This window comes from Mytilus galloprovincialis, chromosome 6 (genome assembly GCF_965363235.1).
Source record: "Mytilus galloprovincialis chromosome 6, xbMytGall1.hap1.1, whole genome shotgun sequence".
Lineage (NCBI taxonomy): Eukaryota > Metazoa > Mollusca > Bivalvia > Mytilida > Mytilidae > Mytilus > Mytilus galloprovincialis.
This window is the reverse complement of record NC_134843.1, coordinates 82,125,658-82,269,836: the sequence shown is the minus strand read 5'-3', so window position 1 is coordinate 82,269,836 and position 144,179 is coordinate 82,125,658. Positions and strand designations below refer to the sequence as shown.

General features: G+C 32.6%; 3 protein-coding genes and 1 long non-coding RNA gene across 9 annotated transcripts; 2 read left to right on the top strand and 2 right to left on the bottom strand.

The window, feature by feature from the left end:
- Positions 1-37,999: 37,999 nt before the first annotated feature.
- Positions 38,000-40,539, top strand: LOC143078356 (uncharacterized). Its single transcript, XR_012979187.1, has 3 exons — positions 38,000-38,316; positions 38,570-38,698; positions 39,464-40,539. It is a non-coding gene; the product is annotated as an uncharacterized LOC143078356 (long non-coding RNA).
- A 16,395-nt stretch (positions 40,540-56,934) lies between these two features.
- Positions 56,935-128,803, bottom strand: LOC143080505 (uncharacterized). 5 transcript variants are annotated; one of them, XM_076256367.1, is made up of 20 exons: positions 128,664-128,803; positions 113,738-113,871; positions 109,104-109,190; positions 107,851-107,903; positions 106,867-106,939; positions 105,363-105,506; positions 103,728-103,868; positions 103,246-103,386; positions 102,555-102,695; positions 100,826-100,966; positions 100,135-100,275; positions 98,559-98,699; positions 97,868-98,008; positions 97,387-97,527; positions 96,696-96,836; positions 91,194-91,274; positions 69,809-70,087; positions 60,516-60,821; positions 58,383-58,511; positions 56,935-57,725 (listed from the first exon to the last, which is right to left on the bottom strand). In XM_076256367.1, the coding sequence occupies exons 2-20, from the start codon at positions 113,820-113,822 to the stop codon at positions 57,628-57,630; spliced, it is 2,604 nt and encodes an 867-aa protein (XP_076112482.1). In that variant the 5' UTR covers positions 113,823-113,871; positions 128,664-128,803; the 3' UTR covers positions 56,935-57,627. The 5 variants fall into 5 exon arrangements, with proteins under 5 accessions (XP_076112482.1, XP_076112487.1, XP_076112484.1 ...); XM_076256372.1 differs by lacking the exon at positions 97,868-98,008; XM_076256369.1 differs by lacking the exon at positions 100,135-100,275.
- Positions 79,888-90,933, bottom strand: LOC143080504 (uncharacterized). Of its 2 annotated transcripts, XM_076256366.1 has the most exons (12): positions 90,446-90,933; positions 84,820-88,270; positions 84,325-84,501; positions 83,914-84,090; positions 83,505-83,681; positions 83,099-83,275; positions 82,690-82,866; positions 82,283-82,459; positions 81,810-82,054; positions 81,263-81,320; positions 80,598-80,760; positions 79,888-79,970 (listed from the first exon to the last, which is right to left on the bottom strand). In XM_076256366.1, exons 1-12 carry the CDS (start codon positions 90,457-90,459, stop codon positions 79,963-79,965), a joined length of 5,001 nt encoding a protein of 1,666 aa, XP_076112481.1. In that variant the 5' UTR covers positions 90,460-90,933; the 3' UTR covers positions 79,888-79,962. The 2 variants fall into 2 exon arrangements, 1 of the variants encoding a protein (XP_076112481.1); XR_012979732.1 differs by lacking the exon at positions 81,263-81,320 and having other exon boundaries at positions 90,446-90,915.
- A 6,857-nt stretch (positions 128,804-135,660) lies between the features above and the next one.
- LOC143080502 (uncharacterized) lies at positions 135,661-142,932 on the top strand. The gene is made up of 4 exons (XM_076256365.1): positions 135,661-135,767; positions 135,892-136,227; positions 139,003-139,140; positions 140,026-142,932. The coding sequence occupies exons 1-4, from the start codon at positions 135,722-135,724 to the stop codon at positions 140,601-140,603; spliced, it is 1,098 nt and encodes a 365-aa protein (XP_076112480.1). The 5' UTR covers positions 135,661-135,721; the 3' UTR covers positions 140,604-142,932.
- Positions 142,933-144,179: the final 1,247 nt, after the last annotated feature.

The following is a 144,179-nucleotide window of genomic DNA, read 5'->3' as shown; positions in this document are numbered from 1 at the left end:
ACAACACCTAGCCAATACTAAATGTGGCAATAAATTTCAACAATAAATCACATAATTTATTTTTTTTAGCATGGAAGGAGGCCAGGCAGAATTTATACTTTCCTACTGGTTAATATTTCATATACCTGAAATCTGTTAAAGATATTTTACATGCACATATGCACTATTCAACAAAAATAATAGTATTGTTCACATAAGCAAGGGTCTGGATGGGGTGTTCTCCATTTCTTTATCATTTAATCTTTAAGGTCATTTGTCTATTTTTAAACTTTTTATCAATCATTTCTCTTTTCTCAATATATAAATTAGCACATCGTTAGTTCAAATAGTTATGACGTCTGGCTAGGATATTTTAATTTTTTCTAGCACATCATTTGCTGTATTCCTTATTTTATAGTAAATTTTTCTCTATTCTGTATACCTTCAGTCATAGTTTTCTGATTCTTTATACTTTTAGCCATAGCCATGATAGCTCTCCATTTTGTAAACCCTGTACTAACAGAATCTGGGTCCGTTTGCATCCATTCACGTTCGCACCCTACACGTTCGCCCAATTTTTATTGCTTTTGTGTTTAATAACTTTGTAATCAAGTTTTGGCAAGTGTATTCATATAAGTATATTTGTTGCCCTTGTCTGAAATTAAAGTGAGACAACGTTGTTTTTTTGTGTTGGTTTGTGTATTGCTAACTTTTATTTTATTGTTTCAAAATAAAGTGAGACTCTGACCATGCTGACAACGTATTTTTTGTGTTGAACATGTTGAATAAATTTTAATCATGTTTTGGTTAGTGTATTGCTATAACCTTTACCTTTACCTATCCTGTATTTGCCACCTCTGTCAGATGAACCACTGGCACTGTTGTCCTTGGTCAGTGTGAATTAAACACTTTAAAATCCTATGGATTGTCACTATATACATACACGGTCAACCTTTATGTTTCATTGTTTCAGATCAAAATGGCCAAGCTGTCAAAATCTTTTGTGTTTTTCATTTAAAATCTTCAATGTTTTACTCATACCAAGCTAAATACATGCAGTATTTACATCAAATCAATTACAAACAACAATCTTGAATTTCTCATAACAAGAGTGCACACGCTGAAATGTCTCGCCTTTTATACTAATCATTGGTATTATGTTGATAGTCCTTCAGAAGTATAAAGCTAAGCTTTATTACAACTGTCACATAAACTTAACATTAACCAAGATAACTAAACAAAGACCAATGAACCTTGAAAATGAGGTCAAGGTCAGATGAACCATGCCAGGCAGACATGTACAGCTAACAATGCTTCTATACAACATATATAGTTGACCCATTATTAATAGTTTAAGAAAAATAGACCAAAACACAAAAACTTAACACTGTGCTATGAACCGTGAAAATGAGGTCACGGTCAAATAAAACCTGCGCGACTGACATAAAGATCATAAAATATTTCCATACACCAAATATAGTTGACCTATGGCATATAGTATTAGATAAAATGACCATAACTCAAAACTTAACTTTGACCACTGAACCATGAAAATGAGGTCAAGGTCACATGACATCTGCCCGCTAGACATGTATACCTTACAATCATTCCATACAACAAATATAGTAGACCTAATGCATATAGTATGAGAAAAACAGACCAAAACACAAAAATTTAACTATAACCACTGAACCATGAAAATGAGGTCAAGGTCAGATGACACCTGCCAGTTGGACATGTACACCTTACAGTCCTTCCATACACCGAATATACTAGCCCTATTGCTTATAGTATCTGAGATATGGACTTGACCACCAAAACTTAACCTTGTTCACTGATCCATGAAATGAGGTCTAGGTCAAGTGAAAACTGTCTGACAGACATGAGGACCTTGCAAGGTACGCACATATCGAATATAGTTATCCTATTACTTATAATAAGAGAGAATTCAACATTACAAAAAATTTGAACTTTTTTTTCAAGTGGTCACTGAACCATGAAAATGAGGTCAAGGACATTGGACATGTAACTGACATGAAGCATCTATATACAAAGTATGAAGCATCCAGGTCTTCCAACTTCTTAAATATAAAGCTTTTAAGAAGTGAGCTAACGCCGACGCCGCCGCCGGATCACTATCCCTATGTCGAGCTTTCTGAAAAAGTTGCAGGCTCGACATACACCTTATCGCTAATCCGGCTGACCCGGACGCTTGAACTTTTGACGCATACATCAATCACTTTTCCATTGTGGCGTCAGATAGTTTGCTTTATGACGTCAAAATTTTACGGGAACTTGTGTGATATCCAGTAATGGTGGACAAATAGCGATAAGGTGTATTGACTTGGACACCAGGTATCTTCACAACTATAGGTGAGTTAAAGAGTTTATCTGAGTCAGTGAGTGGACAGTATCAAAGTAATTCAGGTGTTTGTTTATTTTTGCACCTTCTGCAGAAAGGAAAAAAAATGGCCATCAAAAACCAATTAGTGGATGCCAGGCATTAAAACTTTCCAAACAGCACAGGTAAGTCTGTACACAGAGTAGTTTTTGAGGTGAAAATACGGTCATATTTGTCCATTTGTTAGGATGAACCTTAATGGAAACTGCGAACAACCTGTAACGAGTGTAAGTTTGCACCCAATAAATCATTAATGTTTCATAAGTTATTAGGTACGGAAGGTGATTTTTTTTAAATCAACTGATCTTAGACAACTTAACCTCATTTTAAAGGCATTGTGAAGACATTTTCAAAACAGTTTCACTTTTATCAATACACATAAAAACAACGAAGAAATAGCAAATTTTCAAAATGGTAATTTGTTACTATTCATGTATTCTGGAAAAACTGTTTCCTCTCTTTAAAAAATAATAAAATATATTTTTTTCATCATTTGGGTTATAGTTTCGTTTATATTGCTTCTTTTACATCTTGTTAGTCAATTTCAATCCTCCATATCAAGTTTTTTGGTCAAAATGGAAGCATAAAACATGAAAATGTCAACCACTCTCATGAAATTCTATTGTCCAAAGTCACATAACATGACGATACCTTTATATATTCCTTTTTTCAGAGCATCAGTTGGAATATTGAAAATGTAAAGTAATTATATAAAACTTTATAAACATTTGAATCTAAAGAAACAAAAAATAAATATGAATACTACTCTTTATATACAAATGTATATGTTTGTGTGTGTGTATAAAAAAAAAGATGTGGTATGATTGCCAATGAGACAACTCTCCACAAGAGACCAAATGACACAGAAATTAACAACTATAGGTCACCATACGGCCTTCAACAATGAGCAAAGCCCATACCACATAGTCAGCTATAAAAGGCCCAGAAATGACAAATGTAAAACAACTCAAACGAGAAAACTAACGGCTTAATTTATGTACAAAATTGAACGAAAAACAAATAATTAACACATCAACAAACGACAACCACTGAATTACAGGCTCCTGACTTTGGACAGGGACATACATACAGAATGTGCAGGGGCGGATGCAGGAATTTTCGAAAGGGGGGGTGCTAACCCAGGGCACCCAGGGCAAAGGGGGGGTGCAAAACATATGTCCCGATACAAATGCATTGATCGGCAAAAATAAAGGGGGGGGGTGCGCACCCCCGGAACCCCCCCCCCTGGATCAACATGTTAGTGGGTGCCCAATCCCCTGACCTGTGACGGTCAGTACAACATAAGAATGAACTATAAAAATCAGTTGTACCATGAGAGACGAGAAAAGTTTTGAAATATGTCATCTGTCTTTGCATAGTCATGATAGTTTTATAATGTTCCCTTTTCATTAACATTCTATTTAATAAAATATTCTTATTCTTATATAGTATGTATAGTAAATGCTTATAAATAAAAATAATCAACAACCTTCTAACAATTATTCTACCAGACTAAAATACCTGTTGCACTGAAAAACAATGAAAATAATATAACATTATTTTTATTTGAGAAATTTCAAACAAAATAATTATGTCAGATCACTGTAAATACTTGTATGTATAAAAGTAAAGTAAATTCATATCTGTATATCAGTTACAATATTTATACAGTGAAATCTGTAAACCAATCTCATTCAGGACTGAACTTCAAAATGCATTGAATGTGAATAGCATTCGAAGTGAACGGCCGCTACTGCATGGATTCCTATTCTTTTAGTTGAACATGTTGAAAATACATATATTGATTGTTGTTAAACCACATTATTCAGTATCCTTACTATCTCGTGTGCAATGGCAAGTGGATGAACAATCTTTAAATCGCAATAAACTGGCTGTATAATACAAAAAAAAAAAAACTATCACCGCTGATTTCCAATCAAAACTAAACCAAAAATTGTCCATGCAAGGGAAATAACTCTGTATACACAAAAAGGAGGGTAATTTATAAAAATTAATTTTGATATGAACACAGCTATCTAGATTTATTTATTGGACCTTATTATTTAATCAATATATTAAACTTAATAAAAAAGTACATTTTATGGCTGTATAATGTTCCCTTGTATTTTTTTGAAACGAATGTATCTTTCAAACCCTTGTTTGTACCTCAAATATTTCATCATATTCCCGAAAATTATATACAGAATCATGAATATTCATATAATATCTATCAAAAGCAATCAGAACCTTCTGAGGTTTAACAAGTTAACAAAAGGTCGTAATCGGAGGTCACCCAAAGATTTTATTTTTACACATCTGGGAACAATTATTTAGGGTAATTTGGAGTTATCTCCCATTGGTTTGCCATACCTAAAGTTATGATCACTTTATTATATGGTAATCGTATTTTTTAATAAGCTCATCATACTAAAGATTTAAAATATATGATCCTCACTTACCAATACTTTTTAGTTTAGTTTTCCGTGAGCTTTGCTTGTAAGTGTGTGTGGTTTTTGTAGGAGACGATGGGGTTCAATCGGAACTACTCGGCCTTTCTGGTTGCACGAAGAAATTATTGTACTGCATAGCGAGAATGGCCGAGTAGTTACGATTGGATGGGGCTGCCTCGTTTGTTATTATCAGAATTATGTATGTTCATTAAGAAATATGAAAAGTTTTAATGGGATTTATTTCCCTCTACTACTTGTAATGTTGTAATTTGAACTTTATATTTTCTCCATAGTGAGTTCTAGAGCACCGTCCCTTGATGAATATTGTCCAGTAGCAATGTTAACCCTTGCTATTGTGCATTAGTCATGAGGAGAATCACTATTGGAGTAATCTCATGTATCTGTAGCTAGTTCTGAAGGATCCCCCCTTGATGACCTTTGCATTGTTGTGATGAAGTCCCTCACTACTGTGCACTGGTCATGAGGAGAACTACTGCAGATTGAGATACTATATTCCCGGTTCTATTTTTACTATTTTTTAGTTTCCGTATTTTAAAATAAACTTAATATCATATCCTTTTAATATTAAATCGGCCTCATTGCACTCAATGTCTCAAGATTACTATAATTATATCCTACATTGCTCATATTATCAATTTATTATTTGTGTATTACTTATTGTGTATTTCACTAATGTTTATATAATCATTGTATTATGATGTTTTTGTATCTTGCCTGACAAGGGCCCATGATTGGAAAAATAAAATAATGTCTAATAATGTCTAAATGTTCTAGGTTGGGCTATGCCTAGCCTGGGGTCCTGGCTACTGATTAGCTCCGCTACATCGACGCAGTATGATTGGGCCAGGTTTCCAGGCTAGGCTATGCCCGGTTCGCCCTATCACGTGACCGGGTTAAATATGGCTGAAAATAAAACGAGTGGAACCGGCTGATCGATCAATATAAAATTCATTCATCACTTCATCGATTCAATCATTCCAATCCATCGTCACGTATCAGTCATTACAGCTGAACGGACGTGCTGGTCCAGCTCTCATTTACCCGCTATCTTCGATGAGGGTTTCAGGGTTCTCACTAGGAATTTTTCATGGTGAGTGGGACTCATCACTTTTAGAAATGGTGAGTCTCAAAAGTTTTTGATGAGTCCAGGATGCATGTATTTTTTGTGTCATAATATAATGAAATATGACGAAATACAACTGAAACGATGCGATAGGTAGGGTTTTAGTTTTTTTTAATATGAATGGACTATTTAATAATAAACTCTGTTAAATAATTTGTTTGGTCATTTTTAGTTACCAAAATTTATTAAAATTACCAAAAAAAAAATAACTTTATACAAATTAACCCCTTCCACTCTACACCTTTTTCCCAATTAAATAAGTGTAGATTGAATTATATATACACCTTGTTTAACTACATTCATGGCACTACCATATCAGCTGTTTATTAAAATGTCTATAAATATCCAGACAGAATTGTCTAGTTACTTAGGTGTTTCTCCAAGTATTTTTCCCGCCTAAAATGATCATGTGACATGTTTGTCAACAAAAGAAAACATTTGGTCAAGGAACTCATTTAATTTCTGGATTATTCTGCTTTTAATAATTTAGTTTGGATTTATATTCATTCCATTTAAGGTACAGTCAACCATCTGTATTTAAAAAATAGTTTGCAAACAATTTTTACTTTTCAATTTGACAAATGTTTCATGATCGCCGTTCATTGGCTTGTTCAACCATGTAGACCAATGTAAATCATGTAAATTATAAATCTATCAGCTGTCAAAAATATTGATCTACGCATCACATCGATGTTTTGACATCGACTTCCGATTTAGTTTCTTGTCAAATAACGGCTCAAAACAATGTCATATCATAAATCTTCTAGGCAAAACAATGTTTCTGGGACTCAGGGGATACAATCAGGACGCGTCCCAGGGACTCACGGGTTTAAAAAATGACGCGTCCATCTCGATTCCCATGCGTCCAGGACGCGTATACGCCAAACTCCGGACAGTGATCGTTTCCGTTCCGGAACTTTTTTCCCTTACTCCATCAATTAGTGTAGAGTAGTATTCGGGCCCGTATGCGGATCGGAACTGGAACTGCCGGGGAGTTTGCGTATACGCGTCTTAAAGACAAATCCCTCTATTGTTTATGCGCATATACAAGCGCAACAGTACTATGCCGTCAGTGGTTTATGACGTCGCGGTTTCCGCGAACTGGAAACGTTTATTAGAGTTATTCCTCTTTGTGCCGATGGAGAGAGTGACAATCGTTTTGATAGGTTAATTTGCCGAGAAAAAAATGAAAATTGTTTTTAAATAATAGACATGTTCCAGAATTGGATAAAATATGAGAATGAAAAGAGAGTCAACTATACAGCAATCTAACAACAAAAAATACACAAAAATGACCGTAAAGAAACGAAATAGAATCTGGATACTCGACAACAAGATGAGCCAATCAAATTATAATATAATACTTTTTTCCTTAATTTTCTACATGTATAGACTTTTGTAGGTTCTTAATTACATCGATATTTTACAAATCATTAAGAAAGTACGAAAATCATCAATCTTTCTGATCATGTCCTCAAAATTCACTGTATCTTTAGCAATAGGTATGGATATGGTAAATTGCACTGACGTATTTTGAATGTGTACTGCACTTACATTTTTACATGAATATGATAATTAGATTTCAAATAAACACCAACAAAACAGTAACCTAATGACGCATACATGTGAAACAAAGTACATCTAGAGAAGTTAACATATAATATTCTAACATTGTAGGTTTTTTTATATGACCATTCCGAGTTTGTCCCGATTGTTTGATATTTATGTATAAGGTGCGCATTTTTTGTTTAAAAAAACATAATCGTGTCTGTGTTAAAAAGATGTCGGAATGAAGAATTACAGAGGAATGCATATGGGAAAAAAATAATTAAAAGGAGATTTGTGAAAAGAGGTCGGACTAGGTTTTATTCATACTCACGGTATGACAGATGTATGAGTATACTTAGACTGAGTTTCTAGCAACATAACGGAATATTTCGATATTCATAGATACCTAAGGATGAGTGATCAAAAACAGAAATGGTGTTAATTAGACCCCGTTAACACTTGCACGGAATTGAAATAAGATCGATCTCTGAAGAGCATCTCGGGTTTTCGATCTTTTTACAAGAACTTGTGCGTTTACATTTAGTATACATTGAATATCTAAAATAATCAGCCTAACCATTTCGTTGACAAAAAATCGTAAAAAATTGAATAAGGAAATATTTGGTTCATTAGATAATTATATGCTTCTGCATTTATTAATATTATATTTGATTAACATGTCATAAGTAATTGTAAAAAAAATTGTCAGAAAAAAATTACTTATAACGCTCATTTCGTTTGAAGATGAGTAATCTACAGAAGAAAAAAAATACTGAATGAATACAATTGAAAAGATATTGTTTTAAAAAGGTGCACCGAATATCACACGTATAGTAAGAGAATATGGAACGAATAAGTAACAGGGCATCAGTCGATCACTGAAACGAGTATTTACGCCTTAGAATAGGGTTATTTTATCTCTTAGAACCAATATATAGCATCAGAGACAAGAACAAAAAAGGTGCGACCTATAACAAGCATATTGTAAGCGAATAAGTAGCAGGTCATCGGTCTAACGCTAAAACTGGAACATACGCGCTAATAGGTATATTTCACTTTTAAGAACCTATAGCTAACACCAGAGACAAGAAAACAATTGAAAAGATTTGTTTCGTAATAGGTGCAATGTGTTTCAACGTATAAGGAACGAATAAGTAACGGTATCAGTCGAGCGCTGTAACGGGTCCTGTCTCAACTCAGGAGTATGTAATTTAAAGTGGTTGTTGTTTGCAAAAGAGTCACACATTTGTTTTTCATTAATTATTTTTTTTTTTATTATTTTCTAGTTTGAATTGTGTTACATTTGTCCTTTCGGGACCTTTTATAGTTGTGTATGCGGTATGTGATTTGCTCATTGTTGTAGGCAGTACGGTGACCCATAGTTAATAATTTCCAGTGTCAATTGGTCATTTGTGGAGCATTGTGTTATTTGCAATCATACCACATTTTCTTTTTTTATTAATATATTTTCAGAAGAATGACGCAAAAAACGTCGAATATATTAATTTGGTTTTTATTATCTCCATGGCACGTTTTGTCAAATCATTTGAGAATAAACACTGAAAACATTTTTAAACTGACCATGCGCAGATTTATTTTCATATCTACATAAAACACTTGGAATTTTATATCGATTGATTGATTGAAAAGTCGATCGCGATGTATCTAAAGGTTTTCACTTGAAGAAAAATCGGTTCATAAAAAAATCGTTCTTTTAAAACTACGTCTGGGGATGGCATGTTTACGTCCGATTGAAGATCGATCTTTCTCATTTTTGCAATACTAAAGATCGGCGATCTCAGAAATGATCGATCTTCATTGTTATTGGAAACGGAGTCTTAGATTTCTAATGATTTTAAGTAATTATCATCAAAATAAAAAGGAACAACATTCTTAAACGAAATTAAAATTCATGATACCGGAAGCAAAATTCTGTCTTGTCTTTCAGATGTACTTTGATTGAACAATGATATTATATAAAATGTCTTCACTATTTTAAAAAGAATTTCTGTTCAACACGTAAGCACTATGAATAACCTGAAATGAAATGTATAGAAGCATTCGTGTGTACTTTTGTACAACGCATTGTTTTCCAACCACCGCATTTATATTACGTGTCTGTGATACTGACTGAAAACTAAGTACTATCATGTGTAGATTACTGTGAATTTATCGTAGTTTAAAACAAAAAAACAACAAAACAGCAAATAACGAGAACTGGGTTGTCTCTAATTTGTGAGAATATAGCCTAAAACGGCCGAACGTCTTTCGACGTTGTTTTTAGAATTGGCGCAATGTGTTCCCGCCAATTCAAATTGTTAACCCCTTTTTTGAAATATCTCTTTTTCCATTACGGTGACCCCATCTTTTTATTTCCTTATTTTGTTTAGATATAAACAACGCATATTCTATTGAAGACTCATGGAGAAATTATTGGTCAATTTTTTTTAAACTTATTTTTTTTATAGGTATTTCACAATAAAAAAAAGGCGGGAAAACTATAAAAGCGACTTATCATTATTATTTTCCATTCAGTAAAGGGTGATATTATTAAAATATTTGTATTAACAACTAGGTTAACAAAACTGACAAGTTTTTATTGGATACGGACTTTAAAAAAAAATATTACACTGCTATTGACTAGAAGTCCCAATTTCCAAATTCCGTGAAAAAGATGACGTTTTAAATCGAAAACGAGGTCGGTGACCCCATTTTTTTATTTGCTTATTTTAAAGCTTTTACCTAGCCTAAAGTAAAAATGAAATATAACGGAGATATTATTGGTAGATCTGAATACTTTAGATGACAGTAACCAATCCAACGCCGTACAGTAAATGCAATGGTTGGGCCACTCCGCGTTAACATGCACTCCAAAACCATTGTATCATGGGGAGTGTTATGCCGATTAACGTCCGAGGGATGTATCCTAGGTGTTGGGTGATTGACCTTCATTTCACTGCCTCACGGCTTTGGTCCTGATAACGTTTCCTGTCATCTTTAGAACTACGTCCACGACTCATCTACCAGTACGTACTCCATTATCGAGGTTAGGCAGCAACCATTTGATTTTCTGGGGGGGGGGCTATGGTTTTTTTTGGAAAAAAATAATTTGTTTTTGATTCTGAGAAAATAAAAATGTTTGTTTCACCCTCAGCTACCACTATATGTAATGCTAAAATTGAAAGAAAAAAATTGTTTTCAACTTGTCGCGAAAAAAATAGATTGTTTTTCGCCACAGGCGAAAAAAAAAGTTTGTACAGAAAAAAAAACCATAGCCCCCCCCCCCCCCAGAAAATCAAATGGTTGCTGCCTTAGCGGGCTGCCAAGCTGACCAAACTGGCCCTGAAAGCAGCCGTTGTGAAGAAATAACATCAAATTAGTCAACATATCAAACCAAAACAACTCACAAAACCAAGATGGCGACCTCCATAATGGCGACCACCACTCGTTCCTGATCGATGGCAAAATTATTCAAACTCTCACCAAACGCCTTCGGGCACCGAACCGACCGTGCGAGTGCTGTATAGCCAAGGTCGTTAAAAACTTCCATTTGTTGATCAATATAAAGATGGCGACAGAAGTTCAAATTTATACTACTAGTATTTTGCTCTCTAAGCTAGGGAATATAAAAAAATGAACCTGTTAACAATACAAATATATATTTTTAAAATGCAATCTTTTTTTCTTAGGCCTTATTCATCATAAAAACGTTTCTCCGACATAAATTTTATAAACTTGAAAATAAAACATAGCATGGCAATTTATTATCGTCAAAGTTGACCAATGCAGTACCATATAATATATATAGTCTGATTGAAAAAAATGAATCTTCACCTTTCAAATTCTGACAATTTATCTAAAATTACGCTTCCCGCCATACTTTCATGACCGGCTGATTGCTTGCCGGTGAGTGAAGACCGCCGAGGGCGGCGTATGGCCTATTTGCGCCGGCGGTTGATTTTACAGCAAATGAAGCGACTGTGCCTATACCGGAAGCGTCGACCGGGCTAACCCGGGTTAAGCCGCTGTGGCAAATGAAGTACTACCGATAACTTGGTGGGCATGTCTCTTCTTGTACCTTTTTGTCTGTTTATAACACAGAGCTATCAAAGCAAAACAAGTACTAGGATTCAGTTACTAAGTTATTCAGTTACACATGGACCATTTCAAAATATCCGGGGGCTATTTCAAAATGTTCAAAGTATAAAATTTGCCAGCGGAAAATGTTCTCCTTCATGAAAGAGGGTTTGGATGGGGTTAAATGATTAAAGAATAATGCCCTTAAAAAATTAAGATTAGAGAATAACGGGCAAAAAAAATGAAGATTGAGAAGACAGGGGTTAATTTTTTGAAGATTACTAGAGAAATAAGGGATGAAAATTGAATGTTTACAGAATAACAGACCCCCCCTTAAAATTCTAAATATTGTTTTAATAAATTTGATAGTTTAGGATTTTGATCAAACTTCTAAAATATTAAACCTTACGTGCAATGTTGATTATTTCACTTTTTGAAATTTTTGATTAAAATATCAAAATTCATATTTTCAATCCAAAAATAGAAAAGGAGCAAAAGAGGGGTACCTGTAAAAAGCGAAACGAAATAAAAGCGGAACGAAACGAAACAATATAAATTGATACTTAAAAGTTAATGTATGAAATACAACCACAGACAGACAGTTGTAAGCGGTGAAAAAATGGATGACAAAATAAATATTTCAAAAGAAGAGAATTCATTTCAAAACAAGACGTACGGATCTGATATTGGCCATTTTATTTTCTGTTTTTTTCTAGCACCCATATTTAAGAAGAAACAGGAGTAACAGTTAAAACTGAACAACTCGCAGTAGGTCAAATAGTATATATATATATATATATATGTTTAGGTTGAGCATGTATATATATTTTCTACTGAACTCTAAGCAATAGAATAGAGTCATAAGTCAATGATGATTGCCATGTAGGTGAAGAAGCATTAGTACATTTCAGTTCCATAGAGGATATTTGGTCCTTACCCCTCGGTCATATGCATGATCTATTGACTTTGAATATAATTATGATAGTTTAAGATACCAGTAATCTATGTGTTAAGGTTTGTTTAAAGGGGGACAACTTATGAAAAGTCAATGGTATTTGGTAAGCAGTTGTATAAGTGTTGGCACATCTTATTTCCATAGGGATTGTTCAGTCCTGTACAATCAGTCATGGATCGTTGTCTTTGAATATATTTTACATGTTAATGCATTTCTATTTTAATTGTATTATTTGCATTATCAAAAAAACAAATAGGCAAAACATGTCTCTGTATTAAAATCTGATTATAGATAAGACATGTACAATTATTATAAAGATGAGAATATTTGTGGAATGATAGCCAATGCATCATAATGAGACAACTATATATATATCCACCAAAATTCAAATGAAGAAAGTAAGCAATTATAGTTAGGCAACCATACAGGCTTCAAAAAATGTTGTATCATGTTAGGCCATTATAACAACATCAATAAAATTGAGAATGGAAATGGAAATCAGCATTTATTGTAATATAACTTACAAGAAAATTACACCACTTCAGATAGTTTCAGCTATGATTTAATGATTGTGCATACAATGTAGGTGCACCAACTGATGCAACTAATACTGCTAATATGGCATATTCATACTATAGAATATAGTTAAATTAAACCATACACCACTGCTGGACCCCATTATTGAAATTATTAATCTGATAAGAATATTCCTCCATGCAGCTTGTAACTATTAGCAAAACCTACATGTATACTGCATAGTAAGCTTTAAAAGACCAGGTTATTACAAATGTAAAACAATTAAACTACAGCAGCCTGATTTATGTACAAAACAATTATGAAAAATGGATATGATATACAGCAACAATTACCAAATTACTGGGTCCTCAATATGGACAGGCACAATTTTAACTCTTCCCTTACATGTGACAGTGTACAGTATGTGCATAATCGCAGATATTAAATATTAAAAAAAATAATTGAACATAACGTTTGAAAGTGACAGGATTGGATAGTGAAAACTTTAGGGTACAAACATTATTCAATACTTGAGAAATAGACGAGATAATATTTTCACCAAAGTGAAGTTGAAACATATCAAAATCCATCTATAACGGCTACTTTGTCCGAGGGAGTTGAACCCTAAGTTTCTTCCGTAATTTGTACGTAAACAACCTATTTTAAATTACTCGATTTAGTTTGTTGCCAGTGACGCATATTTCATGAATGTTCCGGAACAAATTAGCAATAAATACAACAGGGAGAGATTGTGCATAATGAAGACATAACCTTTCAATCAGTTTAATTGAGGTTTGGAGCTGACGTATGGCAGTAACTGCTAGCTTTATATATAGTAGTCCTTTGTTAATTTATTATCATTATCATTTTGATTAGTTTCGTTTGTTTCCTATTCTGACCATGCTGACATAGGACTTGCATTTCCTTTTCAAGTGCGTTTTACTGTTCGTATTACCTGAGACTACTATAGTATAGTAGTCTCAGGTATTACTGTGTGCTTTTCATTCTTTATTGACTAGCGGTATAGAGGAGGGTTGTGATCTCACGAAACATGTTTAACCCCGTCGCATTTGCGCGCCTGTCCCAGTTCAGGAGCCTCTGTTCTTTTAAGTCTTGTATGATTTTAATTTTAGTTCATTGTTATATTTCGAAGTTTAGTATGACGTCTATAATCACTAAACCAGTACACTTTTTTTGTATAGAGGCCAGCTGAAGCGAGCCTAGCACAACGTTCATTGCGACGCTATACATTAAGTATTCCTTCCGTGTTATTTCTTGGAACTGAAACAAATCATAAAAGGCAATATATTATCGTCATGCAATCGATAAAAAAGAAAACAAAACGTTTACAGTTGCATGCGACCGAAGAGTTTTTTCTGGATCTACCTTCATCAGGAACGTCAAAAAGGCGAATAATACTATTTGGTTTACTGCGAGTTGGTCAGTTTTCACTGTTACTTCGATAATTCTAAATGTTGGGCACTGGGAACACCAAATAACTCTGAATTTTTTATCTCAAACGCTAACCGGCGCGGGACGGTCGCGCTTTTTCATAGGACATTTGCGCTTTTTATTTTGGACACTTGCGCTTCAAATCATAGGACATTTGCGTTTTTCAAAAAAAGACATTTGTGCTTTTAAAAAAGGACATTTGCGCTTTTGTAATAATGGCATTGGCGGATCCAGGGGGGGGGGAGTTCCGGAGGTTTGAACCCCCCATTTTTTTGGCCGATCAATGCATTTGAATGGGGACATATAGTTGGAACCCCCCCCCCCCCTTTTTAAATTGGCTGGATCCGCCCCTGAAATGATTTTTATGACTATCCTTCTCTTTTATCCGGTCTAAGAACCGTCAGGTTTGACCTTGAAGAGTTAAAGACATGTTCTTTATGATTAAAAGTTTAAAATCGTTTCATAGCACATTTCATAGCACATTGATATATGTTTTAAAGTTTATATACAGCTAAAAGTAAACATTTTAAAGACATAAAACACGTAGTCATCACAGGTCAGTTTAGCTTTATAACTGAAACCCAAGGAGTGAATAAAGTTTATTATCTGTTCTGACTAGTATTCTGCCCACATTTCAAATAAATAATCAAGTTTTTCATTATCAATTATTGACTGGGGACGCGTGTTCATCAAGGTAACGAATCTCAATGCAATTCACTGACTGTTGTTCAATGATACTCTAACCTTGTAGAGATTTAAATCAATTTATTTAATTCCAGTTTAAATACATTGTAGGTTTAACAATTGTTTTTTTTTTTGATAGATGCACAACCTTAAAATTTCAGGATGCTGTTATCCCATGTGATGTCTAATATGTTTTATATATAAAAAAAAGGCTTCTTCTTTCCATTATTTATTTTGTAATTAAAAATTATTTGATATATTTCGTGCTATTTATTCATAACTAAAAATGATTGTTATCAGAGCCGTGTGTACATCAGTGTTTACAGGTACCCGTCTTTTCGCCCCTTTTCTATTTTTGATATTTTAATCAAAAATTTAAAAATCAAACCTTCAAAAAGTGAAATAATCAAAATTGCACGCTAGGTTTAGTATTTTAAAAGTTTGATCAAATACCTAAACTATCAAATTTATAAACGATATTTAGAATTTTAATATTTTAATAATTTGGTTAAAATTTCAAAATTTCAAAACTTTTACACAATTTGAAATTTCGATATTTTAAAACTTTGATCAAAATTCCAAAAATCTAAAGTTTCAAAACTTTTTTAAACTTTGAATTAATAAGTGTTACACGGACCTTTATTACTTACGTAAACGGACCATGCAGAAATTACAATGTTGGAAGTTTCAATAGATAAACTTCAAATTGCAAACTTGCAAAAAATAAAATTTATTAAATTCCATTCATCTAAACAAAAACAAAAAAAAAATCTAATGTCACAACTCGGGCCCGAATGGGGAGATCAAAAGACTTGAATGGACATCAATCTTATAACGGTGGGATTCATTTATTTCAAACTTGAGAATTATGTATTCAATGGATTTCTCAAGTTCTGTAAATTCAGAAATTATTGTGTGCATTTATTATTGCGATTTTAATTTTTACGATTTTGAGAAAAATCCTGTTTAATTCATATAAAATATTTCACAATGCGAGTTTAAATTATTGCGCATTTATTCACTCCTTGGGTTTCAGTTATCAAGCTAAACTGACCTGTGATGACTACGTGTTTTATGTCTTTAAAATGTTTACTGTTAGCTGTATATAAACTTTAAAATATATATCAATGTGCTATGAAATGTGCTATGAAACGATTTTAAACTTTTAAGACAGCGAAAGGATGAAGATATTACTATTCGGAGTAATAAATTCATGATCTAGTAAGTAAAGGACGTTGGAAGGCATTGTCAGTCACACAGAGACGAATTCCATGTTACACGCCTTGTTATAGACAGGTTTAGGACAATAACGTAAGGATATAAGTGGATAGAAGTATGAAAAATGATAATATCTAATAAAATTTGAAGATTTAGCTAACAAAGTCCTTATATTTGTATAAAGGACATAAAGTAACATTCGTTTATAATAGTGGAAAACTGTTTTAACGTTGAATAAGATTATAAGCTACAATTAAAAATTGCTTTCTGGTCCCTCTCTGTGATTACCATTAGATTACGCTGGTTCGTTTCCCAATCTTTTTTTTATCTCCCAATCAATCTATCACCAAGGGAAGATAAATAATTCGGTTTTCGTTCATAGTTTTTTAAAAAAAATGAAGAACGGTTCTTTATATTGGTATGTAATCATTTTAAACGTTTCAAATTTATGAAATTATATTCGTACTTCAATGTTTTTGATACACCAATAACAAAAACTGAAATATATTGAATTGATACATTTTGTAATTATTCAAAATTATATTAGAAACCTAAACTTAATTATAAAATAATGAACCTGTTAAGGGGAGAGAATACTCGCATAACTTTTTCGAATTGGCACATAATACAACGGAATGTCACTCTTGCATACAAATGGCACATCAATATAATTAATTATCTGCGCAATCGTCCCCCACCTTCAATGATGATTCTAAATTATAAATATAACCAAAAGTTGTTAATCTATAGATAGTTAAGACTAATGAACACTTACCCACTGCAAAAATATTTCTTTGCAATTTTTTAAAACTTCCTCAGAAAAATGCTCGAGCCACTTGATTTTCATAGCTCAAAATTAACGTTTTTACACAATATTTGAATAAAGTAGTTGAAGATTATTCGCTTCTCAAACTGTAAGACGCAATAAAAATCGTATGCTTGCACCATCCTATCGAAATACGGATTTAATTAAGTCCTGAACATTTCGACATTTCTTCGTATATTTTGATCGGTTTTAACCAAATCACAAGTACGTGTTAAGATCCGACTAAATACCTATTTTCCGATATGGTCAGGTAAAGTTGCTAATTAAATATTTCAAACAACCATGCAAACAAAGAGTAGCATTGCGTCAATTGGAGAAAGATCATCAACCAAAGAAAACGAACATAATACAGCCAAAGACAACTACTACTATTAAAGAAGATACACATGATTATGAAGAGCTGAAGGGAATGGTACAGCAATTGACTCATTAGTTGACAGCACTGAGACAGCAACAACAGCCACAGCAGCAACCACAACAACAGTCACATTATTATAGAGGTAACAACTTTAGAGGTAATAGAGGTAATATTAGAGGTAAAGGCGGACACTGGTATAACGGATAGCTAGGACAACAGCAGCAGAATGATCAAAAAGGAGATACTAATCAACAAAAATACCCAATTCTGTGTAGACCCTGTGGTCAAGAAGTGCAAATACAGAAAGGACGCGTTGTGAAATTGGACCATACAAGACAGGATTATTACTCCAGGAAGCCTATGCCTACGAGGGGCCGGCATTATACCTGAACAGAAGAACATCAGGTCACAAGGTAAGTAACAACATAGTGAAGACACTACATGGATTATTTGGAACACCTACTGAGACAATAATATTTTTGAATGGAAAGAAATTACCAGCTTTATTATATACAGGGTCAATTTAACTGTATATATCATTGCGGAATCATTTTATATAGATCAATTATTAGCTACAGTATCATTGAAAAAAAATAGCATCTTGGAAATTGTATGCGCTGGAATATATCAGCTGCCATGTACAAGATATATAGAGGTTAATATCAAATTACCTGGAAATACCAACACCACTAACCAACGTGTAAAGCTAATTGTACCTGATAGCAGATATAGACAACACGTACCAGCTTTAATTGGAACTAACATATTAGACAACATGATGTTTTATCTGAAAGAGGAACATGGGACAAGATACTTGCAGATATATCAATAATGCTGCTTTAAAAACGCCAATGTATATGATCTTCAGATGTCTAGCAATGAGGGAAAAAGAGTTAAGCAAGAATAACAACAGAGTAGCTGTAATTTGAACATGTAAAAAAAATAACCATACTTCCGAATACCACCACTGAAGTTTCTGGCTACTATGACAAAGAGATTCCGTACAAAACTACATATATATTTCATTCAATCAACTATTTTGGCAGATGATTACAGAGAAATTGATGTAGAACCAACTTTTAGGACTTATCAGTACATAGAAAATGGAACACTAACAGTCAGACTATCTAACATCACAACGTTAACCAGAACAATAACCATACCACCAAAGGCCATTATTTGTGGGGTTCAACAAGTTACTAAGTTACTAAGTTCAGCACAACCAACCGATACAGCTGAAAAGAATTTGAAGAAGTGAATATGCGGGTGCGGGAGTTTCTCGCTGCATTGAAGACCCATTGGCGGCTGTTGTCTGGTCTATGGTCGGGTGTTGTCTCTTGGACACATTCCCCATTTTCATTCTTACTTTTATGACACAGAGTGATCTCACAGATGAACAACTTGATGAAAGGAAACAACCCATATTAAAATACACAGACATTTTCAGTAGAGGAGACAACGATTTAGGACACACCAACATCGAATAGATCTTCTTGATGGAATCCATTTAAACACCGGTACAGAAGAATTTCACCATCAATGTAAGATGCATTGAAATATCATCAAAAACAACTATTGGACATGGGAGTTTATCAGATCATCACGTTAACCATTCCCATTAGCCATTGTCATTGTAAGGAAAATGAATGGACAGCTAAGAACTTGTGTGGATTACAAACAGTTAAATAAGCAGAGTAAACATGACAGTTACGCGCTTCCAAGAATAGAAGAGTTTTTATATTGCTGTGCTGGTAGTAAACTCTTCTAAGTCGTCGATATGAAGTTACCATCAGGTGGAAATTTTAGAAGACCACAAGCAGTGTACTGCGTTCTACGTAGGCCCTCTTGGCTTTTATGAGTTCAACAGGATGCCTTTTGGACTTACGAACTCTCCAGCAACATACCAGAGACTGATGGAGGATTGCCTTGCAGATTACAACCTGAAGATATGCTGCATCTTTATCGATGATATAATAATTTATGGTAGGAATCTACACCTGGAATTAGAGAGGATAAGAGAGGATAAGAGAGGCCAATCTAAAGTAAGAGAGGCCAATCTAAGGCTTTCCTCCAGCAAGTGCGAATTTTTCAAACGCAAGGTAAAGTATGTTGGACACGTGGTGTCAGAATATGAAGTGGAGATAGACCAACAGAAGACGGAGAAGGTAGTGAACTGGCCAACACCAACTAGTCCAGAGGAAGTCATGAGATTTTGGGGATTTGTCGGCTATTACAGACGCTTCATACAGAGTTTAAGCAGATTCGGAAAACCTTTGACCGATTTGATTTCAGCACCAAGCAAGGAGAAGCCGAAATCCAAGTCATCTAGAGAATGGAGGTGGAATGAGCAACATCAATAGGTATTCCAGACACTGAAAGACTGCCTTGTAAGTGCACAAATCCTTAGTTATGCAAATGGTTCATTACCATATGAGCTTCATACTGATGCCTCCGGAGATTCTTTAGGACCAGTTCTGTACCAAGTAAAGCAAGGAATACAAAAAGTCATCAGTTATGCAAGCCGAGGACTCAACAAGGCTGAATGCACCTATTCAATACACGAATGAGAATTTTTGGCATTGAAATGGGCAGTATGTGGAAAGTTTAGAGACTACCTCTAGGGACAAGACTTCACAGTGTACACAGATAACAACCCAGTCACCTATATATTGACAACTGCGAAGTTAGACGTCACAGGATACCGTTGGCATCAGGTACAGACCTGGCAAAACCGACGCACATGCAGACACACTCAGTCTGTTACCCATCATCATTGAATCAATCCAATCCATCTGTAATGTAGCCATGTCCATGGGATCTCCATGGCCTGTTTGGGCGCCATCGTTAAATTGTCTTCCGCCATCGTTCAAAACTTCATCGTATTTTGTAGCCCGACGCCATTTTTTTTATCAATTATAATCAAATGCATGTAATTGCATAACCCTTAGGCTTTTTATGTTATAATCCAATACAGTTCTAACGCCTGAGGGATATCCGGATTAAGATCGCTAATCACTTGTACCTGAGGTTGTACAGGTAGATCAACAAACCAGACAGGCGAATACTATCTGAGGATAGACGATCCATTTGTCGAATTAATCAATTAAGTTTCAGCAAATGATTATGATAATTTAGATTAAATAAATAAATTAATAATCCAGTTACAAAGAAAACAAATTAACAAGTCGAACACGTGCTTTATTTTGACTTACGCTATCAGCATCCCCATTTTTTAAGAAGTACAAAATAAGACGCAAAACAGTAAATATTATTTCATCGCAAATAACTCGAGTACTGCTGTAACGATAATTTAGAATTACGTTAAAAGTTTTAAAGTAAAAACTTAAATATTTCCGCGTTTCCGGTTTCTATTCAGACTCTAAAAAAAAAAATTAAGATGTATGTTGCACAGCATCAATTTGCCAGATAAAGTCATTAAAAACCTTTTCATTTGTCAACATTTGCTTTACAAATCTCTTTAACCTTTTACATAACCCGTACGAATCGTTTTGTTGTTGCTGCAAATCAGCCATACCGGTAATGGGTTCTGAATTTGACAGTGTCCATGAAAAGTAAGCTCCACATCATATGATTTTTAACCCCCATAACAATTACCAAAAATACAAGAAATCTACATGGGGACCTTCATGACAGCTTTTGGTCATTCTCGACTAAGGGGGACCATAAAGACTTGGCATTTGAATGGTTAAAAACGGCAATAAATGAAAATATTGATACTTCTAATTCTATAATGAAAATTCAAATAAATATAATTTAAATAAGTAATGAATTAGCATGTTCACCATTCCTTGTATGGAGGGATAAAATACTTCCGATCGCGCTACACTGTACAGCGTAGACACGGTTTGTAATGATGAAAGTTCCTCCATCATTCAATTTTCATCCATGGAGATCCCTGCATGTCAGAATCTTACATCGGTAGTGACTGTCTTACGTTGACATCAGATGCCGTACTGAAAGATCTTGATTTAAGAGGCAGTGAAATTGGTAACATTGTTGACTGGAGGAAAGATCAAGAATAGGATCCTGATCTATAACGTACTGTGGAGTATGTTAGAGGAAACACCAAGCTTACCAGGAAAGACATTGGATCGAATCCACACTTAAAGTAGTTTAATCATATGCATCTGTACGACGGAGTTCTTCGTCGTGTAACTATTGTAAGATTTTAAAATGCATGTACCAAGTCAGGAATATGACAGTTGTTTTCCATTCGTTTGATGTGTCGTATTATTTGATTTTGCCATTTGATTAGGGACTTTTCGTTTTGAATCTTCCGCGGAGTTCAGTATTTTTTTTTATTTTGCCTTTTTAGCTCACCTAGCCCATCACTTGGCGTCCGTCGTCCGTCGTCGTCGTCCGTCGTCGTTCGTCGTCGTTAACTTTTACAAAAATCTTCTCCTCTGAAACTACTGGGCCAAATTAAACCAAACTTGGCCACAATCATCATTGGGGTATCTAGTTTAAAAAATGTGTGGCGTGACCCGGTCAACCAACCAATATGGCCGCCATGGCTAATAATAGAACATAGGGGTTCTGTTTTTGTTTGCTGTTTTTGGTTATTATCTTGAATATTATTATAGATAGAGATAAACTGTAAACAGCAATAATGTTCAGCAAAGTAAGATTTACAAATAAGTCAGCATGACCAAAATAGTCAGTTGATCCCTGAAGGAGTTATTGCCCTTTATAGTCAATTTTTAACCATTTTTTCGTAAATCTTAGTAATCTTTTACAAAAATCTTCTTCTCTGAAACTACAGGGCCAAATTAAACTAAACTTGACCACAGTCATCATTGGGGTAACTTGTTTAAAAAATGTGTGACGTGACCTGGCCAATCAACCAAAATGGCTGCCACGGCTAATAATAGAACATAGGGGTAAAATGCAGTTTTTGGCTTATAACTCAAAAACCGAAGCATTAAGAGAAAATCTGACAGGGTTTAATTGTTTATCAGGTCAAGATCTATCTGCCCTGATGTTTTCACATGGATCGGATAACCCGTTGTTAGGTTACTGTCCTGAATTGGTAATTTTAAGGAAATTTTGCCGTTTTTGTTATTATCTTGAATATTATTATAGATAGAGATAAACTGTATACAGCAATAACGTTCAGCTAAATAAGATCTACAAATAAGTTTACATGACCAAAATAGTCAATTGACCCCTTAAGGAGTTATTGTCCTTTATAGTTAATTTTTAACATTTTTCATAAATTTTTGTTAATTTTTAGAAAATATTTTCCACTGTAATTACTGGGCCAAGTTCATTATAGATAGAGATAATTGTAGCAACAAGAATGTTCAGTAAAGTAAGATCTACAAACACATCACTATCACCAAAACACAATTATGTCATGAATTTATCCGTGTCCATTGTTTAATATGCACAAGACCAAGGTGAGCGACACAGGCTCTTTAGAGCCTCTAGTTTTGTAAATGAGGAGGAAAGATGTCAACTGGTACTACCACTAGAACATGTACCAACTGTTTTGGAAGCCATACATGATGACATGGGACATCCTGGGAGAGAACAACATCACTGGTCAGGAATGCACCAAGATATACAGACATGGATAGAGGAATCTGGAAGATATGTCCGTAGGGCGTCACAGACCAACTAACGTGCACCATTTGTAAGGATATCAACGACATCGCCATTGGAGTTACTGTGTATTGACTTTTTAACCTTTGAACCATCTACGGAAGGCTATAAACATCTATATTAGTCATCACGGATTATTTAACCAGATTTGCAATGGCAGTTCCAGTCATGAACCAGCTAGCCAAGACAGTGTCGGATGCGTTTTATAATAATTTCATCTTACACTTTGGAATACCAGATAGAATACATTCGGATCAGGGGGCAAATTTTGAAAGTACCATCAATTGAAAACTATGTGCCATCACAGAAATGTCCAAGTCAAGAGCTACATATTATCATTCTATAGGAAATGGACAATGTGAGTTGTTCATTGGACGATGTGTGATATGCTTGGATCAACTAAGAAGATTGACTGGAGGAGTCATGTCAGTCCATTGGTTTTCGCGTACAACTCCTCAAGACATGAGAGTACAGTCGCCTTACCTGCTGATGTTTTGGCGTAACCTTAGGTTACAGATAGATGCATTTCTAGAATTGCGAGAAAATCAACAAGAGATAACTACAAAAAATATCAAGGATCTGAAGGACTGAATTACACATGCACATGAGTTGACAATTACATATGCAATTAAGGCCAGAAATCAGCAAAAGAGTCATTACGACAACAGAGTTAGAGGAGGGATAGTAAAAGTAGGCGATAGAGTTTTGGTGAAGATTGTCAGTTTTGAAGGGAAACACAAGTTGGCGGATAGATGGGACCAAAACCCCATACGGTGTGCTAAGCCAACAGAATTGAAAATGGAGAGGGACGTACATGGACGCTCCACCGTAACACTCTGCTATCAATTGGTTTTCTTAGCGACACACCAGAACCTGCACTTGACAAGAGAACACAAGAACTGGAAACAACCCAACCTGACTCATAAGAAGATTCAGATGAAGAGTCAGATTAATGGGATTATAGAGTCATCACACAAAAATTGGTATGTTCAGTGATCCATTCATCACTGAACAGAGTGTATCTAGTTATGCTGATGAAAATATTTTGGATACGAGCAAGACAGAAGGGGACGCCCTGTCATCTGTGGGTACTACTGGTATCACAGGTGATGTCGAACTCGTACAGGAAGGAAGCGCTGCAACTGATGAGACTTTCCAGGAGGAACCGCCTGATGAAGAAACAGCTCAGGACACTGATACAGAATCTGAGGATGATCAACTAGTTCAGCAACGTCGTTCCACCAGAGAACGAAGAGTTCCTCTTCAATTCAGATCTGAAGAAATCGACATGACAAAATCTGCAAAGAGAACACCATTATCAGATTGGGACAAGAAGCGTGCAATGTATCAATTAACTGTCAGGCAAAGGATTTTTGGAAGGAATGAAGTCTTAGAAGGTGGGAAGATTTTGAGCCAATCATGAGAGGATGAAATCAGAACAGCGATGAACAAGTTAGTTACACATGGAATGTTACATGACTTTGATGATATGCCACATGAATTAAAGCAAGAAATAAAAGTTTCAATCAACAAGGTTAATAAAAACCATGATGCGCTTCATTTAATGACCGCTCAATGATAAAGTTGATACTGTTATTATAGATATTCCACAAAATGTTAGAATTATATATGATATGTCTTAAGTTAGATGATGTTTCAACACAAGCAAATTTGCTGGCTGCCAATCTAGTGTTTTTACTATTTTAATTCAACATATAATTTTTTTATGTTTTTAAATTGTAAATATGAATGGAAGTATTTTTTTAACATTGTCATATAAGCAGGAGGTTTGGCTAGATATAGAACCATGTTAAACTTTCTAAGAATGTCCTGTACCAACTCAGGAATATAGCTGTTGTTATAAAAAGTCTCTTTCTATGTACTAGTATGATTACGTTTGTTTTTATTGCAGTTTAATGTTTCTGCTGTACCGTTTTCCCTCTGTTCAGATTTACTTTCTCTCAACCGGTTTATGACTTTTGAAAAAGGATATACTACTGTTGCCTTTACAATGTACTGTTTGATGGTTTTTTTGTTTAAAATGCATTGATGGAGAAGTAAGTTACTTATATACTTCTTTTAAGATTGAATAGCCTATATGGGTAATAAATAGTTACAATTGACAAAGTGTTTCCTGACATATGGTGTAATGTATCAAAATCAAGAAAATATTTGATTAAACAATGGCATGCGTCATAAGTTTGATAAAATTTAATTGAGATTTTTTCCTTGTACTTTAAACTTTTTTTTATAACAAAAAAAATATGTTGTGTTGGGCATATATTTTGATACACAATCACAGTTTATGGCCGAACCCAGTAAAACCATCATTGTTTCATTTGATTGACACATTCAATAATGCCTAACGTTATCTTGATTATATTTTTTTCGTTAAATAATCCAGAGTTCTCTAAACATACCATGTGTACTACCGAAATTAACTCAACAGAACTTACTTTAAATGAATCTAACATAAACAGAAGGATTTGTCGTTTACTAGATTTAGACCTTTCAAGTTCTAAAGAAACAATTCCATGATACTAAAATATTGGACAATTCTTCATTCATTATTGTTATTTTTAGTTTTACATCGGTTGTGACCATCACAGGAGATGCCGATGTTATGTTGCTGCAAACATTTCTGCGGTCGCGCTTTAATTTTTGATTGATAACCGAACGTGTTTCCTATAAATACACGGATATAATCGAGTGCAAAATAACTTTCCTTAATTATTGCTTGTTAAGGTCTTTCCTCTTGACAAGGAAAGACCTTATTTTTTTCAAATGTTTTTTTTTTCTTATTCCAGCACTCTCCTATCACTTCTACTGGAGTTATCAATACCAAATTTGAACCATCGATAGATCTCATCATGAAGTTTTACCAGGTTATCTCCCTTTTAATGATTTTTCAACATGTCTTCCCTTCGTTGTTTTTAAAGATATCATGACTTTATTTAGAGAAAACGTAGATCTCATCATGATTTATTACCATATGAGGTTGCATAGGATTTCATTATCCTCTATGAGAGTTAATCCCCATTGAGGCAATTTCTTTTATTTGCATGGTTTTTTTTTTAAAGTATTAGAGATAGAATCAAATTGAAAACGGCAAAATGTACAGGAACAGATGGCAATGCTAATGAACATTTACAATCATTTTGTTACTAAGCCTTATAAGGAGTTATTACCCGTGAAAAAATGTATACACAATTTTTGAAAAATTGTATTTCAAGAACCGGAAGTCGTAGAGACTTTGGACTTACCCAATAATCATAGGTGTGTGACCTTCAAATAACACCCAAGGTCAAAGGTCACCGAGTGCAAAAAAAAATACACTGCAATTTCAAGTTTGCATATTAAGAAAACGATAAGAGTTTGTTGCATGATACATACTATGTATAACATGTTCCTCTCTACGAGCTCTACATTTTATACATTACTAGAACACATCCGCGAAATCGCGGGTACTCAGAGCTTGGTTGAAAGTATGTACATGTAAACTGCTGTGGGTGAAATTTTGTAAAAGATTTTATTTCTGGAGAATTTAGAGAAAAGGGATCAAACTGAGACATAGGCACTTAAAGACGTGACAATAGTTGCTAGCCCTCTCCCTTTTTTCCAAAGTCCGTTATTTTTTCTGCTTTCTGTTAAATTCCATGATTTTTGCGTTTCCGTATCTATGAAATACATATATAATATGAATACAGTGTATTTGCTATAATTAACTATCAAAGTTCCAACTTTCTTTAGTCCTATAATATATGCCTTCGCATTATATATTCACTATTTAACGTTTTAATGCTGATATTTTCATTTTTTATTTTTTGTCTAATGCGAAGTCATATCGTATTTGATCATTTTCCTTTAGCACTTTCCGCCCTGGTTTGACGGCGGAAAGTCTAAAATAGCATACACGCTACACTACAAAAATGAACATGTACCAATAAAAGACAAAAAAGTGGTTCCTTAATAAATATATGCATGTTCATTCCGAACTGATCGTTTGTTGTCTCCGCCATATTTTAAATTTAGCTGTCAGAATGTATAAATCTAACCGTGACATCAGAATCGTACAAAACGAACTTTTTTGTTTTACATCTGATGGATTTAAAATTTTATATTGAAAAGTTACGTATGCATGATATTTTCTGTCCTCATTCACTTGATTGTATACAAAAACATTGCCGGCGTGCAAAAAAGTAGTCATCATGTTTTACGGCAAATCTACATGTTTTAGTTTTTATCTTTCAGTAAATATATCTGTCCACACATTATCAACTATAGTCTTCTTTCGATAAAGTCGACGAGCGAGGCAATTCCCATTCACTATGTTAAACGGCAATTCTGTGTGTTTTACATCTGTCCACTTTGAATAAAAAAGGGTCGAAAGATATCAGAGGGACAGTCAAACTCATGAATCGAAAATAAACTGAATAAAGTCGGCGAGCTTAACGGCAATTCTGTGTGTTTTATTTCTGTAACTATGGAGGTGTTCAACGACTTTGACTATCCATGAGGGTCATACACGGCCGTTTTTCTCCTTCTTTGTTATATTCAAGGTTATTCATTGTCTACATGATGTACCTCATGTACGATTTTCACAAACAGTTTTTATATTTTTATATATATACAACTCGTCTAAACATCAACCCAACAATGTTAGATCTGTAAATTTGCTTTCGCAAATTTTTGGTTCTTCCCTCGCCGGGATTCGAACCCATGCTACTGTGATATCGTGACACCAAATCGCCTGCACTGCAGCCGTCCCGCTAGACCACACGACCACCTGGGCTCTCAATAAAACAGCTTTCGCTGGCCGTGTGTTACCTTTCCTCGTCAGTTTTAATCTATCGGCGTACTACAGTACATGATATAAGGCATGAAGATGTTATTGTTACAGATCAGCTAAATTATCTATAGTAAAGGATCCTACAAATTAATGTACTATACAGTCACAGAAAATAATTATATTTATAAGTACGTCTGAGTCAGTGACAACTCTACAACAGATGTATCCATCGGATCGCCAACAATGATGGTGATACATGGCTGTATATATATATATATATATATATATATATATATATACAGCCATGTATCACCATCTATATATATATATATATAGGCGTAAAAATGTATCACCATATATATATATATATATAGGCGTAAAAAATAATTTTCACATGTGCAGATATATATATTCATTAAATAAAATAGTAAAATAAGTAACAAGTTAGTTCCTGAGTCCCCATGGAAGGATGAAATCGATAGAATAGAGCTGTTAACTTGTTACTTATTTTACTATTTTATTTTTAAAATGAATATAATATTATATATGATTGAACGTAGTTTTCAATTTAGACTTGTTTATATTTCTTCGTTTGGGCTTGTATCATATTTTCCCTCCGGTTTATATGATCCGTTCATCCTATTTGACTCTTTAAATTCAAGAGTCTATCCAAAATTGAGGTAAATTATATGGCCTTCCAAATACCGTTTCGATCCCTAACATCACTGAAGAGACATTTATTGTCGAAATCCAGATCTGGTGTACAAAAAAGAAATTGACACCTCATGTTGTGGTATAACATCTTTTCCGCAAGTTTATGGTTTTCTGTTAGTATTAAATTAATATCAAGATCCATTTTGTTACGCCCGGTGATCAATTTATTTGGCAATCCTCAACGGCAGTCAGCAGGGTTTAAGAACATCAGTTGTTCGACCTGTTAGTCAATTTAAAGTCAAATACGTTTTGTTCAAATATACTCTTTCACTTTTTTGTTTTTTTGGAAAATGTTGTTTGTGCTGTATTTAGACCCTTCTACAAAGAAATTTGTTTTTCATGCACATGTATAAAAATGCGGTTTTTATCCAACGCAATCATATGATTGAACGTAGTTTTCAATTTATACTTATTTATATATATTATCCGCCTGCGAGAAGTTGGTAAAATCAAAGGTCCCTGTCCGATTCATTAAAAGCGGCGAGTAACACCCTCGAACAGAATACTTCGCTCTGCAAGCAGTGATTTATTATTACTTTTTGCCCCTTCTTAACTGTATCCCTATTATATTTTCATCGCGATTGACAACATCTTGTAAGTATTTGCCCCCATTTCTTGCCGAAGTGGGGCGTCCGTTCGGCTGTGCGCTATGTATCACGGTCACAGTCACGTCCGGTCAGAGTGGGGACGTTAAATCCGATGCCTCGTGTAAATAGAGTACCACACTCTTTGCACGTTAAGAAGGCTTGCAACAACTCTTTGAGGGGTTCGTAGGTGTATGGCCTGTTGAAAGGCGGGAACATTTCGGTCCCTATCCAATATACCCTCATTTTCCAACTTGGCAGTCCAAATTTCCCCGACCATCATCACGAATGGCCTCTATGATGACAAGACCTACCTATATATATTGTATTTATTGTTAACTTGTTGTCGTCCTGAACATGCATGCCTATAATGGTTTACTTTTATAAATTGTTATTTGGATAGAGAGTTGTCTCATTGGCACTCACATCACATCTTCCTATATCTATGAACTATTTGCCACTGGACGTTAAGCAACCAAAAATCAATCAATGTATTAAAGTATTTGCCCTTTCTGTCCGTCATCAGAATAGCCTTTCTGCGAGGATTATTCCTGTTAGCCAAAATAGATTCGGTTTCAAAACGGTCAAGTTGTTTTCTTAAATTTGAATACGCTATTTTGTCAATTTACAAAGGTAAAAAGGAAGCAACGTGGTATTTTCCAGCCAAATAAAATATAAGACATATGCAACTTATCAATAAGTTTACCATATATTAAAAAAATCATATCTGTATAAGGCCGGTTTATTTCCGTTCATTTCATGTCAAAGCTATTAATCATGATAACGGTACAATATACTTTTTAGACGAATTGGGAACAGACACACCCCCCCCTCCAAAAAAAATAAAAACCTATACAAAACAACTTAAAGATACGATAAATTGATTGATTGATTGTTGGTTGCTTAACGTCCAGTGGCAAATATTTCATGCATATTCAGGACGAGAACAAGTTCACAATAAATACAATAGGTAGGTTGTTGTAATAGAGGCCATCTAGGATGATGGTCGGGGAAATTTGGACTGCCACTGGAAAATGAGGGTATATTGGATAGGGACAGACATTTGGCCTAGCAACAGGCAACCTACGGACCCCTCAAAGAGTTGTTGCGAGGGTTCTTAACGTGCAAAGAGCGTGGCACTCTCTTTACACAAGGCATCGGATTTAACGTCCCCCTTCTGACCGGACGTGACTGCGAACATGATGCATCCCGCACAGCCAAACGGACGCCCACTTCAGCAAGCGTTTTACTGCTGGTCGGGAGAAGACTAAGTGACCATATTTCCAGACCGCAGTCACCCTTGGGGTAAAAGTACGATAAATAATAGTTTATTAAATTACTTATTAAATGAATTACAAATCGGTTTCCAGGAATGAATCTTCGGATTTTTTGTTTAATTTGCATACATTCCATACAAAAAGTTATCTAATCTGAATATAATAATAAGACACGCCTCTTTTACTCCACGAAATAATCCTTTCCAAAACCCAAGGAAGTATAGGAATACATCAGATCTGTTAGTTTTCCAGTTTGATTTTTTTTTTACATTTGTCATTTTGGGGTCTTTTAAAACGGACTAGGCGGTTTGTGTTTTACTCATTGTTGAAGGCAAGACGATAAATGCTTACATTATATTCATTTGTACTTTGATGACTATATATCTCGTTGGCAAACATAGTACATTTTCCTATTTGATGTTAAATATTAGCGAAATAAAAGACGACCATTTAGCGTCCTATTGGCAGGAGGCGGGTCCTTGTGCTAGGGATGGTAGACAGGGACATAGTTTGATTTTGTATGACAAATTTACACTTACCATCAAGACAACAGACAAAGACATTGCTCATATTGTAAAAAAATAAAAACGGGATATGCATTCGAAAGCAAACTATAGATGTATTTTCTGATGAAGACAGCAATCAAGAAATTGAGAAATAATCTTGTGAAGGTCAAGTTGTGATTTAGATTGGTATCAATGTAGCATGTTGTGCCTCTAAATGTCAGTTGCACACAAGATGTAATTTTAGTGTTAAGAATTTTTTCCTAAAACTAGAAATGTAAATAAGACAAAAATAGACTGAAATATGGTAGCTAGGGTAGACGGTAAATGAGGATAGCCGCGTATAGCAGTCTATTTCTGATCCATTTACTAAATGCAATGTATAGTGTTACAGTTTTATCCTATTCCATTTTGAAATTTCATCAATGCAATGTAGACAATCATTGACAGAAGTTATCCGGCAATTATTCAAATTTTCTGTAAAGGACATATACTGTATACATAAATTGTTATTATATTGTACCTCATAAATTGTTATCTAGCTATCATTTTTTTATTTAAAAAAAGATTATTAATATAGATACAGATTTTTTTTAATCCATCATCACTTATTACTTCACTCTGAGATAGTAGCCTCAGCTTCATTTTAGTACGGTGTGACACTGGTGCCGTCCAATAATGGAGGAATATAATTTGGGAAAAAAATTATCGTTTTGTTCTCAGTTTCAATTTTTATATTGACCAGAGTTTTTGAATTTTCCCGGTGTCAACATCAACGACTTGCATATTTTTTTTCCTTTGGATTAATTAAGGAGAAACAATCAATATATATAATTACCATTTTTCAGGAAAGTTATCATTTCTTAATGCATTTAAAATAGTTACGTGGCTGGTCAAATCAGGATTAATTTTGTTTTCATGCTACGCGTTTTTGGCCTATCGCGATATGACCTCGGGTGGCACATTGATAGTAAAAAAATTATATCAGAACAGCAAATGAAAATAGTAAATAATGCCCCCGAGGTCATATGTTATTGGACTACAACTTTCTTCTCCATGGCGGTCACTGCTATATTATATATAAAGAGAGTGTCTATATTGTATATAGAAAAACGCGAAAATAATTGTCCTCGAGTAATCATGAAAAATATGTTTAAAGAGGAGAGTAAAGGGGATATCTGCACGGAAGAATGCGAAATAAAATTGCCATTTCATGATGAACATGATGAACGAACAATTAAAAATTCCTTGCACTTTGATCTTTTTATCTATTTCACGAAACACGGTGAATTCCGAAACTTTTTCACGGCTGCAGGTGAAATAAAAAGTAGCAAAACACGTTGCACGAAAATAACCCTTTACACCCTCTTTTAAAGTTTTAAATCGAAAGACTTGGGTATGACTGAAAAGTCGGTCGATGACAGAAACAATATCCGGACGCCTCTTTCGTCGTTCTTATCCAAAAATAACCAAACCGAATAATTATAAGAATGGACGCCAAATGCGACTATGCATGGTACCTATAGGACACAAAGGCATGATAATTAATTTTTGGGGAAGGAAGAGAAGAAGCGACCTACAAAATGAAGTCTTCTCGTTTAATAGTATAGAATCTCAAAAATGTCCGACCGTCTGTTCAAAAGTTACATCCACATAATTCTTTGTACTATAGTAACATGTGTATATCTTTTAAAAGGTAACCGATATCAACTTACTATAAACTGCAAAGATGATCAGTAATTCAAGACCTTCAATTTGAGATCAATGTGAGGTCATGATGAAATTTCAAAGTGTACTATGACCTGGCCATGTGACATTTGAAAAGTCAATTGGTCCTGAGTTGAATATTACAAATACATTTCTTCAATTAATACTCATGAATTTTTTGTTAAGAACATATATATAAATAAATAATATGAAATTTTTTTGACGAAATATATATATATATAAATATATATATTTATTTATATATAAGTAAAAAGAAACCATTAATATCTATGCACATGTACGTACCAAAAAAGTGTGTCTTCGGATAAATATGTCATTTATATCATGTGTATTGAATAACAGTAAGGTGTATGTTATCATATCACTGACTCTCCGGTCACTTATTCATCATCCAAAATAACTTTTGGTTATCCGATGGTCAGTCATTCAGTATTTTAATTAAGACGGCGATGTTTAATTAAGGTCTTTCCTTTTTCTATAAGGAAAAACCTTACTGTATTTCTTCTGATTATTAAGGTCTTTCATTTCTTATTATGGTCTTTCCTTTCTCAACCATTTATTTTTTAACTAAGAAGGCTATCAATAAAGAAAAAAAAAGAAAGACCTTTCAATTGTTCATGAACAATTGACTTTTTAATTGAATACATCTTTTTTGTTCTAAATATAAAATAGAAGGAATCATTTTTTTGAAAACCCAATATGTATATCATGTATATATATGTTTCGCTCTCACCACATATGGAATTTACTGACCCCATATATATCGTATTAGGTCACTAACACACCATGTAACTAATAATATATAGAGAGAGACCTTTCGGAAATAGTCTATTAACTTTTCGAGCATATAAAGTTTATATGTGACAAATACAGCTAGTTACACAATGGTAGAATAAGGAAACAAAATGTAAATCAAATATTAAGTACCATGGAGCGTTATCGGATTTTGTTATTGTTTCATTTTATTGTCAAAGGTATGTATTTTTTACAGTACAATGGCATACAACTGTTACAGTACTTATTGGAATCCAGAAATTTTGTTATTGTTTCATTTTATTGTCAAAGGTATGTATTTTTTACAGTACAATGGCATACAACTGTTACAGTACTTATTGGAATCCAGAACCCTTAAGGATGTTCACCTTCTGTCAAATTTCTAGAATTCAGCTTTTTTCTTAACCTGGTTTTTGAGTTTATACGACTGTAAAAAAAATAATTGGTGAAGAAAAAATAATACGGTGGTGCAGTTCTATTTATGCGACGGCCCTTTAAGGATATCCAATTATGATGATTTTCCGATTTTTCATAAATTTTTACATATTTTTGGGCTATTATCGTGAAAAAAATCACAGTTCCACAATCAAACTTTTTTCGTACTTTCAATAAAGATGAAGTGGACCAATTTGAATAAATTTAACATAAACTATAGATAGGTGTTAATATAAGAATGTTTTATCATATTTTGATGCTTTTTTGTGTCAAATTCAATGTGTGTTACATTTTAATGTTGTGTCGTGGTTCTCCTCTTATATTTAATGCGTTTCCCTCAGTTTTAGTTTGTAACCCGGATTTTTTTTTTCGATTTATGAGTTTCGAACAGCGGTATACTACTGGTGCCTTTATTTGCCATGCTGCCATTTTTTGTAAATTTGTGATTTTTTGCAATTTTAAGAACAAAATGCATATTATTTCTACTTTTTTCTTATAAATGATTGAAAAAATACATATCTAAGAAATTTGAAAAGACAAAAATAATTTGGAATGTACGTGATTCTTATAAAATAATTATTAGTACCCCTCATTCATTTTCTCAAAAAATTTGGATAAAAAGACAGACTTGAATGGTCGTAAAATTTGAAAACTTGATTACTCAAAAACTAGTCATTGTAAATATAGTAATGTTTGATAATATTATTTTTAAAATTCATTGTTATTTTTTCTACTAATAATTCCAAAACGAGATTTCAACAAGACTGAAACGTCAGAAGAATACATCATTAAGGTGCAAATTAGAAAAGAAGAAAAGAGCATTTCATTACCAATTTTAATAGGACCCTGGATATGTATGATATATATAGAATAATACATGGCAAAATCCGCTGACTCGTTTTTTTTTATAGACTTCCTTATTTGCTTAATATCCACATTGTAATGTCCCCTACAACCTTATTACATGCTTAATATAAAGTTACGAAATTGCCAAAAAATATTCTTTAAGATCATGTTATATTTAAAAGCCTTCACTAACGATAATATCAACTGTTCCCTCCTGTAGAATACAACACAACCTTGTTGTTAAGGTTTAATCATTGTGCTACAATCTGAGCTCATTTGCAAACATAAATGTGGACAACAAGTATCATCTTTTCATAGATTATTAACAGACAAACAGGAGAATCCTATATACACAGTCACTGGACAAAAATGAGTTTCCAATAAAAAAACTTATTGTATTTATTTTATAAAAATCGCTCATAATGTCACTTTTTTGTTGTTAAAAAATATCGATTTTAGTTGAAATGATAGGAAATTTTTTGAGTGGGAACTCACTTTTTTCCTTTTCTATGCCAGGAAATACGGCAACCGGACGTCATAAGTCAAACGTTGACGTTATTTGATTTAGAAGAATTAAAATATCAATATAAACATGAATAATTTTCATATTTGATTATATTCAAATACTGCATCTTTAAATGACCATCCCAAGCTTAACTGCCGAAACACGAAATTAATTATTTGTGTCGGGTCCTATCTGCAATATGGGATGCGTGGTTACATGGGTGTTTTATTATAACAAAATGAAAGGCTTGACATTTATACCAACGCCGTCAAGCAAAAATGCAAAAATGTCTATACTAAAAGACTACAATGAATTTGCTAGAAAATTACGATGTCGGTATATGTTCAGTCAAGAAAAAACTGACCTTCATCCATTTTGTAACAATACAGGATATAAACCTGCCTCTACGTGCCATACGTTGGAAAATTATATAGATTTAACCAATCTTGAGTTGTCTTTTCTACCAATAGAAAGAAATGTAACAAACAATCTTACTAAGGGCGAAAGAATAGCGCTACGCAATTTGAAAAATGATGAAACAATAGTAATAAAAAAGGCAGATAAAAATTCAAATTGTGTTATTTTAGACAGGCTAGACTACATAACAGAAGTCACAAGACAACTAAATACTCAACATTACTGCCAATTAGATTCATTTAACATGGCAGAACTGAAAATCCATGTCATTGAGTATATTAAATCATTATACGACCAAGGCATAATCGACAAAATATCATTTAAATTTTTAACAAATGGTCAAAAATTAAGAGATGCACGATTAGGGAGAATTTATATTCTCCCTAAAATTCACCGTCTTGAAACAGAGACGTTTAAACAAATACAACATGATGGATTTAATGAATTAAATATAATTCCACCTGGCAGACCAATTATATCACAGTGTGGTTCTGTAACTGAACTTATAGGTCATTACGTTGACTATTTTCTTATACCAATAGTTCAAAATCAGTCTACATATATAAAAGATACTACATCGTTCATTAATATCATTGAGAAATTAAAACCTATGGCAAACAGCCTTTTGGTTTCATATGATATAACATGTATAACACAGATGTTTACTAATCTACCTCAAGAAGCGTTATTGAGTGCGGTTGAACGAGCCTATGACAGTTTTGACAAATCAAACTTCAAAAGTCAATGCTCCGCCAGTCAATGTGTTAATACATTTGTTGAGAATTATTTTGCAAAACAATGTATTTTGAATTTGATGGGAAAATTTACAAACAAGTAATAGGTACGGCAATTGGTGCAGTTCCTTCACCGGAAATCTGTGACATACTTATGTTTGAAATAATGAATCAAATTATTTCTGCATTTCAATATAAAGACAAAATATTCTATCATGGCAGATATAGAGACGATGGATTCATAATATATGATGGAACATCAGATGAAATTATAGATTTTTTTCGTCTAGCAAATGATTATAACCCCTTATTAAAGTTCACCTATGAAATCAAAAACGATAAAATGTCGTTCTTGGATGTTGATGTAATTAAAGGTCAACGATTTACAACATATGGCATCCTTGACCTCGAAATACATTTTAAAGAAACAAATACTTATCTGTTTCTGCACAGAAATAGCGGTCACTCACAGCATGTATTCAGAGGATTTATTAAAGGTGAAGCAATACGGCAAATTAGAAATACAAGTGACCATAACAAATTAATAAACAATCTAACTAATTTCAAAGTGAAATTATTAGATAGGGGTTATGATAACGTGGAAATAGATGATAGTATTACTGATCGATGCTTTATCAATTGACCGTACTGATTTATTACAACAAAACAAATCTAAAGAGTTGCTATTATTCAGTATAAACTTTAGAGCTATAAATGTTCTTCTGAAGTGATTCTTAGACATGTCAGTTTATAGGAAATATTTATGGCATGATTCTGTCTATCATTGCATTCATCGATTTGATCAGCAGTTGACGTTACGGCCGTAACACGTTTACGACGTTGCGTGATTAAATGCTAGATCTATTGACGTTGTGTTGTCACTATTTATTGATCGAGTCATTGATAGTCATTAACAAACCCCGTGTAATTGTATCGTCGTTGGAAGAACGAGTTTCTGACGTCAAAATTGTTTGGGAACGTACGTTCACGTTTTCTTGTCTGCAAAATTCATATGAACTGAATCAAATTGTCTTTACTCAGTCTAGGAAATATAAAGATGCAACATGTTTTAATTGATTTAAGTGTATGTATGTATTGAAAGAATTGTTTAACGAAGAAGACAAAAAGCTTAAAACAAAATGCCATTTATTGGTTTCAAATTTCTTTTTAAAAAAATCCGGCGACTTCACTAGTCCGGTATACATGTTCAGTAGCCTCAGGTAAGTCAAATATTTAATTTCTTCAAAAGAGGAAGTATGGTAAGCATGCATTATTATTTAATTTGTAGATTAATTATGGTTTTCTTAAAAGTCAATAAAATGTGTGTTGCGATTTTAAACTCCGTCAGTATAATTTTTACTTCTTTCTTTGACTCAAAGTTCATGAACAACCAAACTTATATCAATTTCTGATATACGGCCGATAATTATGTATAAGTACTATGTTTATTTTGTAGCTGCAAGTTCCATATACGAACCAAGCATAAACGTCACCGTAGTGCGAGATGGAACGATTCTTCTTAAATGCAGAAACATATCGGGCAGCATTAATTCACAGTGGATCCGGGTCAACCAAAATCCCCAAGATGGTAATGCCTTCACCACCACATACGCAATTGGTAGAGATATAAATCCAAAAATGGCAGACAGATTGAGTATCGTTGGAGAATACACTTTGGTTATATCAAAAGTTACATTTTTAGATGCGGGTTTATATTGCTGCAGAATGTCACGTGCCAATGCAACCCTGCATTTCTGCATTGATGTAGAAGTAGAAGGTAAGCCTGATATATATAATTGTCTGAGCTTTTGATTTTGCCATTTGATTAGACACTTTCCTTTTTTAATTTACTCTTAGATTAGAATTGTTTTAATTTTTAACTGTTTTTTAAAAATAACACTTTTTATTATTATTATATATCCCTTCGTTCTTTTTTTCATCTTTTTCATTTTGTTTAATGGTTGACATTTTTCTGCCAAAAAATATATAGTATATAATGAATCCTGAACATCATTATTGAAATATTGTAGATTACAAAATAGGGCACACAATAGGACGTGTCATTACTTCAATAAAGGAACAGAGGAAGGCAGGAAATCATCAAATAACCTTACTTGATGAAACATCAACAAAAGGAACAGAATTCAAAATGTTGACTAGTATGTTTTTAATCTTCGAATATGTTTTATAGATTTCTTGTGAGCTATAATTACTCAAAATATTATTTTTTTGCTCGCTCGAAAAATTAGCCCAGGAACACATATATATATATATATATATATATATATATATATATATATATATATATATATATATATATATATATCGACTTACTGTTCTCAGATTAGCAGGAACATATATACTTGAAGAGATGCTATTCCAATATAAGCCAGTGTGAGATATTTCTATCTTTGAATTTCTGTCGTCTGAAAACTTAATTTGAAAAAAAATATTCTTCTGAAATCACAATACTTACTCAAACAAAATTTATCACATTCATCCTTTGTGTTTTATTTTTTAAATTTGTTCAGGTGTTTTTCATATCGACCAATCAACATGAATGAAGATACTAGACAAAATACAAAAGGGTAAATTCAAGACATAGTCAGCTATATCAAAAGCATACTCAATGGACAGAAGTAAAACTATTATTATTAAAATATATAGTTGATATACCTGCTTTCTATATAAACCATAATTGTCAAACGACTCCTATCATTGTTTTGCTATGAACCAAAAAAAAAAATGTGCAAATGCTGTATCTTTAGATTTTTCTATCATATTTACTATACTTTTGAAATTGGAGTAAACAGCAAATCAGAGGTTAAAGCGTAAAAGTCATGCACCAATGTATTGTAAATGGTTGCTACAAAATACAATCGTCTTTACTTATCTTTATAGTCAATTGTTTCTTTAATATTTAGGTTTTACCTCGATGACGATATATCTAATAGCAGCGGTTACAGGTTGCATTATTATCTCTCTTGGAATCTTTATCTATGTTCAGCTTCAAAAGCGGAGACTACGTTTTTCTGCAACACACGATCACCCAGCAACATCGCCGAGAACAGAACCAGTGCAAACTCAATCAATTGACCAAAACTTTCAAAATACGTCAAACATTACTGCTGGCAATAATTGGGCTCCAAATGCTCTACATGTTCAGTTAACACTAGCATCAACAAATCGGTCAGAATCTACAGATACAGAGGAAATTCAAGGTGAATCCCTGTTTGACAATGTGGAACCATCAAGTAATTCCATATATAGTGAACCGAATATTGCTGTGTCCGACAGTATTACTCAACTCACTGGCGATTTGGAAAATTATCCACATCATTATGACAATTGCATTCTAGAGAGACACTTCAACACTTTACCTTTTAAAATCGTTGAGAATATTCCACACATATATGATGAGTGTGGACCAGCTGAACAAAGTTCAAATGTATACGAACCTTTAGTGAAAGAGAAGAAGAATATGGAACATGTTTATCTATAGACAATTTAACACACGAAGTTGTCAAATTAACATCTTTAGAGATCAACCAATAGTTGTATCAAGTGAAAAAACTATAAAACATTATCATGTGAATTTTAGAAATTATCAATATTGTATCTTACACATGCATATATCTGATTTCTTGTCAAGGTTTATCAGTTTTTCGTCGTTTGTACCATAGTTAGCTTTGGGTATCGTTTAAGAGACATAAATTTTCATTGGGTATCTGGTGCAGTACTTCGTACAGTACAATTGGTACCGTTAATGTTATAACATTTATAATTATATGTGAGAGAAACACTAACAATCTCCTATATATCTAAGACAGAACAACATGTACTTACATATACTCCCATGAGCGATGCAACATCTGGAGCAGGATCTCCAAATTATCTCGGACCTCCTGATATCACCTTCGAGTTTTGAATGAGTTCCGAGTTGTGCATTATTTAGTTTTATCTGTTATGTTTTGTATATAGTTACTGTTCATTGTCATTTGGTCATTTGGTCATCTTGTTTTTTTTTTTGCAATTGAGTTGTCAGATTATTTTCGACTTTCAAGTTTGTCCTTTTGGTATCTTTCGACTCTCCTTTACCAAACTTTCAATGCTGCGTGTTTTTTCGTAGCAGAAAGAGACACGTTATATATACATAATTATATAATATAAAATAATTATCTCAAGCCCAGATTTATTAACTACTCAAATTTCCACTAAATGACATCATGCAATCATGTAAAATAGCTAGAAGCTATCAAGAGCCTGTGTCACTCACCTGTATCTGATGTGGTTCGAAAAATCATGTGAATAAGTATTAAATCATAATAAATAGTATTAGATACCATAATACTGATTGAGGTCATGTTTGATTTAATTTGCCCCAGTAGTTAAATAAAAAGCAGGTCATCCTACAAGTAACTAGGCTTACAATAGTTACTGAAGACCCCTTATCATTATTCAAATTAGTTGTCAAGTTGTGACCATTTGAATTTGTTTTTTTTTCAATTTTCCAGAAGACTTCTATAGTAAATTCCTATGTTCTATTTTTAGCCATGTCTGCCATGTTAATTGATTAGCAGATTCATCGAATATATTACCCTGTTGGTAATTGTGGCTAAATTTAATTCTATTTGACCAAGTAGATTAAGTGGAGAAGAGTTTTGTAGAAGATTGCAAAAATTTAAGAACGAAATGACTATAAAGGGCAATAACTCCTAAAGGGGTCAATTGACAATTATGCTCATATTGACTAATTTGTCGATCTTACTTTGCTAAACATTACTGCTGTTAACAATTAATCTTTATCTATAATAATATTCAAGATAATAATTGCAAACTGCAAAATTTCCTTAAGTTACCAATTAAGGAACAGCAACCCAACAACGGGTTGTCTGATTTGTCTAAAAATTCCAGGGCAGATCGATCTTTATCTGATAAAGATATGCTCTAAATGCTTTAGTTTTAAAGAAATAAGTCAAAATCTTCATTTTACCCCTATGTTACATTTTTAGTCATTTCGGTTGCCAGGCAGGGTTATCGGACACATTTTTTGAATAACATACCCTAATGATGATTGTGGCAAAGTTTTGTTAAAGGCTCAGGTGTTTCAGAGGAAAAGATTTTTGTAAAAGTTAACGACGAAGGACGACAACGACGGGCGCCAATAAATGTGAAAGGCTCACTTGGCTCTTCGGGCCAGGTGACCTAAAAATGGGAAGAAACTCACATGATGAGTTTATTTACAACCATTGGGCCGATGCCACTGCTGGTGTTGATTTATTTCCTCGAAGGTATCACAAGCCCAGTAGTCAGCACTTTTTGTGCTGACATGAATTATCACTGATATGGTTATATTCATAAATTAACTGTACAAAATTTATAATTTTTTGAAATACTAAGGCTTTTCTACCTCAGGCATAGATTACCTTAGCTGTATTTGGCAAAACTTTTAGAAATTTTGGTTCGCAATGCTCTTCAACTTCATACTTTATTTAGCCTTTTTAACTTTTTTGGATTCCAGCGTCACTGATGAGTCTTATGAAGACGAAACGCGCGTCTGGCGTATATACAAAATTTAGTCCTGGTATATTTATGATGAGTTTATTCACATTAGTTTGATTTCAACTTTAACTTCAGGTATTTAGGGCTCTTGATCTTTGTGGTTGTTTTCTTTTATACATGTAATTCATTATACTTTTGTTTGCATATTACAAGTTATTATGTATTAACCCAACTAACATATTATAGAAAAAAAGATGTGAAATAAATGCCAATTAGACAATTCCATTCAAGTCACAACGTGTAAAAAAGTAAACTATCATAGGTCAATGTAGGGCCTTTAGATAGTATCAAAACTTGGTGAGCAGTGAGGGCAAATTTATTACTCATTGGGCCAAAGAATAATAACATTTGTGTACGGTTATGTTTACTGTTTTTACATGATTAAGTATAAATCGAGTCAACAGTAGTATACCACTGTTCAAAGGTCTAAAATCGATTACTAGAAAACAAATCAGGGTTAGAAACTAAAACGAAAGAAATCACATCGTGGCAACTATAGGAGGAAAATAGAAAACAACAGAATAAATAAATTGCAACTAAAACAAACGCAAACATACTTAAAAATAGTCTATTTGATAACAACTGCTATATTCCTTACATGGAACCGGAAATTTTAAGAAAAATTGGTGGGTTGCACCTGGTTTGATAGGAAGCCAATCCTCCCACTTAGTGCTCCGAAAGGTGATTTCTCATGGTCCTAAGTTTAGAGAACCCCAACACATCAATTGGAACCATAACTTCAAAATAATTATGGATTCCATTGAAGACTACGCCAGAGCATGGGCTAAGCGAGAAGAAGTTGAACTGGACACTTTGTCAGAATGGGTTAAAACTATCAGGTATCTGATAAAACGTCGCATTCACAAGTTGAAAAACTGTGTGAACGATCGACCAAAGTCCGTTTTCAGAGACAAAGAGGCCATGAAATGTCTATCAACTCTTCATAAGTATGTTGTTGTTCCTGCGGACAAAGCTTCAAATAATATTGTCTTTGTATGTAACGTATTACTACGAATGTCTTGTAAAAGAATTGGGTATAAAGGAGCACTCAGGTAATCCCACATACAAAGACATATCATTTGACAAGGATGAGATTTTAGCAAATCATAAGTCCTTCATGGCTTCAATAAACATTACATTGAACACCAAATCGGAGGACTTACCTTGTTTGTATTGGATACCAAAGCTTCATAAAAATCCGTACAAACAACGGTATATTGCTGGCTCATCTTCATGTTCCACTAAAGAATTGTCCATTAGATGGACTAAAATTCTGTCCGCAGTGAAAGAGGGTCTTCAGAATTACTGTGAAACTGTTTACTCGCGTAGTGGTATTAACCATATGTGGATTCTTAAAAATTCTGAAGAACTTCTAGACAATTTTAAATCTCGGTCTTTTCTGAAATTAGTTCCATCAAAACTTTTGATTTTTCAACCCTGTATACCACCATTCCCCATGTGAAATTGAAAAATCGCCTAAAAGAAATAATCCACAATGCCTTTCAACATAAAAATGGTAGCATACGCTATAAATTTATTACTTTTGGATTTCATAAGGCATATTTCGTTAATAGTGACAAACAAAAAGGTAAAACATGCTACACAGAAGATCAAGTGATCAGTATGCTGGAGTTTCTTATCGACAACATATTTGTTGAGTTTGGAGGTAGACTTTTCCAACAAATTGTCGGCATTCCTATGGGGACAAACTGTGCGCCTCTTCTTGTCGACCTCTTCTTATTTTCATATGAATGGGAGTTCCTCCAGACACTAGTAAAAAACAAGAGGATTAAAGAAGCCGGATTATTTAATTTCACTTTCAGATATATTGATGATGTTCTTTCAATAAACAATCCGAACTTTTCTGATTGGGTTCCATTAATATATCCCCCAGAACTAGAGATTAAAGAAACAACAGACACGGCTGCCTCTGCCTCATTTTTAGACTTATATCTCGAATTTTGACTTACACAGTCATCTCAGTACCAGAATCTATGACAAACGAGACGATTTTAATTTTGAAATTATAAATTTCCCCCACCTTAGTAGCAATATACCAACTTCACCTGCATATGGGATATATATTTCCCAACTTATTCGATATTCAAGAGCTTGCAGCTCCTACTCCGACTTTGTAAAACGTCATTAGTGTCTGAGTAGAAAGTTGATGAACCAGGGTTATGTCAAAGAACGTCTCGTCCTTTTTCTAAAAAAGTTCATCGGAAGATACCAAGACCTTGTTGATAAATATTCCGTATCAACTTCTCAAATAATACACGATGGTCTTGATGTATAGATTCTGCGAACTGATTTTGTTTATCATCTTAACAACGTGTTTTATAGTTCTTTCATTTGTCTTTGTTCTATTATCAATATTACTGTTACTGTTGAATGATTTTATGTAATATTCGTTTGACGTGGCTAGGTACTTATATATCTCTTCAATGTGTTTGTATTGGCTTTCGTTTTTTGGTGGTTTGTTTTGTATATGCGACTTTTTGTATTTCTTTTGTTCTTATAACGTGACTCTGTACTTTAAAAGATCCCGTCAGTATGATATTGTTCTATTATATGTCATTATGATATATTTCTATTATGAATTACTATATACGTTGAACCACAAACGTCAAAATCATTCAATCGTGTAGTGGAATTAACTATTTATGGATTCTTTTAAATTCTATATATAACTTTTGGACTAGTTTAAATCTCGGTCTATTTCTGAAATTTACTCTTACATACTTTTGATTTTTTAACCCTGTATGCTAATTACATTGCCTATGTAAAATTTTTAAATCGTTTGTATGCACATTGAACGACAAATTTATGTGACGTATAAAATTTTCTGACGTCAGACACTCAAATCAATGAATGTGTTCGTAGATAGTAGAAGTTTTTGTGTTCTGTTAAATTGTTCCTTTTAAAATTGTTATACGATAATGACTGATGTACCCATATTTTGACTATTTTATTTATTGTGTCTGTTTATTTAACGCATCAATGTAAATATAACGGAATTTGATGAGACTGTCATTAAAGTGAGAGGGTTAGCGCTATAGAACCAGGTTTAATCCACCATTTTCTACATTTGAAAATGCCTGTACCAAGTCAGGAATATGACAGTTCTTGTCCATTCGTTTTTGATACGTTTTGTTATTTGATATTGCCATGTGATTATGGACTTTCCGAATTGATTTTCCTCTAAGTTCAGTATTTTTGTGATTTCACTTTTTATATGACAATTGAAACAATGCCGCTGAAATGACAACATTCTGTAACAGAAATATAGCACAAATAAACGCAAGAATACTGAGGACAGCGAGATACAATAACAAATGATATGATATTTCATGACAACATTAACCACAGAATAACAACGATGTATATAATTTATCAAACATTTAGAAATACACAAATTACCTAGATTTCACTTCTCAAAACCTGCATGACGTTCCATGAACGATTAAAGGTAGACGTCCCCGTAGTACTGGGTGAAATAATTTTTCATCAATGCAAAGACATGTGAGGCAGTAATGCTGTACAGTGGATCCGTGTCAACGAAAATCCCCAAGATGGTAATGTATTCACCACCACTTACCTAATGGTAGGAATAAAAGACAAAAACAGGCTAACCACTGCAATGTGATTATCGGCGGAGAGTTCACTATGGAAATATCAAGTTTTACACTGGAAATTTGGATTTAATTTGCTGCCTAGTCAAACGTGCCAACACAAATCTTTATTCCACCAATAGTTTAAAAGTAGACGTAAACCAGATGCTCCGCAGGGCGCAGCTTTATACGACCGCAGAGGTCGAACCCTGAACAGTTGGGGCAAGTATGGACACAACATTTAAGCTTGATACAGCTCTGAATTTGGATTGTGATTAAATAGTTGACACAACATAGGTTTCTGACACAGAATGAATGTGGTCTAAGAACTTAAACTTAAAAACTTAAAAATTATAAATTGGACATTTACCTTTTATGGTCCAATATCCAAAATCTAAATACATGGTTAGATTCAGCATATCATAGAACCCCAAGAATTCAATTTTTGATGAAATCAAATCATGTTCAATTTTAGACCTTTAGACCTCAATGTGAACCAATTTGATAACTGGGCCCAAATATTCAAAATCTAAAAACATGGTTAGATTCAGCATATTGAAGAACCCCATATATTCAATTTTTGTTGAAATCAAACAAAGTTTAATTTTTGACCATTTGGACCTTAATGTGAAAACGGGACAATACTGTGCAATTGAATATTTCTTGCTATTGCGCAAAACTGTGCAATTGAAAATTTCTTGCTATTGCGCAATATTGTGCAATAAGATATTTCTTCCTATTGCGCAATACTGTGCTATTGAAGATTTCTTGCTATTGCGCAATACTGTGCAATTGAAAATTACTTGCTATTGCACAATACTGTGCAATTGAAGATTTCTTGCTATTGCGGAATACTGTGCAATTGAAAATTTCTTGCTATTGCACAATACTTAATATAATAATTTTGGACCCCGATTTGGACCAACTTGAAAACTGGGCCCATAATCAAAAATCTAAGTACATGTTTAGATTCAGCATATCAAAGAACCCCAAGAATTTTTGTTAAAATCAAGCTAAGTTTAATTTTGGACCCTTTAAATCTTAATGTAGACCAATTTGAAAATAGGACCAGAAATTAAGAATCTGAATACACGGTTAGATTTGGCATACCAAAGAACCCCAATAATTAATTTTTTGATGAAACCAAACAAAGTTTAATTTTGGCCCCTTTTGGCCCCTAATTCGTTGGGACCAAAACTCCCAAAATCAATCTTAACCTTCCTTTTGTGGTCATAAACCTTGTGTTAAAATCTCATAGATTTCTATTAACTTATATTAAAGTTATTGGGCAAAAACCAAGAAAAATGCTTATTTGGGACCTGTTTTTGGCCCCTTATTCCTAAACTGTTGGGATTAAAACTCACAAAATCAATCTAAACCTTCCTTTTGTGGTCATAAACTTTGTTAAAATCTCATAGATTTCTATTAACTTATACTAAAGTTATTGTGCAAGAACAAAGAAAAATGCTTATTTGGGACCTGTTTTTGGCCCCTAATTCCTCAACTGTTGGGACTAAAACTCCCCAAATCAATACCAACCTTCCTTTTTTGGTCATAGATCTTATGTTAAAATTTCATAGATTTCTGTTTACTTATACTAAAGTTATTGTGTGAAAACCAAGAAAAATACTTATTTGGGCCCTTTTTGGCCCCTAATTCCTAAACTGTTGGAACCAAAACACCCAAAATCAATCCTAACCTTCCTTGTATGGTCATAAACCTTGTGTTTAAATTTCATAGATTTCTATTTACTTTTACTAAAGTTAGAGTGCGAAAACCAAATGTCTTCGGACGACGACGAAGACGACGACGACGACGACAACGTGATTCCAATATACGACCAAATTTTTTAAAATTTTTGCGGTCGTATAAAAACACACATCTTTGTCAAAAAGTCAAAATATTTTTGTTTATTCTCAATTTTGTATACTAGTAACTCTTCCCTTAATTCCAATACAAGTTTTATCTGATTTATAACACGTACTGTCATTCGCATAAATATTTGTTTATTTTGTTGTTTTCTTTCTGGATTTATGAAATAGTTTTTTGCTAAGATATGTATTCTTTGTTGAATTTTTTTCTATTGTGTTTGTTTTTTTTTTGTGATAGAGTATAATATATTGATTGAACCCTGAACAGCTTGAATGAAATAGTGAAGATTACAAAAAAGGGAACAAAACGAAACATGCGTGTCAATACTTTTAGAATTACAACAATGAACAGACGAATAAACGCAACAGTAGTATACCGCTGTTCGAAATTCATAAATCGTTTGAGAAAAAAACAAATCCGAGTTACAAACTAAAACTGAGGGAAATTCATCAAATATAAGAGAACTACGACACACCAGAAACACCACACTAAAATGTAACAAACACAAAGATGAAGGCAGATGATCATCAAACAACCTTATATTGGGTATGATTGATATTGTTGTGTAAATATTCAGTATATTCTGGTGCCTTGTGCAGGGCTTTTTCAATTTCGTTTTTCCAAAAGAATTTGGATTGAACTTCCTTAAATTTCCCTCTCATGTTATAGTCGAGATTCACGTTGATAGTAAACATGCATATTTAGAGTATAAATATGGTATATTAGTATATATATGGTACAAATAAGTACAAATAAGGGATATATATAGAAAAATCTGAGATTTATGATTAAAAAAAAAAATAAAAAAAAAGGGGAGGGACTATTTGGGGCTCATACAGGATCCTGTCCTCAAGCACCTGTGAATTTAAGTGCATACATTAATAATGTTATATTGTGCCATTTCCTAAGCATAATGTTCATCTATATCATTTTAGGAATCTTATACGTTTAAATATTAGGTTTTTCAATACTTAAGTCTTGAGCCTACTAAATGACATTTTTTTGTAAGGAGATGTGGTATGGTATGGTATGGTATTGTTTCATTGGTCTTCAAACGAATGTCCTTTTCTCATCTATAGAAAACACAAAAATTGCGCTTGATACAGGTCTGAATTTGGATTGTTAACATTTGATACATAAGGTTTCTGCCACAGAATAACTGTAGTCAAATAACTTAGAACTGGTTATATGATTTGAATTTTTTGCGTTTGTGCAGTACACTATGCTGTTGCAAATTGCCTACCCCCCCCCCCCCCAAAAAAAAAAAATAAAAAAAATGACTGCCTTTTGTTTTGCATTACACTATGCTGTTTTGCATTGTAAAGTTCAAAACTTCCGATATAATTTCAAAGAGATCCATATACATTTCCACAAGTTATTGTCTGGAAACTAGAAAATACTTAGTTTGGCCCCTAATTCCTAAACTGTTAGGCCCATAACCCCCAAAATCAATCCCATCCTTCCTTTTGTAGTTATTAGCCTTTCGTTGAAATTTCATATATATTTCTATTTACTTATACTCAAGTTATTGTCCAGAAACCAAATGTGTTCGGACGATGCTGACAATAACTACATGATACCAATATACGACCGCAAAAAATTCAGAACAGTGTTTACAGATGAATATGTATGAACTTTTGACATACAAGCTTCGCAAGTCAGGAACCTGTAATTCAGTGGTTGTTGTTTGTTAATGTGTTACATATTTGTTTTTGTTCATTTTTTGTACAGGCATCTGGTTTTCTGGTTTGAATCGTTTACATTGTCATTTCGGGGCCTTTAATAGCCTACTATGCAGTATGGGCTTTGCTCATTGTTGAAGGACATACAGTGACCTTTAGTTGTTAATTTCTGTGTCATTTTTAAATCTTGTGGAGAGTTGTCTCATTGGCAACTACTAGTATACCATATCTTTTTTATTTTTTATTTCTACCCATATTATATTACCACTTGGTTATTGCACACCAGGAAGCCTTGCTGGACACATGGTCCAAATAATTCTACTGCTGTAATCACTAGCCAGTCAACACTGAGGTTTTGAGTTCGAACTCTATTCAGGTGGGTACACTCGACTGCAATCTCAAGTCACTAGGATTGTCTGTTTTACTAGCGAAGGTCAGTGGTTTCTACTCTGGCTTACTCTGACCATAAACACTAGCCCAAAAAATGGCCCTTAAAAGAGGCGTTAAAACACCAACAATCCATCAATTGCACCCCATTGATATATTTGACATACCATAAAGTGACCTATACATCAACAGCAGCAGGCCTGTGTGCACCTTTATACATGAAGATAACCACCCCCTGTTGTGCTTAGACTTCTAGTATTGGTCATAAGATGGCTTGAACTTAATCTATTCCCCAAAACAAAGAAGACAACTGTAATTTAGAGAAATCTTTTTTTTCCAGGCAAATTTACCATTGCATGTCTTGTATCTTATACCATTTGTTTCTCAACCTAACATAAAGTATTTAATCATTATACCAGTGAAATATGTTAATAGGTCACTCTCAGCACCAGGGAACACTGATATTATAGTTTAGGTGAACTTTGAATTCAGTTCAAAATAAATAAGTGTTACCACAGCAGAACAATACAAAGTTGACCTGATATGACTAGGTTTTACTTCCTCAACAATTGTACAATGCAATGTAATGTAAATTAATATGTTTTTCTGTATTCCTTTATTCAACTTAGGTGATACCAGAATAAAATGATATATACTTAATAGAGATGATCTTTAAATTCATGTCTGTATTTATTATAAATTCATTTACATGATGAACTCATTTATTGCACAAAAGCTGAATCTAAAATGTGAAATACCTGTTGTTAAATAACATTTGAAAATTTCAACAAACTGTTCACAAAGTGTCTGAAGTATAAATTACACATGACATTTTGATATAAATCAACTATTTTCAATTTTAAATACATATTAGAAAATTAAACTAAATAAATTGTGATAAATATATACCATTCTACATTATAAGTCCTTTTGATAAAAGATAGAAAAAAGGAATAAAAGGCCACTTAGAATTGAAAACATATTTTGTGTGTGTTTCCTGAAATCCAGTTACTTTTAATTTTAAATTGCATGATACAAAACCATTATGTATAAAAATGGACATAAAACTTATACTAGAAGTTACCCCAATTAGTGTTTCCTTTTCTAAAATAAAATTGAACACACTGGTTCTAAAAGTTCAAATCATAAGGAGTAATTGTAAAAAAGATATAAATTTTAGTATTAAATTCAAATTCATTTATCAACTACTTGGAAGACAACACTTTAAAAAGCAAATAAATAAACCAAGTGAAATATGAAATAATTTTAAGAGCAATGATAGTATATACTTTTACAAAATTGAAAGAAATTGAAGCAATGCAACTGGTCTATAAATCATGAGAGTGTACATAATATATACATATGAAACCTGTTCAAAAATGAACAAAACAGTATAACAATTTCATTAGAATTTGTGAAAGCATAGATTCATTGTGAGATACACGAAAAATTGGTTTTGATGGTTGTCCAACAATTCTGGCACGACTTTAACTTTAATATGAAAACTGTCAAATATTGAAGGAACCTTACTTAACATTAGATTGACTACTACCATAAACTGTTCTGCTTCTATTGTGTGTAGTACTCTGTATATACATGAATTATAATAGGGAAAATCAAATTGTGTGAATGGTTATTGAACTTTAGGTTTAATTTCATGAAAATATTGATTTTAAAACAGCCCAGACTATAACAAAAAAAAAACCAAATCAGAAAGGATTCTTTCTGTTTAGCCTGTAATTGCTGGTGTCAATGTAAAAGTGTAATGCTGACTTCCAAAAACTAAGTTCACTTAATAGCCAAAATAATAATATTCAAACTTTTTTCTTCAAACACAATTTTGTAATTCTGAAGAAGATCCTGCTAAAATAAAAGTCACAATTATTGTTCTGCTATCAGTTTAAATGATGAGGGCAAGAATAAAAAAAACATTTACCAGTAAAAAACAGAAAAATGAAGAAAAAAAATATTTTCAAACTTTTGCTCTTGATACTGACTTAGTTAATAAATGTCCATATATAAAATTCCATTAAGGTTTGACAAAGTTATCAATGTCTAAAACCAATTTAACCAAAGACTGAAACTACATGGTAAGGACACCAACATGTCTCAGCAGGCTTGACATAAATGAAAGAATCATGAAAATGCAAACAAAATATAATATAAAACACTATAAATCTGAAACAAAGTGCAGATAAATGAATTACTGTAACGTATGCATTGAATACTGCAAACTGATGATTTGCTATAGCTACTCATAAAACATATAAACCAGGTGCTCTGCAGGGCGCAGCTTTATCCGACCGCAGAGGTCGAACCCTGAACAGTTGGGGCAAGTATGGACACAACATTCAAGCTTGATTCAGCTCTGAATTTGAATTATGATCAAATTTTAGACATACTATGGGTTTCTTAAACGAAACAAATGTCAAGATCTTACAAACCTATTGCACTATATTGTGCAATTAAAGATTTATCCTTAAAAAAAAATTGAAAACTACTACCACCCGCCTTTTTTTGCAATTAGTCAAAAACCTGACATTTCTTTGTACATAATTTACAAGTAGTGTTAGGGAGGTAAATCTGAACATAACCAACATTGTATGTTAAATGTTCTTGAATTACCTCCCTTACACTGCTTTTAAATTGTCTTAATGGGTTGTCCATTGACCAGAAGAACCTAGTTTTTCCCCTTTTTTGCCCCTAATTCCAAAATATTTTGAGCCATAACCCCCCAAAGTCAACACTTACTATCCCTTCATTGTTTGGAAACTTGTGATATCATTTCAGAGATATTAAAGGGGCACTAGCTAGGAGATATATAAAAAATCTAAAGTATGATTTTTTTTGTTCAATCATTAATGTACGTGAAAAAGTGAAATAATAATTCACTTTAAGCAGCTAAAATGGTTCAATTTGGTCAAATTAAACTAATTAAAATTGATAATGAATTATTCACTTGCAAGTGAATAAGTCGACCTCATAAAACCTGTATTCATGTGAACTCCAATTTAACCCCGTAGAAAGAGATAGAATTACGCATGCATTGTCCGTGTACGGTTATTTATTTAGGCAAAGAATGTCAACATTAAAAGTGAAACAAAGTTAAATAATTTGATTGCCTGATTCGATCCACAAAAAAATCATTATTATTTAGGAAAAAACGACATTAAACATAAATTTTTAATCTATGACACAAAATTTAGTAGACCTATAAAAATCCAACTGCACGAGTTGCTTAATCTATTTATCTCTATGTTTATGTTTAGATCGCTTATATGGTCATAGAAAGTCAACTCGAAATTTAATTAGATGGCGTCATTGCTAAAATTCACATGAACCTTATTGAGACCATGGCCTGTAAATTGTTTATTTTATACTTTTTATACTATTATTATAAATAAAATATGAGAATTTGAGTCAAATTGGTAAACATGAGTTTGACAGTTAGTGCCCCTTTAAGGGCATATCCAACAGTTTCAGGGGAGGTAATAACAAACGTAAACGTCGTCTATCGTTTCCCGTAATTTAACGTTGTTTCAACGACGTCATAACGGAATCACCATTGGAATTGATATGGCCGTCTGGAAAGGGAGGGTTCTTTCATCAAAGGAAAGAGCACATCGGGAATCGGCAAAAAACTCATACAGAATATTAACAGAAATTAGAACTCAAATCTTTAAAGATATTTTTGTCCTCTTGGTCTATCATAAAAGAAATGCAATTATTTTGATCATTATAGACCATACTCACTTAAGTTTCCGTTTTATTGAAATTATCGTCAGTACATGCAGTAAGGAACAACGATAACAAATGCGTAATGATTTATTATTGCATTAGAATGCAAATTGTAATTAATTCTTTACAAAACTTTTCCGAGATTTTGTCATTCAGAATAGAAAACTCAAAGTTTGGTTGTACTTGAGAAAGATGAAATACGGCGTAAACTAACATTCATCAAGCTTTGCGTTGAAGTGCTATTAATGTACAGTACTTAGCTTTTTAAATGAATACGACCTTTAACTCGTAAACAATGTAAAACAAAAGATGACACTGTAATAATTTAAAAAAAAATGAAATAGGAAAACATTGTAATATATACACTGACATACAAGTAGAAAATATCTGACGATTTTGGTGTTTAAGGTGTATGAGGAAACAAATATAATTTAGCAAAAAAAAAAGCGGTGTAGGTCTTCATGTAGGTCTTGACTAATTAGACACGCCCTCACAAAATCAGCGGATCCATAATAGGAAAGGAAAAAAAAACAGCCATCGAAATACCATAATTCAAAATTGAGGAGGGGGGGGCTAATAGCTTAACTCAAGATTTTGATCTTATTCAACTTTATTCTAGTACGGCATACGTTTTGCAGCTAGCAAACTCTTTATCATAATAATGTATCAATGATTTACTTCTGATTCACTTTCGCCTGGTCGTGAATATGCGTGATATATTTGCCACTGGAGCACGGGAGCAATCAATTTATCAGTTTCATATAGTGATGCATAATCATTAGTTTTCAATTGATAATTGTCTCAAACAGTTTTTAAGTTTTGGTATTTTGTTTTTATTTATATTTTATTTTTAAACGAAAATTTTAGACTTTCTTTCCGCTTTTTTTTTTTTTCAATTCATTTGTTTGAATAATCAATAACAAAATAGAAGTCAACATCAGTAGTTACATTGTATGCAGCCAAACTAGGTGGAGGCAGTAGAACAGAAAACAATCTCCATTGTGTATATGCAATAACTCATATATTGAAGCGTAAAACAACGACAGTCATGCTCGCTTTTCGGCCCTTTTGTTTATTCTCAATTTATTGTTTTACTGATCTCTTTTGTTAAATAAAGTTTTTTTTCATCTACAACTGCAATATGTGTTAAAATCAGCAATGTGACTTATTTGAAGATTCATGTAACCTTTGTTGTTGTTTAGAGATTTTATTTGAAGTTTGTATATCCTTTCAACCATTTATTTAGATGTTTGTTTAACGTATAGATAGCGCGAAACTCTCACTGCACTATGCATCTGATATACGACATTTTTATTTCGACTAAACGAGGCTGCAAATTTATACATCCGAGCAGCTAAACAGCCGCACCCAATTTTAGCAAAGATATACTGTCGGACGGGAGAAGTCCAGAGATGTGAATATTTCCATACCCAAATCAATTTTTGAAGAAAAAGATTTAAAGGTATACATTAATACGACAGCAACACAACGACCTATATAATTCGAAACACTAAGAGTCAACATACAGATTTATGTTATAGCTAGAAGCCTATAAAGAATAAAAAGCCCGAAACTGCAAAATGAATAAATCATACGGAGTCAGTGAGTTTTTAGACAAGTGTTTGGTTGCAAAATTTAACGTGCTCTTTGTTAATTTCGATATAAGCAAAACGCTTCATTGTAAAGTAACGGTTAAATAAATAATGATTATGGATGACGGACGTCAAGTGGCATCACCTCACCTCACCTATCCTCTTCATGCCGGTCGGCATTTAAGGCCCTGATACATTCTTTCCATTTTACACGGTCTTTAGCTGCTGTTCTTGCTGTAGCCCAGCTGTTCCATCCAAGTGATGTTCTTTCAGTCTCTACAGTCCGTCTCCAGGTGGTTTTGGGACGTTCAACTTTCCTCTTTCCCTCAGGTTTCCATGTGAGTGCAACTGAGCATATTCTGTTGGTATCCATCCTTAGTACATGACCAATCCATCTCCATCTTCGTTCTATTATATCATCACTTAGCTTCTTTGTTCCAGCTTTTATGTGAAGGTTTTCGTTGGATATTGTATCAGGCCATCTTATTTTCAGTATCTGTCTTAGACATCTGTTTTGGAAGGTGTTTAATTTCTTCTTGTCTCGTTCGGTGGTTTTCCAGGTTTCACATCCATATAGTAGGACTGATGTGACTAATCTGTTAAATAATCTGACCTTCGTCAAGTGGCATACTAAATGAATATTCAGAACATTTGTCTGCCACACCGCCGCACTGCCTTTGAAAAATTAGCGGGGAAATATAACGTTATTTTCAGAAAACGTCTTAATTTTTGGCCCAATTTGTGAGGCTTACGGGAGGGATTGAGTAAACAATATTATATTTCTCAATTTTCCTAAAAAACGAGTATGGTGACAAATATTTTTCAAAACATTATGACGTGCCATTTTTTTCAAAGAATAACATATCTTTCTTTGGCCAAATCGACACCGTTAGAAATATTTAAAAAAATCAAAAATATGCATTTCAAATGTTCATTTCTTGCCGTTGTTTGGGTTCACCATGACGTTTTTGACTTTGAGTAAGAACTAATGCTTTAAATGGTAAAGTTAGATTTTTCTTACCATCTTAAATTATTTAGCTTCAATTTGAGCCCAATTATATAAGTTTATGTTGATTAAAAAATCATAATTAATTTTTTTGAATAAAAAACGTTTTTTACTCCAAAATTGCAAAAATGTTCAATTTTCAGCAGCATTTTTTGCAAAAACGAAATCGACAACATATATTTTTTTTTGGCAAAATTTGATTCTCTGTCAATTGAAGAATAAAATATCTTTAAGGGAAAAAATTCTCACCGTCAGAAATAAACTGTTGGATATGCCCTTAATACACTTAAACACAAGTAATTGTTTGAAAACTACAAAAATGCTTATTTTGGCCCCTCTTTTTCCTAAACTATTGGGAACATAACCCCTAAATTCAATACTAACTATCCCTTCATAGTATGAAAACTTGTGGTAAAATTTCAGAGAGATCCATACACTAAAACACAAGTTATTTGTTTGAAAACCACAAAAATGCTGATCCCTTTTTGGCCCCTTATTCCAAAACTGTTGTGACCATAACCCCCAAAATCAATCCCAACCTTCCTTTAGTGGTATTGAACTTTCTGGTAAAAATTTATAAAGATCCATTCACTAAAACTAAAGTTATTGTCCGGAAACTAAATATGTCTTCAGAAGACGACTACGAAGACGACAATGCTGACGATAACGACATCATAGCATTATACGACGCAAACAAATTTTTGCGGTCGTATAAAAATTGATAATGCAATATAAAATTTTACCTTTTTTTGTAAAGCCATGAATTTAAAAATGTTGGTTACTAGATTAGCAAATGTCCCAATATTTCTGACTTTCAAGAAAGAAAAAAAAATGCATTTCTTTTATTTCCACTTACTCTATCAAATTCATTATTCCTGAATATAGATAAAATTGTATGAGGAAATTTACCTCAAATTATTTATATTATACCAAAATAATATTGGATAAATATCTTGAAAATCAAAAGTGTTTAAAAAACAACTTTCTGTAAATAGACAATTGATCAGATCTTAAAATATTGCATACACAATGTTAAACAGAAAGAAAACCATATTAGCCCTTTGAAATTAGTATGTTTTTCGATTTTTACCATAACACCTGAAGACTTTATGTTTAACCACTCCTAAGATGTACTTTCTCCTTAGTATGAATTGGAAAGAAGTGGAGTTAAAACAAACACCACACTTAATTGTGAATTTTCTTGTTTCATAGGTTGTACAAAATCTGTTCATGCATTATATTTTACACATGCTTTCCTTCTTGAAGATCAATGTTTGTGATGTTTCTTAAAAATTAATAGAAATCAAAGCCAAACTACATATTGTGTTCCTCCTTCATCTTGGAATTATGTTCATTTTCAAATGCACATATGCCTACCACCAGACCACCCCCACCCCTTCCTTTTTGAATTATAAAATAATATGACAATGAAGATTACATGAACTGTATATTTAAAACAGCAGTGAAAAAATATTTATGGAATAATGACAATAAAGAATAAAGTACACAGAAATTCTATAAAATATATTATTGACAAATGATATGACACAAATCTTTCATATAAAAAAATCTGGCCTAATGGCATACTGAATAAAATTTTTCAATTGAGAACCTGTTTTTCTAACTTTTATATCAATATCATACAACTTCTACCATTTTCTTTCCGTTGGTCTTATATTTGGCTAATAATCCATTGGTTTGCCCATTTGATGCAGCCTTCTTTTTAACAATGTACACTGAAAATAATAACATAAAGTCTATTTCAAACCCCTTTATATTTGTTGATTATTTTGTGCTAAGAGCACCTTTCAGCAATATTGTTTGTCTTGTGGCATCCAGTTTTTATATGTGGAAAACAGTTGAGTGTCCAGAGATAAGCCCCAATCTTATGCAGGAAAACTAGTAATCCTAGACAACTAAGCTTGGTGACAAGCATTTCATTACCAGAAATATTGATAATCATTTTTCAAAATTTCCTATGTACATCAAAAATAAATTTAAACTGTACTTCATGTAGATCCTGTCTTTATAGCTATGATGTATACATACAATTTCACTAATTGTATTTATTCTAATGCTGACTTCTCCCTAGCTTTTGTGAGAGATTGATGATAACTCTAATACTTGTGCTTAAATAGCTATAGGTTATCAGAACTTTTCTTTAAAAATAATAGTTTTCACCTAAATTTTATAAGCAAAGAGGAGATACAATTATGCCTCATCAATATAAATTATCAAGAGCATGATGAGGTGGGTTTATAACACATCTCTTAATCTAATTCAATGTATATTCCAAAGAAATCAAAGATCTTATAAATTAAACTCTGCTTGGTATAAGACAAATTATAATATAAAGAATAAGAAGAATGTTCTTTTTAGGTGATTAAACTTACGGAGGTGTTTCCTAAGTCTTATCAGCAAGACCAGTACTCCAATAATAGTTGCCACACTTAGACATGCACAAATTCCTTCCAAAATCGATTGCATCATTGGTTTATTGTCTGGCTTCTTCAATTGCGGCTCTGAAAATATAAAATAAAGCTTATAAATAAAGTAACAGAAAGAAAGCAGTCTTAATCTCCAATCATTGGTTTTACCTAAATTTCAGATTTGATAAGATGAAATATAAACCATAACAGATTTTAAGATATGATTTGAATTACATAGTAAAGATATTATTATTTCTGTATGTACCACTTAAAAAACTTATCCAAAATGTTTTTCCTATTTAAGGATGTACATCTCTGAGGAGCCAAAATTCTAGAATTAAAATTTTTTTCTTAACCTGATTTTTGGGTCAATATGACCTTAAGAAAGTTATTGATAAAGAAAAAATCATATGATGGTGTACTTTTTTTTTTGCTACAGACAATATGAATTTCTCTTTTTTTATTAATTCTTATCCATTTATTGGTTATTATCATGACAATGATTACAATTTCCCAATTTTTTTTTTAATACTTTTGCTAAAGATGAAGTGGGTCAATCTGAATAAATATGACCATAAAAAACTATATGCTGTTGTTAATATTAAAAGTTTCATAAAATATTGTGTTTTTCTTGACAAATTGACCAACTTCTTTGTTATCAGTGATCGAAAAAGTACATTTTTAAGAATTTTGAAAAGAAAAAAACTGATATGGGATGTACACATCTTTGGTAAAATCATTTCTTTGTACCCTCTCCTATTTTCTTAACATTTTGGCTGATGGCACTTATTATATCAGTTCTAAAATTTGAAATATTATTACTAAACCAGATGCTCTGCAGGGCACAGCTTTATACGACCACAGAGGTCGAACCCTGAACAGTTGGGGCAAGTATGGACACAACATTCAAGCTTGATACAGTTTTGAATTTGGATTGTGATTAAATAGTTGACAAAAGAGCAAAGGTTTCTGACACAGAATGAATGTGGTCTAATGAACTTAAACTTTTTTTGCTTTTGAGCAACACACTGTACTGTTGAATGTAAATCCCCTCCCAAAAAAATATTTGAAGAAAAATTCTTTTTAATTTCTGAAATCTGAAATGAGAATTTTTTTTACCCCATCCCCCCAACCCCTCCCCATTTTTTTCACCTCCCCCATCTCTTATTCCAAAAATAATCTCAATTCAAATTTCTAATTAAGTTGGCAACAATAACTACTCATTTAAATACACCATAAAGTATTTAAATATAAAATAACTTACAGTCATGGTTGAAATTAATATTAAATAAACTCATCATAGATACCAGGACGAAATTATATATATACGCCAGACCCACTTTTCGTCTACAAAAGACTCATCAGTGACGCTTGAATCCAAAAAAGTTTTAAGAAAAAACCCAAATAAAGTACGAAGTTGAGATCCAAAATTCCTAATTAACAGTAACTTCTAAAAATAAATTTACAGCTACAAATCTCAAGACAATGATCACCTTCCTTTAACATAATTTTCATATGGAACCTTGTGGGACAATGTAAGTGAGATCCATACAGTTAAACTTAAGTTATTGTCCTGAAACTTAAAAAATGCTTGTTTTTGGCCAATTTTGGCCCTTAATTCCCAGACTGTTTGCCCCATAACCCTTCAAATAAATCCCAACCTTCTACTTAATAGTATGAACATTGTGGTACAATTTCAGAGTAATTGAAATACTTAAACACAACTTATTGTCCTGAAACTAGATAAATGTATGTTTTGGGCCCCTTTGGTCCCCTAATTCCTAAACCGATGGGACAATAACCCCCAAAATCAATTCCAAACCTTCAAATAGTTCCAGAAAAGTTGTGGATAAAATACTAAGACAACATGCCAATGTAATGCCTTACTGGACATAGACTGGACAACTTCCCTATCACTATATATATATATATATATATATATATATATATATATATACTGCCAACTTCAGCAAGCAGGTTGTGCAATGATTCTATGGTAATAAGACAATATAACAAGACATTTAAAAGATATCTGCACAAATCTCAATACATTCAGCATGAATCCTGTGAATATAAGCATAATAAATTAATAATTACCTTGTTTTACAGTCTTTGTGCTTGTAGTAAGGTTTTTACAGACAAACCCGCTGTAATCCATATCTACTGTAAACAATCTAAGATTATACAGCGTCTCTGCTATCAAATCTGCAATGATGATTTTTTTGTTTTTCTGGTTGGACTGTTCTGACATATTCGCTACTAGCAACCATTCAGATGACTCGTTCATTTTGTATTGTAAATAAGTGACCAGTTGATGCCCTCTGCTTAAACCAAAATACCACATGACTGTGACATTTGTTTCCAATGAATCAACAACAGACAAATTGTATGGACAGACAGGTTCTGAAAAAGAAATTTAAATACACTTTTTGCCCCTTAATGAGCAGAGAATCAAATATCACAAGTCTGTAATGACATTAAAGTCCATAAAAATAATAACCCAATGGATTATTTTCATTATGTTTCAGACAAAAATCAAAAAATCATTTGTTTGTAATAGATGTGCCTTGATGTGCCTAGGTTAATTCCCCTTAATTTGGACAGATTAATTATTTAGTATTTAAATGTTTATTTTAAGTTAAATTTGATTTAAATATAGTAGGATAAAAGTAAAGAATGTTGATTTAACTGTTTTAGTATTTAACTTTTGATGTTTTTATAATGTTTTAAGAATACTCATTTATTTAACTTTTCTTCAGTACCTTTTATGTTAAAGTTCTCCTGATTAATGACAAGTTTAGGATATCATTTCATATTCAGTCGGAGTCAGCCTTGCACAGGCCTCCAAATACTCGCCGGACTCATCAGCCCACCCGAGTTCAGAGTTAGCCACCACTTTTGGTGCAGTTCGCCAGAGTTAGTCACCCCTTTTTGGAAAATGACGCCGTCATTGTTCCATTACTGGCGACCTGAACTTCATTACATTTCTCTGCCTACCACGCTTTGTTTCGTATTTACTATTTTCTATACAAACTGGAATTTGCTTGTGTTATCATTATGCTTGAGAGGTCATTGTGTAGTAATCAGCCAGGAATCAGTTTACAAACTAACTGGTTTCTGCTTGTATTCCACTACACTCGAACAAAGTGTTGTAGTTCGACGGGAACCAGTTTAGAATTTGTAAACTACAAAACGTAATCGGTTATTGTTCATTCCGATTTGGTGTTTCATACCGACTTTTATGGTTTGAATAAGCTTAAGACCCTTCAAACATTAATGTGATAGGTATATTAAAGACTGTTTTACAAAAGGATGGAACTGTTTTGCTTTCAAAGTTGTACTATAGTGATATCTGTTATGTACGGATTTCCACTCTCACCGGTTAATTTCTTCTTTTACACGTGCTTTTGAAACTTCCTGTTTAAACATCGCAAGTTTTAAAATTGTTTTTTGAGTGAATTTAACTTATTTTAACAATCATGAAGCGTTCCAGAATCATTTCAAGCAGTTTCTTCTTCTCTTTGATGATGGAAAATGGATTTTTCTCAAGAAAATACCGCAAACAATCGCAGAGGAATTGAAACGTACAAGTCAAGTCGGCACCTGGTAAAATTGGCATCTAGTCAAATCGGCCCCTATTTGACGTCAATTCGGCATCCAATAATATTTGTTATAATATTTTCTATTCAATTAATTAATTAATAACTGTTACCAAGTACATAGTGAATATGTAGTTGTGTATTTAGGTAAACAACGAAACCAAAGTGAAATTATGTTTTTGTGTATAAACATGATAAAGGTAAACAAAGAAGCCCTTACCCAAGCTGTTGTTTTAACAATTAGACAATTATTAAAATAAAATGGAAAACTATGAGTCCCTTTCAATAAATCAAACTTTCATACCAAATAATAAGCAAATTTAAGGTGTTTTTTTTCAGTAAAGTTTAAAATGTTAAAAAGCATTAAACAAACAATCCTGTAAAATGCTCAACTGGTTTAAATAATGCATAAAAATATCCAATATCTCATGTATTAGTCCAAATAATTATGACGTCTGGCAAGGCTATTTTATTTTTTTTCTTCGTAGGAAGGCGTCCCAGAAAAAAATTAACATAGCCTTGCGGTCATAGAAAGGTGTCCCAGAATAAAATTAAACCAGATGCTCCGCAGGGCGTAGCTTTATACGACCGCAGAGGTTGAACCCTGAAGGGTTGGGGCAAGTATGGACACAACATTCAAGCTGGATTCAGCGCTAAATTTGGATTGTGATTAAATAGTTGACACAGCATAGGTTTCTGACACAGAATGAATGTGTTCTAATGAACTTAAAATTTTTGTTTTCTCTTAGAGCAATTCACTATGCTGTTGAATATTAATCCTCTCAAAAAAATGTTTGAAAAAATTTTCTTTTTTATTTATGAAATTTCAAATGAGAAAAATTGAACCCAATTTTTTTAATCACATCCCCCTTTCCCTTATTCCAAAACTAATCTCAATTAAAATTTCTAATGGAGTTTGCAACAATAACTACTCATTTAAATACATCATAAAATATTAAGATGTAAAAAAACTGCTTGTTATTACTGAATGGTAAAGATTATTTTAATTTATCAGTTGGTAGTAAAAAGTGAATATACATTGTATATTGTATATAACAAAGATTTAAGTTGATTCTGGACAAAGAAAGATAACTCCAAATAAAAAAAAATCTTGCTATTGCACAATATTTTGCAATTAGATATTTCTTGCTTACTATTCTGGACAAAGAAAGATAACTCTAATTAAAAAAAATTGGCTATTTCACAATATTGTGCAATTAGATATTTCTTGCCATTGCGCAATACTGTGCAATTGAAAAGACTTGCTATTGCACAATACTTAATATAATAATTTTAGATCCTGATTTGGACCAACTTGAAAACTGGGCCCATAATCAAAAATCTAAGTACATTTTTGGATTCAGCATATCAAAGAACCCCAAGATTTCAATTTTTGTTAAAATCAGACTAAGTTTAATTTTGGACCCTTTGGACTTTAGTGTAGACCAATTTGAAAACAGGACCAAAAATGAAGAATCTACATACACAGTTAGATTTGGTATATCAAAGAACCCCATTTATTCAATTTTTGATGAAATCAAACAAAGTTTAATTTTGGACCCCGATTTGGACCAACTTCAAAACTGGGCCAATAATCAAGAATCTAAGTACATTTTTAGATTCAGCATATCAAAGAACCTAACTGATTCATTTTTTGTCAAAATCAAACTAAGTTTAATTTTGGACCCTTTGGACCTTAATGTAGACCAATTTGAAAAGGGGACCAAAAGATAAGAATCTACATACACAGTCATAACAGTTAGATTCGGCATATCAAAGAACCCCAATTATTCAATTTTGATGAAATCAAACAAAGTTTAATTTTGGACCCTTTGGGCCCCTTATTCTGTTGGGACCAAAACTCCCAAAATCAATACCAACCTTCCTTTTATGGTCATAAACCTTGTGTTTAAATTTCATAGATTTCTATTTACTTATACTAACGTTATGGTGCGAAAACCAAGAAAAATGCTTATTTGGGTCCCTTTTTGGCCCCTAATTCCTAAACTGTTGGGACCTAAACTCCCAAAATCAATACCAACCTTCCTTTTGTAGTCATTAACATTGTGTTTAAATTTCATTGATTTCTATTTACTTAAACTAAAGTTATTGCGCGAAAACCAAGAATAATGCTTATTTGGGCCCTTTTTTGGCCCCTAATTCCTAAACTGTTGAAACCAAAACTCCCAAAATCAATCCCAACCGTTCTTTTGTGGTCATAAACCTTGTGTCAAAATTTCATAGATTTCTATTAACTTAAACTAAAGTTATAGTGCGAAAACCAAGAAAATGCTTATTTGGGCCCTTTTTGGCCCCTAATTCCTAAAATGTTGGGACCAAAACTCCCAAAATCAATACCAACCTTCCTTTTGTGGTCATTAACCTTGTGTTAAAATTTCATAGATTTCCATTCACTTTTACTACAGTTAGAGTGCGAAAACTAAAAGTATTCGGACGATGACGCAGACGACAACGCAGACGACGACGCCAACGTGATAGCAATATACGACGACAAATTTTTCAAATTTTGCGGTCGTATAAAAAGCCTTGCCAAACGTAATAATTATTTTGACTACTCATATATATATCATTAAAAATACACCAAAAAGTCATTAAGTTGAGAAAAATAAATATGTACAAAATGTACATGAACACCCAAAAATGTGAAAGTTAATATTTAACTCTTTTTGCTTAAATACTGAAAAAAATTCTGGCAACCCCTTACTTATTTTTACTCTTTTTGCTTAAAATACTGTTAAAATTTATATTTAACATGGGTGACGAATTGACTATATCAGGTGTCGATTTAACCAGGTGCTGATTTGTCCAGGTGCCAATTTAACAAGGTGCCGGTTTGACTAGAATTCTTTGACAAATGTTTGAAATTACCTGAGTTTTATTAGACCTTTGATAACAGTAACAAAAAGATTATTTACTTAATATTTTGTGGGAGAAGGGGGTTCAGACTATGTGGTATCAGGTCTGTTCGCGCCCAATACACTTTCGCACCCTACACGTTCGCACCCAAGGTCCGTTTGCACTCTACTCATTCGCGCCCAATTTTAATTCAAATTCAAGTTAAATAATTGGAAAATCATGATTGTTGTTTTAAATTGCTTTGGTGTAAATACTGATTCTAATGAAACAACTTTTGTAACGTTCATTTTCATTGGATAACGTCACTTTCTTACATGGCATCAATTGACAATTGATGCTATGGGACGTACGCGCAAGCGCAGACGGCATATGACAGATTTTAAATGCATGTTTTAACGTGTACTGACATAAGAAGTCTCTAAACACATTAACTCCAAATGGAGCTTTCGTTAGTAGAAGCCATATTAACTATGTGTATCAGTGGGAGAAATGTGAAAGCATAAAAATATAGTATATATACCAATACACATAATTAACAGCGCCTGGTGATGTTTCATAGCCTGACCGGTTTCGGTCCAAAAAGGACCTTCATCAGAGGCAGAAGGCAGAATGGTGGATTAATGTTTGCACCCTATTTATATAGATATGGTAACCAGCGGTTGAGTTAACCGGCGGTTGAGATTTAAGCGGCGGTTCAGAGTTAACCGGCGGATCAAAGTTATCCAGTGGATAAATATGTATCTGGTTGATGTCTAAACAGGTTAAATTATCCTTTCAGTGAAAAATCCTCGTGGGGTTTCCATGGTTACAGTTATCTATATTTAGCTAATGTACACGTTACAGTAAACGTTTTGACATGTTACGGTAAACATTTATTTTGACATTATACGGTAATGTGACCTAATGATATAACCATACTTGGGCTTTAGCATTGGGTAAAGGGTGTTTTAATAATTTAAGAAGTACATGGTAATCATTTAGTCTTGATCTTTGGCTTGTGATACACCTAAATATCAAGTCTTTGAATAGTATTTCATGGTAGTTATGTGATCTTGATATTTGGCTTATGATACACCTAAATAGCAAGTCTTGAAATTGTACTTCCTAGTAGTCATGCAGTCTTAATCTCAGGCTTATGATACACCTGAATATCAAGTCTTGAAATAGTATTTCATGGTTGTCATGCAGTCTTGATCTTTGGCTTATGATACACCTAAATATCAAGTCTAATAATAGTATTTCATGGTAGTCATGCAGTCTTGACGATTTAGCTTGTGATACACCAAAACATCAAGTCAAAACTATTACCCCCCCCTAATACCAAACAAAATTTGGTTTGAGGGGGGGTTTAGAATGCTTCATTTAAGCCTTTAGTACTCCTTTTAAGATCAAAGGTCGACGAATATTAATCCTCAGTGTTAAAAAGTTTTCAACACCTTAAGTTTGTAATGTAGGTATTACATATATACATCAATGTCAGGTAATCGCTAGGGTTGTTGAATCTCAACAGGCGGTTAACTCAACCGCGAGTTAACCGCCGGTTACCATATCTATATAAATAGGGTGCAAACATTAATCCACCATTCTGCCTTCTGCCTCTGATGAAGGTCCTTTTTGGACCGAAACCGGTCAGGCTATGAAACATCACCAGGCGCTGTTAATTATGTGTATTGGTATATATACTATATTTTTATGCTTTCACATTTCTCTCACTGATACACATAGTTAATATGGCTTCTACTAACGAAAGCTCCATTTGGAGTTAATGTGTTTAGAGACTTCTTATGTCAGTACACCTTTCCTATATTGGCTATTGATTTTTCACTGACATAGGATCTCTAAGCGTAAGCCTAGCGATTACCTGACATTGATGTATATATGTAATACCTACATTACAAACTTAAGGTGTTGAAAACTTTTTAACACTGAGGATTAATATTCGTCGACCTTTGATCTTAAAAGGAGTACTAAAGGCTTAAATGAAGCATTCTAAACCCCCCCTCAAACCAAATTTTGTTTGGTATTAGGGGGGGGGGGTAATAGTTTTGACTTGATGTTTTGGTGTATCACAAGCTAAATCGTCAAGACTGCATGACTACCATGAAATACTATTATTAGACTTGATATTTAGGTGTATCATAAGCCAAAGATCAAGACTGCATGACAACCATGAAATACTATTTCAAGACTTGATATTCAGGTGTATCATAAGCCTGAGATTAAGACTGCATGACTACTAGGAAATACAATTTCAAGACTTGCTATTTAGGTGTATCATAAGCCAAATATCAAGATCACATAACTACCATGAAATACTATTCAAAGACTTGATATTTAGGTGTATCACAAGCCAAAGATCAAGACTAAATGATTACCATGTACTTCTTAAATTATTAAAACACCCTTTACCCAATGCTAAAGCCCAAGTATGGTTATATCATTAGGTCACATTACCGTATAATTTCAAAATAAATGTTTACCGTAACATGTCAAAACGTTTACTGTAACGTGTACATTAGCTAAATATAGATAACTGTAACCATGGAAACCCCACGAGGATTTTTCACTGAAAGGATAATTTAACCTGTTTAGACATATACCAGATACATATTTATCCACTGGATAACTTTGATCCGCCCGTTAACTCTGAACCGCCGGTTAAATCTCAACCGCCGGTTAACTCAACCGCTGGTTGAATCTCAACCGCCGGTTAAATCTCAACCGGCGGTTGAATCTCAACAGGCGGTTAACTCAACCGCCGGTTTCCATATCTATATAAATAGGGTGCAAACATTAATCCACCATTCTGCCTTCTGCCTCTGATGAAGGTCCTTTTTGGACCGAAACCGGTCAGGCTATGAAACATCACCAGGCGCTGTTAATTATGTGTATTGGTATATATACTATATTTTTATGCTTTCACATTTCTTTCACTGATACACATAGTTAATATGGCTTCTACTAACGAAAGCTCCATTTGGAGTTAATGTGTTTAGAGACTTCTTATGTCAGTACACCTTTCCTATATTGCCTTAAAATACAATACAGTTATCTCCTAAATGTATTTATAGCTTGGTATGAGTAAAACATTGAAGATTTTAAAGGAAAAACACAAAAGATAATTGTTTTTAACAGCTTGGTCCCTTTGATCTGAAACAAAGAAACAATAAAATATAGGAACCAAAATATAGCAATCCACTATTATAACCAAAACATGATAAAATCTATTCAACACAGAAAAAAACATAGTCAGAATCTCACTTCATTTTGAAAGAAGTCAATGAAACAAAGTTATAGCAATACATTAACCAAAACATGATTAAGAGTTATTCAACACAAAATAAAACGTTGACAAAATACCACTTTATTTAGAAAGGATTATTATAATTTTTAACAATACGCTATCTAAAACATGATTAAGATTTATTCAACACAAAAAAAAATGCTGTCTCACTTTATTTTGAGACAATGACAACAATTATACTTATAAGAAAACACTTGCTTACAGAGTTATTAAACACAAAACCAATTAAGATTGGGTGCGAACATGTAGGGTGTGAAAGTGAAAGGGGCGAACATGAGTGGGCGCGAACGGACCCTGATTCAGACTATGTACCAGTGAGAAATATACAAGCCTTTCTACGGTATTTATTTCAGGTAGTCTTGACCTATTCATTTGTCTTAAAAAACAGCCAGTTGTCACCTTCACTTCACTTCACACACACACACATATACGAATATCAATTATATGCTTACGAGACATGTTGCATTGTTAAACTAATTACGGTATGTGAAAATCAAGACTTGCATAAAAACTATCCTAATATTAGAGACAGTGGCGTCATTTTTCTTTAGAGCTTTCAGCTCTTTGATTGGTGCAATTTTACTACTTTATAACACAACGTGAAGCAAATTTACTTTATTTTACTTAAAAGACTAACTCTGGGAACACTTCATTTTCATTTTTACATTTGAAATTACTTTATTTTTGAACTTCAGTTAAGAAAGTTTTCTGACTCCTGTTTATATCCGACTTTGTTTAAATTCATGCAATTACTGTACATTTGTGAATAAAGTATAGTTTTCATTTGATTTATTGTCTGTTGTTCAGCCATAATCTGATATCAGGTATCCCAATGGTCGAATAGGGGCGAAGAACTGGCCACTACACGTCCCGGGAGGTGTCGTCACCGACCCCCTCCCTTACATGTTCAACAAATTTTTTATATGTTCAAGGGTAACAATTTGAAAAATTGCATATTAAACAAAAATTGTACATCTTTCAAACATGAAATGATAGATCCTCCCAATCCAATATTAACAGTGCTAAATATAAATCAGTTCATCATTGTTTATGCCATTTAAATTGTTTAATTGAACATACAGATTTTACTTAACTTTTTTTTTATATGTATATAATATATATATATATGCCATGTACAAATGTATCTTCTGACATTGGACTCAGACTTCTCGTGAACTGAATTTTAATGTGCGTATTGTTAAGCGTTTACTTTTCTACATTGGCTAGTGGAATACTTGGAGGGATCTCATAAACATGTTTAACCCCACCGCAATTTTGCGACTGTCTCAAGTCAGGAGCCTCTGGCTTTTGTTTGTCTTGTATGATTTTTAATTTTAGTTTCTTGTGTATAATTAGGAGTTTAGTATGACGTCCATTATCACTGAACCAGTATACATATTTTTTTAAGGGGCCAGCTGAAGGACGCCTCCAGGTGCCTGAGTTTCTGGCTACATTGAAGACCCATTGGTGGACTACAGCTGTTGTCTGTTCTATGGTCGGGTTGTTGTCGCTTTGACACATTCCTCATTTCCTTTTTAAATTTTACAAATTATCCAATCAATGATCAATCAATTGAAAAATGTTATAAACAATATTATCAAGATACTTACCTACATATTCTTTAAGCTTTTTGGTAATACTACTGTCAAACCCCTTAATAAATGACAAATAACTATTCCAGTCTTCATAAGTTAGATCATTAATGAGGATGCTTGTGTCATTTTCCCATTTGACTTTTCCCATAAATTTTGGATTGACTTTATTCTGGAATACCAGAGTATCAGATTTTCGATCTCTTGTCATCATCCATTTAGTTGTTTTGTTTGTATCATTTGTTTTTACAATTACTCTGATACTGTTTTCATTAACCAAATACACATCCACCTTGTCTGAAAAAGAAGAAATCATGCACTGCGTTTTCAAAAGCTAATATTTTATGAATGCATTGTACACACAAGGTTGATCTTTGGTTTGAAATATTTCTGATGTACTTGTTCAGTTGCAAGTGAATATATACTTGTACAATATTTACATCATTATGCATCTTGTATTCATACATGCCAAGTGACATGATATTCGTGTGTAATACACCCTTTTTCAACGGTTTACATGTGAGGATTTTGTCACATGGCGTGTACATGCTTTTCAACACTTTACAAGCAATTACACGCTTTTTCATTCTTTTCATTTTTTGGTTGTTAGTGAAATCGCTATTCTCTGTTTTTTTCCTTATTCAGCGATAAATACAGAAAATTAGAAGTAATTGTTTGGCTGCCAAATTGTTTATTTTTCTATATGGACAAACAGTAAAAGGTAAGTAGTTTGTGATTAGTTTTAACGATTTTGTGACTTTCTTTCAAATTCACTTTATAGGGGAAATGTGCACAGAAAGAGGTCGCTTTCAGGGCCTGTACCGTCGTCTAAAGCGCCAATTATTTAGCCAAAACAATGTGTACGTACCAAGATTCAAGATTTAATAAATTTATTTTGGAGTTCCCGTTTAATTGATCGAATGACAAGTAATGCATTGTGCATTCTATGTTGCAATGATAAAAACAATATATTTGAGAGGAGAAATACAATGTAGCTATTTAATAAGCATTTAACATGTTTATTTAATGGAAATCAAATTTATATAACATTTTTCTTTTTCAATTTAAGTTTCAAATCTAGCCAAAAGATTTCTACAGGCCATGGGGATGAAAATATCACAGAACTGTTAGATCAGCTCTCATAGTACCACTTATCTTCTGATGAATTACCCAGTTTTGAACAGGCAATAGCAATGGGAGCAATGGCAGAGACAATAGATTACATTTTACATTTCCAGCATTATAACATTCTTTCAAATCTTGATAAAAGCTAATTCAGTCAAATATTAATTCCTACTCAGTACTGTGGGAGAGCAATTTCAATTATATAGAAATTGACACTGAATTCTGATCAGAACTTGACTATGTTACATTTATATTGTGTGCTGTTATCAAATAAATGTAACTAAACTTGAAACTGGCAGTTGTTTTGAATATGTGTCTAGTGGTGGTGCTTTAAAAGCAACATCACAGACCATTGTTTAATACAATAAAAGTTAACAGTGGAATATATATTGTTATTTCATATTAACAAATTTGTATGTGAAATTATGAACATTACCACATTCATATTAAAAAGTCTGCATCACGTCACACGTTTTCACACGCTTTTTGACATGTCATGTCATGTTATGACATGACATATGTCATGACATGATTTCCAATTGTCAGAGGTTGGCAAGTATGCTTGTATTTTTATCATCAAAATCAATTTTAATTTTAATCATCATAAATCCTTCACATGGCAATAGAGAATCCCAAACTGTGAAGACCATTTGTATTGTTGATTATGCTGCAATATTTAATCTTTATGTAAGATTTTGATAAAATATAACATAAATCTGTCATTTAGAATAGCAGTGGAAGATACAAATTTGAATAGAAGTTTAGACTAGGTGGATAGAGTGACTGAATGTTGGACAGATCTAGAAGAACCTACAAACTCTCCCTTAATAGGGCTCTTCACAGATAGTTTGGCCATATTGAATAGGGGGCAGATTTTTTTTGAAAGAGGTGGAAATAGTATGAAAGTGTGGGAAATCCTATGCATGTTTCCAAGCATGTTTTTAATGATGCTTTCTGTATTTTTCACACCATTTTTACCTCCATTATGAAAATCTGCCCCCTATCCAATATGTCCAAACTAACCGCGAAGAGTCCTATTTTAACAATAGACCTCCTGCTTCAAAAAAGTAAGGATACCTTAAGCAATGGACTAGGAAAGCTGCGTATCTGTTCAAATTTAAAAGAAATAAGAATTCATAGTTTGTTAAAAAATATATTTAGATGATATTATTAAGAGAATAAATGAACTTATTTATTCATACATATAGAGTTAAGAAGGATATTCTAATCAAAGATTATTTGGAGGGAGGTTTGAAAATGCTTGATTTGAATATGTTCATTACAGCACTTAAATCAACATTGATTAGGAGGATTTTGCAGAGAGATAGTAAATGGCAAAATATTTTCATGTCAAATATAGATAAAAGAAAGTTGTTTAGTTGTGGTGTTGATTATATTAGACAACTGTATATGACAGTTAACAACCATTTTTGGAAAGATGTACTAAGATCCTGGGAAATGATTATTCAAAAAGAAAGAAATTTTACTTATGATTCATTTTTATCAAATCCACTATGGCTGAATAATAATATTAAGATTGGTAATAAATCAGTAATTTATCAAGAATGGTTCAAAAGTGGTATTAGATTTGTAAATGATATAGTTGACGAAAATGGATCGTATATTTCATTTGACCAATTTAAGCAAAAATATAACATTAACACAGATTTTCTTAAATTTTACAGTGTTATTTCGGCAGTGAAAGAGGCATCAAAATCTTTCCCTAAAGGATCTTACAAATTAGTTTGTCCTTTTATACCATCATGTCTACAAATATTTTTAAAACATTGTAAAGGATCTAAAGATATGTATTCTGTTCTGACAAGAAATAATGTTATTCCTACTGGACAGCTTAAGTGGGTTAAAATTTTAGGTGAACAGAATCTGAACTGGAAAAAGATTTTCAGACTGCCTTTTGATGTTACTAAAAAAATAGTAAATTACAGTGGTTGCAATATAGGATTAAGCATTGCATTATTGCCACAAACCAGTATTTAGTTAAAATAAAATTGACTGATGATCCTTTAGGCCACACCAATTTAATTTCTAGTTCTACGGATTTTTGGACTCCAAAATTTGGGGCGAGCGAGCGATTTGAAAATTTTAATAAAAAAATATTCAATTTGCAAATTTTTGAGGCGAAGCTTGAAAAGTAAAGGCGAGCGATTATAATTTTTTTTTGTAAACATAAAATAATAGGTTTTGACAATATTAAAACTTGATTTATCACTTGTACTTTGACATTTCTTTAATTTCTGAAGTATTTTTTCTCTGTTCACCAAGAAACAATTAAATCTGGTCTATGTATGTGTGACTGACAATGAGACAATTTTCCATCCAAATCATAATCAGTTTTGGGGGCAACCCCTTAATGTTATAAATATCTCTTTTACATGTTTTATGAGGGATCAATATACGTTATAATATATTTGTTTGTACAAAAGGGCTCATATTTTCTCATAGAACTATATATCTATTTGGTATTAAATGGTCAAAACATGTCCAATAATTTTGTAATATTCCTGGACTTTAACCATGTTAACACATTTACTTTAACAGTTTCATATTATTCAAAATAAGTTGACCCCTCTTTTAGAAAAATTTGTTTAAAATATGATGCAACTCTCCTTTTTTTAGTACAAAATTCTAAGTGTTCAAAGGTTTTGTATAGAAGAACTATACAACTCCTTGGTATTTCTATTTTCTTTTCTACATCAGTAAAATGACCCCTTCTCTGAGGGAGGGTTGTTCTCAACCTGATAATAACAAACACAGGTCAAAGTACGGTCTTTTACACAGGGCTTTGATACAGACCAAACAGCAAGCTATAAAGGACCCCAAAATTATTAGCGTACACAATTCGAACAGGAAAACCAACGATCTAATTTATATATCCAAACGGGAAAATACCAATGAACAACATCAACAAACAATAACTGCTAAACGACATGCTCCTGAATCAATCAGGACAGGTGCATACACAGGCAGCGGCTATGGATAGTTTTGTTTCGCCAGCATACAATATAATTGCAGTTGAAAGAAAATCCTTCAGAAGTTCTTTGTACTTTATTCTAACAACGAACATTTTTTGATAGGGAATATAAGTAAGGGGTAAAGAAACCAATTTTTTGTTCTTCACGGAAATACCCGCTGTTATAACTTTTATCGGAGCACTCCAGGTTTCATGCTGAAACAAATATTCTCACAGATATTTACACAGTGTGGTGGGGTGCTTTTATGTTTAAAATCGTTATATATATACAGGTTAGACTGTGATTTATCAAATGTTGATATCTTTTTATAATATTTACAACAACAAAAACCAGGTGCTCCACAGGGCGCAGCTTTATACGACCGCAGAGGTCGAACCCTGAACAGTTGGGGCAAGTATGGACAAAACATTCAAGCGTGATACAGCTCTGAATTTGGATTGTGATCAAATTTTTGACATTACATGGTTTTTTTTTACACAAAACAAATGTCAAGATTTTACAAATCAATTAAAGATTTCTTCTTCAAACTTTTTAAATCTAAAATCAAATAGTTGATCATGACACAGCATAGGTTTTTGACACAGAACGAATGTGGTCTAATGAACTTAAAAGTTTTTTTTTGCCTTTGAGCAATTCACTAGGCTTTTGAATATTAATCCTCTCAAAAATATGTTTGAAGAATTTTCTTTTTATTTATGAAATCTGAAATGAGAAAAATTTAACCCCCCCCCCCCCCTTTTTTTTCACATCCCCGTTTCCCTTTTTCCAAAACTGATATCAATTCAAATTTCTAATGGAGTTTGCAACAATAACTACTCTTTTAAATACATCATAAAATATTACAAGAGTGCACACGCTGAAATGTCTCGCCTTCTATACTAATCATTGATATTATGTTGATAGTCTTAAGTATAAAGCTAAGCTTTATTACAACTGTCACATAAACTTTACATTAACCAAGATAACTAAACAAAGACCAATGAACCTTGAAAAAGAGGTCCAGGTCAGATGAACCATGCCAGGCAGACAGGTACAGCTAACAATGCTTCGATACAACATATATAGTTGACACATTACTTATAGTTTAAGAAAAATAGACCAAAACACAAAAACTTAACACTGTGCAATGAACCGTGAAAACCGTTAAATAAAACCTGCTCGACTGACATAAAGATCATAAAATATTTCCATACACCAAATATAGTTGACCTATGGCATATAGCATTAGATAAAAAGACCAAAACTCAAAAACTTAACTTTGACCACTGAACCATGAAAATGAGGTCAAGGTCACATGACATCTGCCTGCTAGACATGTACACTTAACAATCATTCCATACAACAAATATAGTAGACCTATTGCATATGGTATGAGAAAAACAGACCAAAACACAAAAATTTAACTATAACCACTGAACCATGAAAATGAGGTCAAGGTCAGATGACACCTGCCAGTTGGACATGTACACCTTACAGTCCTTCCATACACCGAATATACTAGCCCTATTGCTTATAGTATCTGAGATATGGACTTGACCACCAAAACTTAACCTTGTTCACCGATCCATGAAATGAGGTCGAGGTCAAGTGAAAACTGTCTGACGGGCATGAGGACCTTGCAAGGTACGCACACATCAAATATAGTTATCCTATTACTTATAATAAGAGAGAATTCAACATTACAAAAAATTTGAACTTTTTTTTCAAGTGGTCACTGAACCATGAAAATGAGGTCAAGGACATTGGACATGTGACTGACGGAAACTTCGTAACATGAAGCATCTATATACAAAGTATGAAGCATCCAGGTCTTCCACCTTCTAAAATATAAAGCTTTTAAGAAGTGAGCTAACGCCGCCGCCGTAGCCGCCGCCGGATCACTATCCCTATGTCGAGCTTTCTGCAACAAAAGTTGCAGGCTCGACAAAAATGTAAAATAAAGTGCTTGTTATCACTGAATGGTAAAGATTGGTTGGTAGTAAAAGTGAATATACATTGTTTATTGTATAAAACAATAAAAAAAACTTCATCAGCAACATTTTATATTGGCAAATTTCCAATGAAGTTATTTACATAAAGTTATTGGCAAATAAAAATAGAAAATGACATCATAGTCATGTCTGGCAAATGTCCAACATACATTATCTAAAAACATTTTAGATAAGATAAGGAAAAAAAGCTTCATCAGCAACATTTTATATTGGCAAATTTCCAATGAAGTCATTTACATAAAGTTATTGGCAAATAAAAATAGAAAATGACATCATAGTCATGTCTGGCAAATTTCCAACATATATTATCAACTACTATTCTATACAAAGAAAGATAACTCCAATTGAAAATTAATTGCTATTGCACAATATTGTGCAATTAGATATTTCTTGCTATTGTGCAATACTGTGCAATTGAAAATTTCTTACTATTGCACAATATTTCATATGGAATCCTGATTTGGACCAACTTGAAAACTGGGCCCATAATCAAAAATCAAAGTACATATTTAGATAAAGCATATCAAATAAGCCCAAGAATTTAATTTTTGTTAAAATCAAACTTAGTTTAATTTTGGACCCTTTGAACCTTAATGTAGACCAATTTGAAAACTGGACCAAAAATTAAGAATCTACATACACAGTTAGATTTTGCATATAAAAGAACCCATTAATTCAATTTTTGATGAAATCAAACAAAGTTTAATTTTAGACCCCCATTTGGACCAACTTGAAAACTAGGCCAATAATTAAAAATCTAAGTACATTTTTAAATTCAGCATATCAAAGAACCCCAAGGATTCAATTTTTGTTAAAATCAAACTAAGTTTAATTTTGGACCCTTTGGACCTTAATGTAGACCAATTTGAAAACGGGACCAAAAGTTAAGAATCTACATACATAGTTAGATTCGGCATATCAAAGAACCCCAATTATTCAATTTTTGATGAAATCACACAAAGTTCAATTTTGGACCCTTTGGGCCCCTTATTCCTAAACTGTTAGGACCAAAACTCCCAAAATCAATACCAACCTTCCTTTTGTGGTCATAAACATTGTGTTTAAATTTCATTGATTTCTATTTACTTAAACTAAAGTTATTGTGCGAAAACCTAGAATAATGCTTATTTGGGCCCTTTTTTGGCCCCTAATTCCTAAACTGTTGGAACCAAAACTCCCAAAATCAATCCCAACCTTTCTTTTGTGGTCATAAACCTTGTGTCAAAATTTCATAGATTTCTATTAACTTAAACTAAAGTTATAGTGCGAAAACCAAGAAAATGCTTATTTGGGCCTTTTGGCCCCTAATTCCTAAAATGTTGGGACCAAAACTCCCAAAATCAATACCAACCTTCCTTTTGTGGTCATAAACCTTGTGTTAAAATTTCATAGATTTCCATTCACTTTTACTAAAGTTAGAGTGCGAAAACTAAAAGTATTCGGACGCCGGACGACGACGACGACGACGAAGACGACGCCGACGCCAACGTGATAGCAATATACGACGAAAAATTTTTCAAATTTTGCGGTCGTATAAAAACGGTGTGGGAAATGGACATGATTACAATTCCGGATGAGGGAAGCGGGAATATAAAAAAAATAAAAAAAATCTGTTTTGAAAAAAATATGTGCGGGCGGGTCCGTCGAACAAGGGATCAAATTGGTGTGGCCTTATGTACATTTTGCAAATCAGATGAGTCTATAGAACACCTGTTTTGGAATTGCAATACTGTACAAGATTTTCTACAGGATTTTGATGACTGGTTCCTTTCCGGTGGAATAAGTCTCCCCATGAATAAATTAAACTTTCTTTTTGGAGACTTATCCAAGATATTTCCCAACAACCCATATAACATGATTTTTCTTTATATTAAACAATATGTGTATCATTCTAGATGCTTTAAAAAGAATCTCTCATTGCAAGCAATTATAATAAAACTGAAAGATATGTATAAATTAGAGAATATGATAGCTGTAAAAAATAAAAAGATAACTGAATTTGACAATGTATGGAATGTTTTTGAAAAACTGTTAATGAATACCAGCTAATGTCTTTTTGTTGTTGTTACAATTAATTATGACTACTTAATTATAATCTTTTTTTAAAGAAAATATTATTGTCATGTTATGTACTTGATTGGTGTTGATGGCTGTTACGAAAGAAATATGTCTCGTAAATTTCCATTTTTTTTTCAACAAAATTATTTGATATTTAAAATATAGATAGGGATGTAACTGGATAATCTTTTTGTGTTTTGTTTTTGTTTTTTGTTTTCCTTCTTTATTTCTTTATTTTTAATTTTTTAATTTTTTAATTTTTTTTTTTTTTTTTTTTATTTCTTTATCTTTTCAATAGAAAATGTAAAATATTTTCAATTAAGATTTATTTATAAAAATGACATTGTATTTATCTTATATGTATTATATTGTATGTATGTAATGTATATGTTGTAATTGTTGGAAATAAAAAAATCAAAAGTTAAAAAAAAAAAAAAAAAAAATATATATGAGTCATTCCACAGTAGTGGTATCAAAATGTGGGACAGTGTTTTTTTTTTTAAAAGTGATAGTATCATGCAATAACTGGATATTACAGATAGTTTAAACATTTAACTACATGATATTGATAATAAAAAGATAAAATAAGGCAGATAAAATGCCAAAATGTGCTTCTAAAAAATGACTGTGGGAAAGTGACGTAGGTTACATTGGTGTCCAGTAAAATGATTTAAATACACATATTTTGTAACAGTGACTATTAAGTTTATGCATTTTCAGTTCTTTCCATTGAACCTAATGCACATTTTCTCTGTTAAGTGTCTCAAGACTATTTTTGGGGGATGTTTGACTCTCTACAGTTTTGACCAAGCCTCACGAAACATCCTTATTCATGTTTAACCTATTATAAATTAACACAGAGACAACACAATATAAACTGCCTTTTGAAAACTATTTAAAGACATAGTTTTAGTGAAAAATATATGAAAAGTTATTTTTTTATGAGTATGGAATAGAAAAATAAGAAAATTTGTAAAAAATGTAACGATCATTACAATGGACACCAAAAATTGTGTCAAAACTAATATCCTAATAAAAAAAAATAACCGTCAAGTTTTCTTATATTTTGATAATGAATTTTATAGAAACTCCATCAGAATAGTTATACAAAGAATAAATATAACATCTACTAATCAAGAGGATGTTGAAATTCAATACAAGTCTAAATATTCCATGTAACAATCGTCACAAAATGTAATTGAACAGCCCCGTACAATTATAGAACCTGTATGTTCAAATAGTCATCTGAGTTTTGTAGAAAGCATCCATTGACCTATAAATGTGTAGAACTCATTAAAAAATCTTTCTTTTCAGTCTAAATCTAGGTTATTTAGACAAATTTTGGGCGAACCAAATGTCTGTTATACATTGAAACACCATAAGAATAAATTTAGTAATTAATACATTGAAACACCATAGGGGGTCTTGTAATTAATACATTGAAACACCAAAGGAGGTCTGTTTTTTTCTGTGTTGAGTTTTTTAATGTTGTCTCTATCTAGAATATCTCTTTTGCTATATTGATTGATTGGTTTTTGGTGTTTTAACCACTGCATTTAGGCTTTTTTGTTGCTGCCAGTATTTATTGGAGGGAGACGGAGTGCCCCGAGAAAACCACAGACCTTGGATAGGATATCTGACAATTTGCCTGTACCAAGTCAGGAAGATGACAGTTCTTGTCCAATCGTTTTTGATCTTATGAAATGTCAGTTCAAAATTTTTTAAGGTGGGCAGTGATTTGCATTGGTCAATAGCATGGAACCGCTGGGAGGGAGTTTCTGTAAAATGAAATCTTGAATACAGTTTTAAAATTGATTTTTAAAGGGCTACCCAGAACACATGTACATTAAAAGTACTAATTAAAACCATGAAGAGATGCCAACACAGGGAATCAGGAATAAATTATCAGTAGTTAAAACTCAAGCATAAAAATGTTAACCAAATATTTTATTTGACATAAAACTTGGAACACTCTCTGGCGGACCCTCTCTGGCACAGATTCAGTTCAAAGATCTGAAAAAGAGGAAAATGGTACAGCATTAACTTTTGATATTAACTGAACTTTTCATCATAGTATTCATATATATATATATTACATTTTGCTATGATACATGTGTGGCAAAATATCTATTTTAACCAAATTAATGTGTATGAATAAAATAACATTGCTCTGTGTGTGTGAACATATGAACTTTTAAGGTACATGTATTCCTTCATTGTACAGTACAAACAATGTACATATTTCTTGGTTGTTCTCGGAAAGATTTATAATTTATCTTCATGTACATGTCCACATACTTTGGTGAACAAATGGCTACAAAAATTTACATTCAATTGAGGTATTTGTTTCAATTGTCTCAGCCAGGACACAAATTTACACATTCAATATATATATGTCAATGTATGTGTTATAGATCATCTTGAATTTAGTTTAGGGTATAATTCAGAATCATCACTGAACATTTTTTGGAATAATAATTTATGACTTATTCTTTTTGTATGTGTGGACTTGGCCTACCACTCACAAACATGTGACGTGAACTACTTTGTCAAAGGGTGATCTGAGTTTAAACACTAATTTTTTTATATCTATATCTTTGGATAATGTAACCTATGTTTAATAAATAATCTCATATCTACCTTTGAATTTGTACATAAATCGTCTAGTTCCAATCAAACAGACATCTGGCGGGTCTATTGGTTTAACCACCTCTGATGATATTATGGAATGGCGTATTGATGCACTTATCCACAAGTCCTCCTTCTTGTGGGTGTAGAAATACACATAGGGCCACACATCAACCTAAAACAACACAGTATTGATTTTTTGTTGTTCAAAAAGGTATCAAAAATAACAACCACTTCTATATCAATACCATACAGTTCAATTTCATCAGACATGTCAGATCAGCAAAAAGTTAAAGAAAATGCTTATTACAACTGTAGGCTGATGTTGTTGCAAACACCAATCACAAATAATTATGATATGTGTAAACTAACTATTTATCCCTCTAAAATTGTGTATTAAATTTAAAGTTACATTTTAGAAATTTATGTAATTATATAGAAATTATAAAACCTACTACATGTATAATATCTAATTATTTGAACTGAAGATCAATCAAGAATACAAGAACCCTTTATTAGAATTCAGGGAATTCAAAAGTTCTACAAAAATGACAAAAGTATCATACAAAATAGTGGTTAATTATACATTTAGAAGTTTCTGAAAAACAATCCTAAAAAATATAACAGTATAACATAATAAAACTTTAACTTAAACTGAACAAAACTGCAATACTTACAACAGCAGGGTATGTTTTTGTCCCTTGGGCAATAAGCAAATACTGCCCACTCATATAACTAATACAATGTAAATATAAAGTTGAATAAATTTGGAAAGCTGAATTAAGAACAAATAATTACTGATACTAAGTCAACTTCAATAATTTATGAACAGTTGCATACATGGTTATCAGACATATGTAGAAGCATTACTTGGACAGGAATTAGTCATCACTCAAGACATTTTATCATAGCCATCATGAGCTGATCTGCCATTATGACAACAGTGTGTCAGAAATTGTATCTAGTATTCATCCTCAGTCACAATAAGCCTTCCATCATTAAAGGACTGGACAAAGAAATAACACAACAGGTGCCTTATATTGTGCCAGAAATGCTTACCCTTCCAGAGCACCTGATTTCACTGCCAGTTTTAAGTGGAGTTCCTGTTGTTACTTACTTACTTTAACTGTTTGTAAATGTCTGTTGTTTACTCCTTGATTTTGAATGTTATTGTCTTATGTACATTAAAACAACAAATCTATTCATCACTAATATTTTCCTTACCTCTGTTGTTCATTGCATCTTTTAGTGTGCTGCTCAGAGACTAAGAGCTGGTCATATAAGGGCTTCTCTTGGGACAGTACAATACTATTGTCCCTCTGTTCACTTTTATCCTGCAAGTTGGCCGTCAAAGCCACTTCAGGTTGAACTAAAGCAAAAGGATGGACATCCATTGGTTTAACTGTCATCGAGGACTGGTTATCTGTCAGTTCATCCAATAAGGAGTGTTGATCAGCTGTGGTCTCATCCTGAAAAACAGCATGAAATTGTAATGCATGTAATGGCATAAAATTCTTGCACACCTTTATTCATCAAGACAAAAAAGATCCACGTACCAAATGAAATCAATACATTAATGGGTCTAAAACAGCTTATTTAATTTTTTTTTTAAATGAGTGGCTTCATCATTGTCCATTATAACTGTATGATCATGCCCAAAGTCTGGGTCTGCAATTTACATAATAAATTATAGATACCTTAGACACAACACTACTTTTGTTGCTCTGTTCACTGTTATCCTGCAAGTTGGACATCAGAGCCTCGTCAGGTTGAACTGAAGCAAAAGGTTGGACATCTATGGGTTTAACTGTCATCGAGGACTGGTTATCTGTCAGTTCATTCAATAAGGAGTGTTGATCAGCTGTGGTCTCATCCTGAAAAACAGCATGAAATTGTAATGCATGTAATGGCATAAAATTCTTGCACACCTTTATTCATCAAGACAAAAAAGATCCACGTACCAAATGAAATCAATACATTAATGGGTCTAAAACAGCTTATTTATTTTTTTTTTTTTAAATGAGTGGCTTCATCATTGTCCATTATAACTGTATGATCATGCCCAAAGTCTGGGTCTGCAATTTACATAATAAATTATAGATACCTTAGACACAACACTACTTTTGTTGCTCTGTTCACTGTTATCCTGCAAGTTGGACATCAGAGCCTCGTCAGGTTGAACTGAAGCAAAAGGTTGGACATCCATAGGTTTAACTGTCATCGAGGACTGGTTATCTGTCAGTGTATCCAATAAGGAGTGTTGATCAGCTGTGGTCTCATCCTGAAAAAAAACAGCATGAAATTGTAATGCATGTAATGGCATAAAATTCTTGCACACCTTTATTCATCAAGACAAAAAAGATCCACTTACCAAATGAAATCAATACATTAATGGGTCTAAAACAGCTTATTTAATTTTTTTTTTTAAATGAGTGGCTTCATCATTGTCCATTATAACTGTATGATCATGCCCAAAGTCTGGGTCTGCAATTTACATAATAAATTATAGATACCTTAGACACAACACTACTTTTGTTGCTCTGTTCACTGTTATCCTGCAAGTTGGACATCAGAGCCTCGTCAGGTTGAACTGAAGCAAAAGGTTGGACATCTATGGGTTTAACTGTCATCGAGGACTGGTTATCTGTCAGTTCATTCAATAAGGAGTGTTGATCAGCTGTGGTCTCATCCTGAAAAACAGCATGAAATTGTAATGCATGTAATGGCATAAAATTCTTGCACACCTTTATTCATCAAGACAAAAAAGATCCACGTACCAAATGAAATCAATACATTAATGGGTCTAAAACAGCTTATTTAATTTTTTTTTTTAAATGAGTGGCTTCATCATTGTCCATTATAACTGTATGATCATGCCCAAAGTCTGGGTCTGCAATTTACATAATAAATTATAGATACCTTAGACACAACACTACTTTTGTTGCTCTGTTCACTGTTATCCTGCAAGTTGGACATCAGAGCCTCGTCAGGTTGAACTGAAGCAAAAGGTTGGACATCCATAGGTTTAACTGTCATCGAGGACTGGTTATCTGTCAGTGTATCCAATAAGGAGTGTTGATCAGCTGTGGTCTCATCCTGAAAAAAAACAGCATGAAATTGTAATGCATGTAATGGCATAAAATTCTTGCACACCTTTATTCATCAAGACAAAAAAGATCCACTTACCAAATGAAATCAATACATTAATGGGTCTAAAACAGCTTATTTAATTTTTTTTTTTAAATGAGTGGCTTCATCATTGTCCATTATAACTGTATGATCATGCCCAAAGTCTGGGTCTGCAATTTACATAATAAATTATAGATACCTTAGACACAACACTACTTTTGTTGCTCTGTTCACTGTTATCCTGCAAGTTGGACATCAGAGCCTCGTCAGGTTGAACTGAAGCAAAAGATTGGACATCTATGGGTTTAACTGTCATCGAGGACTGGTTATCTGTCAGTTCATTCAATAAGGAGTGTTGATCAGCTGTGGTCTCATCCTGAAAAACAGCATGAAATTGTAATGCATGTAATGGCATAAAATTCTTGCACACCTTTATTCATCAAGACAAAAAAGATCCACGTACCAAATGAAATCAATACATGAATGGGTCTAAAACAGCTTATTTAATTTTTTTTTTAAATGAGTGGCTTCATGATCATCATTGTCCATTATAACTGTATGATCATGCCCAAAGTCTGGGTCTGCAATTTACATAATAAATTATAGATACCTTAGACACAACACTACTTTTGTTGCTCTGTTCACTGTTATCCTGCAAGTTGGACATCAGAGCCTCGTCAGGTTGAACTGAAGCAAAAGGTTGGACATCCATGGGTTTAACTGTCATCGAGGACTGGTTATCTGTCAGTGTATCCAATAAGGAGTGTTGATCAGCTGTGGTCTCATACTGAAAAACAGCATGAAATTGTAATGCATTTAATAGCATATAATTGCATATTTATAATTCTTACACACTAATAATCAAGTGAAAACAAATCCATGTATCAAGTGAAAGCGATACATTAACTGTTTAAAAACCTCATCATAGATACAAGGATTAATTTTGTATCTAGCCAGACACGCGTTTCGTCTACAAAAGATTCATCAGATAGGCTGGAATCCAATAAAGTTTAAAAGGCCAAATAACTTATTGAAAAAAATGTTGCTCCATCATTGTTCATTACTGTATGATCATGAACACATCTAACATTATAGAAATATTTACCATATTATATTGGTTATTGCTGACTTCTGAATCACTGTCATCAAGTAAATCCATGACCCATGGAGCCAGCTGCTCAGATAACCCACTGATGTTTTCCAGGTCTATATCTCCAAGAGTGTCAGTACTGTATTCAAGGACATCATCATTTATGGACATCTTCAAAATTGGACAGAAATGGTTTGGAATCCAATGAGCATATGTCATTTCATCATTTCTGTTTGATGACCAGAGGATATATGCAGGTGTGTTGCTTTCCATTTCCCTTGGCAAGATTGATCGATTGAGATCTTTTCTCACATTTGGATTTCCACGATTTGGATAAACTGATTGCAGAGGCCTTCCCAAAACTGATGCAAGTGCAAAAAGCTGCCAAATTCCCATGAATTCATTTGCACTGCATACTTTCCTAATCTCTTCAAATAGTGTTCTTTCTATCAAAGATGAAGTAATTATATCTCCAGGTGTATACAGCTCTGAATACATAACGTAAGACTTTGGGAGAACAAGCGCTTCTTTATCAGATAGTTGTTCACCTCTCCTTAAATATGTATGGTCCACATATAGCGGCAAATAGCATGCCAGTTCTAGTGCAATTCTTGCACGTAGTTCTGTATGATTATTTTCCGTTCCATACATTATCACACTAGCAGACCTAGGCAAACAATTTCCATCACCAAGTACACTTGCAGGGAAATATCCTTCCTTCTTGACATCATCCGGCAACAGTTCCATGCCGAACTTGTCAATGTGTAACCCACTTCCAGAAATAGAAATGTCTTCATCTTTGTTGCACCTAAGATTTGGTATTACACTTGCGAGTTCAGTTCCTTTAATCATGATGTCATCTATTGAAGTACAACTCTTCAAAGTTTGTAATATAACATCAAAAACAGAGTGCACTTCTTCAACTGTCGTGTCTTGTCTGTTAAATTCTTTTTGGTTTGGTGAATCCTGTGATCTTTCTTGTGAGTCTGCTGTTTTGTGGCTATTTGAACGAGTTGCTCTTTGTTTTCTTGGCGTTTCCTTTAACAAACCTTTGACATTTTTCTTGTCAACTTTCTTACTTTTTTTAGAGGTGTCTTTCTTGTTCAACTGTCTTCTTTGTGTCTCTTTTATCCAACCTTCTACCATGTCTGCATTATGACAGGAACCAGATCCTTGTATGCATGTTGAGCAAAAGCAGCTAAGTGTGCGCTTTTCTAAGGAGGCAGAATCATCGGCAGCCCTCACAGAATGAAGTTGTCTGGTTTCAGGAACAGCCTTTACATTGGTCCTCTCTGGGCGTTTTCTGTTGACATCACCTTCCTTTACTATAAAGAAATTTCTTCTAAAATGACAACATTCATTCTGTGAGTCTAGTGTTGGACGTCTTAAATTTGCCTCTGCAAAATCAAAGAATTCACTTGCATTTTTCACCATGGCTTTTCTGTTTTTTACAGCATTTGTTACAATTCTTTTAATCACCCCAAATTCACCATCACATGGTCCTTTCCCGTGCCTGCTTCCAAAAAAGTGTTTTTCAACGGGAAAACCAAAGTCTGATTTGCTGTGAAGAGCATCTGCAAATGGGGTTTTAGACTTGAACTGTGAAGCTGCTCCATCACTGAAGTGAATCTGCCTCTTAGATTCCATCTCATAGACTCTTTGTATATACTCGTTTGCCAATGAAATACAATGTTGAACATAATGAACATCATGTTTTTTGTCTTCTGACACATAGATCATGCTTTGCGTTACGACTAATTCACAGAATTTGCATCTGATGTACGCAACAATGCTGAAAAGTGTGACCGTGTCGTGAGACCAATGAGCACTTTGTGCTTCATCCTGGTATAAACATGTGTAATTTTCGGCAAAATCACTACAGAAAACAGTCCAATCAGATGGCAAATTCTGTGTCACATGTCTGAATTGGTCATGTTGCCACCAGGCAGTATTTAAGTGAGCACTGAATGGCTGTAATTCTGTTTTGAGCTCTTCCAGGAAATTAGAGACACTCTCTTTCTTTAAACTTAGAACCTTCTTTGATTTTTTTTCATTTGCATACATATATGTCTGCGTTTCCCATTTATACCATTGTATATTATGCCTTTTGTACAAGTCTAACTGGGATATAAACTTATCCACCCCACATAATTTGCATAACCTTTTGACGCATTCAATTTTGTAGTATCTAGAACCCTCTGGTTTTGGGCATACAGTTCTTGATAATAATTCATATCTGGTTTTTATTCCTTGCATATTTAAAGCCTTTACCTTATATTGAATGTTGGTACAATATTCGCACAGACAATTGTTAAAAATTGATTTACTCATAGTCTGTACAGTCTTGGGTCTTAATGCAGTGAACTTGGAAAAACTTAAAGTACATTCTTGGTTTTCTTTTAGGAATTCATTGTAGTTGTCCCTTAAACTGCTCTGCAAGATTCTTTTTGGTTCTTCAGATTTCAATGATGCCTGTTTTTTATCCGGCAGACATACAGTGTCAAAATCTTTGTAGAATTTTTCTATCTTGTCAATTGTATCTTCTGTCAAAGCATCACTTCTTTTTGGTGTTTCAGAATCTTCTTCCCATACATCTTTAAGTTTTGAACATTTTACTGCAAATTTCCAAGAAATGCCAGCCTTTCTCTTTTCAGCATCTTTAAGTATGAAGCTAGTTAAAAGTCTTCTTTTCTTTAAAACCTCCTTAGTGCGATGTTTTCTGGTTTTATGCAAATCATCTTTCATCTTGCAGATTATTTCTTGGCTTAGCCTAAGATGTCTTTTTTTTGTTGGTGTCAGTAAAAGGCCATGTTTGGTCAATGCTTCTCTTTTTCTAGGAGTTGCCTTAGCAGTCAACCCTCCAACTACAGATGCAAACTTTTCAGGTGATGAAGGTAGATGCAACGAGGCTCTGTATATAGCCTTTCTTTCTGCTTCCTTTGTTGAATACCCTTGACGAGTTTCTGTTGATTCAGCTGGCATTAGGTTTTCAGTTGTGCTCTTGGATTTATCCAATTTGTATTGCGACCGCCTTTTTTCATTAATTCTTCTTCTCTTTTGGCTTGAGTACTTCGCTCTTTGTTCTTCTTTTTTTCTCTGCCAGTATTCTCTTTGTGAACTTACTTGTGCACGTGTTTTTGGTTTAGTTTTTTTTTTTAATTTAACAATTTCCTCTGGTTTTCTTTCTTCTCTCCATTTACGTACTCGTAATCTCGTTTTTTCCCTCTGATGGATTTTTTGTTCAGAAGACCAATTTTCCCTACATTTTCTATTTCGTTCTTTTTCTCTTTCTAAGTATGTTATATATTTTTCAGGGTCTTGTTTTATTTTGTCTCTGTAATTCTTTGACCTTTGTGCAGCAGTTTTCTTTTGTGATCCAGATTCTGATATATGTATGGTATTTGTTTGGACATCATTGCTGACCTGTGGCCGCATTTGCGACCTCAACTTTAAGCGTAAAAACGACCTGAAAGAAATAATACAGTGGCATTATGCTTTCTGGTCTGTCCCGGATGTTTTTGGTAAAAGTTGTTTATTATGATGTTGAAGTCGTATCAACTTAAAACTTGGTATGTGCATGTTCCTTATGGTATGAACTTTCTAAATTAATTGTATGTTAAATAAAGGTTTTGATCTCATTCTTATGTTGTTATGGTTTACTGAATTTAGAAATGTGATAATGTAATAAACTGTTGACACAGGGATATGTCTCGCCTATATGCATTTTTGATAGTAGGCCAAAATAAAATATCTGTTTAAGGTTACATGCTTTAAAAAAATAGGGTAGGTAGATCGGTATTTCCATTTTATTTTATTTTTTCATTTTATTTTTTGTGATATGATTTTGAGTGCGATTTTGTCTTGTTTATAACAATAAGTTGCTAAGCATATCCCCCCATGTAACATAAGTCAGAAAAAGGGCTGAACAAGGATAATATTAATTGTGTAAAAATATGCAAGTGTTCGGTAAACAGGAAGTTGTCGAGTAATGAATCTGAAAACGCATCACACGGTATAGCTGACTTATATTAACCCTTAAACCAAATTTCAGAAATCCTTGTATTGTAGTTCCTAAGAAAAATGTGACGAAAAATTTTCAACTTGGCTATCATGTGTAAAATCAAACAAGTGTTCAGTAAACAGGAAGTTGTTGAGTGATGAATCTGAAAACGCATCACACGGTATAGCTGACTTATATATCAAACCTGAAACCAAATTTCAGAAATCCTGGTAGTATAGTTCCTGAGAAGACTGACAGACTGATGGACTGACGGAAGGACAGACAGAGGTAAAACAGTATACCCCCCTTTTTTTCAAAGCGGGGGTATAAAAATTTCAAAGTATCGGGAAACAAGAATTTTAAAAAATCTAAAAAGTGCTCACACGTTTCAACTCATAACTGTTAAGCTGGTGACCTAGTACGTCATTCTGTACATTTATATTGGAAAGGTGTTTGAGGACTAATTTTTAATTTTAGTTCATATAGTATGAAAGTAGTATATATTGTGAAAGTATATATTAAAGCGGATTTAAAGTGGTTTCTTCGGTATCAGGTAATCACACCACATTTTATTTTATCCGATATTATTGTGCAAAGTTTATTTCAATAAATTTTTCCTGAAATATAATAATTTCTTTAATGCAACAAGATCTTTGTTTAAATATAAAATCTTCGTGTCCATGTGTAACAATCTTTAGGTGGACTCGTGTCTCAATGTTACAATCATCACAGAAATGACAGTATATAATCATTACAATAGTGGCAGTTCTTTGGGAGTATGCAAAAATAAACTTTTGACATTTGAAATGGAGATGGCATTATAATATTTATTAAGTCTAACATAAACATGTTTATTTCTGCAATTCAAGATTTTAGTGTCCCTTTGTAACCATCACATAAAATTTTGGAGTCTCAATGTAACAATTGTGTTTTATTCTGGCGTCTCCATGTTACAATCATCACAAAAATAGTGACTATATTGTCACTTCAATATTTGCAGTGCATTTTACAAGTATGTAAATGAAAAACATTGACATTAAAGTCCATTAAAATGAAGTTGGCATTACTGCACATAAATATTTTCTAAATAAACATGTTTTTCTGCAATTTAACATGATTGTTACAGAGACGCATAATTTTGGTGTCTCTATGTTACAATCACTTTGAATTCTTGTGTCTAATTTGTAACAATCGCTACATATTTTGGTGTCTCAATGTTACAATCATCACAGAAATAGGGAATGTATTGTCATTACAATAGTTGCAGTGCATTTGCAAGTATGCAAATGAAAACTGGTGACACTAAAGTCCGTGGTATATTTAACAATTATTATTTGCTTTAAAAATTATGTGTTTTCCACAATTTTGCTTGATTGTTACTGAGACACAAGATCTAAGTGTCCGTATGTAACAATCGTTTCTTAAAACGGTGTCTTTTTGCATGATAATATAAAAACATTTTTTTATTGTAACCGAGGGAAATATAAAGTTCGTGGATATCGATAGACTTTCTACATTTCTTCTTCATTGAACTGGTAAATATTTGCATTTTTATACAATACTTCAACTATTAATAAAGAACTGTGAATGATCGTTACTTGTGTCGATCGTTAAATTTCAGGACACAGAAACGTTACCTACCCATTCTCCGCCATATTCCATTTGTGTTCCCCGCTTGTACACGTCACTGATTCATGTGCACATGCTACGTCACTAACACAAACATTGATGATTTGCTGATGCGCAGTAAGAAAATATAGGTGAATGAATGATCGTTACAAACTGGACGCGAATGTCAGCCGGTGCATTTCAATTACGATCACGTGTCAACGGAACGTCTTTATGTTATTGTTTTCACATTTTACAAAGAGAAGACATAATTGGTGCATTTAGATATAATCGCTCATGCATGGCACCTACAATTAAAAATCCTGAGACCATTAGTTTTGGGTTTAACAGTGGACACGACAGTAGCGATCGTTTACATTAATTTGAAAACAATATTTTTACCTTTTTTGTTTATTTTTCGCCGACAAAATCGCGTATTATAACGGCTTAAACCATCTACTTCACCATAGATTACTCAATAAAACATAAATAAACAAATATAAAGTATTTGTGTATAATTGAAAATACCGTACCAGAGATGTCCCAGAAAATGGCCGATTATTTTACCCTACTTCATCATAAACTGGTTTCAAAATTTATTTAAAAAAACATTAACAACCGAAATTATATCTTCTTTTATTTCTTTGATATGTTATTTAAAGCATGACATTACGAATTGACCTTAAATATAGATCAAAGACTTTGTTTTTACTTGTTTTAAATGAGAAGTCTATTTTTAGCCACTACCGTGGAATGACTCATATATATATTTAAAAGGTACCTCTTTCCAAAGACATTTCTGTACACTTGCAGACATTTCCAACTAGCATAAAAGCCAATACTACACAAAAAATCCATTGACCTGAAAATATAAATGTTCATTTTTTTTTATGTATTATTATCTTTATTCCTCCCATTCAACAAACATTGAATTTAATCAAAGAGCAGATTGCTCAGAGGGATACGTTTGCCATTGTTTTCATTGATACATGTATTAGTATTTTCAAAAATAATTCAACTGCACATTTAAAATACTCGTAAAATGTAATTTACATAATCTGAATAGTTATTCAACTTAAATAGCCAATCCTCGATACAATTGAATGGACAATGTACTTATTCTGTTTTATTTTTGTACTATCAAATCCCAGTTTTCTTTCCACAGCAGTCACTGTCTGTAAGAGTGAGAGAAGGTTTTAATTTCTTTTGGGTCAGTCGGCATGACTCCTTTCCGTACACATTCCTCTGTTTAAATTGCAATCAGTTTTAATATAATACAACGGTTTTAATATAATACAACATCTATCGACAGAACAAGTTAATTTTTCTCAACATATCGTTGTTTGACGGAAGTTACTTAGGACGAAAGGGAGACAACTCGAAGCGATAATATGGAAGACTCCATTTTGGCTGAAGGTTGCAATTCTGTAAATATTGACAATGCAATTTCCCATAGGAACTCCTTTTACGGTTAAAACTGTACAACTTTTACTATGAAGTTTTGAAAAAAATCTTATCTTAGAATTGAAAAATCATATGAACCATAATTTTTTTCAAAGGTCAAAATATAGGGCTGTGCGGCATATTGTCAATGTTTATATGCCCTGAACTTCTCAGAGTTTAAACTAACACTAATTTTCTTAACTACCCCTACCTCGAATGAAAGGTTACTACAGATTTCAATGTAAACAATATGCACATGTAAATTTACTGGTAACATTCCCAAGTTATGTCTCTGTAAGATGGAACAAAGACAGCATAACTGGGAACCAGTATGTAAACAAAATTATTTTTCTATGAATATTCAAGATCTCTGCAAAAGAGGTGTGTTTTGAGAAACAGCTGTATTCACAAAGTGCAACCTGAAGGGATGTTCTAGTTACACCTTTACGTTGTGGACTATTTTTATTCAAATTTAAATGATGCATATGATTTAAAATTATACAACAATATTAACCCTCAATAGAAGACAGACATAGAAAGGATCTAGTGAGTTTCAAATTAATCAATGGAGTGGGGAATCAATCTGATACCCTTTCAAGTCAAGAAAACTATATGCATGCGTATAATTACCTTAACAAACCCTAGACTTTTGCTTTGTAGAAGGATGCATATTAAATGTTAATTAAACGACTTCCATTTCTTTATGGAAGTACAATATCAAATATAAGTTTCATAACAGTGACATATAAGAAAAATCCACTTCAGTTCTTATATGAAAGAAATAGATTTATCCATCGGAATTCATAGAACTCTCACATGTTATCAAAACTTGGGAATTCCCTCTGATGCGGTTTTAAATTTATAAAAACACTAAATATAAATACTGCTTAATTCTGATATTCCGTGTTGTTAAAAACACGCATACAAGTCAAGGAAAATATCGAAACACGAAGATTATGAGAAGAACATTATAGGACAGTTGATTAAATTCAATCCTTTTGTTTTTTATACCATTTAAAGCAAGATAATCTCAAGAATCTGAGATGTTCCTTGATGTTTAGAATAAAACAGTTGACGTCAGGGCAAGGATCAGGGTTCATTGGGATAAGTCTACAGATTGCTTGAAAGCAATCGTATCCCAAAAAATAACTTATTTAAAATACAAAAAGAAAACAATTTTCAATGTGTAACTGAACAAAACATTAAATTCCAGAATGTGCAAAACACACCAGTTAATCGTCACCAGTTGAATATTTTTGATATATGAATTCTTTGATTAGTTAATCTTTTTATTACATTGGCAAATGTTTTTTTTTTTAATGAAATTAAAGTAGACCAGATGCTCCGCAGGGTGCAGCTTTCTACGACCGCAGAGGTTGAACCCTGAACGGGCTCTAAATTTGGATTGTGATTAAATAGTTGACACAGCATAGGTTTCTGACACAGAATGAATGTGGTCTAATGAACTTAAATTTTTTTTTTGCCTTTGAGCAATTCACTATGCTGTTGGATATTAATCCTCTCAAAAAAATGTTTGGAGAAATTTTCTTTTTATTTATGAAATCTGAAATGGGAAAAATTGCACCCCCCCCCCCCCCCCCAATTTTTTTTTCACACCCCCCCTTTCCCTTATTCCAAAACTGATCTCAATTAAAATTTCTAATGGAGTTTGCAACAATAACTACTCATTAAAATGTAAAAAAAGTGCTTGTTATCACTGAATGGTAAAGATTGTTTTAATTTATCAGTTGGTAGTAAAAGTGAATATACATTGTATATTGTGTAAAACAATGATTTAAGTTGATTCAACTACTATTCTGGACAAAGAAAGACAACTCCAATTGAAAATTTCTTGCTATTGCGCAATATCGTGCAATTAGATATTTCTTGCTATTGCGCAATACTGTGCAATTGAAAATACTTGCTATTGCACAATACTGTGCAATTGAAGATTTCTTGCTATTGTACAATACTGTGCAATTGAAAATTTCTTGCTATTGCACAATAGTGTGCAATTGAAGATTTCTTGCTATTGTTGAATACTGTGCAATCGAAAATTTCTTGCTATTGCACAATACTTAATATAATAATTTTGGATCCTGATTTGGACCAACTTGAAAACTGGGCCCATAATCAAAAAATTAAGTACATGTTTAGATTCAGCATATCAAAGAAGCCCAAAAATTCAATTTTTGTTAAAATCAAACTAAGTTTAATTTTGGACCCTTTGGACTTTAATGTAGACCATTTGAAAACGGGACCAAAAAATTAAGAATCTACATACACAGTTAGATTTGGCATATCAAAGAACCATAATTATTTAATTTTTGATGAAATCAAACAAAGTTTAATTTTGGCCCCGATCTGGACCAAATGAAAGATGGGCCAATAATCAAAAATCTAAGTACATAATCAAAGAACCCCAAGGATTCAATTTTTGTTAAAATCAAACTAAGTTTGATTTTGGACCCTTTGAACCTTAATGTAGACCAATTTGAAAACCGGACCAAAAATTAAGAATCTACATACACAGTTAGATTCGACATATCAAAGAACTCCAATTATTCAATTTTTGATGAAATCAAACAAAGTTGAATTTGGACCCTTCAGGCCCCTTATTTCTAAACTGTTGGGACCAAAACTCCCAACATCAATCCCAACCTTCCTTTTATGGTCATAAACCTTGTGTTTAAATTTCATAAATTTCTATTTACTTATACTAAAGTTATGGTGCGAAAAACAAGAAAAATGCTTATTTGGGCCCTTTTTTGGCCCCTAATTCCTAAACTGTTGAGACCAAAACTCCCAAAATCAATCCCAACCGTTCTTTTGTGGTCATAAACCTTGTGTCAAAATTTCATAGATTTCTATTAACTTAAACTAAAGTTATAGTGCGAAAACCAAGAAAATGCTTATTTGGGCCCTTTTTGGCCCCTAATTCCTAAAATGTTGGGACCAAAACTCCCAAAATCAATACCAACCTTCCCTTTGTGGTCATAAACCTTGTGTTAAAATTTCATAGATTTCCATTCACTTTTACTAAAGTTAGAGTGCGAAAACTAAAAGTATTCGGACGACGACGACGCCAACGTGATAGCAATATACGACGAAAATTTTTTCAAAATTTGCGGTCGTATAAAAATCAATCCTAACCTTCCTTTTACGGTCATAAACCTTGTGTTTAAATTTCATACATTTCTATTCACTTTAACTAAAGTAATAGTGCGAAAACCAAAAGTATTCGGACTACGATGATGACAATGACGACGACGCTGACGTGATACCAATATACGACCAAAAAATTTTCAATTTTTGCGGTCGTATAAAAATGTAAGGAATCATATTTTCTACTCATGTTTTATTACAAATGTGAAATTATGGGTTTTTATTTCACCGGGAGATTAATGTAATTCATTGCAACCATTGTAATAAGAAACAGTTATTTTTATTACACAAAACAGGACGTTCAGACATATTACACTGTATTTATAGCATGCATCTTCAGATTTCAATGAGATTCAAAATATGATCTATCATCATATGTTCAACTGGTTTTTTATTATACCCACAATGCATTTCCCATGAAGATATCATATCCTAATTAATACCATTACTGATGACTTCTTTGATATTCAAGCAAAACAATGCAAACTGAATATTAAGTACTTGTTTGAATTATTGTTCTGACAACCATAGTGATTTTTACTAATTTTTAGACTCAAAATTTCTTTAAATATGTAATTGGATAATGATAAATGAATTTTCTGGTTCTCAGATTCCACAAGTCCAATAGATTGTTGTCTTACAGATCAGCAGTTAGTAAAAATGTAGTTCTGTACTGATATAATTTATAAAATACATAATACATAAATTTTGAAATTAAATAACTTAAGGCAGGCAAAGTTGATCCCAGTTTTCTGTGTAATAAAATTGTTTCATCCCCTTGAATGTCACTACAAAAATACAGATAACAGACGACTGAAAAAAATTCTGTTATCCCTTGTTTGAATTGTTTGTCGGACGACAGGTTTTAAATGCACAATTTTTCAGTAATTCCTATCATTGTTGTCTATAATGTAACATTGTTGAGGGTAAATATTTCAATGCTAAATATTTACTAGAAACATAAAATCTGGTAGCTGTTCAAGTAATAAAATTTCCAACCCTGAACAGTTGTGTCAGGTATGGACACATCATTTAAGCTTGTTAAAGCTCTGACCTTGGATTGTGAATAAATATTTGTCACTACATGTTTTTAAATTCAGCATCTCAAAAGCTCAAGAATTCAATTTTTAATGAAGTCAATCAGTTTAACATTGGCCCCTTTGGACCTTAATGTGGGCCAATTTGAAAACTGTGCCCAGAATAACAAATCTAGACTCAGGTTTAGAGATAGCATATTAAACAAAGTTTAAACTTTCTACACAATTAAATTCAGCATATTAAACAACCCAAAGAATTGAAATCTTGGAATTAAACCTCATGGAATTAAGTCAAGACATAAGAAATTTATAGGCATTAGAAAAGTATAACATTTGTCACCAATTCATACAAGGTCAGGGCCATAAACCCTTTTAATCTATCCCAACTTTTTCATTTATGGTATGTAACCTTGTAGTACAATTTTATAGAGATCCATAGACTTAATACTCAAGTTTTTGTCTGGAAACCAGAAAGTCCTTCTATATTTTACGACTTAAGCATAAATAATTTTCAAAACATGAACACAACATTGTGGATCTGACATAATGTTAAATTGCTGTCTAAGAAACGTATACCCAAATGTCTCAATTCATTTATTTCAATTATAAACAACTTTTTCAACAAAAGTATATTTTACCATCTCCTCCAGTTCTAGTTGAAGTTCCCTTTTCTTGTGGTGCATTTTTTGTTCCATATTTCTCTAAACCTTTTATATCATCTTCTGTTCTCATCTCCTCATCTTGACCAATATCTGCCAAGTCATTTAAGATTTCTGTTTCTACAAATACAAATAAATCATGTGTTTTAAGGCATCATTTCTTCAAATATTTTTTTAGATTTTACAGTATAAATATTTTATCAAAGGGGAAAAGTCCATTATGCACCATTTAAACCAATGACCACCTCAAAACAGGCAATATACTGAAATTTTCCGTTCAGCCAGTTTCTACTGATTTTTACAGTTTGTTTTTATATTGTGCTGTAACACAAATGTCACAGGTTAGGGAATTGTTGAACATGGTTAATCATACCACATTCATTATGTGTCTGTCCAATGTCAGGACCATGTCGTTCAGCAGGTTTGGTGGTTGTCACTTTTGTTTCATTTTTGTCATACATATTTTCATTTGTATTGTCATAAATTAGACCAACAGTTTTCTAGATAGAATTGTTACATTTTCATATCAGTGCGAAATTATTTTTCAAATATGCACACAGTGTTGTGGATCTGTCATATTGTTAAATTGCTGTCTAAGAAACATATATCCAAATGTCTCCATTCATTTATTTCAATTATAAACAACTATGTCAACTTAAGTATATTTTACCATCTCCTCCAGTTCTAGTTGAAGTTCTCTTTTCTTGTGGTGCATTTTTTGTTCCATATTTCTCTAAACCTTTTATATCATCTTCTGTTTTCATCTCCTCATCTTGACCAATATCTGCCATGTCATTTAGGATTTCTGTTTCTACAAATACAAAAAAAAAAAAATATGTATTTAAAGGCATCATTCCTGCAAATAGTTATCGAAGGTACCAGGCTTATAATTTTATATAAGATTTTCATATAACATCCTGTTTTTTAAATGCTAAATATTATTTGCTGTTTCAGTGAATGTGAATTTGTTTTAGATCTCAAGTGTTGACACAAGATCAGATGGAATGATTACTGAAAATTATTTTCAAAACATGAACACAACATTGTGGATCTGACATAATGTTAAATTGCTGTCTAAGAAACGTATACCCAAATGTCTCAATTCATTTATTTCAATTATAAACAACTATGTCAACCTAAGTATATTTTACCATCTTCTCCAGTACTGGTTAAAGTTCCCGTTTCTTGTGGTGCATTTTTTGTTAGATTTTTCTCCAATTCCTTTATATCATCTTCTGTTCTCATCTCCTCATCTTGACCAATATCTGCCATGTCATTTAAGATTTCTGTTTCTACAAATACAAATAAATCATGTGTTTTAAGGCATCATTTCTTCAAATATTTTTTTAGATTTTACAGTATAAATATTTTATCAAAGGGGAAAAGTTCATTATGCACCATTTAAACCAATGACCACCTCAAAACAGGCAATATACTGAAATTTTCCGTTCAGCCAGTTTCTACTGATTTTTACAGTTTGTTTTTATATTGTGCTGTAACACAAATGTCACAGGTTAGGGAATTGTTGAACATGGTTAATCATACCACATTCATTATGTGTCTGTCCAATGTCAGGACCATGTCGTTCAGCAGATTTGGTGGTTGTCACTTTTGGTTCATTTTTGTCATACATATTTTCATTTGTATTGTCATAAATTAGACCAACAGTTTTCTAGTTAGAATTGTTACATTTTCATATCAGTGCGAAATTATTTTTCAAATATGCACACAGTGTTGTGGATCTGTCATATTGTTAAATTGCTGTCTAAGAAACATATATCCAAATGTCTCCATTCATTTATTTCAATTATAAACAACTATGTCAACTTAAGTATATTTTACCATCTCCTCCAGTTCTAGTTGAAGTTCCCTTTTCTTGTGGTGCATTTTTTGTTCCATATTTCTCTAAACCTTTTATATCATCTTCTGTTTTCATCTCCTCATCTTGACCAATATCTGCCATGTCATTTAGGATTTCTGTTTCTACAAATACAAAAAAACAAGAGTGCACACGCTGAAATGTCTCGCCTTCTATACTAATCATTGATATTATGTTGATAGTCCTAAGTATAAAGTTAAGCTTTATAACAACTGTCACATAAACTTAACATTAACCAAGATAACTAAACAAAGACCAATGAATCTTGAAAATGAGGTCAAGGTCAGATAAACCATGCCAGGCAGACATGTACAGCTAACAATGCTTCTATACAACATATATAGTTGACCTATTACTTATAGTTTAAGAAAAATAGACCAAAACTCAAAAACTTAACACTGTTCAATGAACCGTGAAAATGAGGTCACGGTCAAATAAAACCTGCGCGACTGACATAAAGATCATAAAATATTTCCATACACCAAATATAGTTGACCTATAGCATAGAGTATTAGATAAAAAGACCAAAACTCAAAAACTTAACATTGACCACTGAACCATGAAAATGAGGTCAAGGTCACATGACATCTGCCCGCTTGACATGTACACCTTACAATCATTCCATACAACAAATATAGTAGACCTATTGCATATAGTATGAGAAAAACAGACCAAAACACAAAAATTTAACTATAACCACTGAACCATGAAAATGAGGTCAAGGTCAGATGACACCTTCCAGTTGGACATGTACACCTTACAGTCCTTCCATACACCGAATATACTAGCCCTATTGCTTATAGTATCTGAGATATGGACTTGACCACCAAAACTTAACCTTGTTCACTGATCCATGAAATGAGGTCGAGGTCAAGTGAAAACTGTCTGACAGACATGAGGACCTTGCAAGGTATGCACATATGAAATATAGTTATCCTATTACTTATAATAAGAGAGAATTCAACATTACAAACAATTTGAACTTTTTTTTCAAGTGGTCACTGAACCATGAAAATGAGGTCAAGGACATTGGACATGTGACTGACAGAAACTTCGTAACATGAGGCATCTATATACAAAGTATGAAGCATCCAGGTCTTCCACCTTCTAAAATATAAAGCTTTTAAGAAGTTAGCTAACACCGCCGCCGCCGCCGGATCACTATCCCTATATCGAGCTTTCTGCAACAAAAGTTGCAGGCTCGACAAAAACCAACATGTATTTAAAGGCATCATTCCTGCAAATAGTTATCGAAGGTACCAGGCTTATAATTTTATATAAGATCTTTCGTATAACATCCTGTTTTTTAAATGCTAAATATTATTTGCTGTTTCAGTGAATGTGAATTTGTTTTAGATCTCAAGTACTAGTGTTGACACAAGATCAGATGGAATGATTACTGAAAATTATTTTCAAAACATGAACACAACATTGTGGATCTGACATAATGTTAAATTGCTGTCTAAGAAACGTATACCCAAATGTCTCAATTCATTTATTTCAATTATAAACAACTATGTCAACCTAAGTATATTTTACCATCTTCTCCAGTACTGGTTAAAGTTCCCGTTTCTTGTGGTGCATTTTTTGTTAGATTTTTCTCCAATTCCTTTATATCATCTTCTGTTCTCATCTCCTCATCTTGACCAATATCTGCCATGTCATTTAAGATTTCTGTTTCTACAAATACAAATAAATCATGTGTTTTAAGGCATCATTTCTTCAAATATTTTTTTAGATTTTACAGTATAAATATTTTATCAAAGGGGAAAAGTCCATTATGCACCATTTAAACCAATGACCACCTCAAAACAGGCAATATACTGAAATTTTCCGTTCAGCCAGTTTCTACTGATTTTTACAGTTTGTTTTTATATTGTGCTGTAACACAAATGTCACAGGTTAGGGAATTGTTGAACATGGTTAATCATACCACATTCATTATGTGTCTGTCCAATGTCAGGACCATGTTGTTCAGCAGGTTTGGTGGTTGTCACTTTTGTTTCATTTTTGTCATACATATTTTCATTTGTATTGTCATAAATTAGACCAACAGTTTTCTAGTTAGAATTGTTACATTTTCATATCAGTGCGAAATTATTTTTCAAATATGCACACAGTGTTGTGGATCTGTCATATTGTTAAATTGCTGTCTAAGAAACATATATCCAAATGTCTCCATTCATTTATTTCAATTATAAACAACTATGTCAACTTAAGTATATTTTACCATCTCCTCCAGTTCTAGTTGAAGTTCCCTTTTCTTGTGGTGCATTTTTTGTTCCATATTTCTCTAAACCTTTTATATCATCTTCTGTTTTCATCTCCTCATCTTGACCAATATCTGCCATGTCATTTAGGATTTCTGTTTCTACAAATACAAAAACAAGAGTGCACACGCTGAAATGTCTCGCCTTCTTTACTAATCATTGATATTATGTTGATAGCCCTAAGTATAAAGCTTTATTACAACTGTCTCATAAACTTAACATTAACCAAGATAACTAAACAAAGACCAATGAACCATGAAAATGAGGTCAAGGTTAGATGAACCATGCCAGGCAGACATGTACAGCTAACAATGCTTCTATACAATATATATAGTTGACCTATTACTTATAGTTTAAGAAAAATAGACCAAACCACAAAAAATTAACACTGTGCAATGAACCGTGAAAATGAGGTCATGGTCAAAAGAAACCTGCGCTACTGACATAAAGATCATAAAATATTTCCATACACCAAATATAGATGACCTATGGCATATAGTATTAGATAAATAGACCAAAACTCAAAAACTTAACTTTGACCACTGAACCATGAAAATGAGGTCAAGGTCACATGACATCTGCCCGCTAGACATGTACACCTTACAATCATTCCATACAACAAATATAGTAGACCTATTGCATATAGTATGAAAAAAACAGACCAAAACACAAAAATTTAACTATAACCACTGAACCATGAAAATGAGGTCAAGGTCACATGACATCTGCCCGCTAGACATGTACACCTTACAATCATTCCATACAACAAATACAGTAGACCTATTGCATATAGTATGAAAAAAACAGACCAAAACACAAAAATTTAACTATAACCACTGAACCATGAAAATGAGGTCAAGGTCAGATGACACCTGCCAGTTGGACATGTACACCTTATAGTCCTTCCATACACCGAATATACAAGCCCTATTGCTTTTAGTATCTGAGATACGGACTTGACCACCAAAACTTAACCTTGTTCACTGATCCATGAAATGAGGTCGAGGTCAAGTGAAATCTGTCTGACAGACATGAGGACCTTGCAAGGTACGCACATATCAAATATAGTTATCCTATTACTTATAATAAGAGAGAATTCAACATTACAAAAAATCTGAACTTTTTTTTCAAGTGGTCACTGAACCATGAAAATGAGGTCAAGGACATTGGACATGTGACTGACGGAAACTTCGTAACATGAGGCATCTATATATAAAGTATGAAGCATCCAGGTCTTCCACCTTCTAAAATATAAAGCTTTTAAGAAGTTAGCTAACACCGCCGCCGCCGCCGCCGCCGCCGCCGCCGCCGGATCACTATCCCTATGTCGAGCTTTCTGCAACAAAAGTTGCAGGCTCGACAAAAACCAAACATGTATTTAAAGGCATCATTCCTGCAAATAGTTATCGAAGGTACCAGGCTTATAATTTTATATAAGATCTTTCATATAACATCCTGTTTTTTAAATGCTAAATATTATTTGCTGTTTCAGTGAATGTGAATTTGTTTTAGATCTCAAGTGTTGACACAAGATCAGATGGAATGATTACTGAAAATTATTTTCAAAACATGAACACAACATTGTGGATCTGACATAATGTTAAATTGCTGTCTAAGAAACGTATACCCAAATGTCTCAATTCATTTATTTCAATTATAAACAACTATGTCAACCTAAGTATATTTTACCATCTTCTCCAGTACTGGTTAAAGTTCCCGTTTCTTGTGGTGCATTTTTTGTTAGATTTTTCTCCAATTCCTTTATATCATCTTCTGTTCTCATCTCCTCATCTTGACCAATATCTGCCATGTCATTTAAGATTTCTGTTTCTACAAATACAAATAAATCATGTGTTTTAAGGCATCATTTCTTCAAATATTTTTTTAGATTTTACAGTATAAATATTTTATCAAAGGGGAAAAGTCCATTATGCACCATTTAAACCAATGACCACCTCAAAACAGGCAATATACTGAAATTTTCCGTTCAGCCAGTTTCTACTGATTTTTACAGTTTGTTTTTATATTGTGCTGTAACACAAATGTCACAGGTTAGGGAATTGTTGAACATGGTTAATCATACCACATTCATTATGTGTCTGTCCAATGTCAGGACCATGTTGTTCAGCAGGTTTGGTGGTTGTCACTTTTGTTTCATTTTTGTCATACATATTTTCATTTGTATTGTCATAAATTAGACCAACAGTTTTCTAGTTAGAATTGTTACATTTTCATATCAGTGCGAAATTATTTTTCAAATATGCACACAGTGTTGTGGATCTGTCATATTGTTAAATTGCTGTCTAAGAAACATATATCCAAATGTCTCCATTCATTTATTTCAATTATAAACAACTATGTCAACTTAAGTATATTTTACCATCTCCTCCAGTTCTAGTTGAAGTTCCCTTTTCTTGTGGTGCATTTTTTGTTCCATATTTCTCTAAACCTTTTATATCATCTTCTGTTTTCATCTCCTCATCTTGACCAATATCTGCCATGTCATTTAGGATTTCTGTTTCTACAAATACAAAAAAAACCAAACATATATTTAAAGGCATCATTCCTGCAAATAGTTATCGAAGGTACCAGGCTTATAATTTTATATAAGATCTTTCATATAACATCCTGTTTTTTAAATGCTAAATATTATTTGCTGTTTCAGTGAATGTGAATTTGTTTTAGATCTCAAGTGTTGACACAAGATCAGATGGAATGATTACTGAAAATTATTTTCAAAACATGAACACAACATTGTGGATCTGACATAATGTTAAATTGCTGTCTAAGAAACATATACCCAAATGTCTCAATTCATTTATTTCAATTATAAACAACTATGTCAACCTAAGTATATTTTACCATCTTCTCCAGTACTGGTTAAAGTTCCCTTTTCTTGTGGTGCATTTTTTGTTAGATTTTTCTCCAATTCCTTTATATCATCTTCTGTTCTCATCTCCTCATCTTGACCAATATCTGCCATGTCATTTAAGATTTCTGTTTCTACAAATACAAATAAATCATGTGTTTTAAGGCATCATTTCTTCAAATATTTTTTTAGATTTTACAGTATAAATATTTTATCAAAGGGGAAAAGTCCATTATGCACCATTTAAACCAATGACCACCTCAAAACAGGCAATATACTGAAATTTTCCGTTCAGCCAGTTTCTACTGATTTTTACAGTTTGTTTTTATATTGTGCTGTAACACAAATGTCACAGGTTAGGGAATTGTTGAACATGGTTAATCATACCACATTCATTATGTGTCTGTCCAATGTCAGGACCATGTTGTTCAGCAGGTTTGGTGGTTGTCACTTTTGTTTCATTTTTGTCATACATATTTTCATTTGTATTGTCATAAATTAGACCAACAGTTTTCTAGTTAGAATTGTTACAGTTTCAGGTCAGAACCTTTTATATCTAAACAATTATTTTTCAAATATTATGCACACAGTATTGTGGATCTGTTATGTTGTTTTATTACAGTCTGAGAAACATATACCCAAATATCCCAATTCATAAAAATGCAAGAACATCATTTTACTTTAATTATAAACAAACATTTCAGCATAAGTATTTTTTTTAACAACATTATTAAATATTTATTGTAAGCTCCTCTTGGTGTTCCCTGTTACATTCCTATTGAAATGAAGATTTTTTTTTGGTATAAATTTTTTATTTGTCATCCTGTCCTATAAATGGTCAATATTTAAAAAGTCCTTTCAGATAAGGTGAAAATTCTATAGATCCCAAGTGATGGCACTGGTTCAAATGGCTCTTATCAGTGCAATGTGATACTAAGTCAAATACATGAACATTTAACAATTATATTTAATATATGATCACAGTATTGTGGGTTTGTCATGTTGTTAGATTGCTGTCTCAGTGACATATATTGACAATTTTGTGTAAGACAGAAATTTTCTTTTTTATTGGCCCTGAATTCCTATACAGTTTAAACAGTCATATTAAAATCCTAAGAATCTGTTGGGAAACCATAAATATAGATATTTCTGACTATCTTTTTTTACTGTACAGGACAGTTGTTATGATTTGAAGGAATTCAACAGATAAAAACAAACCTTTATATAGGACTCAGTCATTGTCCATTTACGTTTAAAATTACTGTTAGATTTATTCTTCAAAAGAACAGATCTAAGACCAGTATATTAAATACTTTTGAAGGTTAATCTGGGAAATTACAAATCACAAATTTCTGTTAAACCTCAAGTTTTCATATCAAAATCCAAAACTACAAACAACAAAGTTATTGCTTTAATCAAAATCATAAAGGCAGTAAATCTTTAAGAGTAAAATTGCAAGAAAATTTATAGCATTTTGTGTTATCTAATATCTTATCGTAGCCTTTTTCTCACGAATTTGACCATTAAATTTTGCTCCCACATAAAGCTTTTAATGTGCTGCCTTAAGCCTACTTGTTCTGGCTTAATTTAAAATTTCCAATAAAGTACACAATGTGTATCTATATTACCATTTAAGGTGTCTTCGGGTAACTCTGCTGCATTAAACACATTTTCATCTGAACATCTGTCATCTGGAGAACTCTTTAAATAATTCTTATCACTTGTAATTGAAAATGTTGAATGTAAAGACTTGACAGCTGATCTGTAATGTTCTGAAAAATTAAAAGAAAAAATATGAATATAAAACATTCACTTAAAGAAATATATTCTATCTTGAGTTAGACCCTAAATACATTTGACCAAAAATGTAGAAATGTGTTAAAAGATAAGAAATACAAAATTAAATGTTACAGATAAGGGTAAGTGTTTAATCTGTATGGTTGCATGAAAGCAGGACGAAAGTCCAGAAGACAAAATCCTCCATTAATAAATACAGGAAGATGCTTGCCAATTCATATAGCTTTGAATTTCCCATGCAATATATCAACTAAGCATGTAAGAAAGCATATTAGACATAGATTGATAACTATTACTGACTGTCTCTGAATTTGTTTATTTCTCATGTGAGAAAGTTATGTAGAACTATTTCTGTCATAGTTTTTTTTATAAAGCTTTCATTTTTACATCCCAGTTAGGTCAAAATAAGGGATTTTGGCGAAATTCAACAAAATCAGCCAGATTTCAGCCAACTTCACAATCAGGAAACATAAAGCACAGGCCTGGACAAATTAAATATTCAAGTTAGACATGTAAAATGTCATTAAAAACATTATTTTCAAAGATCTTTTTTGTCAACTGTTGTTTATTGTATTTAAGCTAAATAAGGGGGCCATTTTAGGGTCTTAAGAACCTATACTCTTTTAGGAAGTGCAAAACACAACATTATATGTTATATCACAAATATTTCCGACTTTGTAAGGTTTCTGGGGAGTTGTGGCTCAATGAAATCAGTCTTTTCCTTCAATAGTATAAACAGTAAATAGTTTTAGTCCTAAAATATGGTTTTCTTTTTTTTCTTTTTTTTATTTTATTTCTATTTTCTAATGATTTCATAATACCTTTTTTTTAAATGAAAAATTAAATTATTTGTTTTGTGCTACTTTTAGGACAAACAAAAAGTTATTTCACAGCTTAATAGATACAACTTTATATAACAACAATATTAATTGGTTGACTTTTATTGAAAGTAATAAGGAAAAATAAATTCCTTTCATTATTTTGAAAAGCAGTTACTGATAAAGTTAATGTTTTAAATAAAAGTATCCAAGCTCACCCATGAGCAAAAATGTTATGTCTGGTTTGGGTAAATCCCTGAGTTGGCTTCATAATATAATGATGTGGTTGACCCCTTGAGTTGTGTATTGGCTTACTTTTGCTTTTATGTTTTATTTTGATTGTTGTATTGGTCCTATTGGACCATACATCTGATGTTGAAAAAAATAATTGAATGAAACGTAAAGAAGATGTATTTTTTTCCGTTTCTAAGATCTAAAATGTTATTGTGTTTGAGGATAAATATTTTAAGATCTTGTTTTATATCAAGAATGTAGTTTGTCATATAAATGAACCAACCATGCTCTGCCACTACTGAACTTCTTCTACTCTTAGACACCACATGTTCATATTCCTGTGTACCCACACAAGACTGAAAATTAAAGAAAAATATGTATTTTCAATACTAAATGCTTAATTAGCTTAAATCTACAACCAGCATTAGCGCCCAGTTAACATCTAATCCTAAAGAAAATTATGCATACATATTCAAATGATTAACTATGTTAAACATCTAAGCTTGTTGAACTGATGCACTGATGAACTGCTAAAGTTCTTCTAACAATACTTATCTGTAAGATGAAAATTTATTAAATTTCTTAAAGCTATATATTATAGTGCTTGAAAAGGATAAAGTTTGTTTTCATTTAAAGAAGAAAGTGAACTCATAATAGGCTATTTGCCAATTCCCGTAATTGACCCTATTATTAGAGACCTTTATTTTTGTTGTCTCGAGCTCCCTTTATGAGGGACATTAGTTTTTATTTACAATATAGAGCTAGCAGAAAGAGCAATTTACCTGTGCGTAATGTGAGTAATCTATAAGGTTTTTAAATCTTTTAATTACATTAATTTGTTGTTTAGCTAAATACTTTTGACATCAGAAATTATTTTTCATTAAAAATTAGTTTGACCGCCGATACATCACTTTCAATTCATCATGCTTTGCATTGGCAAAAGTCAATTTTGTCCGGTATGGAACCAGTCTACGATTGACAAAGGGAAGTAATTTGTTTAAAAAGTGTGTAATAATAGAATCAAATCAGTAATTGGCAAATGGACTATCAAACATTTAATTGCAATAAGTGACAATGAAGTTTTTTTTTAGTTGAACTTGAATCCTTTGTAGAAGACTGCTTCATGCATGAAATATTTTTTAATTTTTTTTAATTAAATAGTTTTCTTGTCAAGTATGGTTTTAAAAATCAATCTGTAATTTGGATATTTGAGTATACATAATCAATCAACTTTAACTGAAACTACACAATAAAAGTTATTACTTACATGTGTGATCCCTGCTGATGTGCTCTGTACAGGTCTACGTGGAAATCCTGGCTCTGAAAAAATAAATTCTGGTGAGTTTTAAAATATGTATATATAACTGGTATTCATTGAATATTTCAAATACTTTAAAGAGAGATAGATTTAGCAGTAGAGTATGCTATTGACACGTGCACCCATTCAAAATGGAAAATAAAACATATTTTAGTTTTATCAGCTGCTTAGATGTCTTTAACCTACATCATCAAAGTTTGTTTATTCACATTTTAGTCTGGGAGAACGTGTTATATTTGTTAGTTCAAATTGGACTTTTAATTACAGCTAGTAATCATAGATTGCTACTTTATATAATTAATTTATGAACTGTTCATTATTTGTTTTTGTGTTTAGAAACAGTCTGATGAGTAAAGCTGTTTTAAACTGTATTTTACATTTTTATCTCATGTTTTGTTGTTATAATCTGTCCCAGGTTATAGGATTGTTGAGTAGGTAAAAAATTTTTATGTGTCCAAACTGAAGAAACAATAATTAGCAATAATACCACATCCCCCTTTTTATGTTGCATTGTTTTCCAATAATTTCATGAAAATTTCCTATCAGATCCAATAGCATGAATAGTGGATATAAGTGGGAGTTAAAAGTAATTATATATATCCTGCATAGTCAGACTGTCTCAAAACAGATGCACCACTTTGGCAAGGGTTTATATACTGCCTGTCGGAAGAAGACCAAAGTGACCATATTTTCATTTCCAATCCTAGAGGTCAATAATAATGGACATGCACCTAACACTCAATGGGAGCTTCAGATATTATGGCATCTGTTAACAAGGTATTAATGTTAAAGTCTTCTACTTTTTGAAGAAACAATAAGCTTGAAACCAATAGTTACACTAACAAATGGAAGTTTTTAATGATCTTGACTGGCTATACAGCCCTTGCACGATCAGCTATAGATATCCTAGCAGCTTGGTAAGAACCCATTTGTCTCACTTTCTTTAATTTTTTGTCTCAAACATTGTCAAGTTCACCCCAGAAGAAAAGAAAGATATCAAAATGATCAAGGTCATAATCGAAATAAATTGAAAACCAACTGACAACAATATCAAAAAGAAAAAAAAAGATTTGTGAGTTTTTGTATACAAATAAACCATTTAACTACATGTAGGTAAGCATATATTTTTTGAGATAAAATGAATATCATCTGACTGAAGGATGAAAACACTAATTACTAACTATATATACTTATACATTCACCTAAAGTTGTCAAAGATACTGTACATGTATTCAAATTTTTGCCTGGACTACCAGGGTCTGCAACTTTTGTCAATGGACTAGAACTACCTGTGAAAACATAGACATATATATGTAATGCAATGCAGCTACTAGAATTATTTAGATTGTAGGCAAGATTTTGGCTATATTGCAATGTGTTGACTTATTCATGTCATTGGTAGATTCTGCTGATCATTTTTGCTTTTTTGATGATTGTCTCTACAGTGTATTATAGTTTTTAAGCTTTGAGGCAATAACACCAACAAATTGGTAAAAATCATCATTAAAGGGCAATAACTTTAATTAGGAGTCTTTTAAAGATTTTGGTCAAGTTGACATGTTTGAAGATATTGACTTGCTTATCATTTTTTGCTGTAAAAGATTACAAAAATTTACGAAAATTGTTAATAAAGGGCTGCGCTTTAGCGCATGAATTCAGGGCTTTCAATAGAAGGCGGTAGGCGGCGATTTTCGTCGTCTACTTGATGGAAATCCGCCGCCTACTTTACTCAAAATTGTAAAATTAAAAAATCAATAAAAATGACTGAAGGGGAAATTTACGCTGTTGACACAACCAGGGGATTTCCGATAAAGTGTGGTTGATATTTATAACCTTTCCCTATCTACGTGAAGTGACCCGAGTAGTCACGAACGCCTAGGCTGGGATCGCTATCAACAAGGAGAGAAAGGCGAAAACTACTGAAAGTAGAAACCAGCAGAAGGCACCCGAACACCGTCCGTAAACAGACTCCTGATTGGTCTATTTACAACCGGTTTTCTTAAACGACCTACGATTGGTGTAATTAATAGGCGTGTACGAAAATGAGTAAACGAAAACAAAGTGACATCAGTCAATGGATTAGAAAAATACAAAAACAAGGTGCTTTATAAATATTGAATGGAAATACAACTTATTCAAAGGAGAACACTGTATATTTTTACAATTGTTAAAATAAAATAAAAAACAAACAAACGCCAATATAAACAACGTACAGCCACTGACCCACGTGTTTGCAAGGACACCGATCCCACGTTTGTTTTAGATTCAAATCCTATTACATAGAGTGAACTACATGGACATGTTCCTTTATAACTATGTTGGCTTTGTATTAAAAATTAAATAAATTGGTGTCGCAATCTTCTTTTCTTTGAATCTTCTTTTCTTTGTATCTGTAAAGCATCACTGTCAAATTTGGGGCCACTTTAGGGTCTTCTGACTTCAATGCACAATACAACGATGTACCCACACTCAATGCCGATGTCAAGGATCATATAATTCATTATCCTGTAAAGGATTTGTCTGTCTCTGCTGTATCTACTGAACTGAATGTGAATGTCCCATTTAATTATTATTCTATTTTTCCTGAACTCATAGAATTTTAATCTAATGACTATTTTTTCAATTGTTATTCAAAGAGCACAATAATCACAAAATTATTAAGGGGCAAATAATAATTATTTTTTTTAAATAAATTTTTAAATGTTTTTTTCAGAAAATCAATATTTTTAGAGGGGTGTGAATCATCAGACGGGTCAGTAAGCGAACAGCAAACACATAAATGTATATTTTGTAATTTAGGCCAGCCTCCTGATAGTATTAATTCATAAAGCGCATTGACTAATTTCTATATTATAAAAAGGGATTTTAATAGTGCTATAATTGTACCAAAATATATAGTGGTCCCCTCTTCTATTTCAGAACTTCTTGAGTTCAAGTATAATAAAATTTTATTAATGAATAAATATGCTTGGATGTGGATCTTTCCCTATATTATCACCATGTCATTGCTATTCTCAAACAACTTCAAATACAAGCTTTAAGTTGAAGTCTGGATCAAATGCATATATATAAATGTAATCAATATTTACAGAAAATCCAACCATGCTACAAATTTTAATCAAACATTTACATTATCTTCATTAAAAAATGATGTTTTGAGAGGACTGAAACAGGGTCCAGGAGACTCCCAGAATGCAGGATTTTGCACCATTTTAAAAAAAAATTCGGGGGCCCTTGAGCGGGCCCCAGACCACACGCCGTAGGTTCGACGAGCAAGCTCGTCGCCGCGGCCGGCTTCGCCGTCCGCATTGATGGGACTCCTATTTTTTGGTTTTATCCTTCTACTTCTAAACTTATTGAAAGCCCTGATGATACGCCCTTTGCTCTTTTAACTTGTCTTTTATGCTTTAAATGAATTTATATGATCAACTAGAAATATATATAACGTAAGGGTACCCAAATTGCACTGAGTACCCAAATTGCACCTATTTAGAAAAAATAGCAACGGAAATCTTACAAGATTTCCTAGAGACTAAACAATTTGTATTTTTATGATTTGATACTATGCACGTCTTTCAACATGGGTAAACATATTTAAATATACACAAAACGTTTACAGTATTTATCAACAGATGGACTGTTTACTGAAAAAGCAAAATGTACGAAAACGTCACCATGCGACGTCATCAAAACATCATCTTTTTAAAATTAGCAAATACAATATATTATAAGTATCCATTTCGTAAAATATGAAGAGTAAGCATGGACTAATATCCAATTGTTCAAAATATTTGAAGAAATTAAACAAAAGCTCGGTTATTAGACTTTTGACGATGTGAATTTAAGCATGGATGCAATTTGGGTACTCCTCATTACAGAATCATGGATAGTTTGGAGGTTGATTCAAACCCATTTTTTTATGACTCAATATGGATTAAAAATTAAATTGGTGTACCTATACGATAAAGAAGGATAGGGCTACAAAATAAACACAGTATGGACATTTTTTTTTTGATCATAAAAAAACGTAGGTGCAAAAACTGTCAAAATAGGTGCAATTTGGGTACCGTCACGTTACAAATCAAAAGGGATGTTACATTAATATATTCACCAAAGTTTCATAAAATCCCCCTTTTTTAAGTATAAAAATACATTACTTAAGAAAACGTAAAATCTTAAATTTGTAAAAATGGAAAGGGAGCTTATGTCAATAGATATAAACAATTTATCAAAGTTGCATAAAATTTTGTGAAAGTGTTAGTTATTGTCCCAAAATTGGAAAATCCACCCTTTTTTACGCATAAAAATTCATAACACGGAAATGTAAAATCTGAAATTTATAAAAATTGAAAAGAGGCTTACATCAATAGATATAAACAATTCACCAAAGTTTCATGGACATTGGTGAAAGCCTTTTTGAGTTATTGTCTGAAGTGTTGAAAATCCCCCCTTTTTTTTATGAATAAAGCCCCATAAATCCAAAACTTAAAATCTGAAATTTATAAAAATTGAAAGGGAGCTTACAAAAATAGATATAAATAATTCACCAAAGTTTCATGGACATTGGTGAAAGCCTTTTTGAGTTATTATCCGAAGTGTTGAAAATCCCCCCTTTTTAATGAATAAAGCCCCATAAATCCAAAACTTAAAATCTGAAATTAAAAAAAAACGAAAAGGAGCTTACGTCAATAGATATAAACAATTCACTTAAGTTTCATGGAAATTGGTGAAAGTGTTTGTGAGTTATTGTCCGAATTGTGGATGACGGACGGACGGACGGACAGACGGACGGATGGACGGACAGACGGACTGACAACGGTATACCATAATAGGTATAGGGCAATAACTCCTTAAGGGGTCAACTGACCACTTTGGTCATCTTTGACTTATTTGTAGATCTTTCTTTGCTGAAAATTATTGCTGTTTACAGTTTATCGCTATCTATAATAATATTCTAGATAATAACCAAAAAGGCAGAATTTCATTAAAATTACCAATTCAGGGACAGCAGCCCAACAACAGGTTGTCCAATTCATCTAAAAATTTGTAGGGCAGATAGATCTTAACCTGATAAACAATTTAACCCCCCCCTCCCTTGTCAGATTTGCTCTTAATGCTTTGGTTTCAGAGATATATATGCCAAAATCTACAAAATTTAACCCCTATGTTCTATTTTTCAGCCATGGTGGCCCTTGGTTGGTTGGCCAGGTCACCAGACACATTTTTTTAAACTAGATACCACAATGATGATTGTGGCCAAGTTTGGTTAAATTTGGCCCAGTAGTTTCAGAGGAGAACATTTTTGTAAAAGTAAACGACGACGGACGAAGACGACAAACGCCAAGCAATGAGAAAAGCTCACTTGACCCTTTGGGCAAGGTGAACTAAAAAGTAATCTTTATAAAGTATTAGAAAAATATTTGTTTGGCTCCTTTTTCATAAATGGCCATTCCCCCCCAAAAATCAATCTCAAACTTTATTTTGTGGTATATATATAGACTTTGTGGTATAACTTCATAGAGATTTAAACACTTATTCTCAAATTATTGTCTGGAAAGCAAATGTCTTCAGCAATGACAACGCTGACAGTCATAAAATTATACAACCTAAAAAAAAATTTAGATTTCAGATCATATATATAAATTGTTCATGCATGACATATCCTCATTATATCAAGCTGCTGACTTATTCTGAAGTCATTCTGTTCAGTGGTACCTGACAAAAGTGTTCATAATATTTGTTGGATGTTCAGACCAATAGTTGAGTTGAATTCAATCAGTGGGGTTTAATAGTATTTCATTATATACATGTACATGTATCTATAAAAAAAAATTACCAAATTCAGAAGGCTCAAAAGATACTTCAATTTTATTTGCATCTTCCAGTACATCACTTCTTTTCTCATCATCTGCCACTGCCATGTTGGTGTAAATCTTCTGTATTCCTATCAAATCCTTGTATCATGTGAACCTGACAATGATAAATTAATAATATCATGTTTATTGTTTTCACTACAAACAAAATTAAATTCTGTTTCTGCCATGAATGTATTAAAGTAAAGAAAAAGAATTGCTGTTGACAAAAATGCATTAAAATCCAAACATAAGAGTTTACCTTTCAGAACCCCCCCCTTTTTTTCCCTTTGTGATACATGTATGTAACCATGTGGTACAATTACATAGAGATCCATACACTTAAACACAAGTTATTGTCTGGTTTTTGGCCCTTTTTGGGCCCTTCATTCCTAAACTGATAATTGGCCCCATTACCCTAAAACTGATCCCAACCTTCTACTTGTGGTATTAAACAATGTGGTACAATTTCAGAACAATAGTAATAGTAATGATTATACTCTAGTTATTATCCTGAAACTAGAAAAATGCTTCCTTTTGACCCCTTTTGGCCTCTTTATTCCTTAATGCTTTGGACCGTCAACCCTATAATCAATCCCAACCTTTCTTTAGTGGTATTTAATCTTCTAAAAAAAAAATCATAGAGATCTGTTCACTTAAACTAAAGTTATTGTCTGGAAACCAATGTGTCTTTGGATGACAATGACACAGACGACAACATCATACCATTATCATGTTTATAAAATTTGTGTTCATATAAAAAAATTGAACTACAAAGCCACCTTTCAGAATACATGTACTTACAAATAGAATAAAAATTCATTTTCAGACTTATTCTAAATAGGACTTGTTATGGCCTCATAAAATTACACACATCTACCACTTATATATATAAATCATGTCTTTAAAATCTCATTCATTTGCACACATGTGTATGTATTACCCATTGTTTGGACTATCTAATCTATAAATTTTGTATTGAAATTTTGTGATAAAAAGATCTTTTATAAATTTATCCTTGCATAATCATTTATCTTTCAGACATAATTTACAGAATCACTTTTTAAATTGGATTGTAGACCAAAAATAATAAGCAATGAATAAATTTATCATTTCTAAAATATATCAAACATCTAACAAATACATCAAACATTTAATAAATACATTTGTGTATTCAATTAAGCCAAACTTAAGGAGGCTCGCAAGTATAAAAATTCAGCGAAAAAATAAAAATTTGTTTTTTCATTACAAATTTTATTTTATTACACTATTAGTTATTACTTTATAATATGGTACAACCAGGTGCTCCGCAGGGCGCAGCTTTGTACGACCGCAGAGGTCGAACACTGAACAGTTGGGGCAAGTATGGACAAAACATTCAAGCGTGATACAGCTCTGAATTTGGATTGTGATCAAATTTTTGACATAACGTGGGTTTTTTTTTACACAAAACAAATGTCAAGATTTTACAAATCAATTAAAGATTTCTTCAAACTTTTTAAATCTAAAATTAAATAGTTGACACAGCATAGGTTTCTGACACAGAATGAATGTGGTCTAATGAACTTAAAAGTTTTTTTTTGCCTTTGAGCAATTCACTATGCTGTTGAATATTAATCCTCTCAAAAAAATGTTTGAAGAAATTTTCTTTTTATTTATGAAATCTGAAATGAGAAAAATTTAAACCCTCCCCCCCTTTTTTTTCACATCCCCGTTTCCCTTTTTCCAAAACTGATATCAATTCAAATTTCTAATGGAGTTTGCAACAATAACTACTCTTTTAAATACATCATAAAATATTAAAGTCATATGAAACGAGTGAGTGTTGAAAAATAATGTTTTTCCAATTCTTGAACCAATGCATGTATATATCACAAAATAAGTCCTCTGTGCACGATTTTATCATTATTTACGCAAATATATCGTATAATCGTCAATTTTTTTTCTCTCTGTCTGTTATGATTTAACAAATATGGCTGCTCATTAAATGCCGTGTTTTGAAGCCGAAGTTTACCGATTGTCACCTTATAGTAAATAAATAACAAAAAGCATGGGTATTGAGCACGTGCTTAACATGTACAATCAGATAATTGTTTATTTTAATGACAGATTCATGCGTATTGCGATCACCGGATTTTTACGAGGAGGGTTACGCTCAGGTCACTATGCATACGGAAAATATGTCGGCGAATTGCTTCCTGGAAGCAAGCAATTAAAAATAAGTAAACTTCTTCTAAATGTGGACAAATTAAAGAATTTTCCTCAGAAAAAAGTATATGTACAAAAGTTTTATAATGAAAACTAACCATTTATTTATAAAAAACAGATGCATATTTTTTTTTAATTTGAGGTTTCATATGACTTTAAAATGTAAAATTAAGTGCTTGTTATCACTGAATGGTAAAGATTGGTTGGTAGTAAAAGTGAATATACATTGTTTATTGTATAAAACAATAAAAAAAACTTCATCAGCAACATTTTATATTGGCAGATTTCCAATGAAGTTATTTACATAAAGTTATTGGCAAATAAAAATAGAAAATGACATCATAGTCATGTCTGGCAAATGTCCAACATACATTATCTAAAAACATTTTAGATAAGATAAGGAAAAAAAGCTTCATCAGCAACATTTTATATTGGCAAATTTCCAATGAAGTTATTTACATAAAGTTATTGGTAAATAAAAATAGAAAATGACATCATAGTCATGTCTGGCAAATTTCCAACACATATTATCAACTACTATTCTATACAAAGAAAGATAACTCCAATTGAAAATTAATTGCTATTGCACAATATTGTGCAATTGAAAATTTCTTGCTATTGTGCAATACTGTGCAATTGAAAATTTCTTGCTATTGCACAATACTTGATATGGAATCCTGATTTGGACCAACTTGAAAACTGGGCCCATAATCAAAAATCAAAGTACATATTTAGATAAAGCATATCAAATAAGCCCAAGTATTTAATTTTTGTTAAAATCAAACTTAGTTTAATTTTGGACCCTTTGGACCTTAATGTAGACCAATTTGAAAACTGGACCACAAATTAAGAATCTACATACACAGTTAGATTTGGCATATCAAAGAACCCATTTATTCAATTTTTGATGAAATCAAACAAAGTTTAATATTGGACCCCCATTTGGACCAACTTGAAAACTAGGCCAATAATTAAAAATCTAAGTACATTTTTAAATTCAGCATATCAAAGAACCCCAAGGATTCAATTTTTGTTAAAATCAAACTAAGTTTAATTTTGGACCCTTTGGACCTTAATGTAGACCAACTTGAAAACGGGACCAAAAATTAAGAATCTACATACATAGTTAGATTCGGCATATCAAAGAACCCCAATTATTCAATTTTTGATGAAATCACACAAAGTTCAATTTTGGACCCTTTGGGCCCCTCATTCCTACACTGTTAGGACCAAAACTCCCAAAATCAAACCCAACCTTCCTTTTATGGTCATTAACCTTGTATTTAAATTTCATAGATTTCTATTTACTTATACTAAAGTTATGGTGCAAAAACCAAAAATAATGCTTATTTGGGCCCCTTTTTGGCCCCTAATTCATAAACTGTTGTGACCTCAACTCCAAAAATCAATACCAACCTTCCTTTTGTGGTCATAAACCTTGTGTTAAAATTTCATTGATTTCTATTTACTTATACTAAAGTTATTGTGCGAAAACCAAGAATAATGCTTATTTGGGCCCTTTTTTTGCCCTTAATTCCTAAACTGTTGGAACTAAAACTCCCAAAATCAATCCCAACCTTCCTTTTGTGGTCATAAACGTTGTGTCAAAATTTCATAGATTTCTATTCACTTAAACTAAAGTTATAGTGCGAAAACCAAGAAAATGCTTATTTGGGCCCTTTTTGGCCCCTAATTCCTAAAATGTTGGGACCAAAACTCCCAAAATCAATCCCAACCTTCCTTTTGTGGTCATAAACCTTGTGTTAAAATTTCATTGATTTCTATTCACTTTTACTAAAGTTAGAGTCAGGGATGGGGTCGATTACTTTAAAATGTAATCGATTAAATTACAATTACTTTGCTAATAAAATGTAATCGATTACATTACAATTACACCCTATTTCATATGTAATCAATTACATTAGATTACTTTTCTTTATTGTAATCATGATTACTTTAGATTACTTATGATTACATTGTATATTGCTATATCAAAGTTTTTTTATAACTTTTTAACCTCACAATAAAGATTATTTTGGTGATTTTTTTTAAAAGCCTTAATTTATTCATCTTTTTAAAAGAATTTATAGACAAATACAGTGTAAAATGTGTAATTTGATAAAATAGCTATAGACAAGTGTCCTTTCTCTATGCTAAAGATATAACTTTAATTTTAACTACAAATTGTAACCAACTGCCTAATTAACAAAAAAAAACTGAAAATAAGGAAAAATTAATTAAGTATAGTTTTATTGTCTGTTGGGACATAATTGACACATCCATTAATGTTTTTACAGGTGTTAATCACTACTTCCATTTTTTAAAACAAACATTAGGTGGGCTTGGGTATTAAAATTTTATTGTCTTAATAACAATATCAATAAAGTTAAAAGTGGTTGATTGTCATTATTTGTTTGAAAATTTTTAATACTTGATCTAATTAGTAATAAATAGAATTATTGTCAGGTGAAAACACAAAACAGTTTTGTAACTTTTATACATTTCTCTTTATATTAAGAAACAGTTTATTGTATTAAAAGATATTTTGTATTGATGAAACTTCTGACGTCACCTATTGTTTGTAATATTATGCCATATGTATACACTGTATACACTGTACTTGTTTATACTGGTAAGCCTTAAGGCCCGAATATAATAAAGAATAAAAATAAGAAAGCACATATTATACACGAATTTATGGAAAATAAAATGTATTCAATTTTGTCAATAAATGTAACCTAGTTTTAACTTCCATTTTGAATTAAGTGGGCTTATATATTTATGCCGACCATCAAAGTCAAATAGGAACTAAATGTTTTCTGCATTTGAATTTCAATGTAGTTATGTAAAAATATTGGGTAAACTGATATGAAATTGGAGTTAATATTAGAAGTTTTCAATCAAGGAAAAAAATGCTTTCAAGGCATATTCTTGTATCATAAGAGCTCAATCTCACAAAAAAATATTGGAGAGTAAATTTCCTTTTGTAAACTGTTAACAAAATAAAACTCTTGGTTATACAGATTTGTTATATAGATGATCACTTTAAACAAGGTCCCATCATTGTGATTACTAGTTTAATGATTTTTCATTCAAGCTTTACATTTTCTTATTTTCATCTTGTCTATCAAAGACTATTTTCATATATATACAAGATTTGTAATCAGCAAGTAATCATATGAATGTAATCTTAAAGTAATCTAAAAGTAATCATGATTACACCTGTTTTTTTGCCATGTAATCGATTACATTACGATTACTTGTAATCAGAAATGGCATGATTACTGATTACATAGGATTACACTGCAAAATGTAATCGATTACAGCTGATTACGATTACCCCATGCCTGGTTAGAGTGCGAAAACTAAAAGTATTCGGACGACGACGACGACGACGCCAACGTGATAGCAATATACGACCAAAAAATTAAAATTTTTGCAGTCGTATAAAAATCCACTAGACAAATCGATTTAGTTTGGCCACAGATGACTTTGAAAATGTTTATATAATTGAAAAAGCTTCAAATTATCTCCCTTTGGTGCAAAAATGTCATTTTTGGACGTTTAAATTTAAATATCTTTTTAACTCATCGGTGACATATATTTTTTATTATTGTTCTCAAACAAGCTGTACATAAACTTAATAAATGTAAAATTTAAGCGATTTCTGTAATTTAGTTCTTTTTTTATTTCGATATTACCAATATTTCTCCTATTACATGTATTAGTTCAACAGAAAAAAAGGACATTAACAAAAATGTATGCTTTTTTCGGAGGCAGATTGTGAGCTTAAATGAACGGTGACCCCATATTTTTATTTTATATTTATATTTGGTATAAGATAAAGTTAAATCATAGAAAATAATAGAATTCCCTTGAAAAATAAAATATTATATATTCAATATTCAAATACCTGAACCATGTAGTTTCTTCGGAAGATTCTTTGGCATATGATATATTCACTAAATCTGTAGGTTTAAATCCTTGGGTCATAAAGGTCAAGAGTCTTTTGAATGGACTTGAAATGTCTTATATCATGTATATCATCAATAACTTTAATTATGTTATAGGTAATTTAAATTCCATTAAACAAAGAATTAATGACCAATGTTTGCAAGTTCAAAATGAAAATATATTAGAATAAAACCAGGTGCTCCACAGGGCGCAGCTTTGTACGACCGCAGAGGTCGAACCCTGAACAGTTGGGGCAAGTATGGACAAAACATTCAAGCGTGATACAGCTCTGAATTTGGATTGTGATCAAATTTTTGACATTACATGGTTTTTTTTTACACAAAACAAATGTCAAGATTTTACAAATCAATTAAAGATTTCTTCTTCAAACTTTTTTAATCTAAAATTAAATAGTTGATCATGACACAGCATACATGTAGGTTTCTGACACAGAACGAATGTGGTCTAATGAACTTAAAAGGTTTTTTTTGCCTTTGAGCAATTCACTATGCTGTTGAAAATTAATCCTCTCAAAAAAATGTTTGAAAAAATTTTCTTTTTATTTATGAAATCTGAAATGAGAAAAATTTAAACCCCCCCCCCCCTTTTTTCACATCCCCGTTTCCCTTTTTCCAAAACTGATATCGATTCAAATTTCTAATGGAGTTTGCAACAATAACTACTCTTTTAAATACATCATAAAATATTAAAATGTAAAATAAAGTGCCTGTTATCACTGAATGGTAAAGATTGGTTGGTAGTAAAAGTGAATATACATTGTTTATTGTATAAAACAATAAAAAAAACTTCATCAGCAACATTTTATATTGGCAAATTTCCAATGAAGTTATTTACATCAAGTTATTGGCAAATAAAAATAGAAAATGACATCATAGTCATGTCTGGCAAATGTCCAACATACATTATCTAAAAACATTTTAGATAAGATAAGGAAAAAAAGCTTCATCAGCAACATTTTATATTGGCGAATTTCCAATGAAGTTATTTACATAAAGTTATTGGCAAATAAAAATAGAAAATGACATCATAGTCATGTCTGGCAAATTTCCAACATATATTATCAACTACTATTCTATACAAAGAAAGATAACTCCAATTGAAAATTAATTGCTATTGCACAATATTGTGCAATTAGATATTTCTTGCTATTGTGTAATACTGTGCAATTGAAAATTTCTTGCTATTGCACAATACTTGATATGGAATCCTGATTTGGACCAACTTGAAAACTGGGCCCATAATCAAAAATCAAAGTACATATTTAGATAAAGCATATCAAATAAGCCCAAGAATTTAATTTTTGTTAAAATCAAACTTAGTTTAATTTTGGACCCTTTGGACCTTAATGTAGACCAATTTGAAAACTGGACCAAAAATTAAGAATCTACATACACAGTTAGATTTTGCATATCAAAGAACCCATTTATTCAATTTTTGATGAAATCAAACAAAGATTAATTTTGGACCCCCATTTGGACCAAGTTGAAAACTAGGCCAATAATTAAAAATCTAAGTACATTTTTAAATTCAGCATATCAAAGAACCCCAAGGATTCAATTTTTGTTAAAATCAAACTAAGTTTAATTTTGGACCCTTTGGACCTTAATGTAGACCAATTTGAACATGGGACCAAAAATTAAGAATCTACATACATAGTTAGATTCGGCATATCAAAGAACCCCAATTATTCAATTTTTGATGAAATCACACAAAGTTCAATTTTGGACCCTTTGGGCCCCTCATTCCTAAACTGTTAGGACCAAAACTCCCAAAATCAAACCCAACCTTCCTTTAATGGTCATAAACCCTTGTGTTTAAATTTCATAGATTTCTATTTACTTATACTAAAGTTATGGTGCAAAAACCAAAAATAATGCTTATTTGGGCCCCTTTTTGGCCCCTAATTCATAAACTGTTATGACCTCAACTCCATAAATCAATCCTAACCTTCCTCTTGTGGTCATAAACCTTTTGTTAAAATTTCATTGATTTCTATTTACACAAAATGTACTTATACTAAAGTTATTGTGCAAAAACCAAGAATAATGCTTATTTGGGCCCTTTTTTGGCCCTTATTTCCTAAACTGTTGGAACCAAAACTCCCAAAATCAATCCCAACCTTCCTTTTGTGGTCATAAACCTTGTGTTTAAATTTCATTGATTTCTATTCACTTAAACTAAAGTTATTGTGCGAAAACCAAGAATAATGCTTATTTGGGCCCTTTTTTGGCCCCTAATTCCTAAACTGTTGAAGCCAAAACTCCGAAAATCAATCCCCAACCTTCCTTTTGTGGTCATAAACCTTGTGTTAAAATTTCATTGATTTCTATTCACTTTTACTAAAGTTAGAGTGCGAAAACTAAAAGTATTCGGACGACGACGACGCAGACGACGACGCCAACGTGATAGCAATATACGACCAAAAAATTTAAATTTTTGCAGTCGTATAAAAAGTTAGACTTTTTCAAGAGTGTCTACATAATGGGCAGAAGACCACCCTATATTGATATATTGAACTAGAGGCTCTTAAGAGCCTGTGTCGTTCACCTTGGTCTATGTGTTTTTTTAACAAAGGACACAGATCATGTCAGATGGATTCATTACAAAATTGTTTTTTGGTGATGGTGATGTGTTTGTAGATCTTACTTTACTGAACATTCTTGCTACTTACAATTTTTGCTATCTGTAATGAACAAATGATGAATATTGGCCCTTTAGTTACATAGGAAAATATTATGTAACCAGATGCTCCGCAGGGCGCAGCTTTATACGACCGCAGAGGTTGAACCCTGAACGGTTGGGGCAAGTATGGACACAACATTCAAGCTGGATACAGCTCTTAATTTGGATTGTGATTAAATAGTTGACACAGCATAGGTTTCTGACACAGAATGAATGCGGTCTAATGAACTTAAAAAATTTTGTTTGCCTTTGAGCAATTCACTATGCTGTTGAATATTAATCCTCTCAAAAAAATGTTTGAAGAAATTTTCTTTTTATTTATGAAATCTAAAATGAGAAAAATTTACCCCCCCCCCCCTTTTTTTTTCATATCCCCCTTTCCCTTTTTCCAAAACTGATCTCAATTCAAATTTCTAATGGAGTTTACAACAATAAATACTCATTTAAATACATCATAAAATATTAAAATGTAACAAAAGGTGCTTGTTATCACTGAATGGTAAAGATTGTTTTAATTTATCAGTTGGTAGTAAAAGTGAATATACATTGTATTGTATAAAACAATTATTTAAGTTGACTCAACTACTATTCTGGACAAAGAAAGATAACTCCAATCAATTGAAAATTTCTTGCTATTGCACAATATTGTGCAATTAGATATTTCTGGTTATTGTGCAATACTGTGCAATTGAAAATATTTGCTATTGTGCAATACTGTGCAATTGGAGATTTCTTGCTATTGCGCAATACTGAGCAATTGAAAACTTCTTGCTATTGCACAATACTGTGCAATTGAAGATTTCTTGCTATTGCTGAATACTGTGCAATTGAAAATTTCTTGCTATTGCACAATACTTTATATAATAATTTTGGATCCTGATTTGAACCAACTTGAAAACTGGGACAATAAACAAAAATCTAAGTACATGTTTAGATTCAGCATATCAAAAAAGCCAAAGAATTCAAATTTTGTTAAAATCAAATTTAGTTTAATTTTGGACCCTTTGGACTTTAATGTAGATCAATTTGAAAACGGGACCAAAAATTAAGAATCTACATACACAGTTAGATTTGGCATATATCAAACTTCAAAGAACCCCAATTATTCAATTTTTGATGAAATCAAACAAAGTTCAATTTTGGACCCTTTGGGCCCCTTATTCCTAAACTGTTGGGACCAAAACTCCCAAAATCAAACCCAACCTTCCTTTTATGGTCATAAACCTTGTGTTTAAATTTCATAGATTTCTATTTACTTATACTTAAGTTATGGTGCGAAAACCAAGAATAATGCTTATTTGGGCCCCTTTTTGGCCCCTCATTCCTAAACTGTTGGGACCTCAACTCCCAAAATCAATCCCAACCTTCCTTTTGTGGTCATAAACCTTGTGTTTATTTTTCACTGATTTCTATTTACTTATACTAAAGTTATAGTGCGAAAACCAAGAATAATGCTCATTTGGGCCCTTTTTTTGGCCCCTAATTCCTAAACTGTTGGAACCAAAACTCCCAAAATCAATCCCAACCTTCTTTTTGTGGTCATAAACCTTGTGTCAAAATTTAATAGATTTCTATTCACTTAAACTAAAGTTATATAGTGCGAAAACCAAGAAAATGCTTATTTTGGCCCTTTTTGGCCCCTAATTCCTAAAATGATGGGACCAAAACTCCCGAAATCAATCCCAACCTTCCTTTTGTGGTCATAAACCTTGTGTCAAAATTTCATCCATTTCTATTCACCTTTACTTAAGTTAGAGTGCGAAAACTAAAAGTATTTGGACGACGACGAGGACGCAGACAACGACGCCAACGTGATAGCAATATACGACGAAAAATTAAAATTTTTGCGGTCGTATAAAAACTTACCAAAATTTACCAAATTAATGAAAATTGTTAAAAATTTACTTTAAAAGGCAATAACTCCTTAAGGGAGTCATGTTGGTCATGTTGACTTATTTGTAGATCTTACTTTCCTGAACATAATTGCTTTTTACAGTTTATCTCTATCTATATACAGTCAGGATTCTACTTTGTCAAAATTATCTCCCCATTACGCCAGTTCATTTTCACAATCATAGAAATGGAAGCCATTGTAGGGATGATGCACTGCCACAATTTTGCTCTTGGAAACTGATAAATCCACATTAGACCATTAATATTATGATCCTTATATGTCAGGTGTATTTTAAAAGGCAAATGTATCAAATAGCTAATGAGCATCAGTTAATGATCGTGTCTGCATTGATTAAACTTAAAACTATTGTCTGATCCATTGTCAGGTGGAATTTTCGAAAATCCATAAACATTTAAAAAAATTCTAATTAAATATTTTGAGGAAGGGCAGACTAGATTTTTTTAGTGGTTGAAGACTATAAACCCTAATTGTCACACACAAAAAGTTAAAATCTTTCGAAGATATGCATTTTCATCATCCAACTTGAAAGACAGTCAAGTACTTGAAGTAAAAAAATAGCTATTCGAACACACCTATTCTATTTTTTGTGATTCATTAGATAGGTATTTCACTTGACCCATATATTTCATCTTTTAGTACTGTGATTTTTTTATGTTATAAAGTCAACCTGTAGCTTTGATATATAAAAATGATAGAATCTGAAGCGAGATGATATATATGAAATATTTTTGCTTTGTACGATATCAAGACAAAATATTCAACTCAAACACGCCCTAACATAAAAAGGTGCACTCAATTTTGGAATTTTTTCTTGAGTCACATAATGGAAGGGCAGACAGGAATATTACTAACCTAATAGTTTGATATGTTTTTCTGTCCGTGGTAATTTTTTTTTTAAATCGGAGGTTATGCATTTTCTACATCCAACTTGAAAAATACCCATGTCGTCGACTTGATATCTAATTGTTCTGCTTAACTATGTACTAGATAAATTGAAAACGTATGCAAATGGTGTTTTTAAAATAATGTAAAACACTTTGTAATTGAGAAGAAAATTGTCATTTTATTTGTTTCTATTAACTTTTCAAGTTTTTGTCACTATTGTAAACATTATAGTAATTAAGCATTTATCGCCTTCTCTAACAAAGAGCTTCGTTTCTTTTGTTCTATTTCAACTGGGTTTCTGCTTGTATAATAGTATTCAAGATAATAACAAAATGCGTCAAAAATTTTCTTAAAAATTACCAATTGGAGGGCAGCAACCCAACAACCAGTTGTCCAATTTATCTGAAAATGTTAGGGCAGATAGATATTGACTTGATAAACAATTTAACCCCAAAAAGATTTGTTCTAAATGCTTTGGTTTCAGAGTTGTAAGCCAAAATCTACATTTTACCCCTATGTTCTATTTTTAGCCATGGTGGCCATCTTGGTTGGTTAGCTGGGTCAACGCACACATTTTTTAAACTAAATACTCCAATAATGATTGTGAACAAGTTTGGTTTCAGAGGACAAGATTTTTGTAAAAGATTACAAAAATTTACGAAAAATTTGTAAAAAATGAATATAAAGGGCAATAACTCCTTAAGGGGTCAACTGACCATTTTGTCATGCTGACTTGTTTGTAGATCTTACTTAGCTTAACATTATTGCTGTTTACATTTTATCTCTATCTATAATAATATTCAAGATAATAACAAAAAACATCAAGTTTTCCTTAAAATTACCAATTCAGGGGCGGCAACCCAACAACCTGTTGTCCGATTCATCTGAAAATTTCAGGGCAGATAGATCTTGACTTGATTATCAATTTTACCAAAGTCAGATTTGTTCTACATGCTTTGCTTTCAGAGTTGTAAGCCAAAATCTACATTTTACGTCTATGTTCTATTTTTAGCCATGACGGCCATCTTGGTTGGTTGGTCGGGTCACTAGTTTTAAACTAGATACCCCAATGATGATTGTGGCCTAGTATGATTTTTTGCCCAGTAGTTTCAGAGGAGAAGATTTTTGTAAAACTTAACGACGACGGTAGACGACGACAGACGACGGAAGCCAAGTGACATGAAAAGCTCATTTGGCCCTTTGGGCCAGGTGAGCTAAAAACAGAAGTGACAGAGCTGTAATATGTACGATCCATAAAAGCACTCATATTCTAATGATTGAAATAGGGAGACATCTAAATATTCCCAGAAATGAGAGATACTGCTCTGTATGTAATTCTGGTCAAATTGAAAATGAAAAACATTTTCTTTTATATTGTGAAAAATATACTCAACTAAAAGGGCCACATTTATAATTACCAAAAAGTTTTAAATATAATTAATCGTTGATAATACAAAACTTCAAAAACATGAAAATAATATAACCTTTTTATTAAATAATAATTCATACACAAATCCTAAAGTTGACTTCCTCTTTCATTTCAGACAGTCTGAACCAGCTTAAAGCAGAACAAACTCTATAAAATTGTCATTATGTCTAATTCATAATCATTGTTTATAATATTACATTATAATTAATATAGTTATTATTTGCAATATTGACTATGTATGATCAACTATGTAATTAGTATACCATGAGCCTTAACCATTTATTGTTGATGAGTTTGTGCTTATAAAATATTTGTACGGTGCAGTCCGGTGTATCCGCGCACATAAGACTTATGACTTCACTTCATTCAACTGATAAAACCAATAATTGGATAATTTTGTGTGAACACATTCATAATATACTTTTATTTCATAAAATCTTCTGTTTGTATGGTTTCATCCTCTAGATTTTGTGTAATGTGTGTCCAAAATTAGGGAAACCCTTGTTCTGAGAGTTCGTCCAATGTCCGGTGATTTTGCGCATGCCTTCCAAAAATAGCTTATTTGGAATAAAGGAAAGATTTTACACTACGAAATATAGCTGAGTTTGTACCAAACACACTTCCAAGGATGCAGAGCAAAAATTATTTCAATCTGATATTAATTTGAATTAAATAAAACCAATTTTATCTGATGATGTATTTTTTTTAATGGAAATTGGCCAAATATGGTAAATCACAGGATTTCAGTTATTAATTAATTCTTGAACTTATCAATTTTATTCTTTTTTATCCCTTCGGAAGGCTAAAACATTAACAAGAACGATTTTGTATGTGTTACTGTGTTATGACGAAATCAGCTAATGCGCGATAACACGGGCCGCGCGGACACTGGGGACTCCACTGTATTTGAATTTGTATTTTTGAGGTTAAATATGTGTGTAATATTGAGAGTGTGTTGTGGTGTATAATCATGATAATGAAAAGTCTGTCAGTCTGTATAATTTTAAGTAAGACTGAGGTTGATAAGAAATATGGTCAATATGATTTGTATTTAATATTTGTTTGAGGAGGGGGTAATGTAATTAAGCTGAAGGCCCCACCTTGCCTGATTGTTTGGTGATAGGATAGTTTTTTGGGTTTACTCCTGGTTTGCCCACTTTTAATTCTGCCAATTATCTATTAGTAAAGGAAAAAAATAGACAAAAGGGGCAATGAGCATACAATTGTTTAATCTGTTCCAACTTACATGACTTAGGTATATAATAGTTTGTTATACAACAAAGCCAAAGCCAATATCAAAACCTTGGAAATTAAAACAAAATCAGAAAAGCTCTGAGCCTGAGGAAACAATCTTACCTAAACTGAGTGAATTAAGAGCAAGAGAACTGAAAGTAAGAAAAGCAGAAGAACAATTAAAAATCAAAGAAAAGTCACTCAACGAGATACAAAACGATAGGGTACTATTAGAGTCAAGATGCCAACAGCTAGAGGCAAGAAGCTTCAAACTAGAGCACACGGTTAAGCTACTCAAGAGAAGAATAGAGTCTAATAGCAACTTTAAACCATACCGACGTTGACAAATAACGACGAACCAAAGCAAGGCCAGTGGGCAAGGCAACAGAGATAGTTTTCATAAAATGAAAGAACAACTCTCAAACATTGTGATAGATGAACATGATAAAATGGATCGACAAATTAACAAAATCAAGCTCTTTGATGACTGCCCTCATACATCTGAAGAAAGATTAAAGGCAACGATCGGCACATAAATATCGACCACAAAACCTGTAAAATTATAATTTAGACATATTTTTACCTAATTGATATAAAATTTTGATATAATCCTTCTTTTACGCAAATTACGTGTTACAGTTGCTGCGCAATATATACCAGTCTGGGTTAGACTGGTTCTCTGTCCTTTATCTGTTTGGCTTTGATACCCGTATGTTGCAAGGGAGAGGACCAGCCTACAGTCTGGATCTTCGTTTTTCACTTCCGCGTCCAATTCCGTCTTTTGACCCTCCCCGGATTCATTACTGTGATTAGTTTTCTTCTTCTTTCCCCTAATCCTTCTCCGATACTTGGAGTACATATAGTTAAATCCCTGTAAAATAACTTCTATGATTATGTACATTAAAATTTGGATCATGTCTTAAAAGATTTTGATAAAGTTCAAATACTATATATATATACAGGACATGCCTTAGAATATAAACTCTTAACATTCAACTAAAATTTGATGCACATCATACAGCCCGTAACAGAGAAGTGATCGAATTGATGTTTCTTTACCGTCAAAATTAGCTACGTTATCGACAAACTTAATTGAGTTGCGACCGAACTATTGGTACAGTACTTTAACGTTAAAAAGATTGACAATGCTGACAAACTTTCATGTGTCGATAATCAAGTTTAATACCGATAATATTGAAAATTATAATTCTAATAATATGAAACAAAATATGTACATGCACCATTTCGATTGGGCGAAAAGTAGTCATTACTTCAAAGTCAGAACAGAAAAAAAAATTTATGGAAGGACGTCTTGATAATATTATTTCCTTTACGTGAAAAAGCCCGCCGGAACTTTGGTTTTTAATCTTCTTTTTTTTTCCATGTAGAACGGTGTGAATTATTCAGCTTGAAGCAAGAAAACTCTTCGATCAAACGAAGGAATCTCTGGTGTTAATTTACCAATTTTTGTCGAAACACACATACATTTCTGCTTAACCGTGTTAATTGAACAACTTAGTGCTAACACACATCTGCTAAGGCACGAAACATCGGATTTTCAGGAGGGGAAAAAAGGGGGGGGGGTATATAGTTATATATCTCAGAATATTTTAATAAACGCTTCGCTGGTCAGATTTTTATGCCCCTGCCTTTAGGCGACGGGGCATTAAGATTTACCCTTGTCTGTACGTCTGTACGTCCGGTCTATAAAATTTTTGTCAAATGTATGTCGGCTTGGGTATGTCGGATTGATTTGATATTTGGTCTGAAGCTTTATCAAGGTGAATTGTACCGTGTCTCCCCTTTTCAGGTCTGTCGTTCGTCTACTTCCTGTTTGGCGGGGGCATCTGCATGTGTCTCATAGACACATTTTCTCTGTTTTCTATTACAGTTTATACAGGATATGACAAAATATTGAGGCAGCAGATTTTTTAAGTCAAAATCAGGGTCAAAATATTTTTTTCTAAAAACTACCAGGCCCCTTCCTCCATGAAAATTAAATGGTCCGTGGCAAAAATCAAAAATTCCCACATGTTCAATTTCAAAATTTGACCAGATTCTATTCTTAACTGTCGGATAATATACTAGGATAACATAGAAAATGTCCTGTATGGGACGATTCTGTACTATACTTCACGCGTAGTTGAGTACAAGTGTCCTCGTAGTGAACGCACCCGACTATGCGTGCAGTAAAAAGTGTACTCTTACGTCGGATACCGGGCAGTTTCTTTGTTATATCTGTACTTTATCAAATACATGTACATGTTAATATTTACTTAATATTAAATAGGTAAAAACGATTGGTGAAAGCCTGTTCAGGGTTTCTTTCTTGTGTATGAGTATATACTTTTATATTTTTCACATGCCTGAACTCATCGACGATAATGTAACTTGTGCTCTATTAGAAAAAAAATGAATTTCTAGTTCGGGTTTGAAAAAGAAATTTCGCCTTTTCTTGAGCCTGTTTTGTACATTTAGTTCAACAGATATGATTCAATGGAAATTTTCACATGGAACCTTCGGTAAATAGGAAAATGAAAAGATATTGGATATTTTACAGAGAGACCACACTCCATCCATGAGAAAAACGGAGGAATTTAAAAATCTAGAGGTCCCCACAAGGCTTTCGACAAGGGTGGAATCTCACTCCTTCTGAAAAGCTCTAAATCGCCCCAACGTGTACATACGTTTGGTCATCAAGAGATTCTGGTTTCTTTTTTTGTGTGTCAAAAACATTCAATTCGGATTTGAATTTAATTTACCGAAACATTTCCGTACATTAAATCTTAGGACGGTCAGAACATTTTAAGGACGCAACAGATCGAAGTACAATTTTAAGTAGTACATAGATGTGCAATAATTCAGCTTCCTGTACATGTTGATGAAGTTCTAAATTTTGAATGATGATTTCTTTAAAAAAAAAACACCACTTTTTTACAATAAAAAAATCTCAAAATGTCCGTTAACAATGAAAAGGTTTGACCATGAAAAATCACATATGTAAGAAAAGCAGTCGTTTAATTGATTATAAGAAAGTTTCAGTATATCATGTCCAATTTCTTTAATTTGAGAGTTTTCCTTTAGTTACAAATGTAGCTCCATGTCTGATGTTGAAATAAAAATGAATGTCTCAGAAAGTGGTGAATTAGTTTCCATACTAGTAAATGACAGATGAATCGGGCCAAGCTTAGTAACTTACAGTAAACAGACTACCGTTACATTGATGCACTCGTCGAACTGTTTAAAAGATTTGTGTTTATGACCAAAAATGTATATACAACTTCATTTATAAATTAATCTGAATTTCATAGCGCGTCGTCACAATAATGAAAGTTATAAAAAAAAATCTATATATAACCAGCAGATCTATACTTCTATAAAGAAAGTATTCTTGTACAAAAGGGTATTTATTATAAAATGGTCTTAACTATAGAATAGATAGTTTACCACAGAAATCTTAAACGGAAGTTTCGACAATTTTAAACAGAAGAGATTTGAAAATAAATTTAACTTTAAATAAACACTGAAATAATTTTAATACCTCGAAGGTGTAAAGAATAAACCAACAATCTCAATCTTTAAAAGTGTCTTCATTGCACTAACCGACGAGTTTATGCTTACAGTACATGCAGTAGAAACAGTGGATGTGACTCCAATAAATTCATTATCATTGTAGTCATGAATATTTATCGCTTATATTAAATTGATAAAGATTTTATCGAGGTCGCACCAACTGTTTCTACAGCTAAGATCAGTTACATGTAACATGATCTCGTCGATTCGCACGACGAAGCCATTGTTTATGACAGAACACACATTCTAGATTATGTATTTTTGTTACCGTCAGTTCGAAAGTATTTGATCATTTCAACTCCTTTGTATTTCATAATATGTGTGCATGAACAAAGACTTAATTATCTTCTTCTTCTTCGTCTTCTTTATATACAGAAAAACATCAACTGGTTGATGATTAGGGAGCAACCTTTTTGATTTTTATGGGGGGCTAGGATGAAAAATTTTGTCCTGCATTTTTTTTTTTGCTGTAATCTCTGTCCTGCCTTTTTATTTTTTACTCTATTCGGTCCTCCCTTTTTTTTTTATTAGTTTATCCTGATTTTTTTAACCTAAATTGTCATCCTGCCTTTTTTTTGCAAAGTGTCTCATCCTGCCTTTTATTTTACTCAAAACTCCTGTCCTGCCTATTTTTTTCAAATTTCATCCTAGCCCCCCCCCCCCCCCCCCTCCATAAAAATCAAATGGTAGCTCCCTTACTTTCCGATTGAATAATGATTTCCTCGTAAAAAATGATAGAAATTTGAATTTGCCAAAATGCCAATGACAGAGGTTGATTATAAAAAATGTTTTACTGTGTTAAAAAAACTTCGACTTAAACAATGAAAACTTACACGTTGGACATGAAATATTTTGTCGATGAAGAAAATTAAATTATGTCACTTCTGAAATAAGTTTGTCGATAACGTCACTTATTCTGACGGTAAAGAAACGCGAATTCGATCACTACTCTGTTACGGGCTGAAAATTAGATCCTTTTTAAACAGATTAAATAAGCTTACAATTTTTCATACTTTCATTTTGAGCTGAGACTACAGAATCTCACTTCATTTTGAAACAAATCTATGAAACAAAGTTATAGCAATACACTAACCAAAACATGATTAAGAGTTATTCAACACAAATTAAAACGTTGACAGAATCCCACTTTATTTAGAAAGGAATATTATTTTTTTTAACAATACACTATCCAAAACATGATTAAGATTTATTCAACACAAAAAAAAATGCTGTCTCACTTTATTTTGAGACAATGAAAACAATTATACTTATAAGAATATTACTTGCCAAAACTTGATTACAAACAAAACCAATAAAATTGGGCGCGAACATGTAGGGTGCGAACGGACTTTGGGTGCGAACATGTAGGGTGCGAAAGTGAAAGGGGGCGAACATGAGTGGGTGCGAACGTGAATGGGCGCGAACGGACCCGGATTCGTAGTTATGCCGCACTAATAATTTTGTATTTACATTTTAATAATTACAAGATTTGACTGAATTTTTACTCTATTAATCATTCTATAAATTTAAAACTGCAAATTTTAAAAATTATTCCTGTATTTATAGTGATTCATATATATGTTTTGGTATTTAGCAAGATACACGTATACATATATGATCATATATGTATCATAGAGCTGCATGCCTTGTTATGGCACGGCTCTCTCAACGGAGTTCAGGTGACAACATACTGTTATCTGTTAATTATTGTTCCTTTTTTCCCCTTATTTTTATTTTCTCAGAGTTTCCTCAGAGTTACATGGAGCAATCTTAATGGAACTATGCTATAATGTTGACCACTATGTGACGTTGCACACCTGACTCTGGAATGTGCAAGATGGCCACGGTAACCATGGAAACTAAAAAAAATGTAAAAAAATTAAAATTCAAAATTTTTCGTTATAAGAGCCAACCTAATGAAACTTTATGCAAAAAGTGTAGGCAGTACGTGTCGACCTGAAGTACCAACAGTACTTAGCTATTGCAAAATGGCTGCCATTGCCATGGAAACTGAAGAAAAGTTTAACATTGACCCTATGGGGGGAAACTTCATTGTCTGATGGTATGTGAATAGCCGATGGGATTGCTACGATTTGATATACCATTTTTTAGAACATTATTATGATCTAGTGTCTTCTTTCTTGCATAGTGTTTGTCAGTTTACTGAGAGTTATGGTACCTGTTACAGACATACCTGGCAGTTTGTCTTTGGGCAATCTTTATTTTAGAAGTTTGTTCAAATTTTTGTGAAGGTCCGATACTGAACATTTTGTGTGTGCCCCAGTTTTTGGTGTTTTGATATTATGTTTTCAAGTTTCTTTTTAGGAAGGCCAGAGATTTGTTGCCATTATCAATGATGTTGTCTATGTTTTGACCATTTTAAGTTTGCACATGTAAGCCAACTGTTGTTTATCTGAAGTGACCAGTTAAAGTTTAATTTGCAACTGGGGAGAATAGTCTAAACTGTATTTTCTTTCTTTTGTGAGACTATAAGGACTATGCATTTGTCTGGATAGAAATTCACCAAACAGTATTGCTCGCACCTAGCAGCTGCATCTAAATTTAGCTGTTACAGTAGTGCATCATATTCACTTTGAGATTTGATGGTTTTGTAGATGATACTGTCATCGGCAAACAGTCTGAGCTTATATTAAATGATAAGTATTCTGGTAGGTAATTAATGTTAACCAAGCATAATACTGGTCCCATAACTATGCCTTTAGGTACAATTAAGGTGACTTGAGCCAAATCAGATGACCAAAAGTCCTTTATAATGAAATCTGGTTGTGTGTTGCTGTTATTAATTAATGCGCGCTCTTGAATGAATAAAATTTGTTGAGATTCACACGATCTAGACTGACGAAAGTCATGCTGGAGGTCATACAACTTAAATTAAAATTGTTCTTTACTAGAAGAATTCATCCGCTCGTTACACATATGCAAAAAGCACTGTGTTGGGCATAAAGTATACCGCACATTTCGTTAGGTGCCTGTCCCTATAGCTATAGTCAGGATCGTGTAATTCAGATGTTGTCGATGGTTGATGCTTGCCTTGTTTGTCTTTCGTTTGCTGTTGCAACATATACCGGTATCAGACAGTAAGTTCTCTCCTTTATTTTTACATTTTTTCATGTCAGGTTCTTTTAAATAGATTACGATATGGTTTGAGTATTGATTATTTTTAAAGTAAATTAGCTTACATTGACGTCATTTTGCCTCTTGTGTAAAAGTTGTCTAATTGGCAATCATACTTGTTTTTCATCTTCTTATTCTTGATTCGGATATTCAAAGCCAGAGCCTGTAGACCGGCCAGTAGTTGTCGGTAATTGCTTTCAGTTTGTCACAATTATTTTCATCAATAATTGTTATAAGATAAATCAGCCTGCGGCTGCTAGTTCTCTCTCCATAACAACATTCACATAGGCGGATCCAGGGGGATCCTGGGGCCCTGCCCCCCCCCCCTTTTTCGTGGGAAAAATTTGGTTGATTATATAGGGAATCACTGAAGCGTGACTGGAGCGAGCCCCTCTTATGTCAGTCAGCAGGACCCCCCTTACAAAACGTTCTGGATCCGCCACTGCTTCAATCACATCTTACGCATTCTACCGAATAAATTTGTTCATTGCTGAATGCCTTATTATAGTCTGTTTATATTGATACTTTTTTTGGCAATCATCTTTCATCTCCTTATTTTGATATTAAGGAATAAGTCCAAAATGTACTTCGTGCTGTTATAGCATTAATTTTTTTGAAAAGTAACTACTAGGATCAAAAGAAATGGCGATCAATTAGGTTACTAGTACTACTATGACTTTTGTTTTGTATTACTATATTTCCCGTAAACATAACAATTGTTTAAATACTATTATTAAACCTATGGAGGAAATATTTTAATAGTACGATCATTTGTTATACTTCCGATATTCTCCCCAATCAATCGGAAACGGGAAGATATGTAGGTATTTCTACATACAAATTATTTCCTATACAAAATTGGAACTTTGCACTGACGTTGTAATAAAAATACAATTATACGATATCACATTTATATGGATGAACATTGTCTGAATGGATGTCGTTGATTTTATCGTTGTATTTGCATGTTTAGTAAAAGGTATTTAACATGTATAGTAAGACCATACGAAGAATATAAAATCTTGTAAATTACGGGTATGATTGAATACATATAATGTATATGTAGCTCTATGTAAGCATTCGTTGATATTTCTTATTTTCAGGAGTATTTCCTCACCAATATCCTGAATATAGAAGTACAGTTGGTGTTTCTGTAATCCTTCCATGTCGGAATATACCGGGAAACAGAATAATTCAGTGGCTAAATCTGAATGGAAACAGTGACACATCTTCAGGAATAGGCATAACATATACTGATGGGTGGAGAATAAATAATAAATTGCCATTCCATCAAAGACTTCGAATTATTGGCGAAGAAGGAGGAGAACACTATGATTTAGAAATATCAAACAGTAGTTTGCAAGATGCTGGGTTATATTGTTGTACTGTTGACACGGTTAATGATACCTTGTATAACTACGTCAGGTTGACTGTAAAAGGTACATGTACATTTTTAAGTAGAAATACATAAAAAGCTACGTTAATGGGGAAGTCAAAAGTTCAATTAAGAGGAAAATACGCAACGAAACAATTCATAAGCAGAACTAGAAAGATGTACAGATTTTATTAAACGAATAGATTATTACTATTACTTTTGTACTCATCATCCACTAGTAGTTTAGGTTGTTTTTGTAATTTTTCTAAGCATTTAGCTAAAACCTGACGGGGATAATATACAATATCGATACAATCGCAAAGTTGATTTTAACCTAGACATATTATTAACGTCGGATAAAATCGTAGCAAGGTCGTTGACAGCTGCGGGCCATGCATTATATGTCTTGATAACAAATTTCTATATGAAAAAAAATAGTAAAAGTAAATTAACATTGTCAACGCATGCTAGGCTTACTCATCCTCGTGTACATCATGTACATGATATGTGTACATGATATGTGGCTATACTAATGCAACTGTAGTACCACATATCTTTCACTAAAACACTCATAAGTGCTTCCCTTTAAACCGACAAATACAAGTAATAATTTTAAGTAACAAACTTTGTTAAGTTATAGATGTCAAAATCATCTATTTCGAGATATACTGACTTAGCGGGCGAAGCCAAATAATCTCCATGGTTATGAACAGTGCAAATTAGAATACCAAGCTTATCAAATATCATTAATTAGCAAACATGGTTTAGATTTAAACTCAGACTTTTTAACACGTAGACTATATGGGTCATTTTCAAAAAATGTCGAATTTTGAAATTGAAAAAATTATTAAAAGTTACTTATTCAAACAACCCTCTACATAAGCAAATCAAAACAAACAGTACTTTAAGAACAACATATTAAAAGATGCAATCTTAATGATGTCATACAAAAATATGTTGAAACATTTTTTGATCGGTGGTACATTATTTTGTCTATCCTGTTACCATTTTCAAAAGAAATTTTGGGTTATTAAGAAAAGGTTTAGATAAAATGTTAAGCTTGCTTTACGTAGACAATTAGATGGTTTTCAAGAGAATAAACTTCTATATATATTCATTCTGTAATATAATAGGTTATTTGCCAATTTAACAGGTTGTACTGAAAAATGCCTCTAAAAGTTGGTTTTCAAAGGTTGTAAAAATTACCAGCAGTAATGCATGTCTAAGATAGCAATTTATATTGTTCGGCATTTTTTCAACCCTTTCAAATAAACCCAACATCAAGTAAATCCCTCATAAGTTAGTTTACTTTTCTCTATATTTCATTGGTAACAGGAACGTACGTTTCTGATATATTACTATATAAAAGTCTATCCTGTTACCTTTTTGTCTATCCTGTTACCGATATCAGTATTGCACCTGCGAATGCTTAATTGGGAAGATTAATACGTTATAACCTTAAGATGACTTCAAACAACGAAATATTTCATTCGTTTTGCACCTATATGTTAAGATAAAAAAATTAACGACGTTTTTGTCTACAATTGTCTATCCTGTTACTGTAACCATAGCAACCATAGTAACAGGATAGACATAACAGGATAGACAAATTTCTTCGTTTTTGATTGCTGTTGTGAAATAACTACTCCCTTTGGTGAAGTGATTATGTTTTTCTATTGTGAATTTGGTTTCCAACACGTTATTGCACTTTTTACAAGTATACTGTTGGTGTATTTAATCAAAATGGGTGGTAACAGCATAGACATGAAAAAAAGTACGCTATATTTTTTTCACTAAATGTCTTGAAATTTCTTTTCTCTACACTTTCGTTCAAGAAACGAGGCGTTTTAACTGTAAAGATTACTTTGCACTTTTGAGATCAACACTGACTGATTCAATATTCATAGGGAGAATAATTTCACGGCTGATTTACGTAGCGGTAACAGGAAAGACATGAACCTCCTGTACGCAGATTCAATTTAGTTTGTAGATAATATGTTACATACAATGATATAGAAGCTACGATTTTTCGTTAGAGTAATATTAAACGTTCTTAAAAAGTCCCTTTTGCAGATATCAAGGCGATCAGAAAATCGCAAAAAAATCATTTGAAATGTGTTTTTCTGACACTGTACGCAGACAAATACTCCCAAAATGGCTCTTAAATGCAGTGTAATCTTATCAAAATAGATGTAAGGTGTGTTTATTATTAATGTTCCGAATCACAAATCCGACAAGCTTTCATTTAAACCATTACAACTGAAATTTCCATTAGAAATAAAAAAGTTAGCATGGGTGTACTGAAAATTCGACATTTTTTTAAAACGACCCATATATGTAAAATTATAATGCTCTGAAATGACATGTAGACTAACAGTGTAAAACTAACGTTCAGATTTATGTACAAAACAAAAAACGAAAAAAATATATATACAACAACAAACGACAACCACTGAATTACATGCTCCTTCTTTGTGACAGGTAACATATTTACCGTCCGGAAAACTGCTTATTTCTAATTTAAAATATTTCAGGTGATTATCATTTTTATTTGATGTATTGAATGCATGCTTCGTATCATTAGATATTCGGATAGACAAATTAAAGTGTTTTTGTAATATATATTTAGTCCTTAATAGTTAACAGATGATTGATAAACATTTCCTGTAAAATGATAATATATATTTCTGAGAAGTATAAGTATGAAGAATTAAGTTAATTTAACATGGACTACATCTTATATCTCTTTAATTGTAATGTGCTGACTTATTTTCATGTCAAGACGTATACCAATTTACAATGTAATTCATATAATTCCCTTTGCCTACAACATTTTCAGAAAGTGAATGGACCACTGAACCAATAAAAACAGAAACACCCAGCATTGGCTATGATAAGCCGGTGGAAGGATCATCAGAAAGCACAGTCAATATAGATGTGGTATCAGATATAATGATCAGCGATGAAACGTCTACGGGTACTGTCTATTTAAAAGTTTATATAATGACTTGTAAAGTTTTATGATACCAATTATGTGCTCATGACACTTGTTCTTGGAATACCATGCAATAAAAACGCAGGAGACTAAAATCAAATGTTTCAGTGTATAAACTGTCAATTTATTCTAAGCCAGAGTAACTGTAACCGAAGTCATTCAGATTAAACAACAGATCATGTGTCAACGCTTCATTAACAAGGCATTAACACGTGGGCTGTTTTAGATCACAATCCAACGTTAACCTTATATAATGTAGCACATTTACATCATTTATGGACTAAAAATATTTAAAGAATATACAAAAAAATCTAACGAATCCTTGGATATATCTAGAACAGGTCTTTACAAATTCATTCGCGAATCACAAATAAAATAAAACTTAAATATTGATATTTTCATATCGTCTTTATAAAATACTCTTTTCTCCTCATTTCCCCAAATAGTCCTGAAAATGCTTGACAAAATATTGATATATGAGAGAACAGCAATATCGTTATTTACATTTACATAGAAAACTTTTGGCACAACTTTTTTGAATTTTGGGTCCTCAATGCTCTTCAACTTTGTACTTGTTTGGCTTTTTAGCTGTTTTGTCTATGAGCGTCACTGATGAGTCTTATGTAGACGAAACGCGCGTCTGGCGTATTAAATTATAATCCTGGTACCTTTGATAACTATTCTATAGCTTTTATATAAAAAGCAAAGTATATTCTATACTCGTTCTGAACATGCTTGACATAATTTTCAATATACGTTAAACATGCAACAATGAACCAAAAATGAATTCTATTATTTCCTAGATCTTTTATGTTGTATCTATAATCGGAAGAGTTGAACAACTTATATTTCACTTATTCTTTACAGGTTTTGCTATTTTACAAATATACATAATTGCTGCTACAACCTCTGGAATAATAATTTTCGTTGGGATTGTAGCATTTGTCATTTTTCGAGCACAAAGCAGACATTTAGATGCTATGAATATAAAGCATTCAAATTCACGGATAGATGCGGATAGGGTATCTGCAAACGGAACAAACTTAAATGAAAACAATTACGAAAGCACTGAGAGCAGCCCGCGTTCTCAACGTAATCAAACTACAGTTGAGAGGCTTTTAAACAATGAGCATTCGGGGACTATTTTTAACCGAACAAATACCCATAGTTCAGTGGATTTGCCTGCAATTATTGACAATTCAGATAATGATGCACATTCACACATAACCACTGAAATGTCCAGTCATTACCAACCATTATCTGGAGATTGGCAGACCAGCTCGCACAATTACGACGAATGTATTCCAAAGATATACGAACAAATTTCTGGCGAAGAAAGTTTGGACGACAGAACACACGTTTATGATGAGTGTGTGTCAGTTAATGTGTACGAATCGTTAGTGGAAGAACAAACTGATATAGTGAACGATCACATATATCTTTAAAGTATTTTTGAACGTGATATTGACTACGACCACCTGCACGAATCAGTAAAACAAAGCGGAAAGGAGATTGGGATTTATAGATGGGTTTCGATCGACTCTAGTATTCTAACAATAAGTAAGGATCCAAATTCTCGGTACAGATGTAGTTGGGGGAAATGTAATTGCACATGGACTATTTTATTCACAAAGCATCAATTACGATTACAGTTTATTTATTAATCCATCAGCTTCCAGAAATGATTCAAAAAGATGACTTTTATGTCAAAATATCCCATATTGATAAACACTTTTCATTTTGTCGAAGGTTGTAAATCTTTCCGCAATATTTTTGTATATGACACACCATGAATAGTTTAGCGTGACATGTATTTCTGCAATTTTAATATCTTCGAATGCGTTTTTTGAATTCCGCTTGTCCTATTGCATTTCCGAAGTCCTCAACGAAAGGTGAAAGTTTTGAGTTGGATATAGTTCTTGATTCAATCGTATCCATTACGGTCTCAAACAAGTAGTTGACATCTTTATTGACGATTGAAAAAGAACCAAAAAGTACTGTACAAATCAGGAATAGGACACGTGTTATCCATTTGTTTAATGTGTTTGATGTTTTAATTTTGCCATTCGACTAGAGACTTTCCGTTTTGAATTTTCCTCTGAGTTCAGTATTTTAGTTATTTTGTTTTTAATCATAAAGAGACAACGTCCTTGTACAATGCTTTTATATTTTCTACATTAGTTTTAAGGGGACACTGCAGCAAAATTTAAAGTTACTGTTTACTAAATTACAAAAAGGCAGCTAGAAGTTTTTAAATGAATATGATATAAAAAAAAAAAAAAAAAAACCATCTGGAATTATTCCCGCACAAGCCATTACTGACACACAAACAAAGCATTGAATTAGCACTGCAATTTTTGTCAAATACTATTATGCAGATAAATTGAAAGCTATCATAAATACTAAATTTGTAGAATTAAGTATTCAATTCATTACAATTTAACAGTGATCATGTTTGTTTTGTCTGAACCGGTGTTCAAGACTTTATAGGTATGCCCTTGCTTTTGTGATAATTTTGTATCTATGGTTAAAGTGTTTACATTGGTTACAGTTCGGCAGAAGCCTTATTTTATACATTTATATGATACTTTAATAAACGTATAAAAGAAGTGGATGTTTCGCGGGTAAACTTTGGGTCAGGTCATATGTGAAGGGGTGTTCCAAAGGAAACTCTGATACTAGTAACGAGACGTTTCGGTAGAACACCCCTCCTTCAATAATGGTACAGCTACCATCGGGGTATATAAGCAGGAGAGATTCCTAGCTCAGGGTCGATTGTCACAAGTCTTCGGAGATATAATACCAATGTATGGTACGTTTATATTCGAGATTGCTGTCTCTTATATATTAGATATAGAGGTATTATTACACTTAGGTAATAAAGAACAGGTTGGTGCCTGTTAGAAATACGGACTTGTACGTTTACAAGCTGAACCGTATTGTACCGTATAGGACAAGTGTGAGTCTGTGTGACCACCTTGTAAAGTACATAATTGTACCAACAGAACAAAGACAAGTGTGTAAACTTGTAGGGTACATTATTGTACCAGGAGGACAAGTTTGTTCCTGACCCAGGACAAATTTGTAATAGTACAAATAGTAATTTGTAATAGTACAAATTTGTACCAGACTGAGTGTATATATTTTTATAATAGTTTATAGATAGTTTATTAAAGATTGCAAAGAGCAGTTGTACATATTTTGGTTCATTGACGTTAATTTATAAATACAGATTGTTTGTTATATATTTTTAAATAGAACAATTTTGGATCCAGTATCAAACTGGTAACGGACTCATTCTAATAGAAACAGACACGCTTACCCTGTGTACACGTTACACTTTTGTCATTTATAGTCATGTATGTACATTGTTTAACATTGTGTATTGTTTATATGTGTTATCATTACAGTTAATCATTGTATCAATCGAGCTTTGTTTAAGAATTGAATGCTTCTTTTTGTAATTTTATTGGGGTGTTAAAGCACTTTTTGTATGAAGCGTGGACGCGCTTCATTCTAGAAATGTGCGCACGATCAGCACTTTTTCAATTGAAAAAAAATGATATAAAAACATTCAATTCTTATAAATATATTTGTATGCTAGGGTCATGAAAAATTGATTTCTAGCATTTCTTTCTTTAATTAACCTGTGCACTTTATTGTGGTGGCACGTGTCATCATAAATGTTACAATTCATTGGGATATGAAGGACAATGTTAGTATGACGCGCAAGCGTAATAATTCAATTAAACTAACGGATTCTTTTGAAACATACATGTAATGTTATTATTCAAAATTGATGTATTCCAAATGTATAACTCTTTTCACATAAAGGATATATATATATACATTTTCAACCATACTCCACGAAGTAGCGGATATATTTGGCTTTTTCAATGTGATTTCGTCTAAGGGAACGACCATTTGATTTTCTAAGATTGGTTTGGTTGGTTGGGTGACACAGGAGCATATATTAGATAAAGTGTTTCCAGGGTGGCATGAGGATATTGATAATACATAACAAATAATGTAGCATAATAATAACTGAAAGAAAATAAATTTGCAAAAAACAGGATGAAAAAAAAACAACAACAAAAAAACAGTAGAATATATCAACCAATGGAACGCATGGAAAACAGCTGTCATATTTTTAACTAGGTGCAGACAATTTACGAAGAATACAATAAATAATTTACAATAAATTAAAATAAGCGAGGAGTCTCTTTTGAACTTTCATTTTCAAATGTACGGCTTCGATGAATTTTATTTCAGAAATATCAAGTTCGTTATAAGGATTACAATGTTAATAGAGGTGACTTAAGGGATTTAATATTTGTCATTGAAGAGATAAATCAAGTAGGAACACATTGATTCAGGTGACAATTGAAGTAAGTGAAAGTTTTGGAAATATTTTGAAACGAGAATTCGAAGCATGGTACCCAATGAGCTTAAGGGGTTTCCATTGGTAGCAAACCCGGCAAATAGTAACATTCTCCTGTTGTTATATGATAAAAAGGAGCATAATAGTACAATAATAGAAAAAGGGAAAACTCGTTAACAATCTCTGCATATATATTCCATAGTTCAAAAACATCTGGTATTATTTGTTGAGCAGACTTATCTATTAGGGCTTGGTACTTTCGATAATCTTTTTTTCAGAAAAAGGACGAGACTTGTTTTGACAACACCCCGGCTAATTGAAAATACATTCAGCCACAGACAAGATTTCACAAAGTCTGAGTTGCTGCTGCAACTTTTTTAAGTATCGTATATTTTGAGAAATTTATACTGCATCAAAGTGAATGTGGTATTTTGACGCTGCGGTGAGGAAAACTCTAAATTTTAAAATCGAGGTATATGTAAAATGTATAACCAGACTCGTGTATAGAAATGAAGCAGTGGAAACTGTTTCCGTATTATTTTTTTTTTAATTTTTAGTTCAGGAGGATACACAAAGGGTACCCAACAAGAATAATAGACAGAATATCATCAATATACGTACATGTATGGGTAATGAAATT

Excerpts from the sequence above, each read along its gene's own strand:
- LOC143080504 (XM_076256366.1), bottom strand. Across the intron at positions 84,091-84,324 it reads AAAGTAGTGTTGTGTCTAAG|GATGAGACCACAGCTGATCA; the intron begins GTATCTATAATT and ends GCTGTTTTTCAG. Across the intron at positions 82,460-82,689 it reads AAAGTAGTGTTGTGTCTAAG|GATGAGACCACAGCTGATCA; the intron begins GTATCTATAATT and ends GCTGTTTTTCAG.
- LOC143080505 (XM_076256367.1), bottom strand. The coding sequence starts at position 113,822 with ATGGCAGTGGCAGATGATGAGAAAAGAAGTGATGTACTGGAAGATGCA. Across the intron at positions 97,528-97,867 it reads AACCAGTACTGGAGAAGATG|AAACAGAAATCCTAAATGAC; the intron begins GTAAAATATACT and ends TTGTATTTGTAG. Across the intron at positions 91,275-96,695 it reads AACTAGAACTGGAGGAGATG|GTCAATGGATTTTTTGTGTA; the intron begins GTAAAATATACT and ends TTATATTTTCAG.
- LOC143080502 (XM_076256365.1), top strand. The coding sequence starts at position 135,722 with ATGGATGTCGTTGATTTTATCGTTGTATTTGCATGTTTAGTAAAAG. Across the intron at positions 135,768-135,891 it reads ATTTGCATGTTTAGTAAAAG|GAGTATTTCCTCACCAATAT; the intron begins GTATTTAACATG and ends TCTTATTTTCAG. Across the intron at positions 136,228-139,002 it reads CGTCAGGTTGACTGTAAAAG|AAAGTGAATGGACCACTGAA; the intron begins GTACATGTACAT and ends CAACATTTTCAG.